Raw genomic sequence first — 144,179 nt, forward strand, 5'->3', positions numbered from 1 at the left:
ATGGAGACAGAAAGTAGGATGGTGATCACCAGGGGCTCAGGGGAGGGGGAAATGGGGGGCTAGTGTTTCACGAACATAGAATTTTCAGCTTTCTAAGATGAAAAGGTTCTGGAGATTGGTTACACCACAATGTGAATATACTTAACACCATAGACCTATACACTAAAAATGGTTAAGATGGAAATTCTATATCGTATGTATATTGTCTCCCAGCTCCCAGATACTACTCATTTCTCTGAGGAATATGCATGAAACCTCATATCTCATACGCACGCACACACACACACACACACACACACACACACACACACCTCAATTAATTACTTAAAAAAAAAAAATTCAGAGACTGGTTGGAATCAGAGAATTTGGCCCAGGCTTGCTCAAACTGTTTATTTACAGGGAGTCCTTGGGGCTGTGGCACAGCGGTTAAGTCCAGGACCCCAGTTCCAGCTCAGTCACTCTGGGCCTCTTGCTTAACTCACCCCAGAAAGGCTAAGGCCAAGGGCCAGGCACCTGAAAGAAAGTGCTAGATGAACCCCAGCCCCTTATCACAAACCCCACACCCCAATCAGGATGGCCCTAAGCCCAGGGGAGCTCAGGGGATGGGGAGTGAACAGGAACAGAGTCCAGAGCACCGGCCAGAAGCACTCTCTTCTACCCAGGACCTGGATTTCACTGCAGGAGCCTGCACAGGAGACTCCAGGCCTAAGGAAATGGTCTTGCCTTGAGAGCCTCTAAGAGAGGCCATAAGGTATGACTGATGGGGGTGGAGATAGGGTGCAAAGACCAGGGAGAGCGCATGGCCAGGCTGGAAGGGAGCAAGGGCAAGAGGCAGGAGCACAGAGAGCATAGGTAGACAGACGAAGCTGCTCTCCCATCATGACCCCCTCCGGTGACCCCCTCCGGTGACCCCCTCCGGTTTCCCACTACCCCTAATCTGGGGTAGGATTAGGACAGAAAAGCTCTAGGGAATGTGGTGGTGTTTGGGAGCCCCTGGAACACCCCAGAAGGGACCAGGAGGGTGAGGCCGCACTCACCCTAGACGGGTCTGCTTCACCCAGACATTATGTGTTTGACAAAGGCTGGGAAAGAAAACAGAAATCAGTCACACACTTGGCACCTCCCAGCCCCTAGGACTTCTTCCCCTCCCATATACTGCCAGACTTCCAACCTCCCCACCACCCTTTCTCCAGATTGTGACTCTTTCTCTTATTTGGGGTTGCAGGGGAGCAGCTGGAAGAAAAGAAGGAACCTCTGCCCTGTGTCTTCGCCGCTGACACTCAGACATGGACAAAATGAGCTACATTTTCTCTGCTAATCCCTGCAACCTTCAGAAAGATACCAGCACCATCCCATTGTTCAGATGAGAAAACTGAGGCTCAGGGAAGGTAAGTGACTTGATCCAAGTCACACAGCCAGTCTATCACAGATCTATCTCCAAACCCTGTGCTCTTTCCATTATACTATGCTGTTCACTGCAAGGAGGGAAAAGAACATCCACCGAGAGCTGACCATTGCCCATCTGGTACACACAGCCTCCAGGCCCTGGATCTGTTCCGTCCTATTCTGCAGATCTGCCCAGCCCAAACTGTGCCCACCATGCCTGGGTGTCCGAGGGAGTGAGGCATGACCCGATACCTTCGTAATTGATGCAGCCATTGGCATCCTCTTGCCCAGCCAACAGCTGTTCCACTTCAGCCTCGGTCATCTTCTCTCCTGGGGTCGGAGAAGTAGACTCTGAGTTACAGATGGCCAAGGAGGGACAGGCAAAACCCTAGAACTCCCTTGAGTCTCAAGGCCCAAGGCTCCCCAGGTCTGGGAGGTGGACATCCAAGCTTTGGAAGGGGAGCCAAGGGTCTTAGGTCCCTCCTACTCCCCAAGGCCTCTCCCTTTGCCCTACAGCCAGCACTAGGCAAGCAGACCAGGGCCTCAGTGACTGAAGCAAAGACAAGGACAGGGGCCCTGGGTCCCAGGTCTCAGGCCTCATCCCTGTCTGCTCTCCCAACCTGCTCTCCTCTCCTCCCAAGCCAGCTGAGCAAACCCATTGGGGAAGGTTGGAACAACCCTGGGCCTGGGGAGACAGGGCCTGAATCAGGATGTGATCCTAAGGACGCAAGAGCCCTTGGACACCCCCAACATATGCCACCCGGGCACTTCCCACCCTCCATTCCTCCCACTTGGGCACCACCGGCCTGCATACCCAGGGTGGCAAGGACATGGCGAAGCTCAGCACCCATGACGGTGCCATTGCTCTCCTTGTCGAAAACGCGCAGCCCCTCCACAAAGTCCTCGTAGGTGCCCTGCTCCTTGTTGCGGGAGATGTGCTGCAGGATGGGCAGGAACGTCTCAAAGTCCAGCATCTTGGCATTCATCTCTGTAGGCAGGAAGGAAATAATGTGATGGGAGCAGAGGGTCAGCAGGGGGCCTGGTCCCAGCTCTGCCAGGTCAGGACTGGGGTAGAAGGGGAAAGCCACCATGACTCCCAGCCAGACCTCTCAGTTCCGGGTGGCCAGCTAGGCAGGGGAGCTGAGGGTGGCCGCAGCAGGATCTGAGGGGGCCCAACAGGTCACAGAACCAGGCCTCACCATTTACAAGGTAGACTTGTGACATGTGATAGGCATGTCACAGAGGTAAACCAATAGGATTGCAAAAAAAAAGAATTTTGCAAAATTCTCCCTTTGGGTCTCATTACTAGACCACATTGCCTGGAACAACTCTGAATCAATAATTTTTATAAATTTGCAATCCTTTTGTAACTAACCCACTTCTCCCATGTTGACATGTGTTAAAAAGCTTTAATTTTTAAATACCACAAATGTTGGCAATTCTTTCTTTTATAACAACACAGGAACCTCCAAAAATGGAAGTTCCAAGCATCTTTTAACCTCTAAGCAGGCCTGCTGGTCCTCTGACCCTTTCCTGACCACATCCTTCACCCCACACTGTTGTCTTCACCAGCAAGAGGAGGAGGGGAAGGATCCAGATGGAGCCCAAGAAGCCTCTAGAGATGCATCCCAGCCCCCCACCCAGCTGGGGGCTCTGCCCAGGTCTGCCTGCCCCGCTTAGTACCTACACCTCTCAGAAGGACATGTGTGTTGGAGCAGCTGTTAACCTTACTACCCATACATGACAAGTGATATTCACAAATGGGACACATTCCCTTATATCACTTTTGAAACTCATCCCCCAAAACCTACTGAATGCAAAGGAGCGAAGGAGGCATCATTACAGAGCTCATCTCAAGTCTGCTCCAACTTCTATTAAACAAGTAATTTGCAATCTTTAGTGCTCTGACCCTCATTGGAAACAAGTGGCCACAGGACATTTCAGGGTGGTGACACCTCAACTAAGAGCAACTGGGTGCAGGGGTACGGGCAAGTGGTTCGTGGTCAGATCCCCACCTCACCTCCCTGCACCCTGGGGCATCAGAGGAAGACACTGAAGCAACAGAATGTCACTCCTGCTCTCCAGGAGCTCCGACCTCACAGGGAAAACAAGAACAGCTCTTAACCTGGGGAGGGGGGCTGGTCTTGAAGGGTTAAAGGGGGAGAGGAGAAAGAGCCCCAGGGGCCAGCGGGACAGACACCAGGAGGTGAGCTACAAGGCCCACACTGACCTTCAGGCTTAGGCTTGCCCAGGACACGCAGCACCTCGGCGTTGGTGGGGTTCTGGCCCAGGGCCCGCAGCACGTCCCCACACTGCCCGTAGGTAATCTTCATCTCCCCAGTTGGCGTCCGGTCAAACAACGAGAAAGCCTCTTTGAACTCTGCAGAGAGAAGAGCTGACTGCAGGCCCCTGGGCCAAGGCTGATCAGCCTCCACCCACCTAGGCTGAAGAGCAGGTCAATGTGATTGATAAAACATTTCAGTATTTCCCTTTGGCCATCGTTCCAACCCCTCCTTGGAAGCCACCCCACACCATCTTCTGACAATCAAAGGAGCATCCTGGAGACTACATGACCTGCTCCAGCACTGGGCCTGGGATCTCTTCCATCAGTCATGGTCATATAACCTCAATGTCTCCCCTGCTCCATGGCTCCCATCCATCCACCCTTCCCTGCTGTAGGGGAGGTGCCTGCCTGTGCAAAATTTCAGGGAAATGAAAACAGCACTAGCTCAGAAGTCAGGATTCCTGGGTTCTCATCTTGGCTCTGCTGAGTAGCTTAGAATAAGCCCAGCTAAGACTGTTTCCTTGTGCAAACACAGGGAGTAAGGCTCCACTGTGAGTGTCAAAGGAGGTGGCAGCGTGTGGAGGCACTTTGCAAAGTGATAAGACCTGTTCAAAAGCTGGCTACTATCAGTACTGCCTTTTCCAGGCCAGACAAGCTGACCTGGTAGAGACCGTCAGACCACCCCAGTTCTACCACTGACCTGCATGTGGCCTTGAGCAAACTACTAGCCTTAATCGGCCCTCTTTTTTTTTTTTTTTTTTTTTTTTTTTTTTAGCTCTAAGCAGGAATACAATGTCCACCTGAGTGGGTTGCTGTGGGGATTACCAAGTGCACCAAGCATGCTGTCTAGTGCATTTTAAAGGAATTAACAAATGGTGGCTATTATTGTATTCCCTAGTTCTGGAGCCAGCTCAGAGCTAGGACTCGATTCCTGAAGGTACCAGGTTAGGTATCAAAGAGGCAGGGCTGAATTAAGGCACTCCTGGGCCTTTTGCAAAGAACCTTAATTCCTCATTAATTTGGATTCAACTAGTTCATTACTGGGGATAATCTGGACTGGGAATGGCAAAGAAATGATTTACTAAGCAGATAGATTAACAACATAAACCAAAGAATGCGTGAACCACTTAGGAAGAAAGCTGCTTTAAATCCTCACCATATACGTTAGAAACACTTATTCCTTAGAGGCTGCTTATGGATTATTTACAAATCATTCTGCACATCAAAGCAAGTTCCCCAAGATGTTTACTTGCAAGTCTTTTTTGGGCTTTGTAAGAATTTAAAAAGATAGAAAACCATATGTCTTGCAATTACTGAATAATTGAGTTCAAATTCCATTTCCATTGCTTACTAGCTGTGTGACCTTGGGCAAGTAAATATTTAATCTCCATAAACCTCTCCTCTTCCATAAATGGCACCTACCTCATAGGGTTCTTAAATTACATTCAAATTAAATACAATAACGTATGTTAAAAATCTTAACAAAATGGCCAGCGTATAGTAAATGCTCGAACAATGGTGGTAGTATTATCTTACTACCACTCAACTATGCAATCCTGGCCAGGTCACTTAACCTCACTGAAACTTGGTTTCCTCCTTTGCCAAAAGGAAATAACACCCACCTCACAATTTTGTTAGAAGGATTTAAAAAAAAATTTTTTTTTTTTAACATTTAAGGCAATGAGCATGGCTTCTGGCACAAATTCAGTGCTCAATGAATGTATGTTAGCCGAATCTGAACTCAGACTTTTTGATCTTCTAGTTCATTCAGAAGAGTGAGGTCAGGTTTAATAAAAGGAGTCTCCTCATCAAAGAAGAACATAATGATACTTAGGAGGGTGGAACCTGACAGGGGAAGTAATAAGCACGATGACCTGTGATTTGATCACTTACAACGGACCAAGATCTGCACTAATAATATTGTAAGGATTACCTCATTAATCTTTCAAAAACCTTAGGCTATAAGTATTGTTACCCTCATTTATAGGCCAGTGTGCCCATGACTTCTGACCAAGGATTCATGGCACCAAGAAAATAGTGAGGAGGGAGGAGGAGGAGGGAAGGACCTGCTTTACCTGCTGAACTCCAGCCTGCTGCAGAGTCCTGGTATGCACAGAAACCCCAAACACTGGAGTTTAGGGCTGCTACTAGGTAGAAGACAAAGCCAGCGCGATCACGGGGTGCATGAGAGGTGATGTTCACGGGCCCAGAAGAAACCTTTTCTCAATAGTCTGTAGTAGTCAGGTGCTTACTAGTGCAAAGAGCAAAGGTGGTAATTCCTTCCTACAAGAATATGGAAATCTGGAGAGGGACTGGTAAATCAAGAGTTAGAAGCTAACTCCTATGGGGAAAAAAAAAGCGGCATAAAAAAATGGGGCCAGGGCACCTCATTGGCTCAGTCGGTTGAGCATCGGACTTTGGCTCATGTCATGATCTCTAGGTTTGTGAGTTCTAGCCCCGCATCAGGCTCTCTGCTGTCAACGTGGAGCTGGCTTCAGATCCTCTGTCTCCCTCTCTCTGTGCCCTTCCCTGCTCATGCACCCCCCTCTCTCAAAAATGAATAAACATTTTTTTTAATGGGGCCATATCACCTGGAGAATATAAAGCTAAGACATGCTGAAAAGAGTCACAGAATTTCTGAATTGGAAAGAACCAAATATTACTTTGCCAATAAGAAAATTAAGGTTCAAAAAAGTGACTTGCCAAAAGTCTCGTGGCCAAGAGTGGCAGAATTAGGGCTAATACCAAAATTTCATTCCAAATAACATTATTTCCAGCATAACACAAGAAAACCATCTTCAGCTTCATCAAAGATCAAATGAAGAGCTAGCAAGAGTAAAATTAAAACAGAAACAATTCCGATCCAAAATAAGAAACACCATTTTCAAGGCCAGAGGAATGACAGACTGAAAGGAATTAGGCCACAGCCCTAAAAATCTTCACAGAGGAAAGAGGCAACCAGCCATCCCCCTTGGCTTTGACCATGATTCCCACTTGGAAAATGAAAATTGTGGTCATTAGTTGACTTTCTAGTCCTCGTGAGTACCACTATGCTTGTGTCTACACAAAAGTATATACTTAATTAAAATCCACTAAAGCACAACATAGTATTGCAAGTGTTAGCCTCAGCAATCAGACAACACAAAGAAATAAAAGGCATTCAAATTGGCCAGAAGGAGGTCAAACTTTCACTCTTCGCAGATGACATGATACTCTACATGGAAAACCCAAAAGATTCCCCCAAAAAACCGCTAGAACTGGTCCATAAGTTCAACAAAGTCGCAGGATATAAAATCAATGCACAGAAATTGGTTGCATTCCTATACACCAATAATGAAGCAACAGAAAGAGAAATAGAGGAGTCGATCCCATTTAAAATTGCACCAAAACCCATAAAATACCTAGGAATAAATCTAACCAAAGAGGTGAAAATCTATACACTGAAAACTATAGAAGGCTTATGAAAGAAATCGAAGAAGACACCAAAAAATGGAAAAATATTCCATGCTCCTGCATAAGAAGAACAAATATTGTTAAAATGTCGATACTACCCAAAGCAATCTACATATTCAATGCAATACCTATCAAAATAACACCAGCATTCTTCACAGAGCTAGAACAAATAACCCTAAAATTTGTATGGAACCACAAAAGACCCCAAATAACCAAAGCAATCTTGAAAAAGAAAACCAAAGCAGGAGGCATCATAATTCTGGACTTCAGGTTGTAATACAAAGCTGTAATCATCAAGACAGTATGGTATTGGCACAAGAACAGACATTAGATCAATGGAACAGAATAGAGAACCCCGAAATGGACCCACAAACGTATGGCCAACTAATCTTTGACAAAGCAGGAAAGAATATCCGATGGAATAAGGACAGTCTCTTCAACAAATGGTGCTGGGAAAACTGGCCAGTGACATGCAGAAGAATGAACCTGGACCACTTACACCATACACAAAAATAAACTCAAAATGGATGAAAGACCTAAGTGTAAGACAGGAAACCAACAAAATCCTCGAGGAGAAAGTAGGCAAAAACCTCTTTGATCTTGGCAGCAGAAACTTCTTACTCGACACGTCTCTGGAGGCAAGGGAAACAAAAGCAAAAATGAACTACTGGGACCTCATCAAGATAAAAACCTTCTGCACAGCGAAGGAAACAATCAGCAAAGCTAAAAGGCAACTGATGGAATAGGAGAAGATATTTGCAAACAACAGATCATATAGAGGGTTAGTATCCAAAATCTATAGAGAACTTATCAAACTCAACACCCAAAAAACAAATAATTCAGTGAAGAAATGGACAAAAGACATGAATAGACACTTCTCCAAAGAAGACACCCAGACGGCCAACTGACACATGAAAAAATGCTCAACATCACTCATCATCAGGGACATACAAATCAAAACCACAATGAGATACTCCTTCACACCTGTCAGAACGGCTAACAATAACAACTCAGGCAACAACAGATGTTGGCAAGGATGCGGACAGAAAGGATCTCTTTTGCACTGCTGGTGGGAATGCAAACTGGTGCAGCCACTCTGGAAAACAGTATGGAGGTTCCTCAAAAAATTAAAAATAGAACTACCCTACAACCCAGCAATTTGCACTACTAGGTATTTATCCCAGGGATACAGGTATGCTATTTCGAAGGGACACATGCACCCCCATGTTTATAGCAGCACTATCAACAACAGCCAAAGTATGGAAAGAGCCCAACTGTCCATCGATGGATGAATGGATAAAGAAGACGTGGTATACATATACAATGGAGTATTACTCGGCAATCAAAAAGAATGAAATCTTGCCATTTGCCACTACGTGGATGGAACTAGAGGGTATTATGCTAAGCAAAATTAGTCAGAGAAAGACATATATCATATGACTTCACTCTTATAAGGACTTTAAGATACAAAACAGATGAACATAAGGGAAGGAAAGCAAAAATAATTTTAAAAAGGCGGGGGGGAACATAAGAGACTCTTAAACATGGAGAACAAACAGATAGTTACTGGAGGGGTTGTGGGAGGGGGGATGGGCTAAATGGGTAAGGGGCATTAAGGAATCTACTCCTGAAATCATCATTGCACTATATGCTAACTAACTTGGATGTAAATTTAAAAAATAAATAAAAAGTAAAAAGTAAATAAAATAAAATACACTGAAGTCGATTTTAAGTATTTCGCTGCACCCCAGACTATTGACTGAAAAGTGAGCATCCACAGGGTGTTGCAAAAGCAGAGTCAGATTCAACCCACTAGTTTCAAAATGCATCCACTAGTTCTCATGCCCTGTGTTTGGGTAAACTGGCATCACTTTTTGGAAAGGCAATTTGGCAATAACTATTACAGTTTAAAATGCATGTATCCTTTGACCCCCTGCTAGGAAGTTCCCCTGGGGAAACCATGCCGATACCCCCCAACTGGAAACAGCCTAAAGGTCTAGCACTGCTAGCCTGATTAAATTAAAAGGTGCATCCATTCTTTTTTAGAGAATGTAATTCTTAGGGCGCCTGGGTGGCTCAGTCAGGTAAGCATCCAACTCTTGATTTCGGCTCAGGTCATGAGCTCATGCTTTGTGAGATCGAGCCCTGAGTAGGACTTTGCACTGACAATGCAGAGGCTGCTTGGGATTCTTTCTCTCCCTCTCTCTCTCTGCCCCTACCCACCCAAAATAAATAAATAAACTTAAAAAAAATAAAAGAATGTAATTCTTTTTAAAAATGAAAAATTGTATAAACTATAAAAAGATACCAAGATACAGTATTAAGTAATATATATTATATATTAGTAAATCCAAATATGCATTAAGTAAAGGGTATAGGACAGTACGTATCACATGACTCAATATGTATACATTTTATACATACTGGTATATCACTATATTTTTCTCAAAGGACACGTAGTCTTATCAACAAGGGATTTGGGAGAGGGATCAGCATCAGAGGAAAGCAAAGGGAAAATATTTTTATTTTTCATTATTTATTTTTAAGTAGTATATATATTTTTTAACCATTTGCAGGTATTAGTCTACTTTTTAAAAATATAGTTATGTGCTTAAAATCAAGGGGTTGGATCAGGGGACCTTTCAAGGTCCCTTCCAGCTCCCATGATTTTATGTCCTGGAGGCATCTGGTGGGGAAAACAGAGGGATAAGTTGCAATGGCGGTGAGTCCCAGCTATAAAGCAGGTATCACATGATGAAACATTCCATTCCCAAAACACCAGACTCCTACAGGAGACGGGCAATAATCAGGTCGGAGGGTAGGAGATCTTGACGCTTCTCTTGAAGCTGCACTTAATAAAACTTTATGTCTTCATCAAAGATGGAGAAGGATTGGTGGTGGGGATCACAGGTGGACTAAGCACCCCAAAGTCACCCTTGACCCTTCCCCCTTTAGTGAGTGAGCACCTCAGTGGGCTACAGGGTGAGGGGAGAGGATGCCGGTGACCTAAGGAGGGCTTTCTAATACCAGGAACAGAAACGGGAGTTCTAAATATCTTGAATAGGTTTTGGGGGTGGAGGGGAAAAAAAGACATTTGTGCTGTGCATGTAATATGTTCCAGGCAGTCTGGCAGAATAGGTGGGAATTCCGGTCTGGAATCAGTCTGCCTGAGTTTGAATCCTGGCTCCACTACCAACAGCCTGTGTGAGATTGGGCAAACTACCAAACCTCTCTGTGCCTCAGTGTTATCACTGTAAAATGGGGGGAGTAACAGTCTCTATCTCATCAGGTTGTTGTAAGAGTTAAGTGAGTTAATCCACGTAAAGCACTTAAGAAATAACACATTTAGGGGCATCTGGGTGGGTCAGTCGGTTGAGCATCTGACTCTTGGTTTCCATTCAGGTCATGATCCCGGGGCTCTGTGCTGGGCATGGAGCCTGCTTACATCTCTCCCTCCCTCCCTCTTTCTCTCTCTCTCTCTCTCTCCCCCCACCCCCTCAGACCCTCCCCACCCCCACCCACCCCCACTCCCTCTCTCTCAAAAAAAAAAAAAGAAAGAGAAAGAGAGAGGAAGGAAGGAAGGAAGGAAGGAAGGAAGGACATATCTGTTGTAGTTGAAAATGGGCACACAGAAAACCTTTGGCAAATACAGGTTATCGATGATGATGACAGTGATTACTATTACCTACAACTACTGCTCTCCTTCCTCCTCCTCCTCCTCCTCCTCCTCTTCCAGGAAAGTGCAACAGAGGGTGTATGGGAGGAGGTGGGCTTGTCAGTACTCACCTTCAATCTGGTCAGCAGTGAAGTCTATCTGTGGGGAGGGAAACACAGGAATGAAGGCTGAGACTGCCGAAGGCTCCCGAAGCACAAGTGGCCTCCGCCATTGCAGTCGGAGTCACCTCCCACAGGTCACCAATAAGCAGGGCAGGAGACTGAGCACAGAACCCAGCCTCCTGACTAGGAGCCACGGCTCACAGGCTATCACATAGGGCAGCCACCAGAGCTCCGTCAGGACCATTTGTGAAGCCATGGCTCACAATGAGAGGGAAAGAGAGAAAGAGAAGTATGCTAGATAATGTTAGAACCTATGCTGACTCCCTATTGTAATTTCTTTGGGTCAAATGTAAATAATTCCTCATCCCAGCCGGCAAGAAACCACACTCACTTTCATCCCTACTCCACAATCCACCCGTAATCCCTCTCCCACCGCCCACCGCTCCTCACCCTCAGCCTCCCTTTCCCACTGGCGATCCACCTCCTCCAATCACGCCTTCTCTTTCTGCGCCCCATTCCACCCCCACCTCTCCCTCTTAGGCACTGGGACAGCAAGACTAGTTTGGGTGGACCCTTGATGTTTCATAACCTGGGTCCTGCCTCTAGGTGTCCCCAGGCGGGGGGCCCCTTGAGGCCAGGGTTCCCAAGGGGCAGGCATTTCTGCTACTGTTCACAGAAATGCCTGGCACAGGGTAGAGGCTCAAAGACTATTTGTTGAGCAAACGAATACATTTTGGGTTCGCCCCCACAACTCATGATAATCCGATGCTGAGTACAGAAGAGGCAGGTGGGAAGCTCTGAAAATGAATGGCAATGAACAAGCATGAGTCATCATTGTAATTTGGGATTTTGTGTGTCACTTCATCGTCCTTATCTACCACCACCCTCCCAGTGGCGGTGGTAACCACTCCTGGCATATCTTCAAGGACAGCCATTTCTAGTCCTAACTCTGCCACTTGTGATGTGTCCCCCCCCCACTTCTGCCCCCCGCAGGCTGACCTCCATTAATGAGGACTTCCGGGGGTGACTGGAAGGAGCTAGGAGAGCGGAGGAGGGGTTACAGTGGGTTGGGAAGGAAACTGGCTGTGACCAGGAACGGGCTTTGGCGAAGGTGGGGTTGGTCAGGAAGGTAAAGGAACCCCTAAAATAGGGTAAAGGATGCTTTGCATGAACTTTCTGAGGAAATGGTGTGGTTGCCTTACATCGTAATGTGTTAAGCCCCAGGAGTAAATGTGTAAGAGAAATTAGTATGAAAACATAAAATCAGAATATATAACCACACATTTTGGGCTTAAGTTTACTTTCGTTCTATCTTTGAGCGAAGAGTCTTCTTTTTTTTTTTTTCAATGTTTATTTATTCTTTTTTTTTTTTTTTTAATTTTTTTTTTCAACGTTTATTTATTTTTGGGACAGAGAGAGACAGAGCATGAACGGGGGAGGGGCAGATAGAGAGGGAGACACAGAATCGGAAACAGGCTCCAGGCTCTGAGCCATCAGCCCAGAGCCTGACGCGGGGCTCGAACTCCCGGACCGCGAGATCGTGACCTGGCTGAAGTCGGACGCTTAACCGACTGCGCCACCCAGGCGCCCCTGAGTGAAGAGTCTTCTAAGCAAAGGAACCGGAGAAGTACAATAATAGGGGAAACCGTCCTCATGAAGGATACATAAATTCTTTTTTCACTTTAAAGCAATTTCAACAACCCTCAGGATGGGAAGCTCCAGACATGGGAAAGAGGACTTCAACCAGGGGTGAGAAACTGGGGGAGGTGGGTAGATGGAGAGAAGTGACAGGCCAAAGAGACTGGGAGGGCGGCTCTGATCTGAGATCACTAGGCACCTGCCATGCAGATGTCAGGGACCAGGCTGCCCCACAGGAGTAGTGCATTATCAGAACAAATCAGAAATAAAAGCATCCTGGGGCCTGGGTGGCTCAGTCGGTTGAGCATCCGACTCTGGATTTGGGCTGGGGTCATGATCCCAGGTTCATGGGATGGAGCCCCTGTCACACTCTAAGCTCAGTGTGGTTCTCTCTCTCTCTCTCTCTCTCTATCCCTATGCCTCTCCCCTGCTCACACTTGTGGGCTTGCGCGCTCTCTCTCTCTCTCTCAAAAACTAAAAATAAAGTCATCATCCCTGTTTGTCTCTTTATTTTTTAAAAAAATTGTTTTTTAAAGAAATAAAAGCATCCTGATGGGGGTGGGAGATAGTCAGCTTTTCTTGCTAGGCTCTGCCCATAGTGGGAGTAATGAATGACCCAGGGACTTTCAAGGTCTTACACTATTGCCTTCACGTGGACCCTAACCAAGCCCAGGGACGTGCAACGGCCTCCGTTTCTTGGCCAACCCAGTTCTGCTTGACTCCTGACCCTTGTAGTGATTACCATAGATCAACCTCAGGTCCCTGGCACAACTGCAAGGTCTCGGGGGGCTGTGGGTGCTGGGAGGAACACTGAGAGGGCCAGGGAGGGTCATCCAAATTAGAACCCAGAGTTTCAGTTTCCCTGCCTCCTCGTCACAGAACCCAGTCCTGAGCTCTTATTTTGATCTAATCCCTCGCCACCCCCAGACCTGCCCTAGTGGCTATCCCCAGAGGCCCACCACTCCCAACCTGTTATTAATAGCTCTTCATACCAGTAGCACTTGACCTCTTACATTCTGGTGCCAAGGCTCAGAACTGCTTCACTCTCCAGAGGCCTCTGACTCCTCCCTCCTCTGCCCATCCCCTCCCAGTCCCATTCCTTCAGCAGCTGGGCCAGACAGCTGGGAGGCCTAAAGTGACTGAGTCAGCAGGCAGAGCCTACACCAGCTCCAGGGAGAGGAACCTTCCAGTGCGAGGGGGAGCAGGGAGGGCAGAGAGGGCAGAGGGCCGGGGCAGCAGAGGGAACCAGGTCCCACTCCCTCACCAGGTTAGAGGGAGGCTCTCAGCCTGGGAGGGGCCAGTTCCCTGCACACTCCAGCCAGGAGCCCAGGCTGAGGCCACCGAGAAAGGGAACCACCTGGGGAGGGGAGGGGAGGGGAGAGGGAAGCAGGCCTCCTCTCCCTTATCTGGAGCCTCTCTGCCCCCATCGCCCACCCACTGCAAGGGTCTTACAGACGAAGCCTCTCCCAGACCCCCTGCTTCCTCACTGCTTAAATCACTTACTCCAAGTTGCGTGGGCAGTTATCATTATGTGTCTCTTCTCCAGAAAGATATTGTACTACTACCTCTGAGAAAAGGGCCAGTCTCTTTTTCTTTGCTATGGTGGCTCCCCCAGTGCCTTAAAATTTAAGGCTGAATGGTCAGTTGGTTGTACCTCCCTGCCATTCCCAACTCTGCTGGGTAAATTTGGGGTGACAGAGCAGAAATCCATTGCTGAGGGGAAAGACCTACAACCCCAAATACCCCTCACCAGCTCCAACACCGGCTCCCTTGCCCCACGCACTGTGATGTGGGGCATGGACGCCACAGCCCTCATGCCAGTCCAGTCTCCAGGAAGTAGATCTCTAAGGTCCAGGACAGAAAGGATCCTGAATTTCATCCCCACCTCCATCCCAGTGGCGGAGGCTCACTCACCTTTACACTCTTGGGGTCAAAGGCAGGTTCCTTGGGGGGTTCAGGAGCTGGGGCAGGGGCTGGGGCTGGGGCGGCCTTGGCTGCTTCCTTCTTAGGCTCAGGCTTCTTGGGAGGCATGTTGTCTTGCTAGGATCTTCAGTGGAGGTGGGAGCTAGGAAGGAATCAAGAGATGTGGCGCCTGGGAGATGAGACAGGAGGCCGGGCCGCCTCCCTCCCCTTTTATCCTGGGCAGGAGCCCCCACAGAGGGGCTGGGTGAGAGCAAGAGCAACTGTTCTGACTATAAAAGGAAGAAACACCGGCAGGGTACAGCTGACAACTGTGTATTGTCACCAGGTTTGGGGCGACAAGCCCCCCTCCCCCACCGCCCCTTCCCTCCACACCTCACACTCCTCCTGGCCTCCACCTCTGGGACAGGCTGATCCCTTCCTGCCAATCAGTGGAAACCCAGAGGGGCCAGGAAAACAGACCCTCTCGAAAATGCCAGAGTCCAGCCAGAGAGATGAGCTGACTTGAGCAGTTGATAACCCTCACACAAAGCCCAGGGGAGGGTAAGGCTTTTTTTAGCCCCTCCTGAGCAGAGGCAGCCCACTGCGCATTCCTTTTAGGCCAGGCTCCTTTAAGCTGAGAGCCACTCTCAGGCCTCGGCTCTGCCTCTGGGCTGGAGCCCTGAAGCAACAGCTGGTCCAGTCAACCCACACTGTCCCCACACCCTCCCTATCCACAGGGTAAAGCCCTCCATCCTCCAGAGCAGGCAACCCAGGAGCTGCACCGATGTCGAGTCCCTGGGTTTATCTGCCCTCACCCCACCAACCTCAATCATGCCTTCAACAAGTACTGAGCACTGAACTTGTGCTTGGGGCGGGGGGGGGGGGGGGGGGCCTTGGGGGGGGTCTTAGGTGAGAGGCAGGGAGGTGTGGCTGAAAGTCAACGAGACTGGAGGTCAGAGAACTTGGGTCTTGTCACTACACCTCTCACTCTGTGCCCCTGGACTCTGTGTGTGTGTGCATGTGCAGGTGTGTGTGTGGTGCTTACTGTGTACCAGGTACTGTTAGGTGCTGTCATATAAAATCTCATTACACCTTTGCCACAATACTATAAAATAAATATTACTCCTCTTTTGCACCTGGGGAGATTGAAACCAAAGGTGGTCAGGTAACAGGGTCACTCAGCTAATTAGCTATGAGCTGGATTACAACCCAGGTGTGTCCGATTCTAAAGTTTATGCTTAAATCATTGATAGCATAATCCCATTTATGGGGACGGGCGTGCGCGCACACAGATATGTTTGTGTTCATCGGAAAGCTCAGGATGGATACACAGTAAACTGGTAGGAAGAAACACCCCTGGGATCCTGGGGCGGGGAGGGGGTTGAGGAAGGGAACAGGACGGCAGTTTGTAGCTTTGTACTTTTTTCACTTCCTATATAAATGGAAATTTTTATAACGAGCATGTGCTGTTTTTGTAAAAAACGTTGAAAGTCTATAAAGTGTTCAGAAAACTCATCCACCGCACAGAATTGCTTTCAGCTGAACTTTAAGACTCTACAGTTCAGAGGATAAGGAGAGACCAAGCTGAGAGCAGAAAAGTCCGGTTGACTTGCCTATAAAACAGGATTGCTAGACTCCCACAACACCGGCTCCCTACCAGCTCCTAAGCCTGCAAATCCAGGCGTCGGGAGCCCGCACCAGCCCATTCTCCAGGCTCCCCAAGCCCAGGCTCCATTTGCCAGATCTTTCCTAGACGAAAGGGCCCTTAGAGTTGCTCTTATCCTACCTGGTTTTGTAGGTGAAGAACCTAATGCCCAGGGAGACTTTTAAGCAGCCTCAAGACGTTCAGGTATTTATAGGCACAGCTGAGCCAGCTAATTCTGGCCCCCGGTGTGTGGCGCTCTTACCCCACCCTACCGCTCCCGTAGCCTAGGTGTGCTTTCACCACTGGTAAGCAGAGAAGCCTTCAAAGGAAACTGAGGCAGGAAAAGGGGCCAGACTCGCCCAAGGGGGAACGCAAACCCTAGGCCAGTCCTGGTCCCGTCTGGGACAGCAAGCAGCTGCTAGCTCTTTCACCTCACCCACCCCTTTTCTGCCTCACCTTCGCTCTTCCTTTGCGGTACCTGTTTCCCAGGGCCTCCCCTTGCCCCCTTCCCTTTTCCCTGTCTGTCCCTTCCCTGACTTCCTCATTCCCCACGGGCTTGGGGGCCCAGGTTGTTGATAAGGAGGAAGGAGGAGAGTGGAAGCCCAGCCTCTCCCCTCCTCTACTCCCACTGCAGCCCCTTCCTGGACCAGGTGTGCTGCAGGGTTTGTGAAGACACAGGGCCTGGGGTTTGGTGGAAGGCTGCAAGCCAGAAGCTGGAAGACCCAGACACTAGCCCTGACCTTGCCAGCCACTCCCCCTCTCTGGGCCTCAGCTTGCTTATCTCTAAAATGAGAGATAATCAGGAGCTTTCAAACAGTTTTCAACAGACACCCAATGCTTCCTTAACTTGCTTCCGGCTGTAAAGGACGCAGAGAGGCCAGGTTCGGAGCTCCCCCTGCCATTTCAGCCAGCAGCACTCCTGTGTGTTTTATGTACCAGGGCCCCAGGATCATTTTCTAAGAAAGTATTCTATGGTTTAAGAGTCTAAAAATAACCACTGAATGGGATGATCTCATACGTCCCCTTCCAGTTAAGAAATAGGTTATTCTAACCATTCTAGCAAGAAGTTTGATCCTCAAAAGAAAGAGTTGGGGGGCGCCTGGGTGGCTCAGTCGGCTAAGCGTCAGACTCTCAATTTCAGCTCAGGTCATGATCTCACTGTTCATGGATTCGAGCCCCACATCGGGCTCTGTGCTGACAGTGCAGAGCCTGCTTGAGATTCTCTCTCTTCCTCTCTCTGCTGTCTCTCTCTCTCAAAATAAATAAAATAAACTTTTTTAAAAAGCGAGAGAGTCGAGCATTTCCTTTAATTTCATTTATCTTTTTGTTTTTCTTTTCTTTAAAAATATTTTTTTTACATTTATTTATTTTTGAGAGACAGAGTGAGACAGAACATGAGGGGAGAGGGGCAGAGAGAGAAGGAGACACAGAATCCAAAGCAGGCCCCAGGCTCTGAGCAAGCGTTCAGCACAGAGCCTGCCGCAGGGCTCAAACGCACAAACCATGAGATCATGACCTGAGCCGAAGTTGGACACTCAACTGACTGAGCCACCCAGGCGCCCTTTCTTTTTTCTTTTCCTTTTTTTTTTTTTTTTTTAATTCTAAGGAGGAGTAAAATATCCAACCTGCTTGGGAACAGAACTATGAGGTTAGAAAACTGGGAAAACCGAATGGGGCTCACTGAACATCCAGACATGGAAAGGGTGTGGTGGGGGGGGAGGGCTTTAGAGGCAGACAAGCATAGGGCTGAATCCCCATTTTGCATTTCCTAATCTTGGGCCCAGCACCCTAAGGACCTTCAACAATAAACATTTCCTTCTCAAGCTGTTGTGAGATCTGTATGAAATATCGTAAGCAAGGCACCACAAACCATCCCTCGCACACTGGAAACACTTCTGGCTGTGAATTTCATTTTGCTTTCCCAGGCAGATGAAGCTAGACAAGTGTTCAGGTTTCTCAGACTTTCCAGAAGGAATTCCAGAAGAGGGGACCACAGGGGGAGGCACAGGTAAGGCAGCGGAGGCTACTGGGATTATAAAGTGTAGGTTTAGGAAAGAGGAAGAAGTGGAAGGGAATGGGGGAGGGAGAAGGATGGCAGCTGGGTACCCACAGTGTGACATATTTTGTGGCTCAGAAAGCATGTAGCAAGTCCCTGGGGCCAGGAGGCCTGCCTGTCAGCCACACTCAGACGAGGTGCCAGCCTGCCTGAAACCTTAGGCCACAAGCACTCCAGCAGGAGAGGAGACACTCCTCAAACCAGTTTCTGATTCTCTTTGAGCAACACCAGCTAAAAAAGTATCTGGCACTTCAGCAGCAGCGAGAGGAGAGTGTGGTTTTCCAGAAAGAGCCATGCATCAAGAATCAAGACACCAGAGGCTGGCCTTGCTATTACCATAGCTCATGATGCCCACGGTTCACAAGGGCCCATTACTGGAGTCAGAGGGTTCACTTTTATGGTCCCCATTCTGCTTCACGGTCACTGACTTTTACCTTCCTGTCCATCCAGAGTATCCTGCACAGGATCTGTGACAGTGCCCACCACCACCACCCCCACCCTCCCCGCCCAATACATGTGGACCAATTAGAGCAAAGGAAAGAGAGAAGGAAAGAAGAGGCAGGGTGTGAAGAGGCGAGCGTGGCAGCGGGTCCTGGCAGCCTAACCGGTGCCTCTGGGAGGCTTCGAATGGTTCCTGAGCCAGAGCTGTGCCGGCACACTCAGATGCTCCCACTGGAAGGACTTCAAACTCAGTAGATGGAAAACGCAGGACAGAATTTCACACCAACCCATTTATGCCCCATGTCAAATTCAGAGACAGATGCACAGAGAACTGACATCAGGCCTCCTTTAGGCTGGGCTTACGCACGCTCACTCACCCTTCTCCCTTCCCCTCTAACCACGCAGGGCCTGTGTCCTGTCCTGAAAGAGATCCATCAGAGTCTCCTGCCTGGGATCAAATGCTGCTGACAGCAGGCCTGGCTCTTAATGCCTTGTCCTAGTCACCCCTCCCTCCTCTCTTCTGGCCAGTGGCTCATAAACTAGACATCACGGGGCAACGCCCTGGCCAACACTAATCTGTCCCCATACAGGGCACTGGGTAAATCGGCAGAGGGTAAGAGAGACCACTCAGGTGCCAGAATGCCTGGGTTAGAGTCCTGACTCAGTTAGTTAAGCCAGCTAATTAACTTCTTTATGTCTCAGTTTCCCATCTATAAAATGGGGCAGCCAATACAACCTCAGAGAGTTAAATGAGTTAATGTGGGTGACATTAGAACACACAGTGGCTCAGAACAGTGTCTAACACAGAGCAAGTGCTCAAAATCCTTGAGTTTGCCTCCTGATTGAAAGCTTGAAAGCCCAAGAAGCAGTGTGGTTGCTGCTCCCTCTTCCAAGGTCAACAGCAGAAGAATTATACAGAGAAATACACCAACAAGAAATGAAGAGAACTGTGAGAAGCCGCTTGGATGAAGGGGAGCCCTATTTGAACTGGTGTGTGTGTGTGTGTGTGTGTGTGTGTGTGTGTGGCAGAGAGATGTGGCCAGGCATGGCTGTGGAACAACAACAACAACAAAAAAGAGCTCTGGGGTCCTGATCTGTCTTTCCCTCCACTATTGCCTTCGAACATGCAATGATGCCCCATCACCTGTGTGACTCAACTCTATGATCCAGGTGCTGGTTAGGGTAACATCAGGGCACTGAAGATGTACTGTGCTTGTAAAGAACTGATAAAAAAAACAGCGAGGGGGCAACTGAACTTTGGACAGTTGTTTTCTCCCTCATCCCCTAAAATCTCAGGACAGATGAATTACAATTTAAAAAGTGTCTCTCTTGGGGCACCTGAGTGGCTCAGTCAGTTAAATGTCTGACTTTGGCTCAGGACATGACCTCATGGTTCATAGGTTCTAGCCCTGTGTCGGGCTCTGTGCTGACAGTTCGAAGCCTGGAGCCTGCTTCCAGTTCTATGTCTCCCTTTCTCTCTGCTCCTTCCCCACTCATTCTCTCTCTCTCTTTCTCTCTCTCAAAAATAAACATTTTTAAAAAAGGCAAAGGAATAGAAAAGCTAGGAAATACAGGGGATAGAGGTAGAAGGGCTTCGTGGTTTAGAAGGGCAATCAAGCTGAGTAGACATCTGACAGAAATCTCACCCGAGTTCAGGAGAGACATGAATAAAGAGGTTCCCTGAAGCATGATTTACGGTGGCAGGAGGTGGAAGCAATGTGGGTCTCCATCACTGAGACCATGCCACATGTCAGTTAGAAGCAAAAGATTAGATGTATACCCAGAAGAAACACAGTGATGCGTAAGAAGCTGAATAAGATGTAAACCACAATAACATTTCTATAAATTTAAAATACCTGCATATAATCTCACTGATGGCACACTGCATATGAATGTGCCACAACTCAAGCTCCAAGGAAAGAAAACACTTATTTGCAACTCAGCTAGCTAGATAGGTACAAGAATTTCTGCTACAATTGAAGCCACTCACAATGCAAATTAATACACATTTCTCTAACATAAATATGCAGATTTTAATCAACAGCATTATGTAAACGGGCTGCAAAAATGGCAAGAAAAGTTTAAATGTTTCGTTGATATTAATAAATTTAGAGTTCCTTTTCAATTTATGCAATATCTCCTTGAATTTCATGTTGGTAATACTGAGTTGACACAGAGTTAGTGAATTTACTTAACTTGGACATACTTTTGATACTGATTTGCTTTTGCTTCAAAGTCAAATCAATTCTTTTAAAATAGATGAAGCAATTTTGTCCATTAAGAGGCAAATATTAGAGGAAAGTGATTTTTTTTGTACTTGAGTCAGGTATTGGAAAATTTTACAGTACACTCGAAACAACTTAGTATGTGCATCTACTTTTTCAACTGTGAAATTACAAAATCTAAATACAGATCGAGTATTTCTTTTTTTTTTTTTTAATTTTTTTTTTAATGTTTTTATTTATTTTTGAGACAGAGAGAGACAGAGCATGAACGGGGGAGAGTCAGAGAGAGAGGGAGACACAGAATCGGAAGCCGGCTCCAGGCTCTGAGCCATCAGCCCAGAGCCCGACGACGGGGCTCGAACTCACGGACCGCGAGATCGTGACCTGGCTGAAGTCGGACGCTTAACCGACTGCGCCACCCAGGCGCCCCCAGATCGAGTATTTCTGATGAAAATTTAACATCTACACTGAGATGTGCTATAAGAAAAAACACACACTGGGTTTTGAAGACTTAGTAGCAAAAAAATAATAATAATTTAATACAGTTTATCAATAATTTTTATATCATTTACATGTTGAAATAACATTTGGCTCTACTAGGTGGAATAAGATATATTATTAAATTTTATTAAGTACATGGATACTAGAAGCATTACGTGTTATTCAAGGACACAGACAAACAAAAAAATACACGTTAAAAATCTCTGAGGGTTGGGGCGCCTGGGTGGCTCAGTCAGTTAGGCATCCAACTCTTGATCTCGGCTCAGGTCATGATCTCACGTTCATGAGATTCAGTCCCGTGTTGGGCTCCCCACTGAGTATGGAGCCTGCTTTGGATTCTCTCTCTCCATCTCTGTGTCTCTCCCACACTCTCTCCCTCCCTCTCTCTCTCTCTGTCTCTCTCAAAATAAATAAACATTAAAAAATTAAAATAAAAATATTTGAGGGTTGCTTATGGTGAGTCTTGTTTGGATGGAATGGAACGGTGAGATAAAAGGACGCAAATAAAAAATTAAACAAGAGAGGCCTTGCATGGACCACTGATGAAAGAAGGCTATAAATTAAGGAGAATGATTAACCCAATCCCCTGTATCTAAGATTCCTTGTGACCACGGAAGAAGGAAAAAAGCACTGAAAACCTGAAGTCTTCGTGACCTTTAAAACCCAGAGCACCAAAGGTAAAGGCAGAGAAAGAATGAAAGGGTCTAAAAGCAATTTTTCAAAGACCATGATAGGACTAGTCTTCAGAGCGCTTTAAATCATCCCGTCCAACTTCATTTCCTTGGCTGTTTAGTACACATTTGGCCTAATCACTCGAGAGTCCATCTAAATGGTTGAAGCTAATTTCTGTGCTGTGATCAAGGCGGTGCTGCCTAGTGCTGTATCTGTGAGCTCAGCTGTGGGAGGAGGACATTGGAAGGGGCTCCAACAACAGGTGGGTTGGAGTCCGCCTGAGAATCTAAAGCAGAGGGCAGGACAGCTGGTGTCTGGCAAAGTGATTTATAGTTGAAAGCAACAGGGAGCAAGTCAGAACCCTCACCAGTCATCCAAACTACACACCCCCCCCCCTGCCGCCGCCCCAGACATCCTGTCAGCTGCAAGGGACTTTAGAGGCGCAGATAGAAGGGGTGACTAGACAAAGGTCATGGCAGACCCGAGACTAGAACCCAGGACACTACTGTAAGGCAACAGTGGAAGCTGGTAGAGCTGATAAGGATTCCTCCATGGAGAGCCCTGGCCCCCAAGCGGGGAAGGGAGCAAAAAAGCATCAATGACAGCTGGCCCTGTCACCCACAGTGTGGATGGCTCCTAGCAAGGAAAAAGAGACTCTACCCCTTAGCAAGCAGTTTGTCTCAGCATTTGGGGACATGTTCTTAGTGCTAAAAATGATTCTCTTTTCTTGGTTTTCCTTTCTACCAACTTCTTCTTTTACTTCTTAAATTCTGACTTCCTCCCTGACTTCTCTGTGGCTAGATCTAGTGGTCTTGTCTCTGGGCCTTCTCTGCTGTACTTATCACACCAAAGTTCTGTCATTGACCCTCCTCTCCTGTATCTCCTTTATCCAGTTTACTCTCATTCATTCATTCATTCATTCATTCATTCAGCTAACACCTATTAAACACCTACAGTATGCACTTACTTTTACTAAAATGAGTAAGAGGCCATCCCTGCCCCCAAGGAGCTTCCTGTCTGGTGTGGAAGATGCAGATATATAAATAGTTTTAATGTAATGACAAATACACACACAGAGGTTTTAGAAGGTGTTATATAACCAAAATAGAATGCATTTAGTTCAACCGGGAAAATCTCTTATCTCCAGCCTCAATTTCTTTCTTAAATTGTTCAAGCTTCACATATTCAATTAAAATTTGGGCATTTCTCACCTGAGCATTTCAAACTCAGTATATTTTAAACCGAGCTCATCACCTATGTCCCAAATCATATATTTGTGACACATAAAACAACCAAACAACAACAGGTTCTATTTGTGACAACTATAGAAGAGACTCCAGACTGGAACAGAATCAAGTCTGCATTTAATTCATTGCTATGCAATTATTTAGAGAAAAATTAAATTTTGCCTAGAAGCTATAAAGGGGAGGGGGCAGGGGCACCTGGGTAGCTCAGTCGGTTAAGCGTCTGACTTGGCTCAGGTCATGATCTCACAGTTCACGAGTTCGAGCCCCACATTGGGCTCTGTGCTGACAGCTCAGAGCCTGGATGGAGCCTGCTTTGGATTCTCCCTCTCTCTCTGCTCCTCCCCCACTCACGTTCTGTCTGTCAAAAATAAACATTAAAAAAAATCTTTTAAAGGGGAGGGGGCACCTAGGTGGCTCAGTCGGTTGGGCGTCCAACTTCAGCTCAGGTCATGATCTCACGGTTTGTGAGTTCGAGCCCCGCAAATGGGTTCTGTGCTGACAGCTCAGGGTCTGGAGCCTGCTTCCGTTTCTGTGTCTCCCTCTCTCTCTACCCCTCCCCCACTTGTGCTCTGTCTCTCAAAAATAAATAAATGTAAAAATATATACATTTAAAAAGGGGAGAAACAAAGAATCTATTATTTGGTGAACATCCTCTCCAGATAATAGAAATATTTTTTATCTAGCAATCAGGCATATAAGTGCCTTCTGAGGAAAAGGAGATAATAGCCGGTAAGATCATTGAATTCATTCTTCTGATCTGTCTGTACTCAATAAGCAGCCTCTGGTTGGAATCTGAATGCCCTTAAAAAAAGGAATTGGATAAGAATATTTCCCGCTGTAAATGAGTAACTTGTAACTATTTTCATTTTCCATCTTTTTCAGATTCAATTATGAGAGAGAAAAAGGCAAGCTGAGGGCAAAACACGATCTGACATCCTGCAATCCCCCCTTTAGGGGCAACCTCCCCACTGCCTTAAGGTGGAATATATATATATTGGCACTAGTAACTACCTAAGAACAAAGACAGGGGAAAAACAAATGGTTAACTGATAAAGATCACAGTCATGTAGGACGTGAAACTCCATTATAGTTTGTAACTGTCTTAATGATTTACAAGAAAAACACAATCTCAGTGATAGACCTCCAGGAACCCATAGACTCCATTTCCTGGAGACCTAGCATCACCTTCACCTCCATAGGATAGAAAACCCTATATAATCAGTCACTCTTCACAATCACAATGCAGCCTTTTCTGCCCATGGGTCCTGTTCCTGTGCTACAATAAAAACACCTTTTTGCACCATAAAATGTCTCAAGAATTCTTTTTCAACCGCTGGGCTCACTGATCCCACGTCGCAACCATCCGAGAATAATGGAAATTTTGAATTGCCTTATCTCCCTAGCAGCCTCTTTGCTGCACTCCTGGCCCCTACTGTCTTTCTCCTCCAATTCACATAATCCTCAGCTGTTAGCATAATCTTTCTCAAATTCCATTCCCGTGAAGTCACTGCCCTGCTCAATCACCACCAGCAGCTCCGTAGGTCTATTTTATCAACCTAAAGTCATCAGTTTGGAACCCAGAGCTTATCAACTGTCCCACACACCACCACTTCAACCAAGCTTAAACTGCCTCCACTGCAGGCAAGCTAATTTGCTTACCATTTATCTTCTTCCCTGTGCTTTTGAAGTCTGTCTAGCCCTCCTTGCCATCAGCCATGTAGACCATCCCAGAGCTCACCTCAACCAGGATGCATCTGATTAGCCTCAACACTTGAGACTGCTTTGACCTGAAATCCCTTACGGACCTATGTGCAAAACCAGCCTGTTCTCTGGGTCCAGAAAGGGACACTCAAAAGAGCATCAAGTTATGACCAATAAGGGATAACACTGAGTAGTGATGTCATTTAATCATCAGATATACTTATAATATTTTAATAACTTTATATTTGTGCAGGGCACTATATTAGATAATGAGGACAGCAGGGTGAGGCAAAGTCCCTACCTTCAAGGAATTTATATTAAACAAATATAATTAAAATTGCCATATATACTATGAAGGAAAAGAATAAAGATGTTGTGAGAGAGAATTGTAGGGTAGGGTTAATAATTTTGGTTAGGTAGGACAGGGAATATTCTAAGGATGTAATATCAAGGCCTGAGGCCTGAAGGATGAGTTGAATTTAAATTTTTTTTTTTCAACGTTTATTTATTTTTGGGACAGAGAGAGACAGAGCATGAATGGGGGAGGGGCAGAGAGAGAGGGAGACACAGAATCGGAAACAGGCTCCAGGCTCTGAGCCATCAGCCCAGAGCCTGACGTGGGGCTCGAACTCACGGACCGCGAGATCGTGACCTGGCTGAAGTCAGACGCTTAACCGACTGCGCCACCCAGGCGCCCCAGGATGAGTTGAATTTAGCTAAAGAGTAAGGGCAGGGGTGCCTGGGTGGCTTAGTCGGTTAAGCATTTGACTCTTGATTTCGACTTAGATCAGGATTTCACAGTTCGGGAGATCAAGCTCTGCATCGGGCGCCTCGCTGGCACTGCAGAGCCTGCTTGGGATTCTCTCCCTCTCTCTCTGCCCCTCCCCTGCTCACGTACTCTCTCTCTCCCTCTCTCTCTCTCTCTCAAAATAAACAAACTTAAAACAAATTATAACTAACTAAATAGCTTCTCCTTGTTAAAAAAAAGAATAAGGGCAAAGTGATTTAGGAAGAAGAAGTAATATGTGTAAAGGGTTCCACTTTATCAGTCAATATTTTTTAAGCATCTACTAAATATGTAATTCTTTTCCTAAAACAATAAAGAGACATGTAAGGCTTAGCCTTCCCTTCGGGAGATATGACATAAATAATCTTGATCATATTAGTCTGCTCAGGATGCTATAACCAAATACCACAGACTGGGTGGAGTAAGCAACTGAAATGTATTTTCTCACAGTTCTGGAGGCTAGAAGTCCATGATCAAGGTGCTAGCAAATTTGGTTTCTGATGAGAGCTCTCTTTCGGGCTTGTAGATGGCTACTTTCTTGCTATGTGCTTCATGTGACCGTCCCTCTACCCTCTTAGGTTTGTATCATGGACCCTGTAAATTAAACTGACAAAAGACAGATTAACAGAATTTTAAAAATAAGAGTTTAAAAACAAGAGGTGGTTAGAACAGAACTTGAGGCTTACATACCATCTTAGCAAACAGCAATAAATTTGTGGAGAAGTGACAAAACAAAGGAGGAAAGTTTGGGCTTGCGGGGTGGTAAGCCGTGGAAAGGTAAATATATGGGGGAACTAATGGAAGATAAGGGTTATTTCAGTAAAGTTTGTTTGTGCAGAATCAGTGCCAGCTCCTTGTCTCTAGTGATAATGGTTGTTTTCCTCCTCCTGGTACAGGAGAGGGGGGAAGAGGAAACAACTTCACAAAGGGAAATTGATGTCCTGATTTTAGGCAAATGGGGGAAAGCAAAGAGCACTTTCTGTGTTTGTTGCTTCCTAGTTTTTTTCAGGTCAAAATAATCCTTATGCCAAAGTGACATATTCTGGTCCCCTTTGGGGAATATAGAGTGTAACAGGGAAGTGAGACAAGGCTGAAAAAGTGGCAGAGACTAGACCGTGGAGGACCTTATAAGAGAAGTTAACAGGTTTGAGCGATCTCCTGAGAGCAATGGGAAATCCTGAGTTGGGAGGGGAGGATTAGGAGGGAGTCCTGACATGATCAGACTTGTTTTTGAGGGTAGGTAAGGCTGGAGACAGGAAGAGATGAGAAGGTATATTCAGGGTAAAATTAGTAGGGCTTTTGTGACTAGATGGCAGGGTCAAAGAGAGAGCATGGTTTCAGGTTTGGGTAATGGAGAGGATGGTGATACCTTAAACTGAGATGGGAAGTACTTCAGGTATGAGGAACAAGGAATTCTATTCTCAACAAGAACCTGTGAGATGTCCGGTTGACAGCTAGGCACTCAGGTCTGGAGTTCTAAGAAGCAGTCTGACTAGAGATACGGATTTTGGAACAATTTTATGAGAGCGGAGGCCAAGAGAACAGATGGGTTTGGAAAGGAAGAAAGCATAGGGGTGAGAAGAAGGCCTAGAACAGGTCCCTAAACCATTCTAACATTAGAGGGGCTACAAAGGAAACTAATAAAAACAGAGCAGTAGGAGGAAAACCAGGAGACTGTGTGATCAGAGATGCCAAAGGAAAGGGATGATTTGACCAAGAGGGAGGAGCCAACACAGGAGTAAATGCCTCAAGGTCAGGTAATATAAGATGATAGGACAGCAGCATGAACAGGGACAACAGGAGGTACAGACAAGAGTCACTGAAGGAATTCAGAAGAGCAATCTTGTTGGGGGCTATGTATTTAGTGGGACCTGCATCTTGGCAAGAAAACCAAGTCTAGCTTCTTAAACGGTTCCCTAAAAGCCGGCCTCTGAATCTGAGTGAACATGAAACAGACAAAGAGGCAGGCTAAGGAGAAGAGATAATGTACCATGTTTGGAATAATGCTTATTGTAACCCAGCTCCGTTCACCAGCTAAACATTATGTGGATAATGGATGACAGCAGGATGCCTAAGTGGTTGCTGGATGGCAAGTTAAAGTAGGTCAATCAGGAACACAGAAGGAAGTAAAAATGCTTTAAAAGATCCCATCAAAGCACAACTTCAAACAATGTGGCCTTGCTGTGGATGAGCAGAAAACCACAACAGATGTATTAGCCCAGTGAAGAACAGTTAGAAAAGAGATGCCTTTTTTTAGGGAGGAAAAAAAATCCCAGGGGATTTTAGAAGCAAATTGTAAGTTTAAGAGCCAGAACACTAAGCATCAGAGACTCTTCTGACTCTAGATACACATTTTCACACACCAAATATCATCATTATGTATCCTGTGTTGCAAGTTCCTACGTTCAAGTTTACAAGAATCTATTGCACAAAAATCTACTGGCTGCATGTTGTATGTAGAAGAGCTGTGTGTGTAAAACGACCACAAGCTTAGCATGAGCAAATAATGTCATGAGCCAATTAAAAATGCAAATACAACTTTAGTCTACTTTACTAGAAGTCATCCCGATAATAAAAGCAATAGTCTTAGCGCTCTCTGCATTAATCAGAATAAAGGTGGAGTGTTATGACCAGCTAAAAACATCACATTTTAAGAGTGATATCTCTCGCCCATCTCCTTTCCATTACCATTACAGATTCTCTCATCTCACACCTGGTAGACTGTTTCCAAAGATGGTCTGGCAATCAATCCCTCTGGTGGCACAAGCCTTTTGTAGTGTCATGTTGCCAACTTCTCCCATCTAGAGTCTATTTCTCCTCCCCTTGAATCCAGGCGAGCCCTGTATCTTGCTTTAATCAATTCTCCTCCCCTTGAATCCAAGTGAGCCCTTTATCTTGCTTTAATCAATGAGAAGTGATGGGGTTTGATTTACAGACCTAGACCTTAAGGGGCCTCCTGGCTTCAGTTTTTACCTTCTTGGTTGCCAGCCACAAAGTCAAGAATGGGGCTAGCCTACCGACTGATGAGAGGCCAACGCTGAGACACAAGTCATGCGGAGATGTGGAGAACTGAGGGGCACAGGCAACAGCAAGCACCGAGGCCCCAAACGTGAGTGAGGCCATTTTGGATCTCCAGCCCCAGTCAAGCCACTGACGGTAATATTCTATATCTGTGCTACCCAGTATGGGAGCCACTAGCCACGTATGTCTATTGAATTCTTGGAATGTGACTAGGGTGTCTGAAAATTTTCATTTTTAATTCACTTGATTTTAACTAAGCTTTAAATAGCTAGTGACTACGCAGTTGGACAGTATAGACGACTCATAATCCTGCTAAAAACAAACAAAAACCAAAAAACAAAAAAACAAAAACTGGGCACAGGGCAGAAGATCTCCTTGGCACTTACCCTTTATGGTGCTACAAATAAGCAGTTACTAGAGATGGTTGGTGGTGACAGATATAGCTCTGTTAACTAGTATTGAAAAACAAAAAAACCCTCCCTTCGACATCACCCAAAGGAAGGAAGGAATCCATTCTAACCTGTTTCATCTGCATAAAATGTGAGAACCAGAAAGGGAAATTCCCACATCATAGAATATACCATGAGTTCCACATCTAGCATAGAGATGTCCTGATTAGACAATCAACTTTCAAAAAGTGCTTTCATCATCTATCAAAAAACAAAATGTTAATAGTTCCCTGGTTTTGGGGGGAGCAGGAAGGAAACTTGAGAGAGCCTACTGTGTGCGTCAGACACAACCACATACATCAATCCATTTAATTCTTTTAATCATTATTTTCAGACTAAGGAAATACAAATTCAGAAATGTGACTTGCCTAAGGACCTAAAACTAGTTGGTGCCAGAGATGACATTCAAAATCCAGCCTCTAGATTTCCCAATACGCCTAATGCCTCTCCTATCAGGAATAACAATTTCCATGATCTGGTCATCTATGTAACTATTTCCAGTTAATGCCTTAACTCTTACCAGACTGATCTCATTTCTGCTTCCCTTCACTTGACACTCTTCTTCTAATTCCACCTATCCTTCAGAGTCCAGTTTAAGTCTCCCTTTTTCCTTCCCTGAAACTTTTCTCATCTTAATCCCAATTTATTTCCCTCTCTTCTGAATTTTTACGTCGCTTACAATGGGCACCACATAACGTAGCAGTCTGTTACATTGTCTTTCCCTTAAAGAGACCGTAATCTCTTCAAGGTGGACAGCCCATGTCCTTACCAGTCTTTGAAGCCTGGCAATCCTTCCAAATTTCCCATTTTCCTTGAGCCCTGAATAGGTACTTCTGGAATGATGAATGAACTAAACTCAACAAATACTTCTTGATTAATTAAAGTCAGCCCCAAACTCTCGGGTTTTACCCTCTCCTCAAACTACCGCGCCTCAATTGATCAGGAGAGGTTCAGTGGCGAGTGGAGGCGGTAGTGCGGCCACGTAATGCTCCCCGCCCGCTCCGGTAAGCCACGCCCAACCCGCTGGTCGCCGATTGGGCGTGGCTCAGCCTAGGGTGGCCGATTGGGCGTGGCGTGCGTGAGTGAAGGCGTGGCCGAGAGGGGAAAACTCCGCTCTGGATCGGACTCGGTGGTCCCCGGGAATCCTCGACAATTTCCGGCAACGGTCTCCTCCTCAGCCGATCGACCTCGGGCATTTCCGGTCACCTTCGGGCTTTTCCGCCTGGCTCCCGCGCGGATCTCACCACTTCGGGTATTTCCGTGTCCCACTCGGAGGTACTCGGCAATCGCTCGGCCTCCCCCATCCCCCGGTAACGGTCGCTGGTGAGTTTAAATGAGCCGGGGCTGGCCGGGCCGGAGCCGCTACGGGGGGGGCCTGAGGCACTGCAGAAAGTGGGCCTGAGCCTCAAGGATGACGGTGCTGCAGGAACCCGTCCAGGTAATGATAACCCCGCTCGCCGAGGCTTGGCTCGAAGCCTCGGCCGGGAAGCCGCGTACGGCCACTCCGCGGCCTGGTGCGGCCTAGGCCCGGCAGCTTCTCCCGCCTCCCCTGCTGCCGGGTCCTGCCTGTCTCCGCGTCGGCTCGGAGGCCTCGCCCGCAACCTTACCCGCGTTGCCTCTTGTCCTGCCTTGCTTCCACCCCGGGTGCGAGCGGGGTTCGGCGATAATGCCTCTGTCCACCGGCGGGCCACGGTCGGGCCAGCCCCTCCTGTCAGTCCAGGGGCCTGGCCCCCCCGGCCGGGGTGAGAGACCAGGGGCCGAAAACTCGCCCCAGGTGCTCCCTTAACCCGGGGATGATTGGGAATCACGTTTGATCAGAGCTTGTATGATCTTCGTAATGGTGGGGCAAGTTGGCGGGGTGGGGGTGGTGGGGGTGGTGGTGTTCGGTTTTGTTTTTGTTTTATGTGAGAGGGCGGAGGGCCGATAAGATCGGTATTTTTAATACTAATTTCTGTTTTGGTAACAGACGTCCTATAGCCCACGTTGCTTTCCTCGCTCAGTGAATTTCCCACTGGACAATGATCTGGGAAGAGAACTCCCGAGGCCCAGCGCTGAGGGGCAAGCACCTATACGAGGGGAAGGGGTGGAAACGGCAAATCTGGGTGTTTTTGTTTTTTTCTTTTTTCCCGTGACCGGTGTGATGGGGATCAGGAGTGTTTTATTGTGCATGTTGATAGTGCGTTCAGGAAATGAAAGACAAGGGTTTTTACATCCATTTCGCTGTCCTTACGACACCGAGGTATGCTTTGACGCACAGTGCTCTGTTGGCACGGGAGAAACCCTATTGGATTTGAAGTGTGATGCAGTGCCAGTCATTTTCCCCCTGCCATCTCAAGAAACTGAATCTTTTGTCCCTTACTGATGGACCAGGTCTGGGAGACTTTCAGCTCACCATAGGATCTTTGACTTGAATAGAAGAGTTGACCTCTATCAAGTGCTGTCATTGAGTTATGGACTTTTTTTTTTTTTCTTGAAGTTACAAAGCAAATCAATTTTAGAAATTACTTCACATTACCCTTAATAGGCCTGTGACCAAATAATAAATATTTTAATACATCACTGCTTCCATATTTCCTTTAATTTTTCTTCCCGGAATGAAATACAAGTATCTCCCAGTTTGCTTCTTTTACATATAGCAACTATTAGTATTTGAACCAATATAATGTGGAATTCTGTCTTAGGAAATTTACCTGTTTGTAATTGTATCCATGCTTCCAAAGCTATTTCTTTTCAAACACATTCCTCTTACTGGTAGAGTCCCTTTTAAGTTTTGTTTTGTTTTGTTTTGTTTTGTTTTGTTTTGTTTTGTTTTGTTTTTTTAGGCCTAACATTAAATTAGAAGTTATCTGTATCTTTTGTTGTTGTTGTTATTAAGTAGCCTCCATGCCTATCATGGAGGATGACCCTGACAGCAAGAGGCACCCAGGTGCCCCAAAAGTTATCTGTACCTTAAATGAACAAGTATATCACTCAAGTTGTTTAATTTCTGTTTCATATTTTGTATGTAATTTTGTCTTCATTGATGATACATTTGCCTCCTCTGGCCCCCCAATTTTCTCAATTGATAAACTACTCTCAATGCTAGCCTATAGCCACTATTTAATAACAATTTCAACTTGTATAAAAACATGGAGAAGAAAAGACTATGTAGCCCGTTCCTAGATGGTACCCATCAAGTTTCCTCTTTTTCCTTACAGTACTCTTAGTGGTAATGCTCTTAGGTCTTTTTGAGGCTTAAAAGTCAAATTTGTCCCATTTTTCTTCCCCCATACTACCTTTGTCCATTAGATTTGGGGACTGTGGTAAGAAGTTTTAGGATAGGGCTAGGTGAGAATTTTGGTTGTAATTTATAGTAGAAGAAGCCCTTCAGTCAGGGGTCTGGCATTGGGAGAAACAAGCAACTTTAGCTACGATGATGATGATGATCAACTGATTAGGGATAGGGCTGAACATGGGAAAGAATCACTAAGGAGAAAATAGGACAGATAGATACTATTGTTTTTTTAAACTATGATAAGTAATTGCATGTACTTGTAAAGGAACGAGTGTAAGTTGGGGAGTTGTTTGGGGCATCATGATATTACCAGGCTTAGGAAAAAGTTGAGAGGAAAGATGAACAACTGTTTACTTTTTTTTTTCTTTAAACTTTTGACACGGAATAGCCAGTCTGATAAATTGCGTCAGCCTAAATATTAGCTCCTCCTCCAAATTGTCTCTCATAGAAAAACTTTATATTTGAGTCTTTACAAAAGACTCCTGTTATGAGGCAGAAATTCTGTCAATTATTTTATTTTTAATTGTTTGGGGAAGACACACAGCCTAAATGATTTCAATCAGTGTCAATTTGGATATTTATAAAATTCACCTGATGAAATGGATTTTAAAAAAAAGCAAAGACATTTTAATGGATTTATCAGTTTTTCCTGGGGGTAGAACTTCATGGAAGTGTGAAGTTGTAAACAAGCTTTGTAAAAATCGCCTTAATAAGCAGTGTACTAAGTGGATACTACACATATGATATTGTTTTAGAGATCATTCAGATAGTGAAGGAATACTTTGGGTTTGGAATAAGATATACTGGGATAGCATCTAGCATGGATTCAAAGGGTACCATATTTCAAATAACTTAGAATTAAATGTATATTCAGGAAAGTTGTGTTAGATGAAAAAATGGCTTTGTTGATATCAAAGATAGATGTGAACGGTTTCCATAAAATTGTTCTGTTCAATGAGAATAGAACAAGATGAAATTCCTAAATAAATTTTGTCATTTGAGAAATATGTATGTGTAACTAAATTGATAAAGCAATAGGCATTTGACTATTTGATCTTCATTCAAAAAACATATACTTAAGCCAGCTGAAGCACATTTATGAAGTTTTCTTAACTTCATATGGGAAAATACCTTATATTTATATACAGTATAGTATCTTGAAGGCAGTGCTACATCGTACCTGAACTGGGAGAATAAGCTTTGGGGAATGTGGGTGGGGGAGGAGGTCATTGCAAACATATATAATAATTTCATTTCTTTACGGACTAGTGTTCTGATATAGCCCTTTTTGTGTTTATGCTGTTTATATAGAGAAAGCATTAGGCAAATAATCACAAATTTGTAATTACACACTGATAAGGGCACTATAAATGGGGTGTGAGGAGAGAGACCTAATGAGGGACTTGACCTAAGCCCAGGTGTCAGGTTTGCAATTGAACCACCAAAAGAGGTACTAGAAAATAGCAAAAAGTTAAGCAGCCTCAACGAAAAAATCAAATTGGAAAGAATGTTATGTATCTGCTATGTACCAAGCACAGAAGAGTATGAAAGACATCCTAAAATCTTCTCTAAAAATGGTGTCAGGAAGGTCCTTTTTGAGCAAATAACATTGAAGCTGGGATCTGAAGGTTGAGAAGGAAACAGTAATTTGAAGAGCATAACAGAAGGAGAAAACAGTATGTGCAAAGTCCCTAAGACATAGCAGCACTTGGCACTGAAATAACTGAGAGAAGGCCAATGTGACTGGAGTTGCATATTAATGGAAAACCATTATAAGGAGTTCAGTTTTCATTCTAAGTGTGTGGGGAGTCATTGAAGGATTTTCAGAAGAAGGTTGACTTGATGTAGATGTTAGATCTCTTGGCTACTATATGTGAAATGTAATGGAAGAAGGAGGCAAGAATAAAATATCTTAGGGGCGCCTGGGTGGTTCAGTCGGTTAAGCGTCTGACTCTTGATTTCACCTCATGTCGTGATCGCATGGTTTGTGAGATGGAGCCCTACATGGGGCTTTGCGCTGATAGCACAGAGCCTGCTTGGAATTCTCTCTCTCTCTCTCTCTCTCTCTCTCTCAAAATAAATAAAAACTTAAAAAGTAGGCTTAGGATGAAAGTAACCTAGACCAAAGTGGTAGTAGTGGAGTAGGAAAGAGATTGATAAATTCAAGAGATGTTTTGGAGGTAGAACCAATGAGACATGGAGACTGATTGAATGGGAGAGGGTGGGGATCAAGACTGCTGCCTGGATTTCATTTTGGTGGTGCCATTTAATAAATGAAGAATCCTGTGAGGGGGGACAAATCTGAAGGAGGATAATTAACCTGTTTTTGTTTTGTTTTTTTTGTTTTTTTTTTTTTTAATTTTTTTTTTTAACGTTTATTTATTTTTGAGACAGAGAGAGACAGAGCATGAACAGGGGAGGAGCAGAGAGAGAGGAAGACACAGAATCTGAAACAGGCTCCAGGCTCTGAGCGGTCAGCACAGAGCCTGATGCGGGGCTCGAACTCACGGACCGTGAGATCATGACCTGAGCCGAAGTCGGACGCTCAACCGACGAGCCACCCAGGCGCCCCTTGTTTTTTTTAACAGCATTGATTTTGAGAGCGAGAGAGAGAGAGCAGGGGAGGGGCAGAGGGAGAGGGAGAGAGAATCCCAAGCAGGTTTCGTGCCATCAGTGAGGAACCTGACTCAGGGTTTGATCTCATGAACTGTGAGATCATGACCTGAGTGGAAGTCAAGAGTCCGACACTTAACCAGTTGAGCCACCCAGGTGCCCTGACAATCTGTTTTGAACAAAATGAGTTGGAGATATTTGTGAAGCCAACCAGTAGAAATATGGAGAAAAAAACGTCTAATCTTTTGAGGGATCTAGTCTTGTTGGGAAGCTAAGAATGTTTAACAGGAACAATTGGATAATGTTACAAGTCAGTATGTATTTGATTCCACAGATAATAATAAATTCAGTAAACAGATCCTTGTAGACTGGAAAAATGGTGTTTCTTGATGGAGTGGAACTTAAAGCTTTAGAAGATGGGAAATGTTTGGATTGGTAAAAAAGAAGGGAAAAAATGGTTTTAGCATGGAATAGCACGAGCAAAAGCCTAAAATTGAGAATGGTGTTTAGGAACAAAAGAACCATAAAATATTATAGTTTTGGTTGGAATGGGAATTGAGAGCAGGAAGAGATAAGGTTTTGCTAGCCAGGTAGAATGAGATTATAGGGGACTTAACATCCAGATTGAGGAGTTTAAGGCATTGGTAATAAATAGCCATTATACGTTTTTGAACAGAAAACTTCTTTTTTAACGTTTATTTATTTTTGAGACAGAGAGAGACAGAGCATGAATGGGGGAGGGTCAGAGAGAGGGAGACACAGAATCTGAAACAGGCTCCAGGCTCTGAGCTGTCAGCACAGAGTCTGACACGGGGCTTGAACTCACTGACCGCGAGATCATGACCTGAGCCGAAGTCAGCCGCTTAACCGACTGAGCCACCCAGGCACCCCTTGAACAGAAGACTTCTAATGAAAGCACTGCTTTGGGAAGATTAATCTGGTGCTGTTGGCAAGGAGGGACAAGACGAGAGTTAGGGAGACATATGGGCTAGTAAAATAATCCAGTTACATGGTAACATACACCTGAGTTTCTCATTCTTGGTACTATTGATGTTTGGGGCAAACTAATTCTTTGTTGTGGGGGACCCTGTCCTATGTATTGTAGAGTGTTCTGCAGCATCCCTGGCCTCCACCCACTAGGTACCCCCTCCATTTGTGACAATCAAAAATGCCCCCCACTAAGAATTACTAAATATCCCTTGAGGGGCAAAAATCACCCAGATGGAAAACCACTGATATAGACCTAAACTAAATTAAAGTTCTAAAAATAAGATTTTAATGTATAACAGGAAAATTCCACAGTGATTTTTTTTTCCCCTTATACCTCCTTATATTGTCTGAAGCTTTTATTATCCATTTCTTTTATGGTTCAAAAAAAAGGGCAACTATTTTCTTTTTTGACAAAAACAAGAATAAAACAAAATAATTTATGTGGTCACATTTAGGTCTGAATTAGTTGTACAGTTACAGAGGTTTGTTTATATTTTTAAAAATATTACATGTTTAAGAACAAGCAAGGAAAGAATTTTGCCATTTTGTGCTGTTGATTCCTCTTTTAAATTAATGCAACCTAGGACTAACCTAGGACTAACCTAGGTCCTAACCTAGGACTAACCTAGAATTCGGTAGGAATTCTCTTTTAAACTTTTTTTTTTTTTTTTTTTTTTTTTTTGAGGATGGGTGTGGTGTTGCTGTTTGTCTCCCTGTTAGCAGCATTCATCCATCTGGCTTTAATTTGTAGAAGTCCTGAGATGATGCACTGAATGATATTCTTTTGGGGACAGGTCCACACCAGCAGTTGGGCCAAAGTAGATGACTAGCCAGGGGGCTGATCTTAGCCCTGCTCTTCATAAGCTCCTAATCTGTAGTGCCTTAGAAAATAGCCCATTTCCTCCCTATTTCCTATCAAAGAGACACCATCACTGAGGAACTTAGAGGTGCTTGAGCAGAGTGGTGATAGAAGCTGTATGTGGGATTCTCCAAGTGGCAAATTTTATGGGGTATATGAGAGTTTGAGTTGGCTGCCTTTACTATCACTTTTTCACCCTCTTAATTGGTAACAGGGGCGCTTGGGTGGCTCAGTCGGTTAAGCATCCAACTTCGGCTCAGGTCATGATCTCACTGTTCGTGAGTTCGAGCCCCATGTTGGGCTCTGTGCTGACAGCTAGCTCAGAGCCGGGAGCCTGTCTTCGGATTCTGTGTCTCCCTCTCTTTTTGTCCCTCTCCAGCTTGCTCGCTCGCGCGCTCTCTCAAAATAAACATTAAAAAAATTTTTTTAAAAGAATTGGTAATAAAAAATTATATTCTTCTGAGCAAAGCTTGATTTTATATCAGAAATGGATAGAATCCTTGATTATGATACTTTCTCTCTTGTTCATTTAATATCAAAAAGACAGGAAAAAAAAGCAAAGTTCCAGGACTTTATGGCCATACTATATAGCCGTATGTGTGTCAAATTTTCCTGGTGATCAATAGTACTGAGTTAGCTGGTGAATCATTTGGGTCTTTTGTGGCTTATATATTAACAAAATAAGCAATTGTGGCAGATATGTTGGGAGATGTTATAATAATGGAAACTGTGTCTTTATTGAGTTTGTTTATATTGGAAGACAGGAAAGGAGGAGGTTTTTAGTGTCTACTATGTGCTAGTCCATATACTAGGAGCACTGTATATGTATCATGTCATTTAATCCACACAATCTAAGAAATAGAGCTCTGTTTTCCAGATGAGGAGATTGAAGCTTCCAAGTCACACTCTTGGAAGTGCTGGCACACAAATTTGAACACATGCCTCCAAAATTAATCCTGAGTATATCGTTTCTACTCCCCATGTTCTTTCATTTACAACAAAATTAAACAAGTTGGTTCTTAGGAAATCTCCATATTTTGTAAAAGAGTAATTAGGTGGTAATTATTTGTATCACAAAATAATAATTGTGTGCCACAGAGTTTCTTTCAGTAGAGATTTCCAGAGATTCTTACCTATTGGACTTACAGTTGACCCTTGAACAAGGCAGGAGTTAGGGGCACTGACCCCTATGTAGTGGAAAAATCCGAACATAACTTTTGACTCCTCAAAAACTTAGCTACTCTCAGCCTACTGTTGCCTAGAAGCCTTGCCAATAACATAAACAGTTGATTAACACATAGTTTGTATACATATTATATACGTGTTCTTATAATGCAGTGAGCTAGAGAAAAGAAAATGTTACCAAGAAAATCATAAGGAAGAGAAGATACATTTTTAGTAGTATATTGTATTTATTGAAAAAAATCCACATGTAATTGGACCCGTGCAGTTCAAACCCATGCTGTTCAAGGGTCAACTGTATATGAATACAGAGAAACTTAAAGCTAAGACTAACATAAGATACTACCAGTAGGAGGACTGGCAGAAGTCAAAGATCAGTTGTTTATTCATTCAACATCCATTAGTTAAGCCCTTGTTTAAAAAGTACATAATAGATGTTGGGAATCTAATAATGAGCAAAACCAGAAGTAGTCTCTACCTTTCTGCAGTTTATAGTGAGGAAGACATTACTTATTTATGTAAAATTACAGCAGTGAGAAGTATTACAAAGGAAAGGTACGTAATGCTATAAGAGTGTGTAATAGGAATGCCTGACCTCATCAGAGCTCCCCCAAAAAAGTGTTCCCTGAGAAAGAAGTCCAAAGAATGACTCGAATATGCATAGTTTGGAGGAAGGTACCAGGTAAAGTGAACTATGTATATGTTTAAAGGGCCTGTGGCAGGAAGGTAACATGGTAGGTTTGAGGAGTTGAAAGAAAGCCATTGTCCTAACACAGCGTAAGAAAACATGATACAAGAGGAATTGGAGAGGTAAGCACGGACTATACCATCCTCCCTGGTTTGGTGGTTTGGATTTTTGTCATTAAGGACAATGAGAAGCCAGAGAAAGATCTTAAGTGAGAGGATAATATGATCAGATCTGATTTGTGAAAAGCTCACAGAGAGAAAATGGATCACAGGGTGGGAAAGAATTCAGGGAAGACAAATAAGACACTATTAAAAGTAATGGTGGGGGGCGCCTAGGTGGCTCAGTGGGTTGAGTGTCCAACTCCTGGTGTCGGCTCAGATCATGATCTCATGGTCATGGAATCAAGCCCCGCACATCAGCTTCATGCATGGTGGGTGTGGAGCCTGCTTGAGATTCTCTCTTTCCTCTTTCTGCCCCTCCACTTGCACACACACTCTCTCAAAATAAACTTAAAAAAAGGGGGGGGGGGACAGGTCTGCCTTAGAAAGTAAATGTTTCATTGAGTTTCTTCCTTTCATCACCATTGCAGTTGCCTAATTTAAATGAGTATCATTTTGACATATACCTATATGCACGGTTCCAGAACCCTAGGTCATGGGATGGTCTGGTAGAACACCAGAGGGACAGATAAGTTCTTATGGAGGTTTAGAATTCAGCCAAGTACTGTGCTAGATTTATCTCAAAGGTAGTGTTTTTTGTACTTATTTTACAGATGATTAAAACTGAAGGTCAGAGAAGTGACTTGGATATCTCGATTAGTAAGTGTCAGAGGGTTAGAGTTAGGTTTCATCGGCCATGGATTGAAACTGGAGGTTATATTAAATGGTCAAAAAATAATTGAATCAAATTAGATTTGAACACCCTTTAGCCTGTTGTTTTCTGAATGACGTTTTTTTGAGTTCTTCCACCGTGCAAATGTTGAAGTTCTCTGAGGAAAACAGTCGTAGTTTGTCACATTACCTTTTACGGATGTCTTTTCTGTGTCATAGTACACAGGAGATGTAGGCCAGATAGCAGAGAGCCTGTAGCATGTTTAAAACCTGCTCTTATATTCACTCCTTGCCAGTGCCACCTATTTTTGTTGGAAGGTTCACCTTCTCAATTGTTTGATTAAAAAAAAAAAATCAAAAGCACAGGGGTGCCTGGCTGGCTCAGTCGGTAGAGCATGCGGCTCTTGATCTTGGGGTCATGGGTTTGAACTCCCAAGTTGGGTATACAGATTGCTTAAATAAAGAAACTTTTAAAAACACATTAGAAAGCTTTGATTAGGGAGGAAGACTCGATGATAATGTTGATGGCACGGCTAAAATTTGAGTAATTATTAGGTATGTACTAGGAGCCATTATGTACTTTATGTAACATTATGTACATATTAACCATTATGGACTCTTATGTTTTAAAACAAGAGACTTGAGACATTGATACTTGCCCAAGACACGGAACTAATAAGTCACGGAACATGGATTTGAACCCAGGTCTCTCGAGAGCTATCATCGTTTAGCAGTGATGATATTTATGTTTGAAGAATGTAACTCTGGGACAGAATGGATTACCTACAGCTTACAGGCAGGAAGACCACGTAGAAGGCTAAGAGTTGAAAGAAGATTGTTAACAGAATGGGACTAGAAAAGAAGGGAAAGATTCTAGATACTGTTCTTTAGGTGCAGTTCTATAAATGATGGTTAGACAGTAACCAGCCCATTCAAATTGCTTAAATCGATAATGTACCCAGATTGATTTACCAATACATTCATTATTTCATCTACACTCAACCCAACATCCTTGACCTTGTGTGATAAAGTTGTTTTGCGTTTCAAACTACAAGGAGCACCTCTCCTACTCCTGGCTGCAGCGGTGCCCCTGGTGGAGGACCCTGGCGTGTGCGGAGGAAAGTACCTTTCTAGCTCAGTAACTTGTCTTCTCCTTCCTTTTAAGTATTTAATTCAATTCTACAACTATTTATAGAAACCTATGATGTATCAGGCTCTAATACTGTCTCTCATCAGCTGGACCAGTGACACTTAATGAACCAGGATTTCTGTGAACCCCTAACATTGTACACAGATTTTCTGTATATATATGTACATGTGCTTTTTTCTGGAAAAGAGGTCCATAGCTTTTATAAGTTTTTACATAAGAGGGTTCTGTAAAAGGAAGGAGAGCTACTTACCTAGAAAAGTAGAAGAATGATTCTGAGCCCTGAATGCTTACCAGTGAAAAGGTTTCAAAGTAAAGAGATCTAAACTCAGTCCCAGCTTCCAGGGATTGTGATGCAGTGGGTTTGAGGTAGAGCATTGTCAAGCAAGGATTGGTAGCCACTGATCTAGACAGGAGTAGCTCTAAAAGGTACTCCATGAGAACAGAAACTATCTGTTAATTACTGTAGATAGAGGCTTCAGTGCCTGGCACATAATTGGTACTCAATGAGTATTTATTGAATGAATGAGTACTAGAACTCTCCGGTTCAGAAAAGTTAAAAAAGACACCACTACCCTCCTCCCCCACCATTGGTTTTCAGTCATAGTAAGTCATGCTGGAATCAGTAAAAAAAAAAAAAAAAAAAAAAATTTCCTCACACAATCATAGTCTACCTTTGTCCTCTAAATAGCTGAGGCTGTTGTTGATACCCATCACAGGCAAATGTTACCAGAAATAAAGTCAAGGAGTAATAAGGAGTAGGAACCTCAGATCCTTGGTTAATGGTACGTGGAAGAATTGTTAGCAGCAATATGCAACATTTTTATTGGGGGTTCTGGCTGTTTCAGCACAGCTTGTCTTTGGTATCTTCTTTATTTAGGTGGCTCTGACTGGGGAAGAATCATACAGTGATATAACAGCGCTCCTTTGCAAATCCCATTGGTATTCACGGCCTTCTCTTTTTTCTCTTCCCATCTATTTTGCTTCCCAAGTAATAGAGAGGACCCTCCAATTGCTAATGAGTTTTTTTTAGTGTAGTATGATATTTCAGTTTTTTAAGTATTCCTTTCTATGAGATTGAGGGGCACTGTGTGATTAATTCATATGGAAACAAGCATATGTGGCAGCCAGCAGAGAACTGAAGTGTGGCAAAATTACAATTGCATGAACCCCTTTGCCTTCTGGAAATTATGAGTAGGGGTAGTCAGTCAGGCTTTGGGACAGCAAATTATCTTCAGTACAGAGTCTATAAGTATCTGAAAATTCTAGGATTTCTCTTATTTTTTATGTATACTGTTGGGATCCTTTGGTTATGCCGACTACTTCTGAAAATCTTTGAGGGAGAATGAGATGGTACGTTTTAGACCAGAGGGAGATTTCTTTGTAGTGCAACTAATTTGGGTGGATTATGAAAGGAGATGATATTGTGATTCATTTCTATTAATATGTAGGCTGTTTTATTAGGTATAAGAAATGGATTAGGGTCAAGAAGGAACATGAAGACCTACAAACAAGAGGTTTTGGAACTTGAGTAACTCAAGCCTTTCTTTTAAAGCTAAGGGCCATGGCCTGAAGGATTAGAAAGTATTTTATTCATAACATCTTGAATTAACAGATGAGACAGCCTCTTTGACTTTGGGGAATCTGCTGAGCAGGGATATTTTTAATTAGAATAAATCTTTTTTAGATCAGTCCTTTTCAAACTTTAATACGCATATAAATCACCCGGGATCTTGTTATAATGCTGATTCTGATTTAGTAAGTTTAGGATTGGGTCTGAGATTCCACACTTCCAGAAAACTTCCAGAAGATATTAGTATTGTTGCTCCAAGGACCACACTTTGAATAGCAGTTTTAGATAGTTCTCAAAGTGGTAGGAAATGACTGGATTAAGAACGGTAACGTTAGAGGGAAAAATGCTGCCTGTGATAGTATAGATTATTAATTTAAATTAAATTCAAATTCCCACCTTTTTCCTTTCCCTTGTGCCTGGATGGAAATGGTCAGATTAGACAGTCCTGAGACTTTAAAAAATTTAGACTGTATAGAAAGTAAGTTTAAACAAGAGGCTCCAGAGACCCCATGAGAAAATAGAAAACTACACCCTTGGGCTAAGTAAGTCATCAACTACTACTAGGACTTTGAATATAAAAAATTATAGTTAATAATACTCATAGAAATTAGTAAACATTTGCTTTTTCATTCAAATATTTGAGATTATACTATAGCCAAGGCATATTAATCACTTGTTACAATGTAATCTAGCTTTACTGTTACAGTGTTAGCTAGTGGTTTCATTAGGTAATCCCACCATGCTGGTTTTATTGTAACTATTAAACTGTTCAACAAATTATGAGCTGTATACATGGCTAAAAATAAACACTGTTGTATCATGATCACTTGTAAGATATCTCAGTTTGTGAGTTGATGATTTTTTTAATCAATTGGTGACTTTTATATCTTGTGATAGACCAGAAGTTAAAAAGAAACCCAGAAAGATTAAAAGAAACTCCTATGGTGTTGTGCTCCTAAAAATGCTAGGCAAAACATAAATATATGTAAACACATAATTTACAGATACATAATTTATATAACAGACTTAAAATTAGTGTTATATGATATACTAAAACTTCAACAACAACAACAAAAAACCTCTCTGGTTTAATGCTCTCAAAAATTCTGGATAAAATAGTAAGAAAAGGTAAATCATCTAACAGAAAAATGAATGACACATGAATTGGCATTTGCCAGAAGACCAATAAACGTGAAATAAATTACTATTGAACACATTGAACTCATTTTAATATTCAGAGAAATGCAAATTAAAGGCACTAGATAAGCATTTTACATCTGTCAGACTGGTAAAAATAAGAAATTGGGGGGCACCTGGCTGGCTATCATTAGAGCCTGCAACTCGATGTCAAGGTCATGAGTTCAAGCCCCACATAGAGAGAGGGGTAGAGATTACAATCAATCAGTCAATAAACAAAAAAATTTTTTATAGTACATAGTGTAGACAAAGATGTGGAATAATGAGTAGTCATATGTTTTTGGTAGGAGTGTAAATTAAACCCACACTTTGAAAATGATTTGTATTACCTAGTAAAGATGAACCTGTGTATGAACATGAACTCAACAACCCCATAATTTCATTCTTAAGTATATATCCCAATTTGGAGAGATTCTTAAATAGGTACCCTAAGAGATAAATATAAGAATGTTCTTTGCAGCATTATTATAACTGGAAAAAAACTAGAAATAACCCAAATGTTCATATACTGTAAATAGATAAAATGCATTTTGATGTATTTTTACAATGGAAATATTATTTATTCTGCAATCAAAATGAATGAATTCTACACAGATTGAGAATGAATTTTTTAAATATTGGATTTCCAAGCAAATTATAGCATAATATATACAACATGCTTGTATTTATTTAAAAATTCAGAAACAGGGAAAAGTGTTGCATTGCTTAAGGATGATACATACAAATGTATAAAAATTGTAAAGAAAACCTGAAGATTAACAAAATTCAGAGTGGTGGTTTCAGAGAGGTTATGTGACTGATGAGCACCTGTGGGAGAGGGCTTCAAATATATTGGTAATATCTATTTCTTGAGCTGGAGAGTGAGTACATGGGTCTAAATGTTTTCATTTATTATTAATTAAAATGTCATTCTAGCTGTTATATACTTTATAGCTATGTTTTATAACTTTAGAAAAAGAAAAATACATTCACCTAGATTAAAGATTAGTGCTATTATAGTTTGTTCATTTGTCTCCCAATATGCTTCCTTGGGTGGGTGAGAATAGGGTTGCTTTAAAGGTCATAGGCGGAGAGGCATCTGGATGTCTCTGTCAGTTAAGTGGCTGACTCTTGATTTCACCCCAGGTCATGATCTCGTGATCTGGGTCAGAGCATGGAGGCTGCTTGGGATTCTCTTTCTGTCTCCCTCCCTCTCCCCCCAACCCCATGTCCCTCTCCCCAACTCATTAGTACACACACTCAAATAAAAATTTTTTTTTAATTTTTTTTACATTTTTCTCATTTTTTTATTGTTGTAAGAAGTAACCACTTTTTATTTATTTTTTTTTCAACGTTTATTTATTTTTGGGACAGAGAGAGACAGAGCATGAACGGGGGAGGGGCAGAGAGAGAGGGAGACACAGAATCGGAAACAGGCTCCAGGCTCTGAGCCATCAGCCCAGAGCCTGATGCGGGGCTCGAACTCACGGACCGCGAGATCGTGACCTGGCTGGAGTCGGACGCTTAACCGACTGCGCCACCCAGGCGCCCCAAGTAACCACTTTTTAAAACAAAATTTGTATTCAAGTATTTTGCTTTTATATAGAAAACTGAAATATATGACAAACCTAGCACAGGGGGTGGAAGAGAAGAATTGATTATGTACTTTTACAAGGATTTTATACTACATGTGGCTCTGTATAACGTTATTTGCATTTAAATTCAGATAATTTAAAAATGTGTATTGTAAACCTAGGACAATCACTAAAATAGACTATTTATTTATTTTAATTTTTAATAAAAATTTTAAAAAATAGGTGGGGAAGTTTTTGTGGAGGATGACATTTCACGCATATCGTGAAAAATTGTTTAAAATACCGTTGTTAGTTTAGAGCAGTGTAGTTTAGTGGGGTGGGCAGACCCATAAACATGTAACTGTAACAAAATATGAGTGCGCCACTAGAAGAGATATGTTTACCAAAAAAAAAAAAAAAAAAAGGTTAGGAATCAGCCAGGAAACCTTCATGAAGTAGATGTTAATTAAGCTGGGTCTGTAGGGATGAGCAATTTGTAAAAGGAGGTATGTGAGGGAGCCTCCATTCCTCTGTGGGGGAAGAGGAAGTACAAAAAGGCACAGAGGCCTAAATGTCCATGGAGAATTGAGTGAGTAAATTCAGGTTTGTTAGGAGCCATACTGTGAAGAGCCTTGTGTAACATGCCATGGAGTTTGCACTATGGACATTGAGGTTTTGTTTTATTACTTAAATTAGGGTCATTGATTTGATTACAATATGTCAGGCTCGCTAGGCGTTACTTTGAAACTGTATATTTGTGTACTTATGTTCTTTTCCCTCTACTTTCAGGCTGCTATATGGCAAGCACTAAACCACTATGCTTACCGAGATGCAGTTTTTCTTGCAGAACGACTGTATGCAGAAGGTTTGTAATCTGTTCATTTCTATAAAACAATAAAGGAATAAAATAAATGGAATTCTGTCCTTTCCTATGACTTCAATATAACAAGATTCTGGGGATTGCTTTTGTTGTTTCTTTATGATTGGTACTAGTTCATAAAAACTTTTCCTTGCATCTGTTATCTCCCTTATGTGCTACTTTTAATAACTGTAGAGTTGTTTCAGGTTTTACACTATGGTTTACTTAATCATTTTCCAATCTTTAGATATTTTGTCTAGGTTTTCTGTTAAAAGAGTCTATATTCTATAGCTAAGAGCATGAATTTAGTCTATAGCTTTGGTATAAACCCTCACCCTGTCACTTATGCAGTTGTAGACCTTGGACAGTCATTCAGTGTCTGAGTATTTCAGAGTTCTCATCTATAAAATAAAGTTAACGATAATCGCTTGAGAACGTTGAAGAGTGAAATGAGATAATGTATTTAAAGCACTTGGCACAGCCTTCTGGCATGGTAATAAATGTTCGATAAACATGTGCTGGTAATGTATGCTTTGTTTCTGTCATTAATTCTTGTAATTCTCTTTCTAAGATGCTAATACAGACAATTAGGTACAGCTTTTTTTTTTTTTCTTTTATATGTCGTTTTGTGGGGCTATATATTATTCTAGAATGGAACTTACAAGTCAAACGGTGATCAGTTCTACAACAAATTACTTTTTCCCCAGTTGATAACCCAGCAGAGAGAAGGGTAAAATAATCTGGGGTGTGACCAACACCATAAGACTTCCTTCATAATCCTTTCAGTATTAGATTTGATCAATTTAATGTATTTTTGCTTGCTTGAGAATTATGAAATACTTTGTCTTGCATTTTTATAACTACAAGGGATTCTGGGTATTTTCTCAAGTGTTTGTTTTAAATTTATTCCTAGTTCTATGAGGTATATCTTTATTGTCTATTTGACCCAGATTGTTGCTTTTTAATCTTAATTCTATTGGTATGTTTAAAATTTTTATGTAGTTGACCTCATCTGCTTTATCATTTATACTTTCTTCTATTGCTTCAGTAGGTGGAAAAATCATCTTTGTACAACTACAATTAATATGTGGTTATTGATGGTTAAAAAACTTTAAAGAATTTATCATGGTATTATTACTTAATTTATTCAATATTGTATATTAAACAATGCTTTTTTCCCTCCCGCATGGTGTTTTACTTGGTTTTATATTAAATTTTTTAAAAATGTTTTGTTCTGGGGTGCCTGGGTGGCTCAGTCAGTTAAGCATCAGTCTCTTGGTTTTGGCTCAGGTCTTGATCTCTCAGTTTGTGGGGTCATGCGCTGTGTCAGGCTCCACAACAGCATGGAGCCTGCTTGGGATTCTCTGTCTCCCTCTCTCTCTGCCCCTTCCTTGCTCATGCTTGCTCTGTCTCTCAAAATAAATAAATAAACTTAAAAAAAAACAACAACACTTTGTTCTGTCTCCAGAATTTCTCCTCTCTTCCATTAGTTAATTTTCTGTTTTTAATCCAATATCATGCCTTTTTTTTTTTTTTTTTTTTTTTTTTTGAGACAGAGTGCAAATCGGGGAGGGGGGGAGGGAGGTAGAGAGAGAGAATCTCAAGTAGGCTCCACACTTAGCATGGAGCCCAACATGGGGCTTGATCCTACTATCCTGGGATCATGACCTGAGCCAAAATCAAGAGTCTGTCACTCAATCCACAGAGCCACCCAGGCACCCCCATACCATTTTAACACTTTATATTTTAATATTTCATAAGGCCTATCGCCCATCATTTTTTTCTTTCCAATTCATTCATAAGAAGTCTTTCCCCTTTTTTTATCCTTTATTTTTCTATGTCTATTTTATTATTGCTTTGAAATTTCACAAAGATTTTGATCAATGCTGACCTGCAAACATATAATTCTCTAAATTACTATAGATAGCCTTCCCAAGAAGAAATAGTGCTGCCTTCTTTTTACTCAGGTGTTTGTTTGCTTAATTCAGTTTTTGTACTTTCTGTGTATGTTCCCACTGGATTACTTGCCAAGAGTTTCCATTTTTTTTGTGGTTGTAGATGAGCTTTATTTTTGCGTATTTTGTATGTTTGTGTATGAATTGCTAGTGGAACCTTTCTGATCAGTTGTATGATTTTACTCTAGTAGCAAGTGCTTAGTAACCTAACTGCAAGCATAAGAAAGTAGATCTTAGGGATTTGCCAGGCATGTGTCACCAGAAAGGACAAGGGATAAGAACATTAAAAATACAGACAAGATATGGACCAGGAAATGTAAACTATAGGAAAGTTAACACAGAAGAATATTGGTGGATGAGATTCAGAGAAGTGCCAGAAATCTAGATGAGGTTGAATTGGGAGATGTGGGGGAATAACATGGGAGCGGAAGACCATGAATCAGGTGCAGAATTTTTCCATTAATGAAGCAGAATGTCCTGCATTTAGTAGCTGAGAGTTATGAGGAGAAGGTATGAACTCAGGAGCAGGGAGTTTCACCAACAGGCAAAGAGTAATGCTTGGAAATGGTTTTACAAAGCAAAGAGGAAACCTTACCTTGATTCTGATGTAAGTGGGATATGAGGGAAATAGCATCACTTTGAGAGTGCTGTCAGGTCCTTCAAGAGAGACTGGAAATTCAGTAAAGAAAGTGGGGAGGATCTGTGTGTGGAACAGGAGTCTGAGGTCCCAGTGAAAGGATTTAGAAGGTGAGAGAAGCTTAGAAAGAAAATAATGCAATAGATTGCCCTACTCTACTCGATATTTTAAAAGCAAGGTGTATCATGCAAAACCTACTGACATATATTTTCATTGATACCTATGCAACCCTCATGTTTTGCTGTCATACTTTCTTTTTTGTATTTGCTTATTAAAGGATTGGCAGTTTCTAGTTTATTATAGTTAGGCTCTAAAAGATTGTGAGTTAGTGGTTTCAAATTCAAACAAGTAGGTTTTCCCATAGAATTGGGGCAGGGTTCCAGATGAATCTGGATAAAGCTGTTTAATCCACTTTCTGTGTTTGATACAGTGCTTGACACTTGGAAAGTTGTTCAGTAAGTGTTAGTTTCTCTCAACATACAGTTGACCCTTGAACAACACAGATTGGAACCATGTGAGTCTATTCGAATGCAGACTTTTAATACAATATAGTACCATAAGTGTATTTTCTCTTCCTTATGATTTTCCCCTTTTTTTAAAATTATTTTAATGTTTATTTTTGAGAGAGAGAAAACGGGGGAGGGGCAGAGAGAGAGGAAGATCCGGAATTCGGGGCAAGCTCCAGGCTCCAGGCTGTCAGCACAAAGCCCAATGCAGGGCTCAAACTCACAAACTGTGAGATCATGACCTGAGCTGAAGTCAGACGCTTAACCAACTGAGCTACCCAGGTGCCCCTCTTATGATTTTGTTAATAGCATTTTGAGAGAGAGAAAGAGAACATGAGCAGGGGAGGGGCAAAAAGAGGAGTGGGGAGAGAGAGAGAGAGAGAGAAAGAGAGAGAGAGAGAGAGAGAGAGAGAGAGAGAATATCCCAAGCAGGCTCCATGCTGACAGCTCAGAGCCCAACTTGGGACTTGAACTCAGGAACCACAGAGATCATGACCTGAGGCAAAATCAAGAGTGATGCTTAACCAGGTGAGCCACCCAGGCACCCCAACAGTAGGCTTTTAGTAGTTAAGTTTTGGGGAAGTCAAAAATTACTGCAGATTTTTGACTCTGCAGGGTAGGTGCCTCTGACCCCCTCATTGTTCAAGGGTTAACTGTTGAACTTAACCACTCTGTTGAACTCTAATTTCTATGAGGGAAAATTTTATGGGAGCAGATACTATCCTAGTTCAATACCAATGACAACAGTAACTTCTAAAGAACATTTATTAATCTCTTATTATGTACTAGGTACTCTAATACTTAATTTCTTACTTAGTTTTCAATAATCCTATAAAATAGACATTACTATTGCCATTTTAGAAATGAAGAAACGGAGAGCAGTGTTCACAGGCAGTAAGTGGTAGATCTTTCTGATTCCACTTTACCAAGGGTAGCAGCAAATACAGGCCAGTCTGACCCATAATAGACATTACTAATCCATCATACTACTTGTTCCTGTTGAACCAGCCTCATAATTCTTATTAACACAGTGTTGCTGGCTGACAGTAATAGTTGATGAGAATTGGTATGTTACATGTAACCTGGTGCCCTTTTGCTCAGTGGCGTCCTAATGCCACTAGCAGTAGCTCCTGTGTTTTAGAGAAGGACACCCTATGGTGCATGAGGCTAACGAAGTAGATGGATTGAAAGCCAAATTCTTGAAGTAATTTCTCAATTTCACTAGTTCTTTGTCACCCATTTGTCTTTCTCCTAAGAATTCCATAGTTAGACCACCTAAGACTGTGCTATAAGCCAGGTGGTGTATAATGTCAGCTCCGATGTTCATTAGCCATTTGATCTTCGGTAAGAAGTTACTCTGAGCCTAATTTTCCTCATCTTTAACTTGGGAAGAGAGATACCTACTTAACAGGATAGTTTTCAGCACTAACTATAATAATCTGTGGTTTTGGCACGTAGGAAGTCCTTTACAAGTTCCTTTCCCCTAGCATATTCTATTACGGTGGCTTTTCAGATTTTTTTTTTTTTACTCTTCTTACATATGATGTACTTTGATATTTTCTCTGAGTGTTATTATTGTTGTTTTAATGCAGGTTGAAATTCACCAAATTGATTTCACAATGCATAGTGAATCGAGCCTTGCTGTTTGGAAAAACTCCTAATCATATCACCTCCCTCCATATCCCCTTCACCTCCTTTTCCTTCCCACTGCCATACCTGATCTCCTTGATCAAAGGTTTTCTCCATTGCTAATTGACACACAATATAGATTCAGCTTTCCCCTTTGCCCTAATAGATAGCATGTAGTACTGCAATATCTAAGGTTTTTAATTGCTATTAAATGTATTTAACTGTTGAGAATGAATAGAAATGGGTGGTTAGGAAAAAATAGAAACAGTCTTAGATTATATGGGCAAAGAATACATTAATACAATAAATATGGTAGGTCCTTAGAGAGAGGTGATTTATTTATGTTCAGAAAATTAACCGGTTGTAAGTTTTGTGTACATTATATTTTTTAACGAAGTACCCAGGACCTCTGGGGAAAGATGAAGAATTGCTATCTGTGAGACTGCATGGGAGTGGCAGTTGTAACTGGTGAAAAGCAAGGAAGAAGAAGTAGCTGAAGACATTGTATCAACATGTATTCCCTAAGTTATTCTGAGGGTCCTAGGGCAAAGCTCCCAATTGCTTGAAATCTAGTGTTCTATCTTGATGTAGATTTTGCATCCCACGCTACAAAATGTTTATTTTTCAATATGAACATATTTAAGTTACTGTAAAATTATTCACCAGTTTTCTACCTGTCTTAACGATTAATGGGCCCAGATGTAGACATTGTACTGGGTATATCAGTTTCAGTAAATTGGGTTCAGTTGAAGAGAAGTGAACCAGAGTAAAAGGTTCAGCATCTGTTTCTCTTCTCTGTCTTAGCCAGGATACCGAGAGCCTAGACTCACAGAAATATGTGAATAAAAATGGCAACTTTTTTTTAGAAAAAATTGTTTATCAGGTTATATTAAGGGCATCATTGAGGGGAAATGTCCAGAGTACTACTAATGATATGGCGTAGTGTTTCACTTGTAGGCCATTATTGGAAAATTTAATAAATATATCTGGTTCCTAAAAATTTCAGTCAGTTTATTATATGGGGGTGGAGCGAGGAGGGGAGGGTATCAAAAGGATGTCTGGTCCATCAGCCTAACCTTTTACTGTCAAAGTTAAATGCTTGCCAGTAAAAAGGATGATGCTTTTTTAATGTGTTAGTGATTAAGACTCAGGTCTTCGAACAAACTTTTTTTTATTCGAGACTCAAATGTTTCATTGCATTAACTTAGCTGTTTCACACAAACATCACAGACATCAAACTCAATGCGTGTAAGCCTGGACTTGTAATGTTCCCACGCTAATCTAAGACATTGCTATCTCTTACTAAAAAAGCTTCCTAACTGCTTTTCCCATATCTACTCTTCCCTGCCTCTTCCCTTTCCCCTTCCCAAATCAACCCATTCTCTTTACTTTCCTTCTTAAAATGCTTTGGAGATGTCTAGTTGCTATAAGGATTTATCCCTAAATCTTTAGATCGCTTCCAGAGCCCTGCATGATCTGCTTTCTCCTTATGTGTGACCACTTTCCACCTTCAAACACTAAGGAACCTTTTTAAAATTTCCTCCAGCCCTCTTACCTGTGGTATATTTACTCTAAGCACAGTTTCAAAGTATTTTAAAACATTTTAATCCTATAATATACAATAAAGACAAAACCAGTTAATATTGCAATTTAGGATGTAAACAAATGTAGAGAAAATAAAAAGTGGCAATAGTATTAAAATACTGAAGTTGTGTATGTAGATGAGGTATTCAACAAAAGAAATGATTCTCAAGGATGGAATGAATCATGCTGCATCTGAAAAGCATAGGATCCAGGCAGTTGAAATCCTTCGCAAAAGAAAAGTTAGTGATGAAATGGAATTATTTGAGCTTGTGGCTCATTGTCATATATGTGTAACCCACATTACTATCCAATGATTATTCAGGTATTGTAAATTTAGTAGTGTTGTACTCCTAAATGCATGTGCTGTACTGCCTTTCTTTGATTTAAGAACTTAGATGATTGGGGTGCCTGGCTGGCTCAGGACATGCAACTCTTGATTTTGGGGTTTTGAATTCAAGCCCCACGTTGGGTGTAGAGCTTACTTTTAAAAAGTAAATTAAAATATTTTTTAAAAACAGAACTTAAGGGGTGCCTGGGTGGCTCAGTCAGCTGGGCGTCTGACCCTTGATTTTGGCTCAGGTCATGATCTCATAGTTCATGGGATCAAGCCCCACATCAGGCTCCATGCTGACAGCAAAGAGCCTGCCTGGGATTCTCTCTCCCTCTCTCACTGCCCCTCCCCTTCTTGTGCGTGCACTCTCTAAATAAACAAACAAACAAACAAACTTAGAAGATAATCAGGATGAAGTGTGTCACAAATCATAGATGATTTCATAGATTCTATGCCCTTCAAATACTTAACAATATCAGAATTCTTGACAAGGCAGCAGGCAGAGTACTTTAACCTGTAAGCAGTTCTCGACGATAATTGTAGAGTTTATCAAGACCAAGAACCCTCACCTCACCAAACTTTTAAGTCTTGCCAGAACTGGTCCATTTTGGAAGTCTGCTCATTTACATTGTAAGTCAACACGAAGAAGAGGTGTCTGTCTGACTTGAAAGCATTGAAAGACTAATTCACCTTCCTATTTGATGGAAATGTATCTGAAAGATGCAAGCTTAAATCTCTCCTAACTATTTTGGACTTCTATGAAATGACCTTTCGTTTTTGAAGCCTAGCCTGTTTGTAAGAAGAGGGACTTCAGCATCATTCTACAACTTCGTTTGGGGTTTTTTGTTGTTGTTGTTGTTTTCACTTAATAGTGTGTTCTGGAAATATGTGTCTTTTTTTTTTGGACGACTATGGTGAGTGTTTCACCATATGGAAGTACCATACTTTAATTAATACATGATTGATTCCTCAATATTATGTTAAGAGTGACTGGAGTCAATTCTCACTTTATTCCTGATTATAAAATAAATTATGGGCCTTCTAATTCCCAATCACATATTTTAATTAAGGCTCTAAGTAAAGGATGGTAAATAAAAGGATGTCATGGAGACATTTCTAGGTCCTGTTGCTTTGATCTCTGCACACTTACTACCTAAGCCATGATCAGCCTTAGAATCTTTCTGAATTTAGCACTCGAGGCAGCCACGATCAATCGGTTGGAGTTATTGTTCCAGACAAAATCTATTTGTTGAAAGTCTCTGCAGCTTAGCTTTATTATAACTCCTTACTACTGGCCCACTGGTTGTATTTAGGACTGTCAAGTTATTTCTGGAGAGCCTCAAAAACCACCCGTGTCTATGTCTTTTACAACCCTTCAAGTTGTTCCAGATTTACATCAATATCTTACACGTCCATTAATCTTAAGGCGTGCTCAGCCTTCCAATCCATATTCCCATTTGAACTTGTAGATTTTAAGGTATCACGCTTCAAAAAGGTAATTGCAGTTACACACTAAAATCGTGCACACACACACACACACAGAGTATTTGGTACTTTTATGTTATTAGGGAATTTTAAAGCAGTGAAAATGGACCTATGCATAAACAAGTATTTGTAAACAAAACATTTGATAAAGCATTGTTATGGCTAAAAGTTTAACTAGGTTTGGGGAACCATTGCTTTTTGGTATAATCAATGAGTTTTTAAAAAACTTAATTTATAAAGTGACCAGAATCAAGGCCTTTATCGCGAGATCAAAAAGAAATCACACTTTCTAATTTGTGTGAATTAGCACTTACAGTTCAGTGAAATTAAAAGTTTGCTCCCCCTACAGTAGAGCTCCCTATTCATTCCTTTTGCTTCTGAAGCATTAATACTATGTACACCCCATTAACGTGTGTGCCAAAGTTCCTGATCATTTACTCCATATCATTCATTGCATATTGTTTTTTTATACTAGAGTTTCATGAAAAATCTTAAGATGGACCAGAGAAGAAGGGTTCTGTTTTTGCTTGCATATACATATATATGACCCAGAAATCTGTGTAAGAGTAATCTTTCAAATTACCTACTTTTTTATCCTAAACTTTGAATGAAGTTAACAATTTTTTATCCCAAGCTTTGGGTGAAGTTAACTTTTTAAGATGTGGCAAGTTTATCTTGTACTTCAGAACAGTGATTCTCAAACTTTATCATGCATCAGAATTGCCTGAAGCGTTTGTTACAACGCAAGACCACGGGTCCTCACTCCCAGAATTACTGATTCAGTGTGTCTCTGTTGAAGCTAAGAATTTCTAACAAGCTCCAAGTCATGCCGTGCTGGTAGAGGGGCCAGCCACACTTTTAGAACCACTGGCTTAGAACACCCCTCAACCCACTGAGATTATTACTGAACCCATTTTTAGAAGCACTGATTTGTGATTTTCCTGCTTTCTTTCTATCTCCTTTGTTGTTGGCCTCTCTAGACTCTCACCTGGATTGGTTGGGAGATTGCAAGGATAGAAGTGAAGTGATGGTCAGTTTGGGAGAGAGTAAATAAAGGGGAAAATGCCACATTTCATTTACTAGGACAGAAGGGGCATTTCCTTCCTAGTATGGAGACCAGGGGACAGATTGAATAATTCAGCTCCTGCCACTGCAAGGCAGTATAATTGTCGTTGCCGTAGAAGTGTTAAGTCTGTCGATTGAGTGGTTTAAATGCTGTGGGTATTCACAATTTAGAATTTTTCTTCTGTCTTAAATTATCTTGAGTGTAATTTAGTATACATTTGGTGTTAGAAAGAAGTGTTTTTTGTTTTTTAAAATCTGGTCCTTTTTTAATGTAGAAAGTAATCTCAGATTGGTAATTAGCTTTGCAACCCTGAGTGCACCTTTCTCATGAAATTGGACATCTGTTCTCTCAAAGAGTCTGTTAGAAAAATACTACAAAAAAACAAGACCGTTTACTGGTAGTCTATTTAAAGGTAGGTGTGAGTGTGCGGGTGTGCACACAAGTGCGAACTTTTGTTAAGGATTTACAGAAAATACCATGACTGTCTTCATTGTATTACTTCCTTGGTTCTTTGTAAGAAGAAGGTAATCAGGACTTGGGGAACTAAGATTTCTGTCAGTAAAGTATTTCTCAATTCAAATTTGGATTAATAAATGATTGTTTTATATTAAATAACATGACTAATTTTTTGTTGCTAAACTTGTTTATTGCCAGATAAACAGTGATTACCATTCAACATACTGAATAATAGCCATTTTTTTTCATATGTGCTCTTAGTACACTCAGAGGAAGCCTTGTTTTTATTGGCAACCTGTTATTACCGCTCAGGAAAGGCATATAAAGCATATAGACTCTTGAAAGGACACAGTTGTACTACACCGCAGTGTAAATACCTGCTTGCAAAATGTTGTGTTGATCTCAGCAAGTAAGTTTTTAAATCTTTTCTATCTAATATTGTTTACTTACACTGTAGAATTTTGGATAAAATCCTTTTGATAGATTAAACTCTTGACTCCCTTTCTCCCCTCTTTTTTGGTAGTAGCAATTTGTCTATTTCAGTAACTTAAAATGTTTATACTGTTGCCTGTGGCATTATCACTTTTGTTATGGAGAGATTTCATTGTTATGGTAATAAATAATAGAATTTAACTCTGGGGAAACTTAAGTTGTAACTAATTCCTGTCATTTCCCAAAATTATCCCAAGTGTTATTTCCTTTCCTTTGCTTTCAATTGGAATACGCCTGAAAAACCTCCTTACCTGTTCACCTGAGATTAATGCTTCATTATGTCTAGGTAGTTGTGTAGTTATTTGGCTTTCCAGACTACTCTGTCCTACCCCTTTGAAGCGAGGGGGCAGGTTCAGGAGAGCACTTCTTTTGAACATTACAATTAAACATGTCAGCTGTCCCTATTCTGAATCTGGAGGCAGGTAGAGATATAGGTAGTTATCTTCTGTTAAACTCTGTTCTGTGCTGTAAGAGATGGAATGATGCTAAAAGGGACTAGATAAATAGATAATCGCAGAAGTGTGTTTGTGAATGTAGTTGGTAGGTTTATAGCGAGAGGACACAAATGAGCCTCCTGAAGTCTCCACAGACCAATAATGATTATTGTATTTGTCCAGTGTCTAACTGATGACTTAAATTAAAAAACTAGCTAAAATATCTATAAAATTTCTGAAACATTTGTTATTGAATTATTTTTACTCCGAAGGTTTAATGCTAACTTCCTAAAAATATATTTAATTTGCTAGTTTCTTAAGCCAATTCTTACCTTGGACATTCTTATCTCATTTACAAGTATTCATGGTTTTTTAAAAGTCCCACTGACCGTAGAAGAAATATAGATATCACCTTTAATGTTTAGGATATGCTGTGTAAACTTACTAGAGTATTTTCCACATGATGATTTGGAAAAAACTTTAAAAGAGATACCATTATAAACTCTGATATGCTAAAAATATATAGTGAAGTCAAGTATTTTTTTTTTTCCTTTGGGAAACACTTGTGATTTTCTATATCAAGAAAACATAATTGGTAAATAAAAAGAGATGAAGTGCTATTCGGGTTTCTTTTATAAACCTAAAAACGAGTGAGACCATTAAGTATGCAGTTTTTCACTAACATCTAATTAGTGTTATTAAATTCTCTTGCAAATTCCTATTTCAAGGAATTACAGAACTAAATAAAAAGGACCACTACGTCTGTTAATGAACAGCCGTACACATTTTCCCCCAGTATAAAGACTTTCCATTTCTTTTGACATGAGTAATGTGTATGTTGCTCACACTACATTTGTACATATAGGGACTGAATTTAACTGGTTCTGTTCTTAAAGGCAAGACTGGAATTTTAAGACCATAAATTCCCAGTCTTCCAAATGATTCTAAATACATGGCTATTGCTGTTCTAAAGGTGCCATGGACTTTGTACTTTATCTATCCCCATATTTGGATGTACATTGGTAGTGAAGGATGTCTTTACACACAGTACTTTCTATGTTGACTTTTTTTAATCTGTAAATTTGTGTTTTAAAGGCTTGCAGAAGGGGAACAGATCTTATCTGGTGGAGTGTTTAATAAGCAGAAAAGCCATGATGATATTGTTACTGAGTTTGGTGATTCAGCTTGCTTTACTCTTTCATTGTTGGGACATGTATATTGGTAAGTAACAATGATTCACACTACCAGAAAATTGTTTCCAGTGGTAGAATTCTTTGTGGTTAAAAAAAAAAAAAAAAAAAAAAAAAACTTACACTTTCTGTGTTTATCAAATAGCACTTGGCTGAAGAGTACAGTCTTTTAGTTCTGTGACCTTATTAAACTTATAAAGTCGTGGAGATGTTGATCCCATTTGTCACTATCTGCTTTGCTTTAATGATGATAGCTACAGCAGCACTACCTAATATTTGAGTGCACATAGGAGGTTTTTTCCACCTTGGGTGAGGAGAATATCTTCATGTGATCCACTGAGGAAAAAGAAGAAATGAGTGAAGTTTTTTCTCTAATATTAAATATCACCTCGGCTCCTTAGAACAAGGCTTGAAGATAAATTTCAGTAATAAAGCATAGCAGTTCCCATCTGGTTTGCCATACTAATTTGGAGGCATGTCCTAAGAAATTTCCACGATGGTTGTTGAAATAACAGTGATCTGCAAATCATTTGAAATGTATTTAAAATTTCTCTACACTTACTTAAGTTTAGTGTTTTGAAAGCAAGGGAGAGTGAATTCAAAGTTATCACTATAATATTGTTCGCACTCATTTTTAGTCTGAAATACTCCTTGGTTGGGGAGTAGAGGGTGGAGATGTAATCAGGTAACGGGAATTGTTCATCCACACATGGGAGTGCATCGCCTGTGTAAATGTCACCTGTTACATGTTGTAGGAGAATTGGTTGAGGATTGCTTGTGTGAAGAATTAGGAAAGCACCTGTTTTAAGATAAATCGAGGCTAGTTTGAATAGTAGTTTTTTAAAAACCTCAAAAATGTCTTTTTGTACAGAATAAATTATTTGCCTGAATTTGGGGACTCATTTTCATATGACATCACTCTTTTGAGAACAGGAGTAAATAAAGGTACAATAGCAGTATCTTCATTTGTCTTAATAAAAAGACATGGAGTAATGAATTTAGTTCATGCAACTATGATTCTTTTTATCATTTATTTGAGAAACTTTGAGGTCCATCCTCCCTTTGTGGCTAAACATAGTACTTGGTCCTGGAGATGTAAAGATAAATCACTCACAGTCCCTGCCCTCAAAGGTTTATAATAGAATACGAGAGAAGCAGTAAACAAAAGTTTGTAAGTTTTTATCATCACAATAAAAATGCTGTGATAAAATTTAAGCAGAGGACACCTGGGGGGCTCAGCCAGTTGAGCATCAGACTCTTGATTTTGGCTCAGGTCATGATCTCAGGGTCCTGAGATGGAGCCCTGTGGGTATGGAGCTTGCTTAAGATTCTCTATCTAACCCCTTCCCCCTCCCCCCACCCCAAGCCCACACTCCCATTCTCTTTTAAAAAAAAGAAAAAAATTGAGCAGTATTTTATCCAATGGAGGGAATAATCAGTTCTACCTAGTTAAGAAGGAGTGTAAGATGCTAAGTAGGAAAAACTTGGTAGAAACAGTTTTGTTTCTTGATTTCTCAATAATAAAATTAAAACCTAAGGAATTAGACTGTGGGTGAAATATTTGAATGGCTACTTCACCAAAGAGGATATATGGATGGTAAGTAAGCACATGAAAAGTTGTACCAGATCCTTAGCTGTTACGGAAAGGCTAATAAAAAACACCATTAGAAACCACTACGTGCTTGTTAAAATGGCTAAAATAAGAACGGACAGGGGAGCCTGGGTGCCTCAGTCTGTTGAGCATCTGACTCTTGATTTCAGTTCAGGTCATGATCCTGGGGTCATGGAATGGAGGCCCACGTCAGGCTCTGCACTGAGCGTGGAACCTGCTTAAGATTCTCTCTCTCTCCCTCTGCCCCTCTTCCCCTCTTGCTAATGCTCTCTCTTTCTCTCTGCCTCTGTCTCTCTCTCTCTCAAATAAAAAATTAAAAAAAAAAACAAAAAAACAGTACCACATACTGGTGAGGATGCAGACCAATAGAATTTCTCATTAAACATAGATATGATAGGGGTCCCTGGGTGGCTCAATCAGTTGAGTGTCTGACTTTGGCTCAGGTCATGATCTCACAGTTCGTGAGTTCGATCCCCGTGTTGGGCTCTGTGCTGACAGCTCGGAGCCTGGAGCCTGCTTCAGATTCTGTGTCTCTCCCTCTCTCTGCCCCTCCCCTGCTCATGGTCTGTCTGTCTCTCTCTCTCAAAAATAAATAAACATTAAAAAAATTAAAAAAAAACACATAGATAATGATAAAATTACGATAGGGACAGATCAGTGGTTGTCAGAGGGGAGAGTTGAGGCAAGAATGTGGCTGTGCAGAGGCAGCTGTGGAGTTTCTCTGGGCTGTTGGAACAGTTCTGTCTATATCTTGATTGTGGTAATGGTTACACAAATCTATACGTGTGATGAAATTTCATAAAACCATACATAAATGAGTGCGTGTAAAAACTGCTGAAACCCAAATAAAGTCTGTGGTTTAGTTTACAATATTATGCTATTGTCAATTTCCCAGTTTTGATAATTATGCTATGGTTGTATCAGATGTTGTCATTGAGGGAAGTTGGATGTAGGGTACATGGGAACTCTTATTTTTTTTCAACTTGTATGTGAGTCTAAAATTATTTTAAAATAAAGTTTAATAAAATAAAGTATTAAAATCACAAAAATACTATTATGTATTACTAATTATTTTAGGGGTGCCTGGGTGCCTCTCTTGGTTGAGTGTCCAACTCTTGATTTCAGCTCAGGTTATAATCTCACAGTTCATGAGATCAAGCCCCATGATGGGCTGTGCATTGATACCGCAGAGCTTCCTTTGGATTCTCGCTCTCTCTCTCTCTCTGCCTCTCCCCCCTCATGCACTCTCTCTAAATAAACATTAAAAAAATTTTTTAAGCAAGATTAATAAAAGTTTTAGAGGAGCTGGGCGCCTGGGTGGCTCAGTCAGTTAAGCATCAGACTCCTGATTCGGCTTGGTCAGGATCTCACAGTTTGTGGGATCGAGCCCTGCTTCCAGCTCTGTGCTGACAGTGTGGAGCCCACTTGGGATTCTCTCTCCCTCTTTCTCCCTCCCCCACTCATACACACATGTGCATGCATGCACACTCTCTCTCAAAATAAATAAACATTTAAAAATATAAAAGTTTTGAAGGTAGAGTTGAATCAGTCCCTAACCATGAAGAAGGGTTTTCCCCTTCTTTAAAAGAATGAGGGAGGTGCCTGGGTGGCTGTTAGTTGAACATCCAACTTTGGCTCAGGTCACGATCTCACAGTTCATGAGTTCAAGCCCCTGTTGGGCTCTGTGCTTTCAGTATGGAACCTGCTTAGGATTCTCTCTCTCAGTCTCTCTCTGCCTCTTCCCCACTCATGGTCTCCCTCTCTCATAAACTTAAAACTATATTTTTTTAAAAAAAGGATAAGGATGGGTTATTTTTATTCATTATAAATATTAAAGGTTAAATATCCACTGGGGGAAAACTCTACTCCAAAGACTGGCTTTTCATTTCAGCCATCATTTGCCTGTCTTGTGACCAAAATTGCACCCAGTAATCTGGATACATAGCTGTTGTGGTTTTGCAGCTGTAGCTTGTTAAGATATCTTTTTTAACTCCAGTATTTTGGTAGACAGCTTATTGATCTTTTTGTCTATAATAGCTCATGAGACTTCTGTTTAGGACACAACTGGTGGTAAGTCTGGTTCTTAGATTAACCTGTTTCTTCCCAGTACCATCTGATAATTTTTTCACCCCAATTCTTTAGAACATTTTTTTCATTAAGAGCTACCACCTCGGGGTACCTGGCTGGCTCAGTTGGCAGAACATGCAACTCTTGATCTCAGGGTTGTGAGTTCAAGCCCTCCTTTGGGTACAGAGATTACTTAAAAATAAAATCTTTAAAAAAAAAATTATTTTTAAAGAGCTACCACCTCCACTTCATTAGAAAGCCTGATCATTTAAATATACTATATTTAAAGCATTTAAGTCACTTTCAAAATTACCATTGGGATATTACATTAAAAATTAAGCATAAGACTGAAATATTTGGATATTGTCCATATCTCCTTAAGTAATTCTAGATTCTGACAGCAAATTAAAAGCAATTCTAATACTCAAGAAGGCAATGATAATTGATTTTGCTAGCATTCCGTTCAATTCATGTTCTGCTTGCTTTCACCAGACTTTTGACTCAAACTGCCCTAAATAATAGATTAGAGAGTGGTGAGAAGGGGAAATTAGTAATTTAGGGAATGTGTCAAGAAGAGTACTCTCAGAACTTGTATGTGTGTGTACAAATACACATATAGGAGTTACCTAATTTTTTGTACCAAAAAATTCTTTATGATGTTTTGGGTTGTGCAGCTTGTCTAATATATGTGTTTGTCTTTACAGCAAGACAGATCGGCTTGCCAAAGGATCAGAATGTTACCAAAAGAGCCTTAGTTTAAATCCTTTCCTCTGGTCCCCCTTTGAATCATTATGTGAAATAGGTAGGTTTGTAGAGGTGACTAGGGGAGGGTTCCCCGCTTCCTCTTCTTTTTTGTCTCAGCTCCTTAATTCTCGGAGAGTGATACAAATTATTCACAAGAAAAACATTTTTCAAAGCTAAAGGCTGTTAAGTTGAGAACAAGAAATAAGGTAATAGAATCATGTTTAAGGACTGATGTGGCCTTGTGTCCTCTAGAATGAGTTGTATTGTGAGTATAACACTAGGCAAAATAGCTTTCTGGATAAGGAAAGAAACTAATAGAATTCCTGGAGCAGAAACTGTTATGTAAATAAGACCTGGACAACATGGGGGAAGAGTGTCTTAGTATGTGTGCTCTTAGAATGCATGAGGATCATTTTAAAACCTCGTGGACGTATCCATGGCAGTGCTTCTAACTTGACTGTGATGTCTGTTGGGTTTCAGTTCTGCACCATCTCTCCTTACCTGGAGCAAAATGAGATCTAGTTGCTTTCTGCTTTAAAAAAGCACAGAAATCTGCATTTTCCTATGATTTATTATATTTAAAGTAGTGTTATTATAGTTTATTTCCTAAATTTACAGCTTTATGTGAAATTTTTGTAATAAATTGATAGGTGGGCTTTGGGGAAGTAAATTTGATTAGCTGAAACAGGAGAACTTTTAAAACTCTGGGTGAGGCCTTATTTCCACTGATATATGCATACTTAAAAAGATGTTAATTGTCATTTCCTCAGAGGCATACATTTTTTTTTCCCTTCATAGGTGAAAAGCCAGATCCTGACCAAACATTTAAATTAACATCTTTACAGAACTTTAGCAACTGTCTGCCCAGCTCTTGCACAACACTAGTATCTAATCATAGTTTATCTCATAGACAACCCGAGACCGTTCTTACAGAAACACCCCAGGACACAATTGTAAGTATAATCCTATCCTAGTGTTCAAATATTATGGAAAACAAAAAAGAATGAACTAAATGTATCATAAATGACATGGTGGAAATTTTCTGTTTCAGGAATTAAACAGACTGAATTTAGAATCTTCCAATTCAAAGTACTCCTTGAATACAGATTCCTCAGTGTCTTATATTGATTCAGCTGTAATTTCGCCAGATACTGTCCCTCTTGGAACAGGAACTTCCATATTATCTAAACAGGTTCAAAATAAACCAAAAACTGGTCGAAGCTTATTAGGAGGACCAGCTGCTCTTAGCCCATTAACCCCAAGGTAAGACAAACAAAAAATACTTTAAAATGTACTATAATATTAAATGATTTGTAATAATTCATATTAGTAATATAAATTAATATGAACAGCAACTTCTAAATTTCTATGGAAATAGAAGCATTTAGTAAGTCAGTAATAGACCTATTCTGTTTTCAGCAAATGAAGTTAAAAATGTAATACCTGTGATAAAAATTTAATGTTAAATATTGGAAAATTTAAAACCCTTAAATATGCCTTCTTCAGCTAGTGTATGCGTTAAGAGATAACTGTCTTTTTGGCTGTGTGTCAGTGAATCGCAGTGAACCTTTTGGAATGTTGGAATGCTTATGATCTCATCAGAGCGGTAGCAGTGGTTACTGTTAAAGTACTGTTTTCCAAACCACAGAAGAATTGACATGTATCAATAGGAAGTATTTTGTCAAAATTATTAGACGTATATGTATATGTGTGTAAATATAGAAATCCAGCCCAGAGGATACATATCCAAAAGTATCAAAATTAAAAATTCTGTGCTAGAACTGATGCTAGGAATTGGGTCCCGGGGCGGAGAGCTAACTAAAACAGCATGACCGTGACATTAACAGCTCACTGAATCCATGTGTGGATTCAGCATCTCTAGAGACACTCTCTCTGTAACAGTGTCGTTTAAATCCCATAAAGTCCAGGAATTTGAAATAATTTGGTCATTTGGATCTTCACTTTTACAAAGTTGTTCTTCTTTATTTCCAATAAATCTCCTGAGATCAGTAGTTGCTGCTCAATTTAGTTCCTTGTTTGATTTTTTTTCTTTTTTAATTTTAGTTATGGTGGGTGGAATAGTCTACATTCACAGCTTATTTTAAATCTGCCCCTCAGATCCTCACTGCCCCCAAGACTGATTTGCCATTCTCTTCCTTTTAGACCTTCTAATTTAAGTATACTGCTGCTTTATATATGCCTTGATGACTTTTTGACACCTTGATTTCAACCTCTTCTCAGTTTTGGGATTTTGCCATTAGAAACCCCAAGTCCTGGAGATGGATCCTATTTACAAAACTACACTAACACATCTTCTGTAATTGACGTGCCATCTACTGGAGCCCCTTCAAAAAAGGTATTTTCCGTGTAAAGTAGTTTTGATGCTGATGCAAGAAATTTGTTTAAAATTCTAGTCTGTTAAAGGCAATCTCAGAGAGAATCTAACTGTATAAGTTTACTGTTGCCTTAGAGTTGTTGACCTAAATGTGAAAGAAGGTCATCACTGTCATAGGCTGCTGGTTATAGCAGGAGATACAAAGCTGATTGGTCTTTGTCTGTGTAAGATCATAACTCACAAGAATAGTTTATTTCGGCATGTAGGTAAATAAAGACTCAGATTTGTACTTTTCATTTCCCCATTTTTAAACAAAAATAAAAAGGTTTCTATCCTTTGAATATAAATAACAGAAACTATACTTGCCATTGTTTTACTTGTCCCCACCACTGTATTTGTCTTTTAATTGTACTATTATTAACATGAAAAAAATTGACGTGTATAAAGCCAGCTGTTTCTGAAAATAAAGTTTTTATGGTGGATTCTCTTGGATGTATAGTAAATTTAAAGTAAATGTATAGTAAAATGAAAAATACTTGACAGTATCCTTAACCTCATAGTAAATACTACAAGTTTTGAGACTTTTTAAATAATGTTCTCTTATATAGATCTATGGCAGTAGAGGTCAAAGTGCCATTTGTTACAAACATCTATGGTACAGGGTTACCTTCTGTGAGAATTAAATTAGGTTATGTATTTAAAATGCCTATTGCCATGCTCAATAGATGTTTAAGAAATGGAGCTAAATAGGTCATACTAGTATGTGATTGATACAGCCCCTTTACCCTCCTAGGGACATGTTTATTCTTGTTTTTTTACTCCAAATATTCCTTAGAGTCTGTAAAGTTTTGTTTCTATAATAGTTCCTTAATGAGTAATAATAGAAACTCCAAGAATAGTAAAAAAGGGGCTGCAAAGTACTTAATGTGTTGGATTACTTTAAATCTCATTTTTAAGAGTTGACAACTACCCGCCATTGCATCGCTATAGGAGTGAAGCATAATTGTGGAAATTAGTTTATTATTATTACAAGGAGGCATAGTAGGATGGCAATCAGCATATCGGGTGAAGTAGGCCAAAACCATTAAGGACAGTTAGTGATGGGTAGGCGATTTCATTGCCCAAACGATAAAGCCACCTGCTGTCTTACCCTCTCCTGCCCTTGCTCTTACAAGACATTCCTAGGAAAGCTGTACTTGCAGGTCTGCACGTACTATCAACTAAAAATATCAAACGGAATATTGTATGCAGTACATAGTACACCTTTGTTAAATCAGGAAGGTCCAGAGTTGACTGTTTTGTCCCTTGGGTGAATGTAGAGTTCCCAACTTGGGGAAGGAAGAGGAGGAAGGATTGTAAAGTTTTATTTTGAGGCGGGGGTAGAGGAGATGAAAATATTTACTGGATAGTTAGTCATAGAGGAAAGAATATGGCCTGGTGATGGAAATAGTAGTTAAAGCTATTAAAATAGCCAGGCTCTCCTAGGAAAAGAGAGTAGAGAAGGAACACAGCATACTTAATTAAAAACAGTGGAAAGAAGAGGGCAGCAAATGAAATGATAGGACAAATAATCAAGACACCATACTATTTTGGAAGTTATACAGTCTCAAAAAGGAGGGCATGATCAGTGATGTTGAATACAGGAAAGGCCAAAAATAAGGCTTTCCTATCTGGTGAGAAAGTTATTAGTTATTAATTATAATGTACACTTTGAGAATTATGTCCAATGCCTATCAAAGTAATAGTAAATTTGGAAGAAAATTATCTGGTAGTAAAAAAAAATTAAAAATATCCACTGATGCAACAGTCACAGAGCATTTTATAAAGAAGCCAAGTGTTGAAAATTAATAGAAGAAAGGTGATAAATTAGAGACAGAAGAGGCAAGCAAGTTTTTTTCCTCCTCCATGGGAATAGAGACCAATTAATGAAAAATTAAACACACCAGGAAGAAATGTTAATTCTAAGAGCAATATACTTAGAATGTGGGAAATAATGAGATTATTTTTTTTTTTAATTTATTCCTTTGGACTACTGTGGAATGTTTTTACTAAGTGTCAAAGAAGGATTATAAAATCTTCCCTGTATTGTTATTTTTTATGTTCATAAATCTTAAGAGTAGTAGCTGTCTTAAAATTCTTGTTAACACTTAGCTCCACCTAGAGAACATGTAATAATTGGCTTTTTAGGAATTTTTTCAGGAAGTTTGAGCCTTTCTTTAAAAACTAAAGTGAAAAATGAAAAGATAGAATAAAGAAAAATATTGATGTTAAGGTGAGGAAATAGTTTGATGTTAATCCTACTATATTAATTGACATTAATTTGTGACATTAATTTGTGTTTTCAGATGACAGTATGTGTTATGAAATCTTGCACTGGGAAAATGTAGATGGGAGCATCGTGGTGTCTTTTATCATTTTCAGTGCAATTTATAATTCACAAACCTTAGACTTTTTGTGTTTTACAGTCTGTTGCCAGAATCGGCCAAACTGGAACAAAGTCTGTCTTCTCACAGAGCGGAAATAGTCGAGAGGTAACTCCAATTCTTGTTGCACAAACACAAAGTTCTGGCCCACAAACAAGGTATTTATTGTGGTGTCATTATTTGATATTATTTGGCTTTTCTTGCTATAAAACATGACTTTATTCCCTTTAGGCAGGTTTTGACCCTCCCTGAGATTCTAGAATGACTCTTACAAGTTTTGAATATGTCATACTAGAAATTTCTAGGGGCACCTGGCTGGCTCAGTCGGTAGAGCATTAGACCCTTGATCTTGGGGTTGTAAGTTCAAGCCCCACATTGGGTGTAAAGCTTACTTAAAAATAAGATCTTTAAAAAGAGGAAGGAAGGAAGGAAGGAAGAAAAAAGTTTCAAACTTACTGAAAAGACTAGTATAATTTTTTTTTTTTAATTTTTTTTTTCCACGTTTTTTTTTATTTATTTTTGGTACAGAGAGAGACAGAGCATGAACGGGGGAGGGGCAGAGAGAGAGGGAGACACAGAATGGGAAACAGGCTCCAGGCTCTGAGCCATCAGCCCAGAGCCCGACGCGGGGCTCAAACTCACGGACCGCGAGATCGTGACCTGGCTGAAGTCGGACGCTCAACCGACTGCGCCACCCAGGCGCCCCAAGACTAGTATAATTTTTAATTGAGTATGTTTTTAAAGGCTTATTTTTTTATAGAGAGTGAAAGAGTGCAGGGGAGAGGCAGAAAGAGAAGTGGGGACAGAGGATCTGAGGCAGGCTCTGCGCAGTCAGCAATGAGCCCATTGTGAGGCTCGAGCTCATGAACCGCAAGATCAAGACCCCAGCAGAAGTCCAATGCTCAACCGACTGAGTCACCAAGGTGCCCCTAGTTGATATTCTGAACACTCCTCCAAAATAATTTTCTTCCTATTATATGACCTTCGTCGGTCAAGTACAATAGAGTTCATTCTCCTCTTCCCCTATTATGCATTTCTGTATACAGATCATCTTTTGGTAAACCTTTAAATAATGAATCCATTTCCACACAGAAATGGTGTTAAATAGGATTTCTTTTCCTGTTCAAGCACTCAAAAATAAATCATAGCTAGTGTTTTAAAAGAATACGGCTCTGTCTTCTAAAATAGTGAATGTGTACTATAAGACTTAAAACAGACACTCACGTGCATATACCTTGACTATATAAAAGGCCTCAATATTTCTGAAATGCCAGGATGGTAATCTTATCATGAGAGCCAACTCACAGACAGATGACAGTGATTGCCTGGGCTCGATTATGAGAAGGAGCCTGAGGCCTCCTGCAGAACAACATGATAGAGGCTGAGTAAATGCTAATCCTAAAGAATATGGAAACGTAATTTACTGAATAATACATTTCACTTCAAGCTAAACAAATACACTAACTTTAATAAGCAACTATTAATGATTCTGTATGAATTTTGGTTTTTTTTTTTTTTTTTTGTATTATTGATTCCATTTGTCTCATTTATTGCCTGTATTAGTTTCCTACAGCTGCCATAACAAAGTATTGCAAACTGGGTCTCTTAAGACTACAGAAATCCATGGGGCGCCTGGGTGGCGCAGTCGGTTAAGCGTCCGACTTCAGCCAGGTCACGATCTCGCGGTCCGTGAGTTCGAGCCCCGCGTCGGGCTCTGGGCTGATGGCTCAGAGCCTGGAGCCTGTTTCCGATTCTGTGTCTCCCTCTCTCTCTCTGCCCCTCCCCCGTTCATGCTCCGTCTCTGTCTGTCTCAAAAATAAATAAACGTTAAAAAAAATTTTAAAAAAAAAAAAAAAAAAAAAAAGACTACAGAAATCCATTCACTCACGGTCATGGAAGCTATAATCCAAAGTCATGGTGCTCACAGGGCCATACTTCCTCCGAAGCCTTCAAGGGAAGATCCTTTCTTATATTGTCCAGCTTCTGGTAGCCTCAGGCATTCCTTAGTTTGTGGGGGCATAACCCAGTATCTGCCTCTGTCTTTACATGGCCATCTTCCCTGTCTTTGTATCCAAATTTCCCTCTTCTTATAAGGGCATGAGTCATACTGAATTAGAGCTCACCCTAATGGCTTCATCTTAACTTGATTACATCTACAAGGACCCTACAGCCAAATAAGTCACATTCACAGGTACTGGGGGGTTAGGGCTTCAACATATTCTTTGGGAAAACAGTTCAACCCATAACATTGTCTTATTAACAATTACTCTTTATTTTGTCTTTTTAGAGGCTGTTTTAGTGTTTATAGAGTATACACTTTAACTTAAAGTCTATTTTCAAGTAATGTTGTACCACTTCATATACATCATATACCTTATAACAGTATGTTTTCATGCTCCTCTCCACAGCTTTATACTATTGTTGGCATATATTTTGCTTCTACATGTGTATAAACTCCACAGTGCATTGTTGTGGTTTCTCCCTTAAATAGTTATCTTCTATAGAAATTTTTTTAAATAAGAAAAAGAAATCTATTTTATATTTACCCACATATTTACTATTTCTGGTCCTCTTTCTGTAGGTTCAAACTTCAATTTGGTATTCTTTTCCTTCATCTTGAAAGACTAAAATTTCTTATAGTCCAAGTCTGCCAGTAATGAATTTTTCAGCTTTTGTACGTCTAGAAAAAAATTTTTATTTCACCTTTGTTTTTGTTTTTGAAATAAATTTTCACTGGATATAGAATTCTCGTTTGCGGTTTTTTCTTTAAAGGTGTTCTGCTGACTTCTAGCTTGTGTTGTTTCTGACAAGTCTGCTCTCATTCTCATTTTTGTTCCTCTATATGTAATCTATCTCTTTTTTTCTCTTTTATGATTTTCTTTTCATCACTGATTTTTAAGTCATTTGGTTGTGATGTGCTCTAGCGTAGTTTTCTTCTTTCTTGGCCAGAGATCGAGAGCTCCTTGGATCTATGAGTTCATAGTTTTTATCAAATTTAGCTAATTTTTGGCCATTATTTCTTCTAATATTTTTTCTGGTCATGTCCCCCTCTCTCCTTCTAGGACACCGAATGTATGTGTATTAGACTGTTAAGTTGTCCCCACAGCTCAGTTTTGTGTTCATTTTCATTTCTAGTCTTTTTCCTCTGTTTCATTTTGGATAGTGGTTATTGCTGTGTCTTCAACTTACCGATGTTTTCTTCTGCAACATCTGGTCTGCTGTTAATCCCATCCAGTATGTATAGATATTTTTAATCTCAGATGTCCTATTTTTCATCTCCAGAAGTTTGATTTGCTTCCCTCCTTTAACATGCCTATTCTTTCTTCTACCTTTTTGAGCATATGGAATATGTCTATAATAGCTTTTTTAATGATTTTTGTCTATTATTTTACTATGTTATTTCTGGGTCTGTTTTTTATTGATTTTTTTTTCTCTGTTCAATATAAGTTATATTTTCCTGCATCTTTGTATGCCTAGTTTTTTTTTTTTTATTGCAAATTTTACATTGTTGAGTGCTAGACTACTTTATTTTCTTTTAAGTACTTCTGTTTTGTTCTGCAATGTAGTTACTTATTAACTGTTTGTTCCTTTAGGTCTTGATTTTTAAGTTTTGTTAGGTACGACAAGAGTGGCCTTGAGTCTGGACTAATTATGCTTCGCTATTGAGGTAGTATCCTTTGAGTATCTACTCAATAACCTGTTGAGTGTGAGGTTTCTTAATTCTAGCTATTGAAAATATGGGCTACTCCAAGCCCAGGGTGAGCTCCAAGAATGGTTCTGCCAGCTCCTTTCCAGTAGTTCTTTCTCTAGATTCAGGTAGTTTTCCTCACTGTAATACTGTAGTAAGTTCTGGTACTAATCACCCAGACTTAGTATAGACTCTGCAGGCTAATAAGATCATAGTCCCAACAAGACTTATCAAACCTCATTGACTTGCCTGCTGCAAATTCAGGGGCTTCCTGGGTCACCTTCACTTCTGACCAACTAGCTACAAATTTGAGGGTTCTTGTTACTCTCTCAGGCTTAGTAATTTGCTAGAACAATTCACAGAATTTAGGAAAGTTCTCTACTTACAGCTTGATCATAAAGGGTACCAGTCAGGACCAGACAAGTAAGACTGAGGTCTGGGAGGGTCCTGAACACAGTGCTTCTATGTCCTTTCCCTGTGGAATCAAGATATGTCCCCTCACCAGCACATCAGTTTGTTTGCCAACCTGGAAGTTACACTGAGTTTTGATAGAGTTTTTATTGGGGTTCATCACATAGGCATGATAGATTGTATCATTGGCCATGTGATTTAACTTAATCCCTAGCCACCCTCCCCTTCCTAGAGACCAGGCTGTTAACACTTAGCTCAAAGCTTTAACCCTCTAACCAGCGGTTGGTCTTTTCAACATGGGCAGCCCAGTATCCAGTTTAAAGAATTTAGAAGCTTCTTCTCAAGAATCCAAGACAAACAGCAAATGAATTCTTTATTATAATATACCTTATTATAACACACAGTTGCACTACTCAGTTTTCAGCTGAGGATTCTAGGAAAACTTCCTGCAGATCTTTGAAGCTCTCCCTCTTTGTAGCTCTCCCCTTTCTTGTACTCTGCCCTGCATATTCTAATTGCCTTCACTACCCAGAAGTCTCAGCATTTTCTTCTCTGCACAGGGAGACCCTGAGTTCTATTTGTGTTCCCTTTCCCAGCACCATGTCCTCAGGACTCTTCCTCAGGCATATGTGCTTGCTGTCCAATATCTGAAAAACATTGTTTCATATCTTTTGTTCGGTGTTATAGTTGTTTAAGATGGGAGAGTAAATCTGGTCCATAGGGTTTCATTACAATTGGCGGTGGAAGTCTGTTCTTTTTTTAGGAAGTTGTTTTTTTTAGAAATGATTAGAATAGCCTAGTTCTCTTAGCTAAATTGCCCCAAAATTTTACATATCATTTTCTCTATATTAACCTATAAAAATCATTTTTATAATCTTTCCAAGGCATCTTTTTATAACTAGTAGGATATTTCAGATTTTATTACAGAGCCATAAAATGATACTATTTACAAAAGCTTTTTTAAAAAGTGTTTAATATAAGTGGTACATAATGACATAGGTAATAAGTGATAGAACTTGATCTCAAACCTCAACAGTCTTGATTCTAGAGCACATTCTTTTCCTTCTCAAACTCCTAGTTAAACAGATGCAAGTTATAAAGAAATATGTATATTTCACATGCTGTGACCAATGTTTCAAAACTCACACAGTATCCTGCTTCATTTTTCTGATGCCTGTCAGACTTTGAACATTGTTTTCTTTTGTCAAATTGCCCTTTGGAGCTAACAGAACCCTAATGAAAATTATAATAGAGGAAGAGTTTGTCTTCTTCAGACTCCTAGCCCCAGAATCCTCTTACTATTATTTTTACTTCTACCCCCACAAGAGTTATGTTATACAACTTTTTGTGGCATTTAAGAAGTCTCAGCATTTTTCTCAGCATTGTCCTCCCTATAAACTGCTCCATGGATCAGACTATTCCCTCCCACTTCTCAGACAAACTCTTCTATAGTTAGGTAATAGTATTGACAACATATAATTCACATTTGTAATGTAAATGACACATAGTTGTTCAAATAAAGAATATTGTACTTTTAAAAATGGATTGGTTTCTGGAAAAGACAGAACTATGGAGACAATAAAAAGATCAGTAGTTGCCAGGAGTTGGAGAGGGAGGGATGAAGAGGCAGACCCCAGAGGTTAGGGCAATGAAAATATTCTGTATGATAGATACCATGATGGATACATGTCATTATACCTTTGTGCATACCTATAGAATGAACAAAACCAGGAGTGAACTCTGTGATAAACTATGGACTTTATAGAATGTCAGTGTAGGCTCATCACCTGTAACAAATGTAGCAGTCTGGTGGGGGATGTTGATAGTGGGGGAGACTATGCATGTGTGGGGACTTGGGAGTATATGGCAGCTCTCTCTGTACCTTCCCCTCATTTTTGCTGTGAACCTTTTTTGTTGTTGTTATTAGTTTATTTATTTATTTTGAGAGAGAGAGTGTGTGAGCAGGGAAGAGTCAGAAAGAGGGAGAGACAGAATTCCAAGCAGGCTCCACACTGACAGCACAAGCCTGATACAGGGCTCAAACTCACAAACCGTGAGATCGTGACCTGAGCCAAGTCAAGAGTCCAATGCTTAACCAGCTGAGCTACCCAGGAGCCCCTGCTATCACTTTAAACTGCTCTAAAAAAATAATCTTAATTAAAAGAAATTATCATAAAATAAAATTAAGTCATCAACCTAAATGACATCCTTTGCTGAAATCCCTACATTGAGATTCTGTCTTTTGAAAGGGTTAAGAACCACGTGGGCTTTCTTTACTCACTGGTCAGTATCTCTTTTATTCTCCAAAGCCTCTTTGACTCAAATCCAGGTAACTTAGTGGTATTTCCCATAAATTGTAAACCATTAAGCCCGTAGACTTACCCACTCTCAGATAACTCCAGGTTTTAAGTTTGCTCACATTTTTTTTTGAGAGCGCGAATGCACATGTTGGGGAGGGACAGAGGGAGAGAGAGAGGAGGAGAGGATCTTAAGCAGGCTCCACGCCAGCGTGAGCCCAGCCAGCGTGGAACCCAGCTCAGGGCTTGATCCCACAACTGTGAGATCACAACCTGAGCCGAAATCGGGAGTTGGATGCTCAACAGCTGAACCACCCAGGCGCCCCTAAGTTTGCTTACTTTTGAAGAATAGAATCCTTGTATCTTAGGGTTTGCCTTTAAAGTAAAAAAAAAAAAAAAAAAGTGCCCAAGCAATTGTTAGATTCCTTTGTTCTAAACAAAATAAACCTTGATGTGGTTGTTTGAATTTATAGGGAAATAATTTCTCAAGTATCAGTTGTTACAATGGTATTTATTTATTGGCAGATATCCCACATTTAGACCGTCCCTGTCCAACTATCTTTTTTCTCTAGCTTGGTATAGTTGCAAATGAAGGCTAGAAAGAATTAGTTTATAGATGTGTTTATCATTTATTGACCCAGAATTTTTATGTGGATTGTTTTAAGTTCAAATTAGCAGTTTCAGATAGAGTGAAGACTGGTCCTATAATCTTCATCATTTTATGGTAACACAGTTTTTAAATCCTGAGTTTTCATAGAGGGATGACAGACTGACCAAACTCACCAAACTAGAGTGCAAACATGAATGAATATTTTGTAATGCATCTGAATCGAATCCATAGTTAATGGTCATAGCTGGGTTTTTTTTTTTAATGTCTACTTGTCGTCATTTTTTTTTAGTACAACACCTCAGGTATTGAGCCCCACTATCACATCTCCCCCAAACGCACTGCCTCGAAGAAGTTCGCGACTCTTTACTAGTGACAGCTCTACAACCAAGGTAATTTAAAGATTTCTGTATGTCACATTTCCTTAACATGTCCCTCTCTTAAATTTCAGTTCATTGATGACTCCATCTCTAATGAATAAATTCAGAGACTATTTGAAATTTTTTAATATTTTTTTGATTGGGAAAGCTGTCTATAACATTTGTAAATTTTCTTGGTCCTTCAATAAATATTCTGAAACATTGTTCTAAAGACAAAATTATTGTGATGGGAAGCAGATCAGTGGTTTTTAGGAGTTAGGACTTGTGGGACAATGTGACTACGGGGTATAACCCAAAGGATTTCTTTGTGTAATGGTTGGACAGTCCTGTATCCTTACTGTCGTGGTTGATTACACAAATCATACATATGACAAAATTTCATAGACTTATCACACCAAAAAAAAAGAAAAAAGAAGTACATGATTTCATCATGTAAAAACTGATGAAATCCAAGTAAGAGCATAGTTTAGTTGATAGTATTAAACCAATTCCAGTCTTCTGGATTTGATGGTGTGCTATGGTTATGTCAGATACTATAACACATGTCCTTTGTTTTTTCTGCACAATTGGAGGGCCTCATTATGCCCTTGGTAAGTTTTCTTGGTCCATCGACAAATATGTACAATTTTTAACTCTGACATGAACAAATCAACAATTTTATGACTTATTAGCTATAATACTCTGAGACAATTAGGTAGTATTGCATTCATTTATTTTCTTATTTTTAAGTAATAAATGAAACTGATACACTTTCAGAAAAGAGCAACACTTAATGCAGATTTACCTTACATACTAATATATTAATACAATTTATTTTCAGAATTGCTGCATTTAAAGTTAAATGACTTTGAAAATTTTTGATTTATAAATCTTTTCTGAGAAAAATATAGACCATTCAAGACTGAACATTTATTTTGTGTCTACTACTTGAGAAAGGATTGGGAAATCTAAAATACATGAGTTTAATAAGTGTGGAATTTTCCTCTTTTTTACAGGAGAATAGCAAAAAGTTAAAAATGAAGTTTCCACCTAAAATCCCAAACAGAAAAACTAAAAGTAAAACTAACAAAGGAGGAATAACTCAACCTAACTTAAATGATAGCCTGGAAATTACAAAATTGGACTCTTCCATCATTTCAGAAGGGAAGATCTCCACAATCACACCTCAGATCCAGGCATTTAATCTGCAGAAAGCAGCAGCAGGTCTGTGTCAATGCTTAATGTTTGCTTTGTATTTTATTTTATTCACTTATTTTAAGTAATTTTTTTTTTTTATGTTCATTAAAGTACCTTCCATTTTTTCCAGATAGAGGTTGGGATTTTTAATAAATTATTTTGTATTTAGCCTTTCTAGAAAACCAAACTATTTTACTGTGTTTTTCTCCTTTGTTTACTATATTGTTTTCTCCTAGAAGGTTTGATGAGCCTTCTTCGTGAAATGGGGAAAGGTTATTTAGCTCTGTGCTCGTACAACTGCAGAGAAGCTATATATATCTTGAGCCACCTACCGTCTCACCACTACAATACTGGTTGGGTACTGTGCCAAATTGGAAGGGCCTATTTTGAACTTTCAGAGTACATGCAGGTAAGAGGTAATTTAAATTTCATTAAGATGCCTATGTTTGAGACAGCTAGACCTAAAAGGTCAATATTTATTATGTAATGTCTTTATTTTCTGAGCATTTGTAATTTAGAAATAGTCAAACTTTTTCTTGTGTTTAAGGAGTAATTTAAATTTGGGGGGATTGCTTGAAATAGATTTGTAGAGGGGAGCCTGGGTGGCTCAGCTGGTTAAGTGTCTGACTTCAGCTCAGGTCATGATCTCACTGCTCTTGAGTTCAAGCCCTACAATGAGCTCTGTGCTCAGAGCCTGGAGCCTGGTTTGGGTTCTGTCTCCATCTCTCTGCCCCTCCCCTGCTCATTCATTCCCTCTCTCTCTCTCTCTCTGTCTCTCTCTCTCAAAAATAAAGTAAACAAAAAAAGAAATAGATTTGTAGAGAGTCCAAGTCATCCATATATTCTTATGTGGATATTTGTACATACTCAGTTGGATCTGAAAATCTATATTACCATGTAACAGATGTTTATAATCAAACTTTTTTCTACTATATGCAGAGTTCCTCCTGGGATGAATTTTTGGCATTTAATATATTTAATAAACTTGAAAAGTGCTATGAAGAAAATTTTGTATAATCAAGGACACAATGTCCTTCACAAGACTTTTACCCTTTTAATTATATTCATTGCTTAAGTTAATCTGTTTATACCAGAAAAGGAGAGTATTAATATCAAGCCAAAGAAAATTCTAATTTCCAATTTAAATTTTCCCCCTAGTTCATCTTCTGAGCATTTTCTCTCCTCACCCCTAAACTTAAAAAAATAAAAAAACAACTTTAAGAAACCTATATATTAATTAAAATTTCTCTAATACAAATTATTTAAAGTTTATAATAAAGTTACTTTTGCTCTCTTTCAATTCTACTTATTCAGTGCATGTTATGTCTTAGCCTCTTCTAGACTCTAATGTAGCTAGACAAATAATTGCTCGCCTTTATAGAGCATGCATTCTAGTAAGAGAGACAGGTTGTAAGCCAATAAATCTATAAGGATGATAGCACTAGGTCAGAGGAAGTAAAAAATGAGGCATGGTAAGATCGCAGGGCAATAACGTATGGTGGTATTTTCTAAAAAGTGTGCTTAGAGAAAGGTCGCTCCTCCCATCATGAACCATGCAAAGACCTGAGGGTGAAGTGTTTGTTCTTCCAGGTAGAGGATAAATGCAGAAGATACCACCTCGAGTATTTTTGCGTGGTAAAGAGAAAAGTGTTGTTGTAGACACATAGCCTTATTCATTGCTAGAAGTTCCATGTTCGGGTAATGGCCCTTTACTGGTACATAAGAACTGTGTTTGGCAAGCCCTTTTCAAAATTATTTCTGATTTATTGTTTCACAGGTACTTTAAAATACATAATTTTTATTGTTTCCTTCTAACTATAGAGCAGTGACACAGATACTTAACAGAAGCCTTTGTTTCAACTTAATTTCATGAGTTTGGTTTTTTTGTTTGGTTGGTCGGTTGGTTTGTTTTTGGTCTATGCCACACTTTTCAGAGGAAGCAATAGATCCTGAAAAATTTTAAACCAAAAGATTTGTAGAACCCATATTTGACTTGTGGTTAAGTACATCTTCTTGGAACCAATGCCGATTTGAAAAACTTACCTGTATAACTTTTAAGGGATTTCAGGGAAGTTACAAATCATTAAGCTAATTATACATAGTATATGGCCATTTCTTGGAGTTCCTAGTGTTATAAATCCAATTTTCTTATTTTCTGCCATCTTCATTTTATTAAGAACAGTCCTAATCTTTTTTATTCTTTGTTTTAAATTTTTTTAAACATTTTTATTTATTTTTGAGAGAGAGAGAGAGAGAGAGAGCGTGAGCGGGGGAGGGGCAGAGAGGGAGGGAGACGCAGAATCTGAAGCAGGATCCAGGCTCTGAGCTGTCAGAGCCTGATGCAGGGCTCAAACTCACAAACCATGAGATCATGACCTGAGCCAAAGTCTGTGCTCAGCCCACTGAGCCACCTAGGCGCCCCAATATTTTTTATTCTAAACCAAACTTGACTTTCAGAATTTTGAACTTTTGAATCAATAAACTAGGGAACCACTAATTCATTTGGTATAACCCAAAGCTTCAAGGTGAGAGAAACAATTCTAAGGGCTGTGAGTGTAGGGAGGAAAAAATTAGCAGAGGAGGAACCCTAAAGTCAGGAGAGGTCTGCAAAAGAAAAGGGAATTACTAGGTTGGGACTACATTTCCCATCAGGTACAACTTTGGAGGTTTTGCTCAGTACTCAGCATGCCTCAGTGCTGGTGGCCAACTGAACCTGGTTTTCCCCTAAAGTCTGTCTTTCTTTCTTTCTTTCTTTCTTTCTTTCTTTCTTTCTTTCTTTCTTTCTTTCTTTCTTTCATGACAGCTTGTTTTGTTGTTGTTGTTGTTGTTATTTTAATTGTTTTAAATGTTTATTTATTTTTGAGAGAGAGAGACAGGGCACGAGCAGAGGAGGGGCAGAGAAGGAGACACAGAATCCGAAGCGGGCTCCAGGCTCTGAGCTGTCAGCACAGAGCCCAACACGGGGCTCAAACTCACAAACTGCAAGATCATGACCTGAGCTATAGTCGGATGCTTAACCGACTGAGCCACCCAGGTGTCCCTTCCCCTAAAGTTTTCAACTCAGCCTCTCAATAGAAGTCACTGCAAAAGTAGTTTTGTGTTACAGAAGTCATTATTGTTTCACCTTTCCTGAGAGTTATTCTGTGAAGCCATTATTAAGACTTAGAAATGTGTGTTTTGTGAACTAAATAATTGACTCGTCCTTTGCAAATTGTAATTTTGTATAGATTTCTCCTCTGTTTGATGGAAACATAGATTTGCTTTCACAATTCGTGTTCTTACTTTTTTACCATGATTTGTATATACCTAGTTTGACCTATTGTCAAAGCTGTTCAATTGGGCTAATTCACATCAGCGCTGTAAAACAAGGCAGCATTTAGGTCTTATGAGAACAGTACCCACTATTCTCCCCGTATATATGTAAATGGTATCAACTTGTTTTCCCCTTAACTAGTTTTTTTCTTATTTCAGGCTGAAAGAATATTCTCCGAGGTTAGAAGGATTGAGAATTACAGAGTCGAAGGCATGGAGATCTACTCTACAACACTTTGGCATCTTCAGAAAGATGTTGCTCTTTCAGTTCTTTCAAAAGACTTAACAGACATGGATAAAAATTCACCAGAGGTATGTTAACTGAAACACTTGGCTTATGTAGTTGCCTTTTGATCACCTTTAACACGTGGGGATGAAGCAAATAATTCAGACCCCATTTAGCATCATCCGTACTTACTTTTGCACCCTTCTCTATAGACCAAGAGGGATTCAGAAAAGAGAAAGTCCTAGAGTGTGTGGTGCAGATTCACGAGCATGTATTTCATCCAAGAACAATCAAGATTTGGCTACATGAACATTGCTGTTGTCAGCAAAATTGGTGTTCATTAAGCAGAAATTATGCAGATTGGAAAAAGTGCTAATTAAAATAGTGCTTTTTATTGTCATTTTAAGACACAGGCACAATTCATTTACACGCTTCAGTCCTGTAAGAATACTATTTCATTGCATGTCAGGAATCGTTAGTGGTACTTTTGTAACATATTTAAGCTTAGAATTAAAATCATTCAGGGCTCCTGCGTGGCTCAGTGGGTTAAGCAACCGACTTCAGCTCAGGTCGCGATCTCATAGTTTGTGAGTTCGAGCCCTGCGTTGGGCTCTGTACTGACAGCTCAGAGCCTGGAGCCTGCTTCAGATTCCGTGTCTCCCACTCTGTCTGCCCTTTCCCTGCTCATGCTCTGTCTCTCTCTCTCTCAAAAATAAATAAAAACATTAAAAAAAAAAAATTCAGTTCTCGTTATTCTTGATAGTTATGTTCAGTAGTTTCTGTGAACACTGAGTTAGCAAAGACTGAACCATTGCTTCTGGCACACACACCTCGCACAGGTTATATATATAATTTTTTTTTTTTAAGTTTATTTATTTTTGAGAGAAAGAGTACAAGTCAGGGAGGGGCAGAGAGAAAGGGAGAGAAAAAGAGAATCCCAAGCTAGCTGTCAGCACAGAGCTGGACTCGGGGCTTGATCTTACATGAGATCATAATCTGAGCTGAAACCAAGAGTTGACGCTTAACCGCCTGAGCCACCCGGGCACCCCCAGATTATATTCTTAAATTGTAAAAACAACCCATCCTGGTAGATTTCTATTTTCTTTATTTTATAAAAGAGAAAACGAGGTTCAAAAGTGTTCACTAAGGTGATTTTTCTGAGGCCTCCCTGCAAAGGTGCTAGAGTTGGGAGTCTCTCACTGTCCACCTGGCCCCAGTGCCAGAGTTTCTTGCACTGAGCTGCCCCTCCACTTGCTGTCCTCTGGTCATCTCTCTATGAGAGATGAAACAGGGAGGCCTAGAGTCCCTTTTTTTGACCTCGTCTGAGACCGTGCCTGTTGGACCACTCATATGTTGGGCCCACAGTGACCACTAACATACTCCATGTTGATTTGGGTTTAACAAATACTGTAAATTTTAGCAAGTAGACAGATTCACTAATATGAAATCCTTAGACAATGAAGATCCACCGTATCTATTAAAAAACGTTGATTTTAGTCATAAATTTGGTTTTGTTAGAAAAATTGAAACAAAATTTTAACTATACACTTGTGTTTTGTTTCCATTTTTTTAAAGGCTTGGTGTGCTGCAGGGAACTGTTTCAGTTTGCAACGGGAACATGATATTGCAATTAAATTCTTCCAGAGAGCTATCCAGGTTGATCCAAATTATGCTTACGCCTATACTCTACTAGGGCACGAGTTTGTGTTAACTGAAGAATTAGACAAAGCATTAGCTTGTTTTCGAAATGCTATCAGAGTCAATCCGAGACATTACAATGCATGGTAAGTGCTGATGAAGTGCAAAGACAATGTCCTGCTGATAGGACTGATCCTCAGTAATTTGTCTTGTTAGAAATCTCTATTGTAATGAACTTAGTTACTAATACTTAAGAATAGTACATACTGGTTGCTAACTAGTAACCAAATTTTTTTATGTGAAATGTATGCATTTAAGAAACTTTTAAATTAACTAATGATGACGGAATACCAGATCCTTATACTCTATAGTTTCAACCTTTTCTCCTACCAACCTTTTGAAAGTAATTGATTTTGTTACTTGATTTGTTTCTTTTTCTTAGAACACTGACATCGTGATTAGGATAGACACTGATTGGGAGGGAGGGGACACGGTCTCTTTGCCATGTGCGCCGTGCGCTCTGTCCCTCACTCGCCTCCAACAGCCTGCCTCATCACCCGCATGCGCTGCCGCTGCCCTTCAGAAATGCTTGGATTACCCGCAGTCCTTTGCCAATTAGGCCAGCTTCAAGGGCACTGGCTCCTCATCTGACTCAGGCCGATGCCAAAGATGTAAAATTTGGTGCAGATGCCCAAACCTTAATGCTTTAAGGTGTAGACCTTTTAGCCGATGGCTGTAGCTGTTACCATGAGGCCAAAGGGAAGAATAGTGATTATTGAACAGAGTTGGGGCAGTCCCACAGTAACAGCAGATGGTGTAACCACTGCAAAGTCACTTGACTTAAAAGATAAATATAAAAATACAGGACTAAACTTGTTCAGGACGTTGCCAATAACACAAACGAAGAGGCTGGAGGTGGCACCACTACTGCTGCTGTCCTGGCAAGCTCTATTGCCGAGGAAGGCTTCGAGAAGGCTAGCAAAGGTGCTAATCCAGTGGAAATCAGGAGAGGTGTGATGTTAGTTGTTGATGCTGTAATTGCTGAACTTAAGCAGTCTAAACCTGTGACAGCCCCTGAAGAAATTGCTCAGGTTGCCACCATTTCTACAAATGGAGACAAACTGGCTACATCATTTCCGACGCAGTGCAAAAGGTTGGAAGAAAGGGTGTCATCACAGTAAAGGATGGAAAACCACTAAATGATGAATTGGAAATTATCGAAGGCATGAAGTTTGATTGAGGTTATATTTCTCCATACTTGATTAATACATCAAAAGGGCAGAAATGTGAATTCCAAGATACCTATGTTCTGTTGAGTGAAGAGAAAATTTCTGGCGTTCAGTCCATTGTACCTGGTCTTGAAATTGCCAATGCTCACCATAAGCCCTTGGTCATGATTGCTGATGATGCTGGTGGAGAAGCTCTGAGTACGTTTGTTTTGAATAGGCTAAAAGTTGGTCTTCAGGTTGTAGCCGTCAAAGCTCCAGGTTTTGGTGACAAAAGAAAGAACCAGCTTAAAGATATGGCTATTGCTACTGGTGGTGCAGTGTTCGGAGAAGGGTGACTCTAAATCTTGAAGATGTTCAGCCTCACGACTTAGGAAAAGCTGAAGAGGTCATTGTGACCAAAGATGATGCCATGCTCTTAAAAGGAAAAGGTGACAGGGCTCAAATTGAAAAAAACTTACCCAAGAAATCAATGAGCAGTTAGATATCACAACTAGTAAATATGAAAAGGAAAAGCTGAATGAATGTCTGGCAAAATTCTCAGACGGAGTAGCTGTGCTGAAGGTTGGTGGCACAAGTGATGTTGAAGTGAATGAAAAGAAAGAGTCACAGATGCCCTCAATGCTTCACGAGCTGCTGTTGAAGAAGGCATTGTTCTGGGAGGGGGTTGTGCCCTGCTTTGGTGCGTTCCAGCCTTGGATCCAATAACTCCAGCTAATGAAGATCAAAAAGTTGGTATAGAAATCATTAAGAGAACACTCCAAAGTCCTGCAATGACCATTACTCAGAATGCAGGTGTTGAAGAATCATTGATAGTTGAGAAAATTATGCAGAGTTCCTCAGAAGCTGGTTATGATGCTATGCTTGGAGATGTTGTGAATATGGTAGAAAAGGGAATCATTGATCCAACTAAAAACTGCTTTATTGGATGCTGCTGGAGTGGCCTCTCTGTTAAGTACAACAGAGTCCCCACAATTGCTAAGGAAGAGAAAGACCCTGGAATGGGTGGAATGGGATGTGGTATGGGAGGTGGCATGTTCTAATTCCTAGAATAGCGCTTTACCATGATTGATGAACTGTGACAGGAAGCTGAAGGCGGTGCTTAAGAGCTTCAGAGAAGTCGGTTGAAGGAAATGACTGAAGAAAAGGCTGGCTGATGTTTAAGAAAATCACTATAATCATCAGTTACTGGTTTCAGTTGACAAACATATAATGGCTTACTGCCATCATTGTCCATACCTACAGATAATTTATTTTGTATTTTTAAATAAGACGTTTGTACATTCCCGATAACAATGTAAGAGCCATGTGCCAATGTACTGCTTTCAACTTAAATCACTGCATTTTTACTACTATTTGTTAAAATCAGGATTTTAGCGCTTGCCATCACCAGATGAAAAGTTAAGAAGCAGTCTTTCTGTGGAGAATAAGAATAATTGTATACAAAGTAAAGAAATATCCATTTATGTGACAACCTTTGTGTAATAAAAATTTGTTTAAAGCTAAAAAAAAAAAAAAAAAAGGATAGAAACTGGGAAAGTGGAGAGGACTGGTGTAATCACCTGTTGGATCATAGAAAGTAAACATTGAAAACTCTCCACTAGTTGTTGCTCTTTGGCTGTGTTCTAGTTTATTAGATACTAGTTCAGTTCATTAGGTTTATTTAGAATTTTGTGTTCCAGTTTATTAAATGATGTCTCTAGGAAGTTACTAGCTGGCTCACATAGTTAATAAACTAAGAAGGCATTGAAAAAGTTCTTATTTCTGCCTCAATACTGTATCTACTGCTGACATTTTATTATATTTTTCTTGACTGACAATTTAAATAACAAGAAGTATAATTGTGATATCATAACTCTGGCACAGTTTTTATGTCACACTTTTTTTTGTATCTTTTGAAGTAATCATTATAGCAGTTGAATTTTCATTCTGTCACTAAAAATGAATCACTATATTACTAAAACATTTTTTATTTGTGTATGTATTTTAATGGAGTACGTCTCATTTCTAAGTAGGCACATTACCTGAAAGATGGCCTGACAGGTGCTAGCTTCTGCTAACATACTAAGCAGTCGGGCTTGCTGACACTGCCTTGTCTTCACATAAAGCACTCTGTAATATTTTAGTAATTCAGTTCTGAATAGGACTCGTGTTGTTTTAATGTTTGTTTATTTTTGAGACAGAGAGAGACAGAGCATGAATGGGGGAGGGGCAGAGAGAGAGGGAGACACAGAATCGGAAGCAGGCTCCAGGCTCTGAGCCATCAGCCCAGAGCCCGACACGGGGCTCGAACGGGGGCTCGAACTCACAAACCGCGAGATCGTGACCTGAGCCGAAGTCGGACGCTCAACCGACTGAGCCACCCAGGCGCACTGGACTCGTGTTGTTTTTAAATGTTTGGGTCTGCCCTATATTGCAGTAATTGTGTTCTTTTTTTTTTTTTTAATATTTTTATTTATTTTTGAGACAGACAGAGACAGAGCATGAGCAGGGAAGGGGGGCAGAGAGAGGGAGACACAGAATCTGAAACAGGCTCCAGGCTCTGAGCTGTCAGCACACAGCCCGACGCGGGGCTTGAACTCACAAGTTGTGAGATCGTGACCTGAGCCAAAGTCGGACACTTAACCAACTGAGCCACCCAGGCGCCCCGCAATAATTGTGTTCTTAAGAAACTATACCATACCAAAAATTGCTATAAAAATAATTGTTTTCAGTAAGAAAAAAAGAAGTATTCAGATTGGTGAGCTTTCACAGGAAGAATTTAAATGTTGAGGTATTTAGGTAATTATGTATCTAACGAAACACTAAGGAAATGTATTATTCCAACTCCACGATAAATAGTCCTTTTGTTATTCTACCATCACCATTGTTAGTGCAGAGCTTTGTATACCTTTTCTTCACCCCTAACACAATTATAATGGTAAGCAAAGCCACTCAAATGTAAGAAAACATATTGTGCTTTTTTCTTATTTCATTCATTTGGTGCTTATTCCTCATTATCGTTATCTAGTAGTGGCCAAGAAAGGTCTCCTTAATGTATATCAGTCACATTATGTTCATTTGAGGTTTTGAAAATTCAGAAGAGATACCTGTATATCAACTTAATGTATTGTTACATAGCCTTCCAGATTTATAATTTGAAGTCTGTAGGAGTGTATTTTTGATACAGTAAGTGAGAGGGGAAGCAGAACATGACGCTATCTATGCATATGTAATTATAATGATACACATGAGTTTGCACCAAGAATATGGAAGTAGCATTACTAGGAGTTTAGAGTGTAGAATCATAAAGGAAGGCTCTGATTAGAATCCTTATTAGCTGTATGAATGTGGGCAAGTTATTTAACTTCACTAAACTCGGTTTCCTTATTTGAAAATATGAGTGATAACGGTACCTATCTCTTTGTTTCCTTCTAGGATTAAATGAAAGAATTTAACAAAGTTAATTGGCACAGACATCATTAGCCACTTAGTGAAAATGAGGTGTTAAATCTAGATTGTAATGATGGGTTTAAGGATGTAGTTTCTTTTTTCCTCCTTGCTAAAGTTCTATTTCATTGATTGATTGATTGATTGAATTTGATTTATTGTTTTTACTTATAAAAGGGACTTGACTAAAATGTCTTGGTTTTTTTTTATCATGACTGATAGTTTTTGCCTTCTCTGACACCACCAGTATTTTTTTTTAGTTTATTAAAATGCCAGATTCCATATACACCCTTGTATTAAGTTGAATTAAACTAGCAGCCAAAAGTTCATAACCCTAAATTTATATTTTATTTTATACTTTCAGGTATGGCTTAGGAATGATTTATTACAAGCAAGAAAAATTCAGCCTTGCAGAAATGCATTTCCAGAAAGCACTTGATATCAACCCTCAAAGTTCAGTTTTACTTTGCCACATTGGAGTAGTAAGTAGCTCTCTAAATATTTTTCAGTTAATCACCCTTTTGAAATGTGTTGGTTATTGACTTAATCGCTGTGGTGAGAATTAGGACTTTGTTATGTTTTTTTCATATTCCTGGAACAATATCATGGATTATTTTAGAGCCAAAAATATCACCTTTTTCCTTGGCATAAAGAGAAATCCTGGAGTATCCTCATTCCTTGGGCAAGTCCATTTCTCTGAGCTTTTATTTTATGGATGACAAGTAATACCACTTTGTCTACCTCTTAGGGTTGTTGTAAGACTCACATGAGATACTTCATATTTTGAAAGTACTTTTCCATATTAATATAGCTCCTAAATTCAGTAATTAATATTTCAAGACAAATGGTTCCCTGTGTTTTAACCTCTGAGTGACATAGGTATGTCAGAACTAATTAATATTTTTTTTTTTAAGTTTATTCATTTATTTTGAGAGGGAGAAAGCGTGAGTAGGGAAGGGCCAGAGAGAATCCCAAGCAGGCCTTGTGCAGTCAGTGCGCAGAGCCCAGTGGGGCAGTTGAACCCTCTAAACCATGAGATTATGACCTGAGCCGAAATGAGGAGTCGGGTGCTTAACCGACTGAGCCACCCGCGCACCCCAGAACTAATTAAAATTATTTTTTTTTAATGTTTTTAATATTTATATATTTTTTTGAAAGAGAGAGAAAGAACATGAGCAGGGGAGGGGCAGAAAGAGGAAGACACAGAATCTGAATCAGGCTCCAGGCTCTGAGCTGTCAGCATAGATCCCAATGTGGGGCTCAAACCCATGAACTGTGAGATCATGACCTGAGCCGAAATTGGACGCTTAACCAACAGAGCCACCAGGCCCCCCACTAATTAAAATTCTTAAAAGGTGATGTGGATCACCATTTTTTTAAAGAAACTTTTGTTTACTTGTAAAATAAAGTTATCAGTTAAATCTTGGTACATTTTATAAAAACAAGAGGTAAGGTTGTAATAAAATAGCAATAGCCTTGTCAGGCAACATACTATTTAACTCTGTGCAATAAAACACTTTGTTCATGCCACACTTATTCAACATAACTCACAGTTACTACAGACATTTCAGGAAGTTCATGGGACTCCCATAGACTTACTATTGAAACTGAGAGACGTTTACAATCATAATATGCCATGGAAACTTGAAAACGTTACTTTTAGCAGGAGATAATGCTCATATTATTTGAATTGCTTCTAGCTGCTAAACAGCTGGGTTACAAGGACTGAAAGTGAAAAGCATTCTAAAAGCCCATGAACACTATTGTTCACACCTTTCTTCAGAACACACTTAACTTTAAACTTGTTTGACACATTTCATAGATAGCAAGCAACAGCACCCAGTACAAGCCTGAAGATGAAGTGCTGCTATGTAAACACTGCCACCTGTTCCCATAAAAGAATTACAGGATATATACTCCAAAGCTGCCCCTTCCCGTAATTTCTATTGCATAGATCACATAACACATGTATACACATATGTGTATGTATATGCACATACAAAGAACATATTAAGATGGGGACACCTGGGTGGCTCAGTCAGTTAAGTGTCTCACTCTTGATCTCGGCTCAGGTCATGATCTCACAGTTAGTGGGTTCGAGCCCCACTTCGGGCTCTGTGCCAACAGCAGGGAGTCTGCTTGGGATTCTCTCTCTGCACCCGCCCCTGATCACAAGTGCTCTCTCACTCAAAAAGAAAAAGAAAAAGGACTACATTAAGACGACAGTGAAGTGTAATCACAGAGCAATTTATAGGCTGAATGTTTTGGGTTTTTTTTACACGTTGCTTGATGGAAGATTTTAGTATTTTACAGTCGTTTAGTAGGCATTCTATCCACTGCACTTTTTGAAATTTGAAAGACATTGAAATAAATTTTTTCCAACATTTTGGTAACAGGCAGCATTCCCCAAAATACTTGTACCCTCTGTCTACATGACCTGTTTGATCTGGTAACAACTGATCACAAAAACTGACTCAGTGGACTAAATAGAAAAATGATGAAGGAAAAGATTACCAATTTGATGAACTCAGCACAGAGATTTCAAATAACGTAGCAGGTCGGGAGTTGATCAGTTGTCTAAAAAAAGCCATACCCAGTTAGTTTGGTGCTGCAGGTAGAAGAGCACATGGTGGAAAATAGCAAGTGTTGGCTCGCTGGGTGACACTTGTTGGAAAGGTGCAGTATCTGGTGGAATGGAGAGGAGTGGCCTCATCCTGACTACGGGACTGAAAGTTGTGTTCACTGCACTTGTCTTCTGTATGCACAGTTCGAAGCCCTAAGGGAGTCCGGCTTTTACTATCTTTCTTTAAAAAAAAAAAAAAAAAAGGTCAAAAAATTCATAATAGGCTATGATACTAGCCCTAACACATACCTGTCAATGTTACGGATATTGTCATAGAAAGATACCTTTTTTTTTTTAACGTTTGTTTATTTTTGAGAGAGGGAGAGAGAGACAGAGCACGAGCAGGGGAGGAGCAGAAGAGAGAGACGGAGACACAGAATTTGAAGCAGGCTCCAGAATCTGAGCTGTCAGCACAGAGCCTGACACAGGGCTCAAACTAATAAACTGTGAGATCATGACCTGACCCAAAGTCTGATGCCTAACCGACTGAGCCACCCAGGCGCCTCAAAAGATATCTTTCAAAAATCAGAACAGAGACTTAATTTTTTTAATCATAAGATTTGTACAATGTTTCTAGGATAGGATATTAAAAATGATTCAAATCCATGCATGATGGTAGATAATATTTCTAATTATTCCATTGAGTCCGTTTTTGGATCACCATTTTTATGGGGGTTTTTTTAAGTGTTTTAACTGATAAGTTGTACATTGATAGGAGAAAAAGTCTGTTTGCTTTCTGAAATCTCATACTAGTTTCTCTGTAAGCATGGTACCAGAAGTTTTTGTTCTTGCCTCTTACCCAACTCCTTCCTCTTTCCCTCCTCTGCCCTTCTCTTTCTCTCAGCAAGCTTGGCTTTTGTGGGAATGGGCGTACAATGTGAGGAAATTATATTAGTTTGAGATTTCACTGTTCATTTTGGGAGAAGAATTGTAGTTCTTTATAATTCTTTTTAATTGCCGTGGTAACTTTTTTTATTGTTAGACACTATGGAAAATATATCAACAAAAAATTTTTCGTTATCACTTAAGTAAATCAAACTTGAGTATCTCTTGATACCTTTTAGTGAAATTGGACATCTTTTAGAGTAGGCTTTTTTGGGGCACCTGGGTGTCCAGTCAGTTGAGCATCCAACTCTGGACTCCAGCTCAGGTCATGATCTCACCGTTTTTGAAATCAAGACCTGCATTGGGCTCTGCGGTGACAGCGTTGGAGCCTGCTGAGGGTTCTGTTTCCCTCTCTCTCTGCCCCTCCCCGCTTTCTCTCTCTCAAAAATAAATAAAAATAAACTTTAAAAAAAATAATCAAGTAAGCTTTCTTCTTTAAATTTTTTTTTCATGTTTATTTATTTATTGTGAGAGACAGAACATGAGCAGGGGAGGGACAGAGAGAGTGGGAGATAGAGAATCCCAAGCAGGCTCCGCGCCACCAGCCCAGAGCCCAATGTGGGGCTCAAACTCACCAACCGTGAGATCACGACCTGGGCCGAAACCGAGAGTCAGATGCTTAACCGACTGAGCCACCCAAGTGCCCCAAGTAGACTTTCTTCTAAAGTGATTATGGAACAGATTGTTTTAAAATTTTGTGTTGTTCATTTGAAGAAGTTTTCAGGTAATAGAACATGCTTTTCTCTGTTAGAGTAGAGTTTAGGATTTCAGTTCCGTGGGCAGAATATTTGCCCACATGTAGTAATAATGTTTTGCGTAGGTGAATTTAGCAACCAGATTTGGGCAGTACCTCCTCTCACATTCTTGTTACAGTGCTATTTGTTAAAGTTGCACAGTCCCATCCATTCATCCATACACTTTTTTTTTAACATGCAATTCGTCCACGAAAGAACACAACATAACAGAATGTGCACGTGAATGAATAGTGATGCTTGGGTTTTTGTGGAGTTTTTTAAAGTAATTTAAAATATTTACTTCCCAGTGTTAAAGATCAATGGTTTTAAAATATATAAAGCAGAAGAATTATTTTTAAAATAAATTTCTAAAATAAGTAGAAGTATAATTGTTCTGAGTGAAACACGGTTGGTAAGGGTTTAAAGCCAAATTCTCTAGGGGTCCTTTGAACCTAGTTTTGACAAGCCTAATACTGGGGCACCTGAGTGGCTCAGTACATTAAGCTTCTGACTTCAGCTCAGGTCATGAACTAACCGTTCGTGAGTTCGAGCCCCGCCTCAGGCTCTGTACTGACAGCTCAGAGCCTGGAGCCTGCTTTGCATTCATTCATTCTCATTCTCTCTCTCTCTCTCTCTCTCTCTCCCTCTCCCTCTCCCTCTCTCCGCCCCTCCCCTGCTTATGCTCTGTCTCTGAAAAATAAATAAACAACAACAAAAAAAGCAAAGCCTAATATTTAGAGGACCATAATAAACCTATTGAAATGTGAGTATTATTTAGCTAAATAGTACAGATTTTCTTGTGAAGGGAAAACCAGGGTTTTCCTTGTCTTTTAGACTTAAAAGTAACTGAATATCTGCTCTACAGATAGAATTATCAGTATGGATTATCATTATGGATAATGGTGGATTGGGTGTCAGAGGACCTAGGTTCTGATCCCAGAGCAAAGTATTTAACATTCTGGGGTTCAGTATTCTCATCTTGAAAGTGAAGCAGTTGAACTAGATAGAATTGGAAGAGACTTTAGAGATACTCTGTTAATAGTCAGGTATTCAATTATTGAGTCCACCTAACCCTGTGGAAAATCCAGTTAGACCATACATCTTTAGTAGTTTTGTTATCTTTTTGTTGTTGTTGTTGCTGTTAAAGTAATCTCTATGTGAGGCTCAAATTCACAACCCCAAGATCAAGAGCCACATGCTCTACCAACTTAGCCAGCCAGGTGCCCCAGTGATTTTATTATTTCTATGTTGGTTTTGAGTGACAGTATTTGGTTCTCACCTTTCTCCATAAATATCAAAAGGAAACATTAATGTGATCTTTACTTCTTACAGGTTCAGCATGCACTGAAAAAATCTGAGAAGGCTTTGGATACCCTAAACAAAGCCATTGTTATTGATCCCAAGAACCCTCTATGCAAATTTCACAGAGCCTCAGTTTTATTTGCAAATGAAAAATATAAGGTAAGATACATATTTTAATGGTTTTCAGCATTTTATTGCTTAAGTTTTGCCCCTTCTTTTAATAAACCAAAAGTTGTTTATAGTTTTCATCTCTGATAGTTTATTTTCCCATTTTCAAAAGCTATTTATTTTCTTTTGTGATTTTTATTTTTTCATGAAATACTGATATGCAGGATGAGTGTGTGGCTATTTAGGAATATGTCAGTATCCCTTAGAAAGATTCCGTATATAGAACGGCAGTTTTTCCATCAGGGAGTTATCTTAAAGGTAAGACCTAAACCATCCCCTAAGACCAATATATCTGAGCAGGTGACAGATGAATGTTTGTGCATAATCCAACAAATATGTACTGAGTACCTGCCTATTCCATGTCAGGGACTAGGGATAAAGGGGCAAAAGCAAAGCAATCACATTTCCTACCTTTGAAGAGCTCACCAGCTAGTACCCTTCCAGAGGGACAATAGACATTAATCAAATAATCACAAAAAAAGTGCATGGTGAGTACATAAAGGAAAAGTATAGTGAGTTATAAAAGCTTAGAACAAGGCTACTTGATCTAGTCTGATGTGTTTCTCTCTTTAGTTCTCACTCTGTTTTCCCAATTACAGAGCTGTAGCCTGAAAAAAAATACATACATACATATACTGAGAAAAGAAGAGAAGGAAAATTGAGAAAGAGAAAAGGGGCATAAAGTGACATGGGTTTTTTTGTTATCATTTACTGAATCACAAACCATGACTCCAAAGTGTTGATTGAAAGTTCAGTTTACTTTTTTAATAAATTTAGGCTCTTCTTTCCAAAAAGAGTAAAAAACTTACCAAAGAAACAAAAAACCCAAAGTTAAGTGCACAGAAAATGTTGGACCAAATAATCCATTTCAGTAGACTCTCCCAAGAAGTCAATTCTTCCAGTACACATTGACATTTGCTGAAATTGAAAAATACAAGACCAATATTAAGCTCTTAACATTTGCAGACTAATAAAGATATATAAGGGATCAGTCATCTAATTTATTCGTTGTCATTTATTCAGTAATTTCCACTAATCTTACTCTGTTTTTCTTTATCAAAGAAGTGGATGTCTAGTCCTTACTGTTTTTGTTCTTTTATAAAAGCTTCTTTTAAATCTAATAAACAACTTTTAGGGACGCCTGGGTGGCTCAGTTGGTTAAGCACCCAACTCTTCGGCTCAGGTCACGATCTCACTGTCATAAGATCAAACCGGTGTCAGGCTCTGCGCTGGGCATAGACCTTTTGCTTAAGATTCTCTCCCTCAGCCCTCCCCAGCTTGTGCCACGTGCATACACACTCTCCAAAAAAAAAAGGAAAAAGAAAAAAATAGATCTAATAAACACTTTTCAACTTTTAACTTGTTCTTTGAGGTGCTGTAATTGTAATTCATCATTTGTTTTCATGTTTTTGCTTCATTGGACCTCTTTTTTTTTTTTTTTTTTAGGTTTATTTGTTTATTTTGAGAGAGAGTGAGCAGGGGAAGGATGGGGGGTGGGTAAGGGGGGAGACTCCCAAGAAGGCTCCGTACTGTCAACACAGAGCCCCCCACACAGAGCCCAAACACGAACCATGAGAACCATGAGACCGTGACCTGAGCCGAAACCAAGAGTCAGCCACTTAACCAACTGAGCCACCCAGGCACCCCTGTAACCTCTTTAGATATGGGGTCAGGTTCTTCAGTTGAAGGATTTTATTCAGTTATTCTTAAAGCCATTTTAATGCCAACACACCTACCAGATATTATGCCATTTAAGTCAGCCCTGTACTTGCTTCAAGAAGCCCAAGTTCTAATCTTACCCATTGTTCAAGTTATAATGGTCATAGCCATTTTTGAGTATCAGCTAAATTATAAGACGTACTTTGAAGCACGGGTGTATCCAGTATACCTATATTAAAATAATATAAAAAGGGGCATAAGTAAAAGTTACTGATTGCTTTCAAAATGTCTTGGCTCCAAAATGAAAAGCCAATGGTGTTAGAGAGCCACCTCAACCTCTCTGTGGCAAAAGCATTGCTAATTATCACCCCACTTAATGTGCTGTAAATCTTAAGTCTTTTTAGGGCAAAAATGAGAACTCTGACACTATGTTAGACACTGTTTCTCAATGAGTCTTTGTAATTAGATTATCAAGGTGGGGAGGTATGATAGATGCATGAAATTTTTATAACAATTACAACACACAGTTAGAAAAGCTGTCAGTTCTGAACCGTGTGTGGTGTAGCAGCGAAGGATTGGAGTGCATTGTTCCGACTGAGATTGCTTTAAAGCAGTGATTCTCAAAGTGTGGTCTGAGAACATCTGGAGGTCCCCAGAAATCCTTTCAAGGAGTAAACAAGGTCAAAATTATCTTCATAATAATATTTAGATGTTATTTGCCTTTTTCACTCTTATTCTCATGAATGTACAGTGGAATTTTCCAAAAGCTACATGACATAATGGATTGAATGCAGAAGCAGATAAGAGAGTGCAGCTATTTTCTATCAACCAGAGATTTTCAAAAATATTAACCAATGCCATTATTCTTACAGACTTATTATTCTGAAAAAGTTATTTTTCATTAAAAAGATATTATCTATGTTAACAAGTAATGGCTTTATTGTTGTTACTTTTAAATTAATGGATAAATATTTTTTAAGCTTTTCAAGTTTTAATTTCTGATATGGTAAGTATTGATAGCTATAGCCCACATTAACAAAAATTCTTCGGGTTCCTCAATAAACGTTAAGAGTATAAAGAGGTCTGGAGACCCAGCAAGTGTGAGAACTGCTTCTCTGTGGTATTAAAAGTCAGCCCCAGGCTTCATTGTGATACAGGCTTCATCAGTCCCTGTCAGTAATGTCGGACAGGTGTAACAGTGATCGTTAGGTAACTAATATCCATGACCACAGATCTTTTATCTTGAGACTTTATTCCGTGTATATTTTACAATATTTACTAGTATGGAAGGAAAAGAGAACAGTCTACCTCGTAGACTTACCACATGTAGTAAATCTTCCATTCCTAGACAGGCAGATGTGATTCTCAGACCCATTCAGCCCAGCGGTCCTTTGAGTTTATTTCTCGTGGGTTGCCAGCAGTTAGGAACATGTGAAATGTTCAGGCTGCACCAGAGCCCCCTACATACTTGTGTAAAAAACACAGCCTTTTACACAAACACACTGTCCCAAGAGAGTGTGCACGCGCGTTTGTGTGTGTGCCTTTACTCTTTTCTCAATCCTTTTTATTACAGAAAATGTCACACATCACTCTAGTATGGTAATGAATCTGTGGAATCTACCACACAGCTACTTTCACACTGCTTTCCACAAAAATATTGTATATGAACCTTTCATTTTAGATAATGCCAGTAAAAATTTTACAAAAGCCAAGAAATTACATTTGGCCTTAGGTGAAGGGAGGGTGGGATGGGACTGTATTAAACTTTTTTATAACTGGGAAGTAAGATTGGTTCCTTTCCACCCTTTTCAGAGAAATAAAACTAAAGTCTTATACCAATCAATGTATAAATCCCCTTATGTTACCTAAATTCTGTAATCCTCTGATACATTTGCTAGCCCACTATCTTTGATCACTGCTTTAGTCCTTGTATCTTTGTGGGGGCTTTTTATGAAAGTAATAGGCCTGTTACCAAACAACTCAAATAATATGAAAGTATAAAAAAAATACGAGGTTGAATGTGCCTTATAAGCTGACCCTCCAAGGGAGGAGCATTATTAACAACTCAGAACACACTTCTCTAGATCTTTTTCTCATCATGTACATATTTTTAATTGTAACAAAGTAGGCTTACACTACTGTGGTAGGCAGAGTAATGACCCCTCGAGGATGTCCAGGCCCTAACCCTTGGTTCCTGTGACTATGTTACCTTACACGGCAGAAGAAACTTTGCAGATGTGATTAAGGATGTGGACCTTGAGTTGGGGAGAGTATCCTGTGTTATTCAGGTGGGCCCAGTCTAATCACATGGATCTTAAAGGTCACACGGAGGATCTTTGCCAACTGTGGTCAGGACCAGCGTGAGAAGGCCTCAGCCCACCTTTGTTGGCTTTGAAGACGGAGGAAGGAGGCTGCAAGCTAAAAAATGCGGGCAGCCTTTAAAAAGTCTGGGAAGAAAGGCAGGGAAACAGAAAACCCTCAGAAGGGAAGACACCTTGATTTTAGCCCAGTGTGATTCAAATTGTATTTCTAATGCACAGACTATAAGATAAAAAATTTGTTTTATTTGCCATCAAAATTGTGGTAATTTGTTATGACAAAATAAGAAGCTAATACAACTACACATATTCTGTAATTTGCTTTTTCTTCCACTTTAACATTTCTGTGGATAGATATTTGGTATTTATCCTTTTTTTTTTTTTTTAACCTGACTTACTTTGGATTTTGTTTTACTACAAAGAGGTATGTATAGAGAAGAAAAGTAGATAATCTCTGTGGACATTAAAGAGAAATAAAGTATAATATTTATTTTAGAAAATTCAAAAAATTGAGAAAGCTGCCATGTTAAAAATAGAAAGTCTTCCCCTTTACCTCAGTCATCCCCTCTCCAAAGGTAAGCCACCTTTACCTTGATTAGGGGCATATAGGTATTGATTTCTGCCAGAAAAAAAAGGAAACCTATGTGCTCACATAAGTGTATTTATAAAGTGTTTATGAGAAGACCCACATAACTATTTGTATATGTGTCATATATATGTTTTGTTGCAAAAGAAATAGTATTGCACATACTTTATTGTATTTTTTTTTTTTTTTTAGCATAGAGTTGAGTACCTACAGATCTAGTGTTCCATAGAGGATGGACCATAATTTATTTTAACTAGGCTATGATTAGACACACCTTCATTGCTTCTAATGATTTGCAGTAACATGTTGAATGTTCTTACAAAGGTGGCTTAATGAACTTTTTTGAATATGTCCCTGGAATAAATTCCTAGCAGCAGGATTGCTGAATTAATGGTTACATGCAGTTTTTAACATAATAGGTAATGCTAAATAGAGTTCACAAACAGGCTTTGCAACAGGTCACATTTCCACCTTCAGTGATGAGAGTGCCTCATTCCCCTCAGTCATGGTAACTTTATATATCAAGTTATTTTTATTTTTGTCCATTTGCTTAGGTGAAAAGCAGACAGTATCTCAGTTGGGGACCCAGTTTTATTTTTGATCATCATGTCTTTCTTTTAAATACAAATCTTATTTCTCTATCTTTTCTCTCAATTTCCCCAACCCCTTTAGCGATGGTCAAAAGATTTGTAGACAATTTTGACTTAATTCAGAGGGTTAAATTTTAGACTCTTCATCATTAGTTAAAATAGCAGGTTGGTATTCAAAGCTTGGTGCTTGCATCAGGGAGAAGGTCTATGAACAGAATTTCAGAATTATTTTGTTCTGCAACTTAGTTTCCAAAGCTCTTACACACACAGTGTAATGGAGCATTGTTATTTTACATAAAACGGTGACCAAAGCAAGTATTGTCACCACCTGCGTGTGTGTGTTCTCAGTGTACTCTGGTGAATTCCTGCCGTTTCTTAGTCCCTGTTGTCATAAGTATTTTTCATGCATTTTATTTCATGACAAGAATTAATGCAATAAGGAAGTGCATTGATAAAGATCTAGTAAGCTTTAGTTAAGATGATTTGGGAAATCAAATAATACTTGCTTAGTTAGAACTTTGTAAAATTTTGCTACTCTGTTTTTCTTTGCTTTTTTCAGTCTGCTTTACAAGAACTTGAAGAATTGAAACAAATTGTTCCCAAAGAATCCCTCGTTTACTTCTTAATAGGAAAGGTAAAGATTGGGGCCAAGGTCCTAAACTGTGACTTTCATAACAAACATTAACTTCTGAAGGAGAAATATTATACATATTATGCAACATCTCTTGAGCAAATTCAACTAGATCTCTGAACTAAATGCTCTGGGAATGAAGAACAGAGTTAGTTATAAGATCTAAGAAGATGATATCCTGATGAAGGAATAAGAACATACACCGTATATCCTAACCATACTATGGTTTTGGAAGTATATTAGCACTTGCAGCCAGTGGCCGTGAGTTCATAACTGAGACTATATCTTGGAAAGCTCTTAGCTTGCAATTATCCATAAAATATGTAGGCATCCCCCCAAAAAAGTAAATTAACGGCTGGTGTTGTCTTAATTAGAAGAAACGATTTCTGAGATTTCCAAAGCCAGACTAGTAAGGACTTTACAGACTAGGCCCCTAAATGCCAACTGGTTAAGGTAGCTGAGAACGGTGGACAGGTGTTCGGAGTTGATATAACAACGTTTGAAATCAGTGTAAATGAATTGCTAATCAAGCAGCTTATAGTCCGTTTCTTTCAATTGTCATTGATCCGATCAGAATGTGATTTATTGGAAGCTCACTATTGGAGAGACAGAGACAAGGAATTCTGAAAATATCTGATTATATCAAAAGTAACTCAAAAGTTAGTCTGAGTTCTTCTGTAGGATGAAAATGACCTACTCATCAGAATGGGTTTACAGCATGTAAATTAGAAGCCTATTTAAATTGTTAATGTTTAGGATTTTATAATTGAAGCTCACAACTTAATGAAAAATGTAGTGCTGCTGTTTATTTTTAGGTTTACAAGAAGTTAGGTCAAACGCACCTCGCCCTGATGAATTTCTCTTGGGCTATGGATTTAGATCCTAAAGGAGCCAATAACCAGATTAAAGAGGCAATTGACAAGCGCTACCTTCCAGATGATGAGGAGCCAATAACCCAAGAAGAACAAATCAGTGAGTACCATCCATATGAATTAGATTTCTAAGTGTATCAAACCAGAGAGCTAGTAAAACATCAACTCAGAGTTAGGCATAGCAGTACAGATATTTCTTTATGACACGGAGTAAACATTTTTTCAAGTATTGAGTATTCAGAAAACTACCTTTTGCATAAGAATTTGTGGGCTGCTTTTTAATTTTCTTTTTTTTTTTTAAGGTTATTTGAGAGAGAGAGAGAGAGAGAACGAGTTGGGGAGGGGCAGAGAGAGAGGGAGAATCCCAAGCAGATTCCACGCTCCATGCTGAGCCCAACATGGGGCTCAGTCTCATGACCCTGAGATCATGACCTAAGCCCAAATCAAGAGGCGGACGCTTAGCCAACTGAGCCACCCAGGCACCCCTAATTTATTTTTCTAACCATGGTATATTCTTTATACCAACTGGAATTTTAGGGAAATTAAATTAGGGCAATATATTAACAAAGTGCATGTGGAGTCAGGTAACTAGTCTCAGTTTTGAACCTAATCTGCTGTGTGACTTTAACAAATCCTTAGCAGATTTTTACCTGGACCTCAGTTTAAGTTTAAATATGTAACTAATGCCTGCCTGCCTTATCTGCTTCATAGGAATTCAGAGTGGGATGGGCAGGATGATAGATGTGACAATATGTTGAAGACATTATAAGTGATAAGTAAATGAATAATAAATTTGTGCACATTTTAAAAAATATATTTAATTTTTTTTAACATTTATTTAGTTTTGAAAGGCAGAGCACTAACACGGAAGGGGGCACCGAGAGAGAATCCAAAACAGGCTTCATGCTCTGAGCTGAGCACAGAGCCCAACTCAGGGCTTGAACTCATGAACCTTGAGATCATGACCTGAGCCGACGTCAGATGCTTAACCGACTAAGCCACCCAGGGGCCCCAGTTTTGCACATTTTAAAGTATTGACAGATCTGCAGTAACTATTCAAATTCTATGAAGCTCTGGCAAATTCACAATCCAAAAATATGGCTTATATGTATTAATTGAAGGATCAAGAGGAAGGAACAGAGTTTAAGGCAGTAGTAAATGCTCTATCCCTAAATTGAGTATATATCTTAAAATAAGTAGTGAGAACTAAGTCCTCATATAATAGTATTTTTTTAGGGCCACCTGGGTGGCTCAGTCGGTTAGGCGTCTGACCCTTAGTTTTGACTCAGGTCATGATCTCATGGTTCACGAGGTCGAGCCCCGCGTCAGGCTCCGCACTAACGGCACAGAGCCTGGTTGGGATTCTCTCTCTCTCCCCCTCTCTCTTTCTGCCCCTCCCTCACTCATGCACATGTGCTCTCTCTCAAGTAAATAAATACTTTTTTAAAAAAAATAGTATTTTTTAATAAGAGAATTGAGAAACTTCTGATGAGGCAAACTAAGATGGTTTTTTCCAGAAAACTTGGCAAAAGGCTGTAATTAAAATTATAATTCCTATAATCCCAATAACCCTTTTTGAACTGAGGGTTATATTCTATATTTCTGTGGACTAGCAGGGACTATTCCCAGAGTGGAGTCAACGGTTGGAAGGAATGTCAGTCTTTTTTTAATGTCATGGAGAACTAGTTCTAATTCCTAGTGTTGGAATAAGGAATTTATTAGGGAGAGGTAGCTTTGTTAAAACTCTTAAAGGTTAAATGCAGTAAACCCGTCTTGTCAGACATGCTGTAAAATAAGGAATCTGAATTGCATTTGATTGAAGGATGTCAGGATTTTAAGGGCCTTAATTTAAGATCTCATCTCTACGTAGAATAGTCTCCCTTGTTTTCATGAACCAACAAGAAATATTCATCAGACACCTTACTGTAGACTTTTGTTTTATTTTTAAAGTGGGAACAGATGAATCCCAGGAGAGCAGCATGACAGACGCAGACGACACACAACTTCATGCAGCTGAAAGTGATGAGTTTTAACTTCCGGAAACCAGACTTTTGCAACTGGATGTGTGATTAGTGCTGACATGTTTCTTGTCCCTCCATATACTGAGTCTTCACTCTTGAGCCGGCAGTGTCATCATCCATCACTTAGACAATGAGTGTGCCACTTTCATTGGACCCTGACTGTACACAGAATGAAAGGCAGTGCAATATTTAGCTGCTAACAAGACTGGCTCTTTCACCAGTACGAATGACAATTTAGGGGGGTAAGATGGGGAACTTTCTTTTCTTTTCTTTTTTCTTTTTTTTCTTTAATCTCCCTTTGTTGAAAGCTATCATGGAAGGAAGAGTTAACGTTTTATCTTGAAGGAACCATTAAGTATGGAAAATAGTGATGAACCAGAATTTTTTGGTCGTTTTCCAAAAATTTGTTTTCATTTGGTTCTGTTCCTGATTAACAGAGTGACTGACCTTCATTTCTAGGTTCTTCAAGAATGGTGTTAGCAAGTGCCAGATGGAACAATAAAAGACATTGCCTATAACAGAGTAACTTGATTGCCAAGGAATGTAAATTACCTTAAACTTGCAGTGTCTCCCATAAACAAATGTAATGGGCATATTGGGACTCATGTGTAGGAATCAACTATCCCTCCATACAGCGTACACTTATTCTTGGCAAGAATGCTTTAATGTCTAACCAAGAATTTTAATTTATTCATCTTGCTTCAAAGTGTTGATCATTGTCTTGGTATTGCAGACTTTCAAGTTGTTCCCTTACCATTTTGCCTCTTCTCTTTGAGCTCTGTGGGATCACCTTAAACATTCAGAGATGATAGAGTGTTTGCCCACTGAAAAGCCAAAACAAGGCCCTTAATAACCATTTATGTTCACCATAAGAATCAAAATGAGAACACTAAAGTGGAGAGACTTAAAAGAGATCATGATAGCAAAGCCTTAATACAATCAAAATTGTACCATGACCTTGAATCTATATTTGTTCAAGAAAGTATCCCTTTGACTTTTCTAAGTGTTTAAGCAGGGTGCAAGAATGTGTAGTTACCTTTGGTTGAGGTCATTTCCATTCTTTTCAGCTCTCTGCTTCAAATTATTTTCAGTAGTGTGAGTCACCAAAATGTTTACCAAGAGTGATTGGGTTTAGGATATTAGAAATTTTTAGCTGGGGGAAAAAAAACAAACCATTCTTATGAAGGAGATGAGTTCTCTCCTGAGTGTGTCGTAATATAGGTTGGTGTCTTTGGGGAATGGCCACAATTTTAAAGATCTAATTATGCATAATAAAATGGGAATTATTGGAATTTCACAGTAACAGATTTAAAGTCTTAAATTGTGTATCTCCTTTATTGTAATGTATTGAAATTTTTAGAGAAACTTTAGTTGTTAACATTTTTTTAAGTGCCAATGTCAGAATATAACAAATTATAGTTTCTTATGAATGACAGGCCTACGGTTATTATTTTGGATTCTTTGATGAAGGACAAATTTATCTACTGGTTACCTGTACTTGTTAGTCAAGTTGTGAAGATAAGGTGGACTACAGAAGATGTGAAGAAAATTTTAGCCTGTAGACTCAGTTACTTTCTATCATTTACTATTAATCTCACTTGAATGTGGATTAGATACCATTATAAATTAATTCATGTCCGAGTCTTAGATTAGGTAATTGGTGCCAGAGAGGTATTTAACAAAATTTCCTACCTAAATCTATGTAATATGTGCTGCTTAAAAAAATAATTTATAAGAAAAAAGAAAGTTTGGGAGTAAATGAAGATCATTAAAAATTCCCAAAGGCTAGCACTTGGATTCTAACAAATATTCCATTTTATTCATTAGTTCTGTAATATTTAATTTTATACTCTTTTATTTTTTTAATTGGCAAATCATAAGCCAGCGCTATAACAGTATCAAATAGAGAATTTCATAGAAAGCTTCAACCTGAGCTCTGTTACAAAGCCTGGAGAACGCTAAGCTCAGAACATAATTTGCTGATGTATAGTTATCTTTTCTATAGTAGGAATTTATGTCCTGTGCCTGAGGTGAGAGCCTTTCTGGTACTTATTTTGAGACCAAGCGTAAAAAGATAGTTGTGGAGGGTACACCATGGCAATGGCTGGCTGAGGGACACTCAGCCCAAGCTTAGCCTGATTTCATTTTCCTCACACCTACTTTCAAAATATTTAGGTATTTGAAGCCTTATTCCCACCTAGTAACTGTTTTTCGCTTGCTTGCTTTTCTTTTTTTTTTTTTGCTTTTTTTTGCTTTTTTTGCCTGGAATGAAGATCAAACAATCAGAAAAAGACATACATTTGATCAAGCAAAATGTTTGAAATTTCAGAAGTTACTTTGAAGGAAATTTAAAATACAAGAACTTTAACATCCTTTTTTAACTCTAAGCTTTTCACACACATACATATATGTGTACACACACACACTCTTGTTCAGAAGTTATGTTGTGGCATTGGATATTTTCCCCCCTTGGAAATAGTTCTTAACTCTGGGATTTTAGGAGGTTGGAAATATTTTTTCAAGCGAACAATGGTACTCAAAATAATGAAAGGTGGTCCCTACTTTTTCTGTATTTCATTATTTTAAAATTCTTGTTTTTTCCAAGAACTGCAAGTTACATTTGAACCATGCTGCTGTTGTACCTTAAACAAAAACTCAGTGATAACCAGTATTTAGTCTATTAAAAATGCTCTTTTTGAAGAAAAAAGTTTGAAAGTCTCTGATTAGCCAGAGTATAGTATGGGTCTTCACTGAGAAATATGGTGACCTGTTTTCTTTGTGAAAACCTGGGAAAATGCAAGTGTGGGTGTGATGTGTGTGTTCTATTTGCATTGAAACAATGTAATTTTGTCTTTTTTTTTTTTTTCTTTTCCTGACTTATTTCAGAAGTTGTACAGTCCTGGGGGGGGGGGGGGAGGGGAAAGCCTTTTCTGTTAATATATTTGCAATTCATTAAAGGATACAGAAAATCCAAATAAATTACTTTTGAAAGCAATTTATAATCAAGTGGTTGAAGATATACAACAGCTGTGCCATCTGTATTTTTATAGTAAGGCTCAGCAAAACAGTAAAAAATTAAGTTTTACATTCCACAAAAGTCTAGGGCAGTGTTTCTCTAATTTTTTTTTTTTAACTTACACCCTCTTCAAATACATACATACACTTTTTTTTTTTTTTTAACTCACATCCTTTTTTAGTATTTGGAATTTCAAAATTAATATTGTGACCAAAATGTAATTTTTAGAGTATATATTTTTTTCAAACAACAGAAGCCCTTTGCCAGCAGCTGCTACTTTGCAACTCACCTGCTTGTTCTTTAATCATATATATGACTTCCAAAATTTATTTAAAAGGGATACAAAGCTTTTTTGTTCCATTCAGGATCTGTTTTAAAAATCACGAAAAAAAATCCTAAGAGAAGTAGAACATAGAAACTAAATTTTACTCTGGTCTGATTATCTTGGATACAGTGTAGAGAGCTGAATGGTTTTGTTCAGACTGCAAGAAGGAGTCGTACCAGAAAACACGTGAAGTGGGATTGGTCGGATCAGGGGGAACAAGACCATAGTCTTCCCTAGGACCTGCTATTTACTGTCAGCTGGACAGGGATAACTAGAAGTGTAGACAGGAAGCAGTCGTTGGCTTGTTTAGCTGCTAATTAATGGTTCGGTATAGGTTTTATTTTTCTTTCTAAGCGCAAAGTTCGCTAAATAGCCACATTTAACGAGAGCTTGCCATATATACTGTGTTACTTGATCTGTACACAGTATTTTCAGTCTTCAATGCTATAAAGTGGGTATCCCTCCATTTTACAAAAGAGGAAACCAGGTCAGCTACTAGATGATGGGGCTGGACACTTTGGCATTAGTGTATGGATTTCCTCTGGGAATTTCAAATCATGTCTAATTTTGACTGTTAGGTGTCCTCTTTAGCATTTTTAAATTGTCTACTAAAGAGTATCCTAACAGTTTGGGTTTTACAGAGGAAATTTTAGTATTTAGATGCTAAAAATATCATGTGTATAGTCCGTGGATGGCGCGTTGATCTGTATCCTGCCTCTCTGTTTTTCCTCTCACACTGAAATTAAAAGCGTGTTCTCTCTCCTTGAATGACTAGAATTTGCTTTAAACTAGAAAAAAAATTTTTTTAATTTTTTATTACCAATTTCCCCTCCCTATCACAAGCATTCTTTTTATACTTGATATCCTCAAAATAGAATTTTCAATTTGGGGCTACAAGCTATAGTTGAGAAGAAAATTCAAGGTCTTAAAAATGCATAATGCTTCACTGAAGTTTGAATCAGAAAGGAAGTAACAGTGGAAGCTGAGAAGAACAATGAAGTAGAGGTAAGGTTTCTAATCGTGTATTTTTAAAAAGTACTGAACCAGGATAACTAGGAAATACGGATTTTGCCTCTCAGTAGCTCTGTGACCTTGAATGATTCACACTTAAACCTTTTTCTGATCAATACAAAGAAGACCAGATTGACCCTTCTTAGCTCACAGAGGACTGGGGATCAAATGTGTTAAGTCACCATGTAAGTGCTTTGGCTGCACTGTACAAATATACAGCGATAATAATAGGGTAGAGATGATAGAATGGAAAATCGATTGGGTTGATCCCAAGACATGATCCTGTGAGACAAGTTCACTGTAGAACAGTAAACTTCGAGTCTAGGACAGGGATTGTCTATGGCCTACAGGCCAAGTTGGCCCGTTGCCCATTTCATTTTATTAGAACTATAGCTATAGCCATTTGTTTTCATGTCCATGGCTGCTTTCTACTTCCGTGGCAGAGTTGAATAGTTGCACAGAGTCTACATGGCCTACAAAGTATTAATATTTACTATCTATATATTTGTGTGTGTGTGTATATATACATATATATTAACATATATACACGTAGTGTAGATTATACTGTATATATAATCTGATATTCTATACTTTGCAACCTCTGATCTAGAGCTGTATTAGCATAACCGTCTATAAATCACTCAAATGGCATGTTTTCTGTGGTGCTAGATTCTTCACAATGTTTTGTGAGTTAAATCACTGGACCAGGTGCTACACAAGAAGAAAAATTCATCAGTTCTTAGTTTTGCTTTGTTTTAGTTTTTTTAAGTGTATTTATTTTGAGAGAGAGAGAAAGCAAGGGTGGGGCAGAGAGTGGGGGAGAGAGAAAATCCCAAGCAGGCTCCATGCCGTCAGCGCAGAGCCTCATGCAGGGCTCGAACTCACAAACCATGAAATCATGAGCTGAGCCAAAATGAAGAGTCAGATGCTCAACTGACTGAGTCACCCAACTGCCCCAGTTCTTAGTTTTTTAATAATAAGACTTGGTTGGGTGAAGGGATTTCTTTGTATATAATGGCACTCTTTAAACTTATTGCCAGTTTGTAGCATTTATACCAATGCTACATCTGTGCCCATAATCATTTTAATATCTTGAATAACACTAGCATTTACTTGCTTTTAATTTAGCATTTATGGATCACTTTGAAGTGAGAATAATCTCACTTCATCTTTACAATCCTAAAAGGTAAGGCACATATTATCTGCTTGATACAAGAGAAAACTAAAGCTTCAAGAAGCCAGAACATTTGCAAAAAGTGGAAACTCCCAGGAACAACATGGCAGATTTCTGCTTACATGTTATTGGGCCAGGACTGGGGTCACAAAATCATCCCTGGCTACAGGGGATGCTGGTAAATTTAGAATCTGGTAAAAAGGAATGGATTTGCCTTGACTGGTTTAGATAAATCATGATTTATCTCCTGGGTTTGTACACAAACAGATTTTGTTAGCAAAGAAGGGGGAATGGTTGTTGGTTCAACAGCCAAGAGCCCCTGCCACACTGCTGCAAAGGAATTATTGCTTTTTGACCACTGATCTTGTATTCAACTTATGGAATTTTCTCATCTAAGAGTTTGTGGGGTTTCTACTTAAGATTATACTATTTTCAAATAATGATGTTAATTCCTCTTTAATCCTTTTACAACCTACCTCATTTCTTTTTTCTATTTAACTGCTATAGCCAGGATCACCAACATTCTTTTGAGCAGTAGCAGCCATAATAGCAAGCACTCACTGTCTTGTTCCCAATGTTCAAGAAAATGCTTCTTAATTTTTTCAGACTTCCAACTCCATGATAAAAATCTCAAAGCCACTATTATGCTAATATTAGCCCTTTGCTAATCTCATTGCCAATCCTAACACTCACCTCCCACTTCAACTACCATTTATGACCACTGGTACTCAATTAAGATCACTTTCTATCGCTAGTTTCAATGGTTTTCATCCTGACTAGGTCCTGAAATGTATCTGTCAAACATGTTGAGACTTCTCGAATTGGAAAGCGATTGGCAGTAGCCTGATTACAAATCTGCCCCTCGCTCTGCCAAAACAACTCAAATCAAGTAGAACAAATAAAAACTACACAGGGTTCATGCCTTCATTACCAGAAGACTATAACTTCAAGTTTCCTGTAAGTAGCAGGGGAAGTTCCAGTACGGGATCCTGCTGTTACCGTGGCGTGAGGAAGGAGGTTAAATCACCCCACAGAGCAGAGGGAGTAGTGGACTTAGAGGAAGCACACGGAATCTACAGGGGAAAAAGGAAACCGCAGAACACCACAGTTTGGCCCTTGGTAGATCACAGTCCTCGCTTTAGGGAAAGGTTTGAAAACGTGTGGGGTCAGGAGCAGCAGCATCATAGAGGCCGTGTTTCGGGGAGGGGGGGGATATCAGTAGTGAACAGGCAGTGAAAGAAGGGGAAATGTAAGACTGACAGAGAAACAAGGCCTATCAACCTTTCTTGCAAAATTCTTAAAACTGCATGAAATGTGCAACTGACAGATAAGGGCTCTGAAACTAAGAATTCTGTCCATGAAATTGTTTGGAATCGGGTACAGCCATCCATGTCCTACAAAACTGTTGCAAAAAGTCTGAATATGTAAATTAGAACCTTTCTGGGGGCGCCTGGGTGGCTCAGTCGGTTGAGCATCCGGCTCTTGATTTCGACTCAGTCGTGATTGCACCATCATGGGATTGAGCCATGTACTGGGCTCTGCGCTGAGCGTGGAGCCTGCTTAGGATTCTTTCTGTTTCTCTCCCTCTCTCTCTCTCCCTCTGTCCCTCTCTCCACCTCCCGTGCACTTGCTCTCTCTCAAAAAATAAAAATAATCTGGGGCGCCTGGGTGGCTCAGTCGGTTGAGCGTCCCGCTCCGGCTCAGGGCATGATATCACAGTTGGTGAGTTCGAGCCCCGCGTTGGGCTCTGTGCTGATAGCTCAGGACCTGGAGCCTGTTTCGGATTCTGTGTCTCCCTCTCTCTCTGCTCCTCCCCTGCTCGTGCTCTGTCTCTCTCAAAAATAAATAAACATTAAAACAAAAAATCTGTTAAAACCTTTCTACTGGTGAAAAGTCTCCCCAGCAAACAACCACAAAGCTAAAGAAAAGACATATCCTTTTAAAAGCATCTGAGGGCGCCTGAGTGACTCAGTTCGGTGAGTGACTGGCTCAGGTCATGATCTCAGGGTTCATGAGTTCAAGCCCCACCTCGGGCTATGTGCTGACAGCTCAGAGCCTAGAACCTGCTTCAGATTCTGTCTCTCTCTCTGCCCCTCCCCTGCTCGCACTCTGTTTCTCTGTCTCTCAAAGATAAATAAACATTTAAAAAACGTAAAAAGTTCAAAGCATCTGAGAGGGGTGCCTCGATGGCTCCGTCAGTTCAGCAACCAACTCTGGATTCAGCTCAGGTCATGATCTCGGTTCATGGGTTCAAGCCCCTGTCAGCATAGAACCTGCTTGGGATTCTCTCTCCCTCTTTCTCTGCCCCTCCCCCATGCATGCTAACACTCTCTCTCTCTCTCTCTCTCTCTCTCTCAAACTTTAAAAAATAAAAATTAGAAATAAAAGCATCTGAGAAAGTGAAAAGCCATCCTAAATCAGAAAACAAATGACAAAAATGATGAATCTGACTACGCTAAAGACGTTTTGCATGACCAAAAAAAAAGTACAAATGACAACTGGGAAGAAATATCTGCTCATATATCACCAATAAAGGGATAATACTCCTACTAATGAATAAAAACATTTGAAAGAGGACATGAACAGACAATTCCCCCAAAAGATTTAAAAATGGCTGTTAACCGTGTAAAGTTGTTTGCTTTCACTCATTAAGAGAAATGCAAATTAAAACTATGTTGAGAGGCTCCTGGCTGACTCAGTCCGTGGAGCATGCGACTTGATCCTGGGGTCGTGAGTTCGAGCCCCACATTGGGTGTAGCGTTTTCTTTAAAAAAAAAAAAAAAAAAAATGCCTACACTGAGCTGTCAAATCGCTATGTTGTACACCTGAAACTACTGGAATCCTGTGTGTGTCTGCTATACTCAAAGAAATTTGTAAACTTCACAACCTACATTGAGGTACAATTTCTCATCCAAGAGTTGGGCAAAAATTCAGAACTTGGCAATAAACTTCATTGGCCAAGCTGTGGGAAAACGTGCTCTCCTACATTGGTGACGAGAATGCAAAATGAAAACTCTCAAGAAGAGGCAATGGGCAGTCGACAACAAAAGTTCATCTACATCTCTTCAACCCGGCGACCCCTCTTCTAGGAACTTACTGTGAAGCTACACCTCAAAAAACAAAAACAAAAACAAAACATGTTCATGATTTTAGTCATCACGGGGTTGTTTGTGATTGCAAAATATTGGGAACTCTCTAAATGCCCAAGCACAGCAGACTGGTTGGATGAACCGGTACATACGGTGGAATACTACGCAGCTACACGAAAAGGATGATGGAGGAAACTGCCTTTCGGGCCCTCTCCGCTCCCGAAGCCGCAGAAACCGCTCGGAGAGTTTCCACACTCACCGAATTTTCCAGGAATGCAACTACCGTGTAAATGGAGGGCAGACTGCTTTGGCGTGTTTGAAACTTCACCAGGGAAGCTGCTTGTTTGGGAGAATGAGGTCACCTGTAGCAATGCCACCTGCCCGTGGTATTCGGCCAGTACCCACACCTTCGTCACTCTGCGTTTGAATTTTCATATGCAACTGTGAAACGGAGCCATTTGGAGTCCCCTTTCAACTGCCTTACAACCCAAAACTTAGTCATCAGAGAGACCTGACTACAAAGATCTAGTTTCATTGCATTAAACGGGTTCTAAAAAAAATGAGAAAGATCTCTATGAACTGTTATGGAATGACTTTTAGATGTTATTAAGTGAAAGCAAAGGGCAAAAGATCGAGTTACTTTTTATGTAAGAAAAAAAAGGGAAATAAACATATGCATCTATCTGCTTGTCTTCACAAAAGGAAACACTTGAAAGGACAAACCGGAAAATAGTGAAGTTGGTTACCAATGAGGGGTGAGGAGGAGTGTCGTGGAAGGGATTCAGGGAGAGTGCCACCTCTTTGAGTATACTTTTTGTAATATTTTCACCTTTGAGACATAATAATTTGTTACACATTCGAAAAACAAGAATGGAAGGGGAGAACTAAAATTGAAATAAACAAATGAGCCTAATTACGTTTCAAATGAATACCCTGACTATTCTGAGACAGGGAGGGGAGAGAGGCACTAGGAAGAATTAAAGTAACTCGTGAACACAGTATTTGGCTGTATATGCTCAGGCCTTGGGTAGGGAGGGGTGTGAGGGTAGGGATAGAGGGAAAAGGTACAAACAAATTTTGAACTCTTTAGTGGATGTGCTTTCGTAGTATGGGTCAAGCGACTGGGAAACTTGTTTAAATACATTACAGGATTGAACAAATGAATAAACACATTGATATCATTAGGGATCAGAGTTCTCACTGGAGAAGAAGGTATGTGTAAATCTGGAGAGGAAGAAAGCAAGAAACAACCCTGTGGGGATTAATTGGAATCAAAAATATTGTTTTAAACTCACGGTTTCTAAAATATGTATGTGTATATGCACATGTATATGTGTATCATGTGTGGGGTTGTAGGTATGGGTATTTACATGCATATATATTCACCTCTGTCCACTGAAAGGGCCAAGAGGCAAAGATATCCTAGTAGCAATGGGCACACTTAGTGTCAAATCTTGGTCTCATACTGAAATAACTCAGAGAAATGGCCGATTCTAGAGTTAGGACAGGAAAAGTACACATCTTGCTAAGCCAGCAAGTAAGAAAGAGCTAAAAAAAAAAAAAACAAACAAACAAACAAAATGATGGAGTTTTATCACAAGGATGCAGGAACCAACTTGAAGGGGCTCCCACTGGCCAAGCCTGAGACATTTGATCCCCAAATAAATACAATTGAAATGAATAAACGAATTATAAGCCATTTGGAGAAAAATAAGAATTCATGAGCCCATGCCAATAATTAAGAGAGAAAGAAGAAAAGGAAAGAAAGAAAGAGAAAGAAAGAAAAGAGAGAAAGAAAAAGAGAAAGGAAAGAAAGAGAGGGAGGGAGGGAGAAAGAGAAAGAAAAGAAAAGAAAAGAAAAAAGAAAGGGGGTGCCTGGATGGCTCAGTCGGTTAAGCATCCGACTTCAGCTCAGGCCATAATCTCACAGTTTGTGAGTGTGAGCCCTGCATCGGGCTCTCTGCTGTCAGTGGGGAGCTCACTTCGGATCGTCTGTCTCCCTCTCCCTCTGCACCTCTCCCGCTCATGCTCTTTCGCTCTCTCTCTCTCTCTCTCAAAACTAAATAAACATTAAAAAAAAAAAAAAAAAAAAAAGAAGGAAGAGAGGGAAAAAGGAAAAGAAGGAGAGAAGAAAAGGAGGGTGCTTAGGCTACTGTAACAAAAACACTGTAGACCAGATGGTTCAGGCAACATTCTCACAGTTCTGGAGGCTGTGAAGTTCAAGATCAAGGTGCCAAGAGATTCGGTGTCTGATGAGGGCTTGCTTCTTCATTCATATATGGTGGTTGTCTAACTATGTCCTCAAATGGCTAAAGGAGTGAGAGAGCTCTCTGGGACTTCTTTTATAATGGCGTTAATCCCATTCATGAGGTGTCCACCCTCCTGACCTAATTCCCTTCCAGGGCCCAGTCTCCTAAAACTATCACATTGGGGGGTTAGGATTTCAACCTATGAATTTGGGGAGGACACAAGCATTCCACCATTGCATTCTTCTTCTGGCCCCCAAAATTCATGCCCTTCTGAATGGAAAATACATGAAAAGGCATCCCAACAGCTCAAAGTCTTAGCATATTTCCATATCAACTCAAAAGTCTAAAATCCAAAGTCTCATCTAAATATTATCTAAATCAGATATGGAGACTACAGTTCATCCTGAGGTGAATTCCTCTCCAGTCATGAATCTGTTAAACCAAACAAGTTATGTGCTTCCAAAATGCAATGAAAATAAGAGAGGATAGATGTTCTCACTCCAAGAGGGAGAAATAGGAAGAAAAGAAAAGAATGAATGGCCCCAAGCAAGTCCAAAACCCAATGGAACAAATTTCATTCGACGTTAAGGTTTGAGGATAATCCTTGTGGCTCGATGCCCTGCCTTCTGACCCACTGGTGGCGATGCCTGGTAAATATGAAGCACGTGCTAGTCTCGTCCTGTAATAATGATAGTAATGATTGAGTGAGGCAAGAATCATGAGTGAAAGGGAGTGGGAGGTGCAGGCTTCCAGTTAGGGACTGAATAAGTCACAGGGATGAAAGGCACAGCATAAGGAATATCGTCAATGATATTGTACTAGCAGTTGTATGGGGACAGATGGTAGCTACACGTGTGGTGAGCACAGCATAATGTATAAACTTGTTGAATCACTATGTTGTACACCTGAAACTGATGTAACATTATGTGTCAACTAAACGTAAATTGAAAACAATATTTTTTAAAGAATTGTAAAAAGAGCAGCACTGGCTGAGTGTGACTCTTGATTTCAATTTCGGCTCACGTCATGATCTCACGGTTCATGGGTTCAAGCCCTGCATTGGGCTCTACGCTGACAGTGTGGAGCCTGCTTGGGATTCTCTCTCTCCCTCTTTCTCCACCCCTTCCCCTCCCTCTCTCCCCCTGCCCTTTTTCTCAAAAATAAATGAATAAACATTTGAAAAAAAAAATAATTGACAAAAGAAAACAATACATATCACTATTTGGCAACCACCATACTAATAATTGTTTGGGCCAGAATGATTGCTGAATGCTAAAACTAATAAGCAGAAATTTGAATGAGAAACCAGATACATACATAGTCTCAAAGTACCTCACCACCAGATGCTTATTATTTTTCCCTTCAAAATTAATAACCTTTAGGGACACATGGATGGCTCAATCAGTTAAGTGACCGACTCTTGGTTTTGGCTCAAGTCATCATCTCTCGGTTCATGGGTTCGAGCCCCATGTTAGGCTCTGCACTGACAGCTCAGAACCTGCTTGGGATTATCTCCCTCTCTCTCTGCCCCTCCCCCTCTTGCTTACATGCACATGCTCTCTCTCTCTCATAAGATAAGAAATTTAATAACTTTATGGTGGATAATCTTGGCAGATACTGCCTTTAACCACGTGATCAAAATTCATCTCTGTAATGGGAGAAGGAGCTGTTACGTGCTTCCTGATAGGACGCATGGAGAAGTACGTGGCATCACTTCTGGATACGATATTCCCACCCAAAATGCATAACGTGAATCTAAGTATGAGGAAATATAAGACAGACTCATTTAAAAAAAAAAAAGATTTCATTTTTAAGTAATCTCTACACCCAACGTAAGGCTCAAACTCCCCACTCCTGAAATCAAGAGTTGCATGCTCTTCTGACTGAGCCAGCCAGGCACCCAAGACACTCATAATGGGGACATTATGCATAAGGAACCTGTAATCTTCGCAAGTTTCAAAGTTATGAAAGACCAACACAGACTAAAGAATTGTTCCAGATAAAAGGAGACTAATGGACAAGTAAATGCAGTGGATGATACTGGATCAGATCCCGGGCCAGAATTTTTTTAATGTTCTTTTCCTACACAGCACATAAGTGAGCAATTAGCAAAATTCGAAAAAGGTTCATAGATTAAATAATAGTGTCAATGTTAATGTTTTTATTTTGATAACTAAAAAATAATAGAAGGCAATAGACTTATTGTTAGAAAACACAAGTATTTAGGGGCAAAGGGACATTATGTCTGCAATTTATTCTCAAACAATTCTGAAAAAAAATCTTTGCATGCATGTGTATGCACAGAGAGAGAGAGAAAGAAAAATATACAGTAAATGTTGTAAAATGTTAACATTTGAAGAATCTCAATAGAGAACAGATGGGGATTCTTTGTATGAGTTTTCAACTTTCTGATAAATATTTTAAGATAAACTGTCAAAATGACACACATATTATAAGTCTATTTATATAGCTATTTTAAAAGAGAAAAAAACTAAACTATGTTTAGGGATGCATATACGTTGATACAAGTCTTTTTTTTTTTTTTTTTTTTTAACGTTTATTCATTTTTGAGAGATAGAGACAGAGTGCGAGTGCAGGAGGGGCAGAGAGAAAGGGAGACACAGAATCCGAAGCAGGCTCCAGGCTCTGAGCTGTCAGCACAGGGCCCGACGGGGGCTCGAACCCACAAACTGGGGGATCATAACCTGAGCCAAAGTCGGACGCTTAACCAACTGAGTCACCCAGGCGCCTCATATACAAGTCTTTTTAAAAAGCAAGAAAAATACTTACTATACAAGTCGGGAGAATAGTCATCTCAGGAGTAGGGTGAGTGTTGTGACCCAGAAGACAATCCAACAGCCTTTCTGGTGTTAGTATTGATGTTGGTTAGACAGTTGTTTGCTCTATCAATATTTGTTCAACTGTACATCTAATATTTTTCTGTATATGTGTTATATTTTAAATGAATGTTTTTTTAAAAAAGACAATACCCTGGAGGGAAATAAAAATCATAATATACTAAAAACTTTCCTGTTTCTCAGACTGGCCTACGCTCCCCTAGCTACTGAATAGTGATAGAAATTTTAGAATGAGGGAGATACAAAAACTGACCTTTGGGAACTCCGGGTTTCCTTTCTTTTTTTTTTTTTTTTAATTAAAAAAAATTTTTTTAATGTTTGTTTATTTTTGAGAGAGAGAGACAGAATGTGAGTAGTGGGGGAGGGGCAGAGGCAGAGAGGAAGACACAAAATCTGAAACAGGCTCCAGGCTCTGAGCTGTCATCACAGAGCCGGACACGCGGCTCAAGCTCAGGAACAGTGAGATCACGACCCGAGCTGAAGTCAGATACTTACTCAACTGAGCCACTCAGGAACCCCTGGAACTCCGGAGTTTCTCATCCAAATTTCAAAAATATAGTATCCACCCTAGTGGATCACTTACGAGATATTATAAAATAATAACCATAGCGTCCAACTTCAGCCAGGTCACAATCTCGCGGTCCGTGAGTTCGAGCCCCGCGTCAGGCTCTGGGCTGATGGCTCAGAGCCTGGAGCCTGTTTCCGATTCTGTGTCTCCCTCTCTCTCTGCCCCTCCCCCGTTCATGCTCTGTCTCTCTCTGTCCCCCAAAAAATAAATAAACGTTGAAAAAAAAATTAAAAAAAAAAATAAATAAAATAATAACCATACATGCAAACCAAATCTTTACATAATACATGCTTTTATTTTCTTTTTTAATTTTTTTTAACGTTTATTTATTTTTGAGACAGAGAGAGACAGAGCATGAACGGGGGAGGGGCAGAGAGAGAGGGAAACACAGAATCGGAAACAGGCTCCAGGCTCTGAGCGGTCAGCCCAGAGCCCCACGCGGGGCTCGAACTCACATACCGCGAGATCGTGACCTGAGCCGAAGTCAGACGCTTAACCGACTGAGCCACCCAGGCGCCCCAATACATGCTTTTAAATAAAGCACTGGATACCTAAAACATAGACCGTTAAAAAATATGGGGTATGGGGGCGCCTGGGTGGCGCAGTCGGTTAAGCGTCCGACTTCAGCCAGGTCACGATCTCGCGGTCCGGGAGTTCGAGCCCCGCGTTGGGCTCTGGGCTGATGGCTCAGAGCCTGGAGCCTGTTTCCGATTCTGTGTCTCCCTCTCTCTCTGCCCCTCCCCCGTTCATGCTCTGTCTCTCTCTGTCCCAAAAATAAATAAATGTTGAAAAAAATTAAAAAAAAAAAAAATATGGGGTATTTGAGGGCACCTGGCTGGTTCAGTTGGTAGAGCACACGACTCTTGACCTCGGGGTCATGAGTTTGAGTCCCACGTTGGGTGTGGAGATTGCTTAAAAATAAAATCTTTTTTAAAATATATGGGGTATTTGATTGTCACAATGGTAAGAAGCCACATTTTATTCCCTGCCTCATATCCTTCCTCCCTTCCCTTCCCTTCCCTTCCCTTCCTTTCCCTTCCCTTCCATGCAAGTTAAAGAACAATCAAAGGAATGATAAAACATACAGTTAGATCAAGACCTTGTGATTAGCAAATATGTATAAACACACAAAAAAGAACGAAACAGAAGTTCTACTTGGTTACAGGACACTGTCTCCAGAGAAGAGGCTTATTGGATTATGAGGTTTGTGTGCATGGCAAGAATCCTGTGGAAAGGAGGGTATGTCTTCCTTTTGAGGTTCATATCATCCAGCTATGAGACCCTGTTCCCTGCCTTGACTCCTTCAGCTGCCAACCTTCCAGGCCCCCCTTCATTGTGAGTTATGTTTGGGCATCTTTGTATCTTCCTTTCCATCATCCTGGTGGGGGTTCACGTCCATGCCTCACCTTTCCTCAGCCTCTTCAGTTCTTAATGATCTTCAAATCCATAGACTTCCACCCACGATCATGCAAGGGGGCTTCCCTGGCTGAGGACCTACTCCATCTCTCACACTCTGGTTCCCAGGATTCAACTCTCTGACCCATAAACTTAACTCCCCCCCCACCCCTGCCCCCAGCTTGCTTACTTCCTTACTCCTATTTCCTCCATCAGCTAGTTCTTCCTGGAGGCAAGACCCTATTCATTTTTTTTAACCCATTTTGAGGGGGTGCCTGGGTGGTTTAGTCGGTTGAGCGACAGACTTGATTTCGGCTCCTCATCTCATGGTTGGTGAGATTGAGCCCCGCATTGGGGTCTGTGCTGACAACGCAGGGCCTGCTTGGAATTCTCTTTCTCCTCTCTCTCTCTCTCTCTCTCTCTCAAAAGAAATAAACATTTAGAAAATAAAAACAAAGGGGCACCTGAGTGGCTCAGTCAGTTGAGCATCCAATTTCAGCTCAGGCCACGATCTCAGAGTTCATGGGTTCGAGCCCTGCATCGGACTTTGTGCTGACAGCGTGGAACCTGTTTTGTATTTTCTGTCTCCTTCTCTCTCTGCCTTTCCCCCACTCGTGGTCTCTCTCCCCCTCTCTCAAAAATAAACAAACATTAAAAAAAATTAAGAACTAAACAAAACACACACACACACACACACACACACACACACAAACCCATTTTGATTTTCTTTTTTCCAAACTAGTCTTGGCTTCACAATCATTTAAACCAGGGGCTGAGAGAGGGTGGTTACAAACTAGAATGTTGCCAGAAATTGAGTGATGCAGACCCAGGGCTTAGCTGGCTCCACCACCATAACAAAATACCATAGGCTAGAGGGCTTAAACACCAGAAATTAATTTTCTTGCAGTTCTGGAGGCTGGAAAATCCAAAATCAAGATATGGGCAGGGCTTGGTTTCTGGTAAGGACTCTTTCTGGCTTGCACATGGCCACCTTCCTGTTGTATCCTCGCATGGCAGGAGAGAGAGGGATCCCACTTGCCTCTTCTCATAGAAACACCAATCCTATCAGATCGGGAACGTACCTATCTGATCTCATTGAACTGTACTATTTCCAAAAAGATCCTGTTGCCCAAAACAGTCACATTGAGGGGGAGGGCTCCAACAGGCGAATTTTGAAGGGACACAATTCAGGCCATAGCGCCTGGGTATTAAAGCTATTATAGGAGATGGTAGAGCCTGTGACAAACTAGGGAAGCTCAGGCCTGGTCGCAGTTGCCACTCACCCCCAGAAGATACTGCTGTAGAGCAGAGGCCGTTAACAATACTTGTGCAACGGAGTGTTTTGACAATCTCATCAGACCTTTGAATCCCTTGTTCAAGTAACATTTTAAACGCACAAAATAGGGGCAGCTGGGTGGCTCAGTTGGTTTGGCGTTGGACTCTTGATCTCGGCTCAGGTCATGATATTGGGGTTCATGAGTTCAAGCCCCGCATCAGGCTCCTGGCCGATGGCACAAAGACTACTTGGGATTCTGTCTCTCCCTCTCTCTGCCCCTCCCCTGCTCACTGGCTCTCTCTTTCTCTCAAAATGGATTAAAAAAAAACAAAAACAAAAACAAACTTTAAAAAAATATAGATAAATGCACAAACTAAAAGCACATACACTCAACACATTTGGACTAGAAGGAAATTTCTTCAACTCGGTAAAGGTTACCTATGAAAACCTCACAGCTGACAACATGCTTAATGGTGAAAGACTAAGAGTTTTTCTCCTAAGGGGCGCCTGGGTGGCTCAGTCGGTTAAGCATCTGACTTCAGCTCAGGTCATGATCTCATGGTTTGTGGATTCAAGCCCCATGTCGAGCTCCGTGCTGACAGCTCAGAGCCTGGAGCCTGCTTTGGATTCTGTGTCTCCCTCTTTCTCTCTCTCTGCCCCTCCCTCGCTTGCTCTCTGTCTCTGTCTCTCAAAAATGAATAAACATTAAAAAAAAAAAAGTTTTTCTCCTAAGACCAGGAACAACACAAAGTTGCCCACTCTTGCCACTTCTATCCAGCATTGCACTGCAGCTTCTGGTCAGAGCAATCATCGTGAGAGAGAAAGAAAAGGTATCCGAAATGGAAGGAAAAGGAGTAAAATCATTTTTACTTGCAGAGAACATGATCTCATTTGCCAAAAAATCCCCCAAGCTGTTGGAATCAACCAGTGAGTTTGGTGAGGCTGTAGGATAACAGATCAACACACGAAAATCAATTGTATTCCTACACACTAGCAACGAACAATGAAAAACATCTGAAAATGAAATTAAGAAAGCAATTCCACTTACAATAGCAGCAGGAAACAACAACAGAGAATCATAGGAATGACTTTAGCCAAAGGAGTGCAAGACTCGTACGCTGGAAACTAGAAACTTCATGGAGGACTCTGGTGAAAATGGCACAGCAGCAAACCCCAAAAGTCCATCCCTCTGCCAAAGCAGTGAATAAACGGGCAAAAGTGGTCAACTTGACCGGAATTGAAGACGGGTCAGCAGTTTCCAGCAACCAGGCCCAATGGGTCAATTGAGGAAAAAAAAAAAAATCTGGATCTTGGTAAGAGAATTTCATGGTGTTTTAGCTTTGGCCCCATCTTCCACTGCCTGGCTCAGCAATGCTTGCCTGAAAGACATGTCTTGCGTTCCCTGCACAGGTTCCTAGTGCCCAAGGGAGCGGAATGGCTCGCCTTTACTCCTCCCAACTCGGAATTCTCCCAAAGTGGAGGCAGCTACCCAGGGGACACGAGTCAAAAACATTTAAGGGCAAGTGTATTAGCCCCGCGGCGACCCAGGGCAAGGGATAACTGACAATGTCTTATTTCAGTTCCTTGCGATTTCTCCAGGGTTTTTCGCAGCAGCCCCCAACTGCGCTCCCTGACTCCAGTCTTGCTTTCTCTCCAGTTTTTCATACTGTGTGCAGAGTGAGAGTGATTTTCCTAAAAGGTAACTGTGACCCTGTGTCTCTTGCAGGCTTACACTCCTCAGAGGCGCTCCTCCCTCCCCCGCTTAGGGTGAAACACACACCTCTGTGCACAATATTGCAGTTCTCTGCAATTGACCCTACCCCTCTTTAGATCAGTGCTCCTCAGAGGACGACCCTCAGACCAGCAGCCCTTGCTGGTAGCCTCCCTCCAACCAAGTCAGAATCTCCAGGGATGAAGCCCAGGATTCTGTTTTCACACGGGTGGTTTTATGCACATTCAAGTTTGAGAACCACGACTCCAAATTGATGTCTTCTGGTTTCCTTTTTCGAACGCCATTCTTCCGCCATGCTGAACTACCGATTCCTGGAAAGCGGGTGCTGTCTCTCATTGCCCCCATAATTTCCCCTCTCCCACCTCGTCCCCACAGTCCCCTTTATCTCAGCCCTTAGCCCATTCCAGGGGCTTTGCCTATTCTTGCCTGTTTTCCCCACCCCTGTGCAAACTTTGAAGGCAAGGGCCCCGTCCTATCCCTGCATTGGGCCCTGGCAGTGCCTGTCACATAGCTGGTCCTCAATAATGATGTCTGTAATGGCTACTGAGGTTGAGATGGACAGAAAACCTAATTGCTGAAAGCAGGCAGCAGTCAGCTACTGGGACTCAGGAGGCAGAACCCAGTGACCTGTGCTATCGCTTAGGAATAAATAGAATCAATGTATATTCTATCTACTTGCATTGTACTCCAGCCCTGCTGAATAGCATTGCCAAGTGATCACTTAACTAAGTTGGCAGGGGGAATAAGAGGAAATGACAAATAAAAGGCAATGACAAAATGGTATTGTCAAGGAAAATCAGTACAAATGAATGGACACTGGGGCAGTATGTTCAACTCAGGATCTCATGTCTTATATTTTAACCCAGACGGCCAGAGTCCTAATGTCTGAATGCCAGCAGCATCAGTCAGCCTGCGTTGAGCACCTCATAGGTACGAGACTTTATCTGTGTTAATCTTCACAACAACCCTAGGAGGTGGGTATTAGTATTGGAAAACTGAGACATAGTTATTAAATATTTGCTTCAGGGGCACCTGGCTGGCTCACTCAGTAGAGCATGCAAGTCTTGATGTTGGGGTTGTAGGTTTGAGCCCCATGTTGGGTGTAGAGATTATTTAAAAAAAATATTTGCCTCAGATCCTACATGGTAAAAGCACTGCTTTAAAACGTAACTGTTGGTGAGTTACATGGCCCCGAGTTACATGACCCCGAATTACATCCTGGCTCCTAACGTTGACAGACTGACTGATCACAGTGAGGCCCCCAGATGCAGGTGAATGAATCCACCAAACTTGAGGAACAGGTGTTATTTATTTTATATATATACATTCTTTTAAGTTTATTTATTTTGAGAGAGAGAGAGACAGCGCACACAGGAGGTGGGGGCGGGGGCAGAGAGAGGGAAAGGCAGAGTCCCAAGCAGACTCCATGCCATCAGCACAGAGCTGGACATGGGACTCAAACTGATGAACCATGACATCATGACCTGAACTGAAACCAAGAGTCAGACACTGAGCCCACTGAGTCACCCAGGTGCCCCAAGGAACAGGTCTTTTGATAATGGTTCAGATGTGTCATCTTTGACCAGAAAACATGAGCCATTATTATTATGTCATAAGATTTAAGGGCAATTGTTGGAGTAATAAGACTTGGGGACAGAATTTGCTTGCTCTCCTAAGATATGCACCCCTAAGATATGCACCCATGGTCACCAGGCCCTCTGTTACCTTAATTCTCAACACAGAGTAGTGCAATTACTTGGTAAGGATGGAATTCGGTTTTCCCACTCACTGTAGCTCCTCCAGCACAGTACCTCGCAGGGGAAGTTATCCCAATCTAGTGCCAAACAAACCAATCTGGGACTAGCACAAGCTCCTTAACCTCGCCTGCTCTGCCTAGTCACAAAGATTTTCTCTATATGTATAAAATCAAAACCACACTCAGATACCACCTCACACCAGTCAGAGTGGCTAAAATGAGCAAATCAGGAGACTATAGATGCTGGAGCAGATGTGAGAAACGGGAACCCCCTTGCACCATTGGTGGGAATGCAAACTGGTGCAGCCGCTCTGGAAAACAGTGTGGAGGTTCCTCAGAAAATTAAAACTAGATCTACCCTATGACCCAGCAATAGCACTGCTAGGAATTTACCCAAGGGATACAGGAGTGCTGATGCATAGGGGCACTTGTACCCCAATGTTTATAGCGGCACTTTCAACAATAGCCAAATTATGGAAAGAGCCTAAATGTCCATCAACTGATGAATGGATAAAGAAATTGTGGTTTATATACACAATGGAATACTACGTGGCAACGAGAAAGAATGAAATATGGCCTTTTGTAGCAACATGGATGGAACTGGAGAGTGTTATGCCAAGGGATATAAGTTATACAGAGAAAGACAGATACCATATGTTTTCACTTTTATGTGAATCCTGAGAAACGTAACAGAAGACCATGGGGGAGAGGAAGGAAAAAAAATTTAGAGAGGGAGGAAGACAAACCATAAGAGACTCTCAAAAACTGAGAACAATCTGAGGGTTGATGGGGGGTGGGAGGGAGGGGAGGGTGGGCGATGGGAATTGAGGAGGGCACCTGTTGGGATGAGCACTGGGTGTTGTATGGAAACCAATTTGACAATAAATTTCATATTAAAAAAAAGGGATGGAAAGTCCAAGTTTACTTTAGATACTGTGGATTAGAATTTAAACTCCTGTTCTTGGGGGCGCCTGGGTGACTCAGTTGGCTAAGCGTCTTACTCTTGATCTTGGCTCAGGTCATGATCTCATGATTTGTGAGTTCGAGCCCCACATCGGGCTCTGTGCTGACAGCTCAGAGCTTGGAGCCTGCTTCTGATTATGTCTCCATCTCTCTCTGCCCCTTCCTGCTCGTGCTGTGTCTCTCTTTCTCCCAAAAATAAATAAACACTAAAAAAAAAGTCTAAGGAGAGAAAAATTCTCCTATTTCCTTATCTCCCAGCTACTTGTTCTTCTCTCCTTGTAAGCAACCACTGTTATTTAATTGTGTATCCTTCCAGGAACATGTTTTATTTTTTTATTTTTTAAAAGATGTTTTCTTCCTTATTATTATTATTATTATTATTAATGTTTATTTATTTTTGAGGGAGAGACAGAGCGCAAGGAGACACAGAATCTGAAGCAGGCTCCAGGCTCCAAGCTGTCAGCACAGAAGCAGATGTGGGGCTCGAACTCACCAACTGTGAGATCATGACCTGAGCTGAAGTCAGACGCTTAACCAACTGAGCCACCCAGGTGCCTCTCCGGGAACATGTTGTATACAAGTACATATGTAGAGACATTTTTTCCTCTCCTTCCTTCCACAAATGGAATCACATCATAAACATTGTTTATATACCTTTTTTGTTTTCTCACTTAATATATTTCAGAGATAATGCTCTGTCAGGGCATGTAGGTAGACTTCCTTTTTTTAATGGCTGAATGCTATTCCGTTGTATATTTGACAATAGAAAGACAGCAATAACAATAACATTTAATATTTATGTAGAAGCTAAACACTATTCTAATTGTCTTCAATTAGCATATTTAATCCTCTCAACAATGCTATAAGATAGGTATGATTATTATGCAGAAATGGTACCTGAGCTACTGACCATTTAAGTAACTTGCCCAATGTCACAAAATTAGTAAGCAATGGACAGGACCAGCTACCTAATTTGAGGAACCCAATGTAAAATGAAAATGTGGATCCCTTTATTCAAAAAGCAGGAAAGAGTTACCATTAAAGGTACTAAAATATAAAGCCTTTTCTTTTCTTTCATGGTCTCTGTCTTGATTTGTCATGGTGTTTTTCATTTGCTATGTCATCTAAGTAAAGAAAAATTAAAAATTTAAATCATTACTATGAATTACACCATCCGTCTTTATATTGTGTGATGCCAGTCTTCCAGTTTTAAAGTCATTTAACTCCTATGTTGAGACACCGAAATTATACAATTTATATTTTGTAGCTTTTACTTAGATGTGCATTTTGTTCTTACCAGGACAGTGGGGACTCTGAATAAAGTAACTCAAATGTTTTGATTTCACTTTTTGATACACACACATTCTACCAACACGTTGCTTTTCACTTACTGATGAGGAACGAAGGATAGAAAGGGTAAGGAACACTGACTTGGCTGCCTTCTCCTTCTGCATCCCTTTAGCAAGAGTGATGGGCTTATACAGAGAAGTAACACCAGTAAGAAAAGATAGGATGTGTGTCCTTGGTTTTTCGTGTTTCTTAGAATACCACTGTCTTCTTTCTGCGTTTGCAGCAAGTTCTAGTTTGAATGGAAAGCATGGCTTCTCAGGGCCCATCTCTTCAGTCATCCATGTAACACACTTACCTTGCACTCACTTTGAGTTTTGCTGAGCTCCTGTGTATCACGGACCCACCAGAATTCTGTGTTCATGGGCCATCACCAATGCTATTTGTGAATGGGATGGCAAAGAATGGTGACACCTAATTGTGTCTGTCACCTCCGCTCATTCGTTTGCTTCATTGCCCCATCATACTTCCCGTACAAAACCCAGGTTCAAAAGTAAAATTGTTGAGTTTCAAAATGGTATCAGCAGAATGTGTGTGTGTGCTTGCACAGGGTCACAGGCCAATGAAGCCTTCAAATCATAATTTATTGAACCAGTCCTGTAATGATGTGCACTTAGCTTTTATTTTCCTCATCATCTATTGTTATTACAAACAATTCAAAACAAACAAACAGATAACTGCGTTTATACAGATTATCTGAAAATTTGGAGGTAGGGAAAATACTTGTTATGCTTTGTTTCTTTTTATTTAATGTGATCTGATATAATTGTAATTATATATATTCTAGGTTGAGATTCAAACCTCCTCCTCATAAACCACACCATGGTAAGAATGAAACAAACAGCCCCATATTTCCAAACTTTTCGAAGAATATATCAGCAAGTTAAATTCTAGAGCATAAAACAGTGCCTGTTACATAGTAGGTGCTCAATAACTATTGGGGTAATAAATAAATACATTTCTAGAGAGAGGATTTCTGAATTAAAGAGTGTTTGCATTTATCATTTTGATGTCTATTGCCTAATTGCCTTCTGTAGATATTGGAACAACTTATATTTTCTCCAGTGATATATGAAATAGCTATTTCCTCCTCCACTGTCAACACAATGCATCAGCAAATGTTGTTTATCTTCATGACCTGTTAGATGAAAATAGTGGAGTTTTAAATGCAGGTCTTTTAGAGAAGGTGAGCGTCTTTAGTTTCAGAGTCATTACTATTTTCCTTTTTGTGAAATTTCTGTCATATCTTTTGTTTGTTTTTCTTTCTCTTTTTTAAAAAGTTTATCGATTTATTTTGAGAGAGAAAGCGTGCGTGCACGAGCAAGGAAGGGACAGAGAGAGAGGCAGAGAGAGAATCCCAAGCAGGCTCCACACCACCAGCACGGAGCCTCTCACGGGGCTCAGTCGGACAACCGGTGAGATCATGACCTGAGCTGAAACTAAGAGTTGGTCGCTTAACGGACGGAGCCACCCAGGCGCCCCGTTTTGTCCATTTTTCTAAAGAGATGCTATTTTTAAAAATACTTTCACTGTGAAATGTAGCATACATACAGAAAAAATATATAAAACTTTTTTAGTACCTTTTAACAAATAGTTATAGAGCAAGTACTTGTTCACCCTATTACCTGATCAAAAAGTAGAACATTGCCAGCCCCTGAGAACAACCCCCACTCCCAGACAAAATTCCCTCTGCCCCCTACTGGCCCTCCGGGCTTTTATTCTATTCACTTACTTTTCCTTAGAATTTTATCACCTGCATATGCATCCTTCAACAATATAGTTTGGTCTTGCCTGCTTTTGAACTTTATATAAATGGACTCACACTATATATATTGTTTGTATCTTGCTATTTTGTGTGTGTTCAATATTACCTTTGTAAGAATTTATTCGTGTTGTTGACTATGACATAATCATAATTTATTAATTTTCATTGCACATATATACCACGACTTAACCATTTTATGGTTAAGTTATCTGTTTGTAGACATTTGGGATGTTTCTAGTCTGGGGCACTGAGGAACAGTGCTGCTATGGATGTTCTTGTACAGTAATTCCAACACATAAAATTCTGTATTTCCTTATAATATATATCCAGTGGTGGGACTGCTGGGTTCGAGTATTCATATCTCCAATTGTCTTCGAGTATATCAGTCTTCCCAAGTGGCTGTACTAGTTTACATTCTCACTAGCAGGGTATGAGGATTGCTGGCCTTTATTGATTTGTAGAAAGTCTTTAGATACAGGATTATGGACATTAGCTCTTTGTAATATGAGTAGCCAGAATATTTTTCTGAGTTTACAATCCTTTTAAAGAGGCACTGAGGTTTTTCCCCCACTAGAGGAATGAAAATGTAACTGGAGTAGTAGAGCATTCTAATTTTGAAGAATTTAAATGAAAAACAAGTGTTCAGGGTTAACCCCTTATCGCTACTCATTTGCATTAATACAAATAATCATACCAGAAATTTTCATGGAATGACCTGGTTTGCAAGAGGCTAAATATAAAACAACAACAACAACAACAACAACAATAATAATTATTAAAATTGAGTGTTTAGCCTGTGTCAGGTACTATTTTACATCCATTATGTGTATTAACTATTTAATACTCATAAAACCGTAGGAGGTAGGTACTATTTTCCCTACACCACTTTACAGATAGATGAAATAAGGAGCTGGATTGAAGATGTTTTCTAGGACTGATTTAAGCAAAATTCATCAACTCAGGGAAACAGTTTTTTCTAAGCTGATACAGATGTTTTCTGTTTATAATGTGTTTTCCCTCTTGGGCATGAATGATACCCCATCCTGGGCTCCTTTTCATCATCTTATCACATCCGCAACATACCTCATAACTTTCTCTTTGTTCTCTGAGGAAAGACAAGATGTGTGTACCTCTCTTCCAAATGTCATTCAGAACCTCTTGTTCTTTGTGTCACAGGGACATTAGACATCTGTGAACAGTCAGAGAGAGTGCTGGGGGCAAGTGAGGGAAGGGAAGAGAGAGATGGAGACAAGGGGTGAAGGCAGAGTCACATTCCTATGTGGAAGTGTGGAGGGTGGGAAGGATGATTTCTTTAGGGTATCGGTTTTTGTTTTTTGTTTTTTGTTTTTCTTGACCGTCTGTTTTGTAGGGTACCGTTTTTTAATCTGTGGTCCACAGATTAGGAAACTCATGAACTTTGATCAGGAAAAGTAATATGCCTTTATTTGCCAAGGCCTAATGAAAATTAGCATTACCTTCAATTCCGGGTGGAGACAACAAGCCAAGCAGTATTAGTGGTACCTGTGACCTTGTCGTTAACAGAAATCATAGCGGTTTTCCTATTTTATGACAGTTGTTGCAAATATCTTGAAATATTATTTATGCTCATCTACTGCCTCAAAATTATGGTGGTGATTAGGCCTGCCATTAGATCTTGTTATTTAATACATTAATATAAAGCATATATATTACTATATCACACTTCTAAAAATATTTTGTTTTAATATAATTGGCTTCCTTTGAATTTGTAGGTATGTTTCTTATGCATTCAAAATATTTTGAGAAGGGTCCATATGTTTCACCAGACTGCCAAAAGCTTCCGCTGTTTGAAAAAGTTAAGAACTCTGCTTTACAGGTGTTTTCTTGGCTTTCCTTCTTCTTGAATGACCCTGAAGAGGGTCCCTGAAGTGACCCTCAAGCCTGGTGAGGCTTTCACGGTTTCTATTATTCTATTTTTCCAGAGATCCTCCCTCCCTTAATTTTCAACATGCATTGTTTTTCTTACCTCGCTGATCACCTGTTTCTTCTCATCTTCCTGACTTTAACTGCGGGTGTCTTTTTAAGCTTCTGTGGGGAGTTTATCCTTTAGCATGTCATTGATCACCATATTTTGGTGGAGAACTGGAAATCTCCCCTAGTCCAGATTGTCCACCCTCTCCCAGTTCCATAACCCCACCTGCCTCTGGGACATCTCCACTTGCTTTTATCACGGATATCTGGAAGGAACATGTTAAAAACTACGATTCCTCTCCACACCTGCATGTTGTCCTACTTTGCCTGGACGACCATCTTGTCTGTCCTCCTGGCTTTGTGGCCTTAGAATTATTTAAAGGTATAAATCAATAGATTAAAAAAAACAAACAAACAAACCCTGGAACCTTTGTGAATGGCACAAAAATCAGAAGATACAAAAGGATATGCAGTGAAACGTTAAGTCTTCCTCCCACCTGGTCTCCTAGGCACTCAGTTCCCCTCCCAGGAGGAAACCACTGTTCCTAGCTCCTAGAGTGATTTTTGATTCCTTCTTATTTTTGGCTTTATCTCAAGTCCTTCCCTGTTTGCAAGATGAGTGCCCTTTCCTCTCCAGGCCCTCGTGACCATATATGTGGTTGACTTTATATATAAGTATTGGTATGTGTATATTTTATGTGTATGTATAAAATCTCCCCCTGTGGCCTTCCGGCCTCGAGTTTTCATCGCGTCGCTTCCTGGATGAAGAACCTACAGGGGTGAGGGGCCGGGGTTGGGGGTGATGGAGAAGAGAATCTACAGGGCACTTAGGTAGGGGTTTGGAGTGGCAGACTGGTGGGAAGCTCTGCCAGGGCTCCTATTTCTATTCCTCCCGCCTCGGGCCCCCTTCCAGTCCTCTTGTCCAAATGTCTCTCGTTTCCAAGAGCCCAGACAGAGACAGAGACAGCGAGATACACAGAGACGGAGACGCCGAGGCACCAGCATCCCTCTCCCCACTCTGTCCCGCCCCAGCGCTCTGACGGACATCCCCCATCAGCCAATGGCGCTCGCGATGTGCCCCGGAAGGGCCAATGGGAGACAGAGGAGGGCGGAAGGTTTCCCCGCCCCCACTTCTAGGCTTGGTTGAGCCGTGCAGGTAGGTCCGGGGCCGGGGGAGTCGCCGTTGGCACTGGTGCCCGGGGGGGTGGGGGCACGAGTCGGTAGGGGTGATGGTGGGGAAGGGGAGGCGGCCCCGACTGCGGGAGTTTGAGGGGGAGGCCCGGCCGGGAGGCAGGGGGCCGAAGGGCCCGGGGAACGGGCGCCGCCGAGGGCCCTGGAAGCGGCTGGGCTGGGGGAGCGGGGACGCGTGTGTGGGGCACCGGGACCCCCGCCCCGCGCCCACCCGCAGGCCTGGGCCGCCGGCTGCGGGCCGAGGGGCCGGGGGGCCCTGGCTGCCCGGAGGCGGGCCGGGGCCGGGCCCGGGGCCGGGGGCGCCGAGCAGAGCCCGGGGCGCCAGGCCGAGCCGAGGTGGGACGGACCGACGCGGAGAGGAAGGGAAGCTGCATCCCGCGGGCCGCCCCTCCTGAAGCAAGCCGGGGCAACGGCCGCCGGCGCCCCTGCCCTGAGCCCACTCCCCCACTCGCCCCCACCCTAACAATGGGGATGGGGCCGAAGGAGTCGCCCCTCAGCGGGAAGGTGGGGGGGCTAGGTTTGGGACTAGGGTCCAAGGTGGGGGGAGGGGTGGGAACTCGGGCTCTCCCCTTTCTCTTCTCCCCTTGGCTTTTGCGGTGAGGATCTTGGAGGGGCTGTTAAACCCTCCTGAGACTTGGGTCAAGAGTCAAACTACCCCCCCCCCCGCCCCGACTCCGCCCTCCCCCCAAATCCGATGAGCGGTGAGGAAAGTGATGCCAAGTCTTCGAAGCAGAAGTGACAAGCGCATAGCAAGAACAAATCTACTCCAGAGGTTTTTATTTTTAATTTTTCTTAAGAAATCAGGGTACTGTAGCCTTCGATTTTTCAAAATTTATTTTTGCGGGGTGGGGGTGCTGGGGTTTTTTTTGTTTGTGTGTGTGTGTGTGTGTGTTTTTTTTTTTTTTTTTGTCCCTGCTCGGGCAAGCCTCCATTTTAAGCGAAACAGTAACTGGTTAAGCTGGAATTTTCATCCAGGCCTAGGACTTGAACAAGGATCCGACAAGAGGTCATTTAATCGATCTTCCTTCCTCCACATAAACTTGCCTTCTCCCCATCCTCAAAATTAAGTTTGGTCTGCTTTTAAAGATCCCTAGGAAAGAAGGGCCTTTTATTTGCTTGCAGCACTTAAGTCAAGAATAGATTTTTCATGTAGAATGGGCTCTGAAACTTAAATTTCATAAAATTTAGGACCCTCAGGATGATCAGAGAGGTTTTAATTTATTGGATAAAATTAAATGTGGCGAGGGTCTTTTTAGATGGTCTGTGAACAAATCACTTTTCAATAGTGTTTTTGAAGTACCCTGGATAATCATTTTTTCATCTGGGTTTTTGGTTTTCCGATTATTTATTTGATAAGCAATTTTATGTTATCTAAAGTGTTACACATTTAATCCACATTTTATGTAAAATACATTTCTGCATATAGATGGAGATATACATACACACATTTGCCCTTTTCTAAGCGGACTGTGTTTTGTACATCTTTTTAGGATGGTGAGGCAAATAGTACTTTGAATTTCTGTCCAGATAGCTTAAACTGTTGGCTTCTTGATTAGTTTTTAGTCTCACTGAAAGTCCTCTCTTTCAGATACCTTCTTGAAACAAAAAATCTTCCTACCTGCTCATACGTGGTGGCTGAGGGACTACAGAGATTCCCTTCTTGTTCATTTCTGAGTATTGTCTGAACTCTTCTGACACTATGACTGCTCTTTGGATGCCTCTCAAGGTAAGATGTGTTGCTTTTAAAATTAAAGTTCTCATTTTATTTTTTTTTCTTTAGAATTGAGAATATTCTAAAATCCTTGAATTTGCAGCTCTTCAGCCCTCTTGTCTGACACTCCTTTCCCTTCCAGAACTCCTATTGTGTGTGCTTCCAGGACTGATTAGTTCCTCCTTACTTTGGCTACTTACTGTTCTTGATTATTGGTGCTAAAGTATTAGGGAAGTTCTCAGATTAACTTCCATTATAATGATGTGTTTACTTTTTAACTTTAAATCATGACAACCCACACACAGTTGTAAAAATTCTGTTCCAATCTCATAGGATGGATTGACAGTCAAACATCCAGGTCTACTTTCAAACAGGTACTTTAGAGTCATAGGTACTAGGGTGTGTCCCACTGTTGCAAATCTGTAGCTGATTCATGTGTTACAAAAGATGTGTCATTAACCATTTGTTTACTCTGAAACTTCATATAGTAAGTAGATGAGAACGTTCTAAGACCTGTTGGTTTACCCGTACTCTGTTGGAGGGTTCTCCTACTGCCCCCTGGTCCTGTGCATTTGAATTTACACTATTTTTCTCAAACGGGTAGCACTTTGTGTCGAGTTTCATCTCACAAGATAAATTTCTTGGGCGGTGTGGCTAGCTGATCTTGAGATGAAAAAGCCCTCATTGATAATCATGGTCCTCCAGTCTCTTGGTTCCTTCTGTCTCTTGTACATAGGTGGTCAAAGGACTTTGCGTTAGGACTAAACAGAGGGTAAAGCTTAAGACATATGTAGGGAGGAAAATGGGAGGAATGATGGAGAGAGAAAGGTAAGGAATGATGGATACCCTCTGCCAGCTTTACCAGGTGGCACAGGTTGCCTTCCTTTCGAGCTAGATCCTAGTGTAGTTGAGACTATTGTGTGGTGGTCTGCCCTGTGGAATTCCAAGTTAATGCAGTGGATAAATCAGAGAATAATGCAGTCTGTGTAACTAAATATTTAGACTGAGGGAAATCTTTAGGTCAATGTAGACTGAATTCTCATCTTCATTTATGTTCCAGCTGCTATTGTTGGATAATGAGTGCTTATATTAGTATAAAGGAAGCCAAAGTGACACTGTTGCCAGCCATTCTCTTTGTAGAGTTGGAGGGGTTGCATGGGGAATCCAGCCAGCAGTCCTGAACCCATGAGAATTAGAGGACCTTGTACAAGAGTATTTTTCTTTGGCACCGAGTGTTTAGTGCCAGGACCTGGTGGCCCCTATTATCTTCAGGAAGTAGGCAAGGGGCTATGAATGGGTACCAGTTCTCTAGAAACCTAAGGAAATTGAGACCCAATATATCAGATTTCATTTTACAGTCACCTTAGTTTTAACTAAGCTATTAGGTACTTAGAAGCCTGGTTTTGAAGATGTATATGATGTTTAAAATGTTAACTCTAAATCGCTGAACCTGGTGTGTTACAATATAGTCCCACAGCAACCTCTGAAGTTGTACGAAAGGCCTCTGGCTTGGCAGGCAAACAGAATGGAAGTGAGCGTTCGATACTGTTTGAGTTACCACCTGTTACCTACTGTGTGGCTGCCTTAATCTTATGTCCCTCACCAGTTCTTTGATCACTGGAAGACCTCTTTTGAGTCTAAACAAATTTGTTTGCTATCATTCTCCTATTCCTTTTATTACTTAAAACAAAACAAAAACAAACCATCTTGAAAGCTATAGTGTTTGATCTGGGCAGGAAAAAAAGGGCAGCTTTTGGGAAGAAGAGGATGACATTGAATTTGAAGGATAGAAAATAAAAAAGGGAGAGAGAACTCTCTCTTTTGTTGTGAATGTCCTTAAAATGTTTCTGAGATATATTTTCAGATTACAGCTGCTTATTTTTAAGTAAAAAAAAAAAAAAAAAAAAAAAAAAAAATGGTCAGCTAATTAAAATGTATACTTTGGAAACAAAATGTTTGTTTCTTATAGCTCATATATTTTGTTTCTGATTGTCATATTTCAGAATGAACTCCAGTTATATCAGGCATTACTTACATGTTAGACCTGAGTATGTGCTTGTTTCCATGCATTTAGAAAATAGCGCCAATATGCACCCTTTTCACCAACCAAAGTACCAAAGGAAAGATAACAAAAGGAAAAGAATGCCAAACAAAAACTCCTCAAGGCGGTTAAGGCACTGTTGTTAATTAGAAATTACTATGGAGTGGTGCCTGGGTGGCTCAGTTGATTGGGTGGCCAGCTCTTTTTTTCGGCTCAGGTCATGATCTCACTGTTTGTGGGATCAAGTCCCGACTCAGGCTCTGTGCTGATAGCTGGGAGCCTGCTTGGGATTCTCTCTCTCTCTCTCTCTCTCTCTCTCTCTTTCTCCCTCTCTGCCCCTCTCCAGCTCGTGCACATGCTCTCTCTCTTTCTCAAAATAAATAAACTTAAAAAAAAAATGGGGCGCCTGGGTGGCTCAGTCACTTGGGCGTCTGACTTCGGTTCACGTCATGATCTCATGGCTTGAGGGTTTGAGCCCCATGTCGGGCTCTGTGCTGACACCTCAGAGCCTGGAACCTGCTTCGGATTCTGTGTGTGTGTGTGTGTCTCTCTCCCTGCCCCTCCCCCACTTGCGCTCTGTCTCTCTCTCTCTCTAAGATAAATAAATGTTAAAAAAAAAATTCCCATGGAGATTATGTACCCCTTTATATATATCAGGGATCTACAGCTTTTTCACTGCTAGCCATGACTAAGCACTATGGATGATGTTTGATGTTCCTAGGTCCAGTGGTCAGGGTTGGGACATGGGTGAGATGGGAAAGGAATGGAGAGGAGGGGGAGGAGAAATGGGCAAGTTGGAGAAAAGAGCAAAGAAAAGATGAGGGGCTGGGAGAAGAGCTGTATGGGCCCTGGCATGTGCTATGACACCACCATCACTTGCCTCAGGTTGCTTTACGGACTGCTGGTTGCCTTGTGTTTGAATTGTGATTGAACTATGATGGAAGCAAGTAAAAAGTATTCTTGACCAGGAGCGCCTGGGTGGCTCAGTCGGTTAAGCATCTGACTTCAGCTCAGGTCATGATCTCACACTCCGTGAGTTCCAGCCCCACATCGGGCTCTGTGCTGACTGCTCAGAGCCTGGAGCCTGCTTCAGATTCTGTGTCTCCTTCTCTCCCTGCCCCTCCCCTGCTCATGCTCTGTCTCTCTGTGTCTTAAAAATAAATAAAAACATTAAAAAAAAATTTTTTTTTTTAAGTATTCTTGACCAGGGGCGCCTGGGTGGCTCAGTCGGTTAAGCGTCCAACTTCGACTCAGGTCATGATCTCACAGTTCATGAGTTCGAGCCCCGCGTCGGGCTCTGTGCTGACAGCTCAGAGCCTGGAGCGTGCTTCACATTCTGTGTCTCCCTCTCTCTCTGCCCCTTCCCTGCTCATGCTCTTGTCTCTCTCTGTCTCAAAAATAAATAAACATTAAAGTATTCTTGACCAAAGGGCAGAACTAAAATATAATTCAATACGATATAGAATGGTCTCCAAGATACATAGTTAAGTGGTCAAAGCAAGATGCAGAATAGCATGTGTGCTATATTACCCTTTATGTGTTTTGGAGGAGAAAAAAGGAGAAAAGAAAATTTGTATTGTCTCGGTGTATAAGCCCTTAAAAAAACTTTAGAAGAATAAACAAAATGGTGACTTTGGTTACCTGTTAAGTCTAGAAACTGGGCAGGGTAGAGCACAGGGTGAGAAGGAGACTTCTTACTGTACTATATTTTTTATACTTTCTGATGTTTGTATCAAAATAAAAAAAATTAATACAAAATTTACAAAATCCTTCAAAAAGGATTTACATCTCTTCTTGTCCTGTGTCTGGAAGTCAGAGAAACAGCCAGGGCCACAGCTGAGAGAGCAGATGGCCTTTGAACAGTGGCTGAAGGGATATATATACACAAAGGGTACTGTCATCTAGGACACATATTCTCCTGAGATCTTGAAGAATTTTCAGCTTATAGATGTATATTTCTAGTATTGAATTGGAAGGTCAGGCCTTTACACGTTTTACTTGCTCTTAAAGTTTTAGTAAAAAGATTTTCTTTGTTTACTCCTTCATGTTGGTAGTTAGATACACTATCATGTTCTTGGCTGTGTGATCTTAGGCAATTTCTTAACCTCTCTGAGATTCAGAGTCTTTCTTTGTATTGGAAATAATATTAACATTGCTGTGTATATCATAGCTATAAAGGCCATGGTATCTGTCTTAGTGAACTACTGTTATTACAATAATTATTATTAATAATAGTTCCTTATAGCCTGGTGGTAAGAGTGGGGGCTCTCGCTGATGTTGAGCAAGTTCCTTTACCTCTTAGAGCCTTGGTGTCCTCATCTGTATAAAGGGTATAATTACAGTATCTAGATCCCAGGGTGGACTTCAGAAGAACTAAGAGTTTGCTGTTGCAAAATTCTTAGAAAAACACTTGGTGTGTGCTCACTAAACATGAGCTGCTAATTTTCTTTATGACATCTGTTTGCTAGGGCTGCCATAACAAAGTGCCACAAATTAAGTGGCTTAAACAACAGAAATGTATTGTGTCTCAGTTCTGGAGGCTAGAAGTCTGAGGGCAGGGACGTGCTCCCTCTGAAGGTACTAGGGCAGGATCTGTTCAGGCCTCTTCTAGCTTCTGGTAGTTCCTTGGCTTGTGGCCACATGACTTCAGTCTTTATACAGAGTTCTCCCTGTGTGCATGTCTTTGTGTTTAAAATTTCTCCTTTTAAAAAGGATAACAATCATACTGGATTAAGGCCCACCCCAATGGCCTCATTTTAACTTGATCACTTCTGTAAAGACCCTATCTCCAGTTTTGCTGTAGTGGGCATCAGGAGTCCAAAATCTCTTTTGGGGGCATACAGTTCAACCCATAACAACATCCAGTAGCCTTGTCAGCCCCACAGACTTTCGTCCCTCATCATGGGTGACAGACCCTCAGACCCTCAACAACTATCTATACATAGGAAATGAAAATTTTGGTGCAAATTGGGAACATGATTTAAAGAAGTAGATTATTTCCTTAGGCTTCTCATGGATTTATCTTTATTATGTATAGATTTTTGTTACCATTGAAACTTTAGGTTTATATAAAATCAAAATTTTACAAGGTTAGATTATTTTTTTTTTAAACTGAGTAAAATTCTGATTTGAAAAATTAAGGTCAAGACTACAGTCTTGCTCTCCATGTCTCATCCTTTGTGGAAATTGATATTTGGGATTTCCTTAGGCCCATGTGTCTGTCTCTAGGTGTTTGGGAGCTAAGGATACCCAGTAATGTGGAATTAACAGCCTCCTCACTGTGTGTTTTCTATGCAATCAGATGCCATATTTGAAGAAGCTGGCGTGGTTATCCTCTAACATTTGGCTTCAAACTGTCATTTTTGGGTAGACAGAATGGGTCCCCCCAGGAATAGCAAGACCTTGAGCAAGTTCCTCCTGTGGCTTGACTGATTTGGTTAGTCCTCTGCTTCCATTCCTCTCCTATTTGCCGTTAGGGTAAAGTTCAAACTTTTTAATGTAGGATGTAGACCTCTGATGATCTAGCTGCTGCCAACCTGTTTTGTTTTTAAACCTTACTTTTCACCACTGGCCTGTATGCACCTTTGTTTAATGATTTCCTTCTCCTGAAACGTCTAGTGCTAAGACTTAAAAAGTTAACATTGAGGTGAAAATTTTTCTAAAGGTGTTACATGCTTCTCTGCCTCCTTAAAGGAAGCACCTTGAACAAAATTATGTCTTTTAATAATAATCCAGAATTATGAAACATCCTCACTATGCCTAGCAGTTAATGTACTGGGCTAAAATATAATGTGCCTTTAGAGACCAAAAAAATATACTGTATAAGTGAGTGGACTAGTGTGTATGTATTACATGCTCTGGGGTTATTCTTTTTCTTTTTCTTTTTTTGGGGGGGTTATTCTTTTTCAAATTTTATTTTATTTTTTATTTTAAGTAATCTCTACACCCAACGTGGGGTTTGAACTCATGACCCTGAGATCAGGAGTTGCATGCTCTTCTGGCTGAGCCAGCGGGGCATCCCACTCTTGGGTTATTTTCTATATTCTTTTGTCTATTGTCATCTGCTTTCATGACTTCCTACCTTAGTGTCAGGCAGTTATTGTCCTTGTTCTTGTTCCAGCCTCCAGCAGCTCTCCCCGCTATTTTAATGCTTTCTTTCTGTAGTAGGTTGGGATACTGGCAAACTAAGCTTATATAAATTATTTGCCAAGGAAAAGTAAATAGATCTTTAGTGATAGCTGGAAGGACTTTGCTATAGATAAAATATATGAAGAGTGACAAGTTTTTGGCAGCCTGGTTTTGCTTTTGTGCATTTTATGGAGAGGAAGCATCCATTGCTTTTATCAGATTTTTACAGTGCTCTGGGACTGTTCTGGATAAATATGTATTATGAAATTGCTTTGTGAGTTGTCATCAGAGGCTGGTTCCTAAATTCCTTCTCCTATCTCCCTACCCTGAAGAGAAGGAGTTCATAGTGTTGGGTAATTGTTTGGACTATGGGAGGAAGAGCCATTCATCTAGGCCAGAGAGTGCTGATGAGGCCTAGGCAGACCACCAGAGGTAGGGGCTGGAGTTGGGGAGAAAAGTCAGGTAGAGTGTAGGAGAGCAGTGCTGGGCCTTGTTGACTGGTTTGCTCTGGAGGACAAAGAGTAGCCATCGTAATTCTGGAAGCTCAAAAAATTATGCAGGTACTTGACTTGAAGAGATTGAAAAATACTATCTTTTAAAAAAATTATCTTTTTATTCTGGACAGCCTAGTGATTTAAGTTTTTGCTGGATTTTTTTCTTCCTCAGAAATCATCTTGTGAAATGTTTCCGCCTAGATTGTAATTTGATAAGTGAGGCAGCCAGATGAGAGTGGAAACAGGGCTAAAAGAATCAAATAAAACATTTTAATTAACATTATCATTCTGGAAGCATCTTACTGTGGGGGCTTCTTTGGAAGTCAGACAGCTAGCTGCCTTGCTTATAAAGGAAATCGCCCTTCCCCCAGTGACTTTGTCTCTTGGGTCAGAGAGCACACAAAGCCTATCAGGGAAGAAGCCCTCTTGGGTCCACTGTCCCTGTGTCTGTCTTTGCCTCTTCCCATGCTAGGCCCACCCCTCTGGCCGCTTGAGCTGTTTTCTTCCTCCTTGTAGGGACCTCTGGCTGTCAGTCGTCTCTTTTCCCAACCAATTTTCAGCCTCCCGTGCCCTGTCGGCTCCTGTTCTTCAGCTTATAAATACATTCAAGTCTCTTACTTTTTAAGAATACAAGACCCTACACTATAACCATTGGTTCTTGGCTAGATTGTACCTATGAGTTCCCTTACATGTTCATCTCTGTTGCCAAATTCAGAGGATCCCTTTTGGCCATCTTCTTAGACCTCCTTGTAGTCTCTGACACTGTGGATCGTCCCCCCTGGTTGTGGTGGTGGTGGTCCCTCCTGGCCTCTTGTCTTCATTTCTGAGAAGCAGTGTAGAAGAGTGACACAGGACATGGACTCTGGATCCAGAATCCTAGATTCAGATCTCAGCTCTTCCACTTATTGTATTACCTTGAAAAAATTATTTAATGTCTCTGTGCCTCAGTTACCTCGTCTGAAAAATGGGAAAAATAATAAAAATAATAGCACCTCCCTCAGAGGACTGTTGTGAGGAGGAAATGAGTTAATAAATGGAAAGCACATGGAGGGGTGCTTGACACAGAGTAGAGTGCAGATGATGTGACTTCAGCCTCTTTCTGGATCATTGTCATCTCTGGCTGCTCTGTTTTCTTTGTGGACTCTTTTCTTCTTTCGCATCACTGTTTGCCTTAGCTTGGCCCTCTCTCCTCTTACCCTATGCATTTTCTCGGGGACATTTCAAGAGCAGTTTTTGTCTCATTCACCATCCATATAGTGATGATTTGCAAATGTGTTTTTGCTAGATCTAAATGGTCTTCTTATCTCTGATCTCCTACACGCAGCTGCCTCCTGGACATCTCTACTTGGCTGTCCCATGTTCACTTCCAAATGACCTAATCAGGGGCACCTGAGTGGCTCACTTGGTTAAGTGTCTGACTCTTGATCTCAACTCAGGTCTTGATCTCAGGGTTGTGAGTTCAAGCCCTGCATTGGGCTCTGGCTGGGCGTGGAGACTACTTTAAAAAAAAAAAAAAAAAAGACCTAATCAACTACTCCCCCCTGGTCCAACCTCTTCCCATTTTCGTGTCCCTGTGAGTGGTACCATCACTCACCCAGTCACCCAAGTCAGGATTCCTCCTTGTGGCATAATGGTCACCATGTTCTTGAGATCCTAGCTCACAATGTTTTCTTAGTCTCCTCCACTTCTCTCTCCTGAGTTCAGACCATTGTCACCCTTTGCCTGCATGACCTCTGTCACCTTATGATCATTCTACTTGACTGCCTTCTGTCTTCCAAGTTGCCGCCAGTGTGATCCTTATAAAATATCAATCTCATCATCTCATCATATGCCTGATCTAGGTAGAATTCAAATGCTTTTGCCAAGCATCCAGGCCCTGGTGATCTGGCCCCTGCCAGATCATCTGTCTCCTTTCTGAGCACCCTGAACTCAATGGTGCTGAATTGCTTGCAGTTCTTTCTGTGCATCTTACTGCTCCTTTGCCCCTGGGCCTTTACATAAGCAGTTGCTTCTGTTTAGAGTGACTTCTGCCCTGTTGTAGAAACTTAGTTCTCCCAGTTCTTTAATAACAGTGATGATAATAACAGTAACAGCATAGTAGCTGACACTGACAGCTTCCTGTGTCCCCAGGCATTGCCTTTGGGTGTGTGTGCGCACATAGCTGGCACTTCTGTTGTACGGTGATTGCAGGTTTACTTCTCACACCCATCTAGCTTCCAAGTCCTTTGAGAGTAGGGCTTGAGTCTTGTCTTTTACTATCACAGCTTGCTGTTTATGGCACTTGGTGAGTGAGTGTATGTTGAACGGATGGTCTAAGGACTACATTGCCCCGTTGAAGTACTTCTTTAGGAGGGCATCAATCAAAAAGCTGAGTTAGTCACATACATTCGCCAGTCCTGGCCTTACCCTTTGGAAATGTATGACCCAGCTTGTTGAGTGTAAGCAGGTGAGTAACTTGGAATAAGAATTGCAAGGAAGTTTTTGTTTTAAATTTCCATTGAATGGGACATAGGTGTTTTTGTTTTCTTAGTTTTGCTTTTGAAAAAGAGATCAATTTGCCGACAAGCCAGTGTCACCTGGTAACTAGAATGTTTTCACGTTATTAGAATAAAGTATAGGAAAATGAATATTATTTAGGCTTGTGATATTCCAACCACGTAGTGTATTTGGTAGTGAACTGATTAGAATTCTTTATTAGTGATCAGGTGTCCCCTCTCTCCTTTTTCATCAGTGCTCTGTTGAGTTTAGACACAGAACTGTTTTATCACTGTATAAAAACTGTGTTTTTAGCAACAATCCAGAATATGGACAAGCTTATATGTTTGACTCTTGAACAATGCAGGAATTAGGGGCGCCAACCCTGTACAAAGATCCACATATAACTTTTGACTCCCCCACAATTTATTAATAGCCTCCTGTTGACTGGAGCCTTACCAATAACATAAACAGTTCATTAACATGTATTTTCTATGTTACGTGTATCCTGTACTGCATTCTTAGAGTAAGGTAAGCCAGGGAAAATAAAATATTATTAAGAAGATCATAAGAGAAAATACATTTACATTTACAGTACTTTACTGTATCAGTATTATCAGTTTACATTGTCTCTTTATAAGATGAATCATGTATCTGTCAGTATCTATGTCAATATTGTCTTATATGACAAAATACTGCAAGTGTTACATATATTACTAATAGTAGACATCAAAAATGAAAAGATAATGTACAGTCCGTGTGTATGTAAGTTTGATAAATTTTAAGTTTTATAGTTCATATATATTTTGTGGTAGTGATAAAATAGACTAGTATCTATATACATTTTATGCATTCATGATATACCCTAACATTTTATTTTTTAACGTTTCTAGACTATGTGGCTCCTCTGCCAGTTTTTTTAAATTGTCACAAATTTCCAAAAATTTTTCCAATATATTTATTGAAGGCAGTCTATGTATAAATGGATTCACGAACTTCAAACTCTTGGTCAAGGGTCAACTGTGGTTGTAGCCTGTATCTAGGTTTTGATCATGTAGTAATTTTTTGGCCAGCAGGGGGAGCCGAAGTCACTGATATGTGACTGCATCACCAGTTTTCAAAGTTTGTTATGCCAAAGGAAAGTAAGAAAAGCCTTACTAACAAAGCATTAGTCAGAGTTCACAAGGAAGAAATACAACTGCCAAGAGGCATATGAGAAACATATTTATTCTGAAGTAATCAAAGGAATGCAGATTAAAATGATATACTTTTTTTTTTTTTTTTTTTTTTTTTTTAGTAAACTCTACCCCCACTGTGGGGCTCAAACTCATGACCCCCAAGACTAGAGGCACAACTCTACTCACTGAGCCAGCCAGGTGCCCCATAGAGTTTTGTTTTTTTTTTTTAACCTATCAAATTGGCAATTGAACTATGTCGTCAATGGTAGTAAAGGGGCAGTCTCCAAAACTGCTAGTGAAGTGTGCATTGGGCCCAATTTTTCTGGAAGGTATTTTGGCAACATGTATCGAAAAACCTAAAGGTGTCCTTTAACTTAGTTATTCTACTAGGAATTTACCTTAAGAGGAAGAAAAATAGAGATATACAGAAAGATTTGTGAACAAAGGCATTCATTGTAGCACTATTTATACTGGGGAGGACTGAGAATAAACTTGAATGAGCAGTGAGATTAATTGGTACATTATGGCATATTTAAGGATGGATGATTATACAACCATAAAACAGTGTTTTTGAAAACTTAATGTCTTAGAATGTTGAGTGTGTGATAAGTGAAAAATTCAGTGTATAGAGCTATGTAAGGATTCTAAATGTATAAAAGATAAAGAAAAATATAAAAACACATATAAATAAAAGAATGAAAAGAACTATAGCAACAGACCTCACTGAGTCTGTTAGACAGAGGTCATTAGCCAGTTATTCTGTCACCAAGACATGTTTTGAGGTGAGGCATTGTTACCTCATAAGCCATTAACCCCAGAGATTTAGGGCCTCACTTAAGGTATCACTTGTATCCTGTAGGACCCCAGAATGGACTTAATATACATAAGTTTATGCACTTCTTGAGTATTCTTAACCCTAAATCCCTCTTAGTGATAACACATTCCACACATTTCTTTTTATTTATCGTGGACAAAAAGACTACCTTTTGAAGTTTAAAAGCTTAGTTTATTGTACTGAGATCTGGTGAATAAATTAGTATATTTGCCATATTGATACATTTTCAGATTTTGGTCATAGTGCCCTTGGCTTTCATGTTTCTCCGTTGAAGATGATTGATTTTAAGGTGTAATCTCTGGTGAAACCTCCTTCAGCCTCTTAGTCATTCTGTTTACACTTTGGATCCTTGTTAGCATTGCTTTGCCTTTCCGGATTTATGGTAACCAGTCAGAACTACATTTTGAGATATAGCCAAATTATTATTTGCTAGAAAGATAGGAAAATATGTTCTGTTTTTAGTCTTTTCCTTAACAACCCCTCCCCATCCCTTCCTCCGCCTTTGCACAGAACATCACAGTATCTTTAGGGGAACATTCTATAATTATTCAAAAATTCATTTTTTTGACTGGAAGCCATGAATTCTTTGGGGACAACTTAGGTTTTTTTCCCTGTAGGTGCCTTACTTTCCATTTGTCCATGCTGTAATAATACCTGCCATTCTCTTGCCTGTGGTATCTTAGCTTCCTCTATCTCACTGGGCTCTTAGAGGTAATTCAGGGTAAGAATCACCTTTTGAGTTAGGTCTGATGGTCAGAAAGCTTGACCTTATGTTGAGTTGAAATGTGCTCCTTCTGCAATTTCCACTTTGGGCCCAATTTTGTCTACACAGGAACTGCAGCTCTAGTTTCTCTTCTGCTGGACAGATCTTTTAGATATTTGGACAACTTTCAGGCTTGCCAAAGTATTCTCTAAGCTGAAAATAAATCCCAGTTTTTTGCAAATGTTTCTCATTTGATACACTTAAAACTCCTTTCCGCCTCTCCGTTCCCTTATTTTTACAGCTCTGTATTATTTCACTATCAGGGAGCTCGTCATTCCATCTGCAAAATGGGGAATTTCCTCATGTCTTGAATATAATTCATTCAAATATCACATATAGCATTTCCAAAAATGCTACCTACGATCAGTCTTGTGCTTATACTTCTTCGTTTGGGGAGGTGCCTCAGCATCTACCCATAATATTCTGTCTAAATCACAACCTATCTATGGTAAATATTCACAATTTTGGAGTCACTCAGGCTTAAAAAAAATGACCTTTTACTTAGAATCTTGTCAAGACTTTTATAAAAGCCCACATGAATTATATTCACATGCTTACTTTCTTCTCAGAGAATTTGGGTAGACTGGTATGGTGTGATTTCCTCTTTTAGAAGCTGTGATGTCTTTTCCTCAGAAGGTTATTCATGCTGATGTGTCTTCTGGTCCCATCCCCTGTTAGCAGTTTGTCAGCTCGGTCAATTTGAAGCTCGCAGCCAGCGCCCTTCTCTTGAGTACATGGGAGTTATATTGATGGCATGTTTCTGTTCGTTTTTCTGCAAATATATTTTGAGTGCCTAAGTATGCCAGGAGTTGAGCAAGGGGCTGGATAAATGTTGATAAAGGAAACAGGTCTGGATTCCATCTTTCTGGTGCTTATAGGAGGTCACTCCTCTCATGACTATTGGCCAGTTAAGTTCTTCCCTGCAGTTTTATAATTTTATACTTACATTGTTTTAAAATGCAGAGTATACTTCGGGATTCCATGACTACCTAACATCTGATATATTAGTTTGGAAGCATCTGGTTTTTTTAATGATGAATTTGATAGGCTATCAGTTATTTATATGTCTTAAAGAGTAATTTAGAAATAGGGTTTTTTCCCTCAAAACTTCCTTAGTAAATAAATAGTGAAGCAAATTAAAGTTATCAGCTGTTTTGCTTTTATCACTGTCTATACCCTATTTATCAAGTGACCCATCCAGTCTTTATTTGGCATATTGTTTTTCATATATTTAAACCCCCTCTTTGTGGCTTTGCATTTTCTTGCAAGATTTTCATTGTTTTGCCTCCGTATGTCTTAGTGCTCCTGCTCAGCTACAGTTTATCATCTTTTGTTGCTTTTCCTCACTTTTTGTCCTTCTATTCTGAGTAAGGTGTTTTTTCCTTCTTCCACTAGCCCCTTTCCTCCCCTTCCCCACCCCCAGACTAGTTAGCGATTCAAAATATAAACATTTCTAAAAAATTTGGGTTGAGCTCCTAATTTTTTAATCCCTTGCGTTCAGGACAGTATTGTAAAGTCCATCTCTTTGTTTTGTATTACGCATTGGCTTCTTAATGTTAATTTTATCTAAAGTCTGCATTTTTTTTTGCCAAAAATAGGGAACCATATAATACATTTTTTTTGATAAGCACATTTTTTTTATGAATGTGTTTAGGACAAGAAGGGGCTGGGCAGAAAGGAGAGGAGGCAGGGAGGTAAATGTATTCAATATAAACATTTAAAATTTTCCCTCACTCTACAGAATGTTGGTTAAGTGTGCTTTGTATCTCTGTTCCTAGTGGGTCATAATATGTCTGTTCCTGATTATAATTTAGAACCAAGTTTTGTTATTTGTATGTGTTGTAGGTTCTAATTATTTTTGGGAAAGCATTATTGTGTTCCTTAAAATTTTCTATCAGTTCCCTCCCAAAGAAGTTTTGTGTTGTTAAACACATAGATTGTCGAACCCCACATTATTGTTATTTTTGTAGTTTTCGGGTTTCTGAATCATTGAGTGTTAGAGTTAAAAAGAAATCTTGGGGCGCCTGGGTGGCTCAGTTGGTTGAGCGTCCAACTTTGGCGAAGGTCATGATCTCGCAATTTGTGAGTTCAGGCCCAGCGTCAGGCTCTGTGCTGACAGCTTGCTCAGAGCCTGGAGGCTGCTGCGAATTGTCTCCCTTTCCGCCTGCCCCTCCCCCGCTCACACTCTGTCCCTATCCCTCTCAAAAAATAAATAAACATTAAAAAAATTTTTTTTTAAAAGAAACCTTGATTTAACTAGTCTAGCTCTGTTGTTTTCTACATCAAGACAGAGAGCAGTGCTGTCATTTTCCCAAAGTCACATAGGTACCTAGTGGCAGAGCTAGAACTTGAATGCCAGTTCAGCATTCATTTAATCAGTCTGACGATTGCTGGGGATAGACTTATATGCTAAACACATTTATATTGGAGCATATACAAACAAAAAAGAATTGTTGATTTATGGGGGGCGGGAGGGGGACAGATGATTAACCTGGCTTGGAAATGAGTTGACTGATCAGCATACTTTCCTGCTCAACATATACTCTTCCTCTCAGATCCTGGATCTGTGGATCAGGGTATCTTATTTATATTCCAAATAGTGCTGGGGATGACAATGCCAAATTTTTTCTTCTTGAACTACCCATGTATAGAAGCCTTGCCAACCATCTGTTATAAAATTCTTAGGGCAGAGTATAATATTGTTGCTTTTGTTTTGAGCTTTTAAAATAGCAATACGTTCCAATCCTATCTCATTGAAGATGACTTTTCCAGTAATAGGATTTTGTGTTCCTTAAACTCTTCACTCATTGAGGTTCTAGTTTGTGTTTTCCTATAGATGACTGATTGTATTGCTGACATGTTGGGTCTTCCTCATTTCACTCTCATATTATTTAGAGTAAGTCAGGTTTGATGGGAACCACATTTTTTTCTTATGTATATTGCTGGTAATGAGTTTGCAACTGTAACATGAAGGCAAATTGGTGCTCTGAGGTAATCTCTTAGGGGGGAAAAATAAGTATGGCTTGCCTTCTCTTGACATTTTTGCAAGCGGTTTAGCATTTTTTTTTTTTTGAAAGTGAAATTGTTTAGAAATTAAGTATTATTTGGCTCCATCCATTTTTGTTTTTACAGCTTTATTGAAAGACGCTTCACATATAAAATTTACCCATTTAAAATGTACAGTTGTTTTCTTTTAGTGTATTCACATGCTTGT

The 144,179-nt window shown here is 40.4% G+C and overlaps 2 protein-coding genes across 13 annotated transcripts; one reads left to right on the forward strand and one right to left on the reverse strand.

Moving 5' to 3' along the window:
* Positions 1-376: 376 nt before the first annotated feature.
* Positions 377-30,917, reverse strand: MYL4 (myosin light chain 4). Of its 4 annotated transcripts, XM_045489292.1 has the most exons (9): positions 29,955-30,088; positions 26,164-26,321; positions 14,453-14,603; positions 10,910-10,937; positions 3,617-3,766; positions 2,201-2,374; positions 1,639-1,716; positions 1,038-1,082; positions 377-513 (listed from the first exon to the last, which is right to left on the reverse strand). In XM_045489292.1, exons 3-8 carry the CDS (start codon positions 14,567-14,569, stop codon positions 1,054-1,056), a joined length of 576 nt encoding a protein of 191 aa, XP_045345248.1. In that variant the 5' UTR covers positions 14,570-14,603; positions 26,164-26,321; positions 29,955-30,088; the 3' UTR covers positions 377-513; positions 1,038-1,053. The 4 variants fall into 4 exon arrangements, with proteins under 4 accessions (XP_045345248.1, XP_045345249.1, XP_045345247.1 ...); XM_045489293.1 differs by lacking the exons at positions 26,164-26,321; positions 29,955-30,088 and adding an exon at positions 30,793-30,917; XM_045489291.1 differs by lacking the exon at positions 26,164-26,321.
* CDC27 (cell division cycle 27) lies at positions 30,322-103,784 on the forward strand. 9 transcript variants are annotated; one of them, XM_045489283.1, is made up of 19 exons: positions 30,322-30,623; positions 45,881-45,956; positions 55,861-56,008; positions 57,621-57,746; positions 62,099-62,196; positions 62,937-63,091; positions 63,190-63,401; positions 64,380-64,494; positions 66,939-67,054; positions 74,192-74,291; positions 75,275-75,482; positions 75,695-75,864; positions 78,927-79,079; positions 80,569-80,777; positions 85,651-85,768; positions 90,861-90,989; positions 96,711-96,785; positions 97,598-97,754; positions 99,605-103,784. In XM_045489283.1, the coding sequence occupies exons 1-19, from the start codon at positions 30,597-30,599 to the stop codon at positions 99,685-99,687; spliced, it is 2,475 nt and encodes an 824-aa protein (XP_045345239.1). In that variant the 5' UTR covers positions 30,322-30,596; the 3' UTR covers positions 99,688-103,784. The 9 variants fall into 9 exon arrangements, with proteins under 9 accessions (XP_045345239.1, XP_045345238.1, XP_045345241.1 ...); XM_045489282.1 differs by having other exon boundaries at positions 30,349-30,623; positions 75,692-75,864; XM_045489285.1 differs by having other exon boundaries at positions 30,433-30,623; positions 75,692-75,864; positions 97,662-97,754; positions 99,605-99,718.
* The last annotated feature ends 40,395 nt before the right edge of the window (positions 103,785-144,179 follow it).

The sequence above is a fragment of the Leopardus geoffroyi genome, chromosome E1, assembly GCF_018350155.1.
Source record: "Leopardus geoffroyi isolate Oge1 chromosome E1, O.geoffroyi_Oge1_pat1.0, whole genome shotgun sequence".
NCBI lineage: Eukaryota > Metazoa > Chordata > Mammalia > Carnivora > Felidae > Leopardus > Leopardus geoffroyi.

What these genes read in the sequence shown, in the direction of transcription:
- MYL4 (XM_045489293.1), bottom strand. Translation starts at nt 14,569, where the DNA reads ATGCCTCCCAAGAAGCCTGAGCCTAAGAAGGAAGCAGCCAAGGCCGCC. An exon ending in TTGACCCCAAGAGTGTAAAG is followed by an intron (nt 10,938 to 14,452) that starts GTGAGTGAGCCT and finishes CCCTCCCCACAG; the next exon opens with ATAGACTTCACTGCTGACCA. An exon ending in GGGCAAGCCTAAGCCTGAAG is followed by an intron (nt 2,375 to 3,616) that starts GTCAGTGTGGGC and finishes TCCTGCCTACAG; the next exon opens with AGATGAATGCCAAGATGCTG.
- CDC27 (XM_045489282.1), top strand. Translation starts at nt 30,597, where the DNA reads ATGACGGTGCTGCAGGAACCCGTCCAG. An exon ending in TGTTGTGTTGATCTCAGCAA is followed by an intron (nt 56,009 to 57,620) that starts GTAAGTTTTTAA and finishes TGTGTTTTAAAG; the next exon opens with GCTTGCAGAAGGGGAACAGA. An exon ending in CCGAGACATTACAATGCATG is followed by an intron (nt 80,778 to 85,650) that starts GTAAGTGCTGAT and finishes TTATACTTTCAG; the next exon opens with GTATGGCTTAGGAATGATTT.